The sequence below is a fragment of the Cinclus cinclus genome, chromosome 22 (assembly GCF_963662255.1).
Source record: "Cinclus cinclus chromosome 22, bCinCin1.1, whole genome shotgun sequence".
Taxonomy (NCBI): Eukaryota; Metazoa; Chordata; class Aves; order Passeriformes; family Cinclidae; genus Cinclus; species Cinclus cinclus.
In genome coordinates this window covers 691,849-816,405 of record NC_085067.1, presented here as the reverse complement: position 1 = coordinate 816,405, position 124,557 = coordinate 691,849, and the positions used below count along the sequence as shown (strand labels likewise).

The 124,557-nt window shown below is 46.6% G+C and overlaps 3 protein-coding genes across 6 annotated transcripts; 2 read left to right on the top strand and 1 right to left on the bottom strand.

Moving 5' to 3' along the window:
• Positions 1 to 12,018: 12,018 nt before the first annotated feature.
• Positions 12,019 to 20,486, top strand: WSB1 (WD repeat and SOCS box containing 1). Of its 3 annotated transcripts, XM_062507014.1 has the most exons (9): positions 12,019 to 12,127; positions 12,637 to 12,805; positions 13,742 to 14,010; positions 14,831 to 14,962; positions 15,383 to 15,483; positions 17,610 to 17,782; positions 18,100 to 18,213; positions 18,783 to 18,890; positions 19,344 to 20,486. In XM_062507014.1, the coding sequence occupies exons 1-9, from the start codon at positions 12,088 to 12,090 to the stop codon at positions 19,501 to 19,503; spliced, it is 1,266 nt and encodes a 421-aa protein (XP_062362998.1). In that variant the 5' UTR covers positions 12,019 to 12,087; the 3' UTR covers positions 19,504 to 20,486. The 3 variants fall into 3 exon arrangements, with proteins under 3 accessions (XP_062362998.1, XP_062362999.1, XP_062363000.1); XM_062507015.1 differs by lacking the exon at positions 18,100 to 18,213; XM_062507016.1 differs by lacking the exons at positions 12,637 to 12,805; positions 13,742 to 14,010 and having other exon boundaries at positions 12,028 to 12,127.
• Positions 20,487 to 42,430: 21,944 nt separating this feature from the next.
• On the top strand, positions 42,431 to 93,251 carry KSR1 (kinase suppressor of ras 1). 2 transcript variants are annotated; one of them, XM_062506989.1, is made up of 19 exons: positions 42,431 to 42,655; positions 69,698 to 69,838; positions 78,450 to 78,597; positions 79,477 to 79,909; positions 80,132 to 80,136; positions 81,890 to 81,950; positions 82,163 to 82,246; positions 82,825 to 82,886; positions 82,995 to 83,101; positions 83,365 to 83,533; positions 84,719 to 84,760; positions 85,298 to 85,352; positions 86,095 to 86,547; positions 86,636 to 86,732; positions 86,979 to 87,112; positions 87,514 to 87,645; positions 87,821 to 87,956; positions 88,278 to 88,411; positions 90,772 to 93,251. In XM_062506989.1, exons 1-19 carry the CDS (start codon positions 42,431 to 42,433, stop codon positions 90,848 to 90,850), a joined length of 2,697 nt encoding a protein of 898 aa, XP_062362973.1. In that variant the 3' UTR covers positions 90,851 to 93,251. The 2 variants fall into 2 exon arrangements, with proteins under 2 accessions (XP_062362973.1, XP_062362974.1); XM_062506990.1 differs by lacking the exon at positions 84,719 to 84,760.
• Positions 93,252 to 95,464: 2,213 nt separating this feature from the next.
• On the bottom strand, positions 95,465 to 113,149 carry NOS2 (nitric oxide synthase 2). The gene is made up of 27 exons (XM_062506864.1): positions 111,962 to 113,149; positions 110,553 to 110,728; positions 109,820 to 109,916; positions 109,114 to 109,236; positions 108,875 to 109,023; positions 107,274 to 107,436; positions 106,791 to 106,882; positions 106,281 to 106,422; positions 105,739 to 105,878; positions 105,016 to 105,190; positions 104,590 to 104,691; positions 103,812 to 104,006; positions 103,397 to 103,479; positions 102,942 to 103,086; positions 102,606 to 102,710; positions 102,386 to 102,435; positions 102,114 to 102,288; positions 101,524 to 101,656; positions 101,056 to 101,134; positions 100,431 to 100,609; positions 99,641 to 99,804; positions 98,679 to 98,889; positions 98,261 to 98,348; positions 97,722 to 97,843; positions 97,285 to 97,433; positions 96,922 to 97,116; positions 95,465 to 96,395 (listed from the first exon to the last, which is right to left on the bottom strand). The coding sequence occupies exons 2-27, from the start codon at positions 110,657 to 110,659 to the stop codon at positions 96,315 to 96,317; spliced, it is 3,444 nt and encodes a 1,147-aa protein (XP_062362848.1). The 5' UTR covers positions 110,660 to 110,728; positions 111,962 to 113,149; the 3' UTR covers positions 95,465 to 96,314.
• Between the last annotated feature and the right edge of the window lie 11,408 nt (positions 113,150 to 124,557).

The window sequence follows — 124,557 nt, the reverse complement described above, 5'->3', positions numbered from 1 at the left end:
CTCCCCTTGCGGACAGACCCTTCCTTGCCTGGTGCTTTATTCCCCCTCCAGCCGCTGTGCGTGACAGATCACCCACGGGTTTGCTGTCTCCGGCTGTATTTTACCTTTCGAATATAACCCCGGTTATTTCCATAAATTAACTTTTTCTGTTATGTTCCCGGTCTTCGCTGCAGAATCTGACAGTAACTACGGATCCGAGCGTGGCACCTTCGTCCCCAGCCTGCTCACACCAGCCCCAGCCAACTGTTTGCTCGGTGACTCAGAAAAGTAGGATACACACAAATAAACATCCACTTCCACTTTCCTTCTTGGGAATGTTAATTTGTTTTCCTTCTGGGTAGACAGAAGTACCAAATATGTTCTTTCATACTAGAGTCACGTTGAAATTCTGATGATATAAATAAAGACGCAGCTTGAGGTGAGGGCTCTGGAACAGTGGATTTAAAAGTGGCAGAAGAACTAGAGAATCAAAGGGAATTTCTGTCCCCCCACTCAGTCAGGGCCTTGATGTGACTCAGAGACTCTTGCTGTTATCACAGGGTGTAGGAATTATTACCAGCAACAGCAATATCAAATTTATCCTGAGTTAACTTTCCTTGTAAATAATACGCAATAAAACCCCTGTAATTTGGATTCACAGGACAAACAGTTCCATTGCATTCTAGCATCAAATCCGGGAACTTGGGTGATGGCAAATTTTTGAAGAATGATGTTTTGTAAAAAGATGAAAATCAATTGCAAATAGTTATTTTAAGAAGAAAAAACAATTAGTTGGTTGAAGAAGAAAACTTTGTCAGAGGGAGTGCAAAGGCAGAGAACACCAAACACGCAGAGATGAACACAGAACACCCACGGGTTCAGTGGAGCAGAGCCCTCACCCAGGATGGTTCATTAATTCACAATTAAACTTGAGGGCTGGCTCTCCCTGCTGGAGGCAGAACCGACCCCACCCGGGCCCTTGTCACGTCTCCTTTTCCAAGTGTTTATGTATTTGACCCCTCAGTGTCCCACAGCAGTCAGGCAGGAATAATCTCCACTGTGGCAATCCAGCCACAATCTTCACAGGGATCTCTACGTTCTGCCAACATCGAAACAATAATAATTCATGTGGGGGCAGGAAAGGGCTTCAGCTGACTGATATGGTTGTGAAAAAATATGTCCCAAAATGCCAGAAAGAAATCCGGGTGATATAATTAGATCAGAGAGAAGCATCCTGGGAACTCCTAACCGAGGTGGAAAAGGACAGGCTATTTATTTTTTTTTTTCAAAATGTACTAAACAAAACAAACAGTGCTTCTTCCTGCTTCTGGCAGTGTTTTTTCCAAAGCAAATCTGCTCCCTAAAAGCAAACACGATTTGCTGTAGTACTCCCAGATTTCAGACACGGGGGTTGAATGATGATGTTTGAAATTATCACAGTGTTCCCCCAAACTCTCTGAAAGATTTCAGCCAGTACTTAGACTGGAGACCCATTCTCCCACTGCTGTTCCCAAACTCCCCACAGTATCTCTCCTGTTCATTTTTGTGCCAGACCCTGCCTGTGGGTCCAAGACAGGACAGTCTGTAACAGCCAGCTGGGTATTGTTGGAGAATAAACCATTCCAAGTTCCCCAGCTCCTGATAACTCTGAGTTGTGGCACCATTTCTTCAGCAGCTCTTGCCAACCTCCTGCTTGTGGATTTTTAAGGACACTTTAGCAAGAGCTTTTTTTACACACTTCCTTAAGCTTCTATGAAAACTAAAACAAGGAATTGCAGCCTAAGGCATCCACAGTGTTGTCAGGTTTTGGTGTGAATGCCACTGACTTTTCCTCACTAAAATTTTCCCTTTGTGGCTGTCGAAGTGGCACTAGTGGTAGGAGTCACATGGCACAGGGAAGTCCCTGCCATTCTCTGTTCCCTCTCAGCAGAGGTTTAGAGGCTGAACAGCCAAACCATAAAGTGTGAGATGGGAATTTATCTGTGTGGGAAGAGTCCCCCTCGTGAAATTTCCAGCCACGGATGTTTTCAATCCAGCCAAAAATGCCCCTTGAATCACTTCCTTGGAGGTATTCTGGCACTTCTGCTTTTTGCCTGAGTCAGAGGATGAGGAGGGAGATGAGAAGGTCGAGGCATACGCAGGAAACGATCTGGCCAGGTCAGCAGGAAAACCTCAGGGAATTCTCAGCTCACACTTTGTCCTTGTTCAGAGTGAAGGTGCTGATCCTGTGCCATAGATAACATTAGTTATCAACCCCACCTCCAATAAAGTCCCCTTCAAAGGGAGAAGCCCTGTTGCATTTCCTTCCTCTCTGGTGCATTTTACCCTTTTAGATTCAGTCCATTTCTGGACATCACCTACACTGTACCCAGGAGATCTGGGCCTCTCTGGCATTACACCTGCACTGGCCCTTGGAGGTGACACTTCTCTTGGGTTCTTGCCAGAGAATATGGATTTTTTTTTTTCCCTCTCACATCTTTGCTTTCTGCTTTCCTCTATTTTGTGTTTTCAACTCAAATTATTTATTTATTAACCTCTTTTTCTTCTGACTCCCTGAAGCCTCTGTTTCATCCTTTGATATTTTTTTTTCTCTCCATTCCTCCCATCCCAGTTTCTCATTTTCACCAGCATTTGTCAAACACACCAGCAATGGCTCAAACATGCTGAGTGATACTTTTCAATTTCTATTTCTCAGCTTTGGTCCAGAAACCTCCCATCCCTTGTGGAAGCATTCTTCTGCAAGACACAGGTTTGATCCCAATTCCTGATGGACGGGGTGTCACCGCGAGGGAACTGTGCCAAATTTACCATCAGGGTCAAAAATATTTCCCTGCTGTTCTTAAGACAAACAAACCAACCTAAGTAAAGGAGGAAGGAAGGGAGGAAGGAAAGGATGTGCCAAGGGTTCGTAAGAGGTGAGCTAACCTCAGCTGCAAAGCCGCGGACGCAGTTTCACCCGGAGCGGGCAGGGGCCGAGGAGAGCCCGGCTCCCCCGGCACGGACGGGCTGTCCCCCGGCCGGACTGCCCAGTGCCCGCGCTCCCCGCGGCTCCGGGATGCGTTTGTCCATCAGAGGGCATTAGAGGCCGCTAAACCCCCTCGGGCTGGGGCTGGTGCAGAGAACGGCCCGATTGCCCGAGCCGCGATCCCGGGGTCGTGTTCTTCCCGGGGTGTTTTACTGACTGACCCCGCACGTGTGCACGTATTGCTAAGCGTGAGGAAACTGCCTCTTGAAAGTAAACCACGGGTTTTCCTTTGTGTTCTCTGCTTCCCAGTTCCTCCCTGACTGCAGCAGGATCTGTTATACAGGAACAGAGCCAGCAAATGGTCTGACTAGATTAATGGTAATTAAAGAATGATGGATTATGCTCCAGAGAAATTAGAGATTCTGTACAAAATACTCACATTGGAACTTCTATCCCAGAAAGCCCAGTCACCAAAGGATCATTCAAATTGTAGCACGACTGTTTCTCACAATCAATTCTAAAAGCAAGTATTTCTGTTCCACTAGAAATCTCATTTGGATGCAAAACACCAGGAGTTTAATCCCTGGCACTTGATCTGATAAAAGAGACAGTCTATTATCAAGGCCTCACAAGAGCTCAGATATTCTAATTGCACTTAATGGAACAGAATATTTTCTGAAATGGAGACTGATACCGTGCAGGCAAAGGGACACAGCCCTGTTAGTGCCTGCTCGTTTGCCTTGGAGCTATAAACAAGCTCTTTGTGAGCCCCAGCTGAAGTTTGTTTGATCACAATCACTCCCAGTGTGTGTGTTCATGTTCTAAAGACTTCAGCAGAATGAGATCACTTTGTGTATCTACTTTTCTCTTCCCTGGTGACTAATGCCATCCCCACGTATGACAGTCATTGAAGAGGTTAAGTTACTTAAATATTATAAAGCAGTATTTTAATTGTTCTGGATGACTAATCAGTTCAGCCTAGATTAGAACATTGCCCCAAAGGATAATTCGAGGTTATCGCTTCCTCTCCCTGACATTTTGTTTCCTTTCTGATTTTGTTTATCAAAATCAGGGTCAGCAAGAGCAGTTTTCAGTTTGTTCCTAGCCCCTATCTTCTCTGCATCCTGCAGTGGTTCCACTGTAAGCAATGCAGAATTCTCCATAAAATCACGTTAAACTTGTCTGAGTGTTTGTCTCCAGAAAGCCTTCCAGTGCCCCATGACCAGCTCCCAAAGGCAACTCAGACCCAAGCAGACCCAGCCAAGGAGTCCCAAGGAATGCCCATCCCTCAGGAGACCCGTAGGATTAAAACCCGTCTCAATTTGCACAATACAGGACTGGGCCCGACACTTTTCCCCCTGACACTGTGTAAAAACCTGTGCAAGTCCCATTCAGTTCAGTGGCATTATTTCTCAGTTAGATCAGCTGATTTTAGACCATAACCACATGGTCTGGGAGGCAGGATTTGGGTTCAGTACCTCCAGCACATCCATCAGACATGGCCTTTGCTGCAGCACCCTGGGTCTGAGCCCTGCTGGCACCACAGCACTCCTGCCAGTTCAGCACTGACCAAAGGGCTGGGGGCACAAATGAGATTTCCTGTCACAGGGGGTTAGCAAAGACCTGCAGGATTCACACGTGGGACACCTGGACTTTATTTTAACTCACTTTAAACACGGGTGCAAGTGCACTGAGGAGAAAAGCCACAGGAACAGCCTGGCCATCAGAGATTGCTTTTCCTTCCTGCTCTATCTTCTTAAGTACTCAGGTTAGGGGAGGGACTGAAGAGGGAAAGGAATTGTCTAATGGAAAGGTAAGTCTTCAAGAATTGGGAGAATGACAAGACCAGAACTGAGTTTTCTGCTTCTTAAACAACCTCTGTGTAAGCCTCGTGTCAGCCTGTATGAATTTATGAATATAAAGGCTCTTTGTTATTGAAGAGTTTTCCCCAACTGCTGCTCAGTTTCCTCTCCATGACTCATGCCATTAGCTGATGCTGCCCTATTTAATTGCAACTGCTGCTTAAGCCCACACAAGGTTTTCTAAAATAAAACCTTAAAAAGGCTTATTTGCAGTAGATCTCCAGCAGTTTTGATGCATGGCACATGGCAACATCCTTTGGATAAAACATGTGCTGCTTTGCTGGGCTTCCCAATAAAGCTGAGCAGCACGGAGGCCTCGGTCATGGTGTCTTTGAGCTGCTGTTAAATGGAGCTGGGAACTGGGGATAAAGCTTACCCCAGAGCCATGCCCCTCTTGTGAACACCTTGGTTACACCTGCACTTTCCTGGGGAGCTCCCAGATGGCATCCACACACAGATCCAGTCTTTGTTTTATTTTTTGAATTCTCTGGCCACATGGGCAATGGCAATGCTGAAGAATCACACTGCTGGCCATTAATAAGTCTCCTTGCCCTAAACCTGAACCTGACTCTTTATGGACCCATGAACCTGCTTTGCATTTTTGGAATCCTTTTTCATTGTGGGTGTGATTTTGCAGTGCTGCAAGTCCACGGATTTCCCAAATATCCTCATGTGACTTAATAGCAGCAGTGAAACAAAAGCACCACCTCTGCCTTACTTGCAGTCATAACAGGCATTAAGAAACAGCAAGAAAGCATTCCAGAGCTGCCGAGGGCAGGGAAAAACGCCAAGCTCTCTCAGAGTATGCAGTATGACAGGAAAAGCCAGCTCCCACAGAAAGAAGGCAAGAGGGCAACACTTCCAGGCTCAGTAAAGAAGGAAAGGAGAAGGTTACAGCTGTGCAGCACACAAGCTTCCTCCTGCTAAATCATGTAATGGAATTGCACTTAAAATATTTTCTTGTGTTAGACTGGTGGGATTCAAGTGGTCAATTTATCTTTTACCTCCATATATGGATCTCAAATTAAAAGAAGAAAATTTCACCTTTTTTTTGACAGAGTCATGGCCGAACTTCAAATGCAGCCCAAAAAAGGGACTGGATTGAGCCATGTGGGAGCTGGAAGGCTTTGACCCAGGAGCATGGAAGGGACTCAAACTGCACATTAAAGATTAGAAGCTACGTGTAGATGGAGTGTGAGTAAGTCTACCTGATCTCCACATGGTGGTTTTATCACCTTGCACTCGGGTTGTGTAACTCAGCCTTTACTACAGACACGCTGTTTGCACTGCAGGGACTCCTCGGGGCCCCACTGCATCCCAGACCCTTTGAGTTAGTACTGCACAGGCACCAATGAGAAAGCAACCCCATCCCTGCAAGCTGAAAAGATGGAATATGCAAAATTAGGGAGGGGGAGCAGCAGCCTCCCCAGAAGTGAGGTTCTTCCTGGCCACTGCCCCTGCCCGGAGCCTCGGGCAGCAGCTGACCTGACTCCAGCAGGACGCAGCCTCGGAGCAGGCTGCCGGTTACCTTGCATGTCAGGTCTGGCAGGAATGTGGTGTCTGTGCCATGCCTTTAGATCCCAGCAGCCTCTTCCCAGTGACCAGAGCATTCCCAGAGCCATTCCCAGTGTCCAGCTGCCTTCAACACCCCATGTTCAGCCAGCCATGAGCCCCTTTGTTCTGTAATTGATCCCTGTAGGTCTGAGCACGTCCAGCTCATCCCCCGTTTATGACATCTGGCAAAAAGGTAAATTATGCTCCTCCAAATCCTGCTTCCTTTCAGTGGGGAACCTACTGATCTTATTTGTTATACATTTTGTGTGCAATCTGTGCCTTCAGGAGAGCTATAATGAGAGTGTAACCAGAAATCTTGTCAGCCTCTTTTGGGAAACATTGATAAACAGACCAGAGTGGGCCCCAGTGAACCTGGGTCCTACCTGTGTACACACTGCCCACACACTGCTTGCACAAGGGCTTTATTAGCTACCAACTGCTGTATTTTCAGTGCTAGTGGCAACACTGAGCTTTTACTTTCCATGCTACAGAGGCTGCTGGGATAATGGAGCCCATAATTACATCCAGCCACTCGTTAGGGCTCAAATTACAAAACCGGATTTCTGTGCCAGACCTTCAGGAAGTAAGGCACGGAAGGAATCTCACAAATAACCTGCAATTACGTTAATGCAGAGGGCAGGGCCTTCCCTTAAGAGCTCTTAGAGTCACTGGAGTGACCCTGGCTGGCTGATCAGAGCCAGACGTGCGGTGAGAGAAAGGTGATGCATTACAAATGAGATGAATTACACAGGCACAGCCCTGGTGCCTCTGTGCCCAGGGCTGTTTAGGAATAGACATAAAGAAACAAAGCCTGTGCTGTGGGCCACTCCAACAGTGGGGTCTGTGTTGCTGTGGCTTATTCCTTTAGCCTGTGGAATGGGCTGTGCTCACATAAGGCACATGCACATGATCACAGCTCCATTTGCAGTATAACTGTGCCTCTTCCCATAGAGTTCTCCCAGCCCCAGAAAGCAGTGAGCAGACCAGCACTCACACCTGCACAGGAGTGTGGGGAACAGAGACCTGGGCTCAGCCAGACCTGGAGAGGCCAGCACTGGAAGGTACAGCAGGGCAGCTCTGCTGAAGCTCCCTCCCTGCGTCTGTGCACGGGCTGTCACCACCAAGGGCCCTACAGCAACCTCACCCAGCACACACTGGGCAAGCACAGCCACACTTCCTCAAGGGTCTGTGTTCTCTCCTCACTCTTATTTGCTGCCTATTTGCAGCACTTTACAACCCAAAAATGGGGAGTAGGAGAAATCTGCTTGTCCAACCTCCACTTTCAATGAATATCCATTTCTCTCAGATTCTGCACCTCTTCCACAGCCCTCTGCATGTGCTCCCTGTAGCAACAGGGCTGGACACAAGCCACCCAAATATTTTCAAGCTCAGCTCAACACCAGCTCAGGCCCACCTCGAGCTGTTTGATGTGTGAGCAAACACTCTTTATCTATAAGCAACCTGCTCTTTCCCAACTCCCCGCAGCAGGAATGCAGCCTCGGCTGTTTCCAGGCAGAAGCTGTCACACACAGCCCTGCAATTCCCCAGCATGCTGACTTCTTCTCTCCTGATTATTTTATTGATCTGCTCTACAGAATGTAGGGACTCTATCCCATTTGTTTTTCCTATTAAACACAACCTGGTTTTCTATAAATCGAATTTATAGATGAGTTATTGACATTTACACTGACACCCCTCATGCCATTGATTTTCCCTCTGTTTGCATAATCCTGATAGTTCAATGCCAAAACATTTTTAAAACAAAACAGAACAACCAAAAATATTCTTTCCATTGTGAACATGTTCAGCAGTTTAATACTGCTTGCACCCCAGATTACCAGCAACCACTGTGAAGTTCTGCCTTGGGTCAGATATATTTTTTAAAAGAGGTAAATATTTCATATTTACAAAAGCATTTGGGTTTGGAACAATTCAGAACATTCTCTGCTGTCTTGTGATCTGTACACCCAGAGCTGGCCAGGACACAGCCCTTTTTCTGATTTGTTATGTGACTGCTTTGAATTCTTCTGGTCTTACAGCAGCTCCCCAATCCCAGCCTGTTTTGGCCAATGCCTGATGGGACCAGGAGAAATGAGCACTCAGCTCCTCAGTGCTTGCAGAGCTTTCTTTTCCCCTGTCCTTGTTTAGGACAGCTCAAAACTCTCAGTGTCACTTCAGCCATCTGGGATAAGACCTCTTGTACCTTCAGAGGGTAAATTTAGCACAGATATTTCCAAAAGCAGCTCCCTTTCAAGGCACCCGTGGCTGGTTTAAAGAGAAGGGATGGTTTGAATCTAAAAGAAATAACCCCAAACTTCTGTCTCTGTTATTTCAGAGCAGCTACTCATCATGGAAGCACTGAATTCCCCACATACACTGAGCCATCTGCTCTATTATATCCAAAGACGTGCTCCAAAAATTACTAAATCCCAATGAGACCAAAGGAACGCAGAGAAAAAAATTCCCATAGTCTGATATTCCATCTGTGCAGCTTTTCCACTGTACACTCTTTTAGCAGACCTTTACAAATTAACCCCTTAAGTACCAGATGTACGTCAATTTAGATTCACCTAAAACTATTCACAAGAAGCAATGGTAAATAAGTCACAGAGCAATGGACAAAAGGGGAGAGAGAAATGACAGCCCAGAATTCCAGGAGGGGAAGCAGCCTTATCTGGTGCCTGTGGGAAAATCACACAGTTATGCTCCTGGCTGCTCCGTGATGACCCTGAGAAAGTGGCCTCATCCCCCTGTTCCTCCTCCCAGCTGCTGTTTGCCTTGTCTGTTTAGACTGCAAACTCTCCAGGGCCCCAGTGGTGCCAATACTGCTCATAGTCACCTGGCACAAACAACAGGTACCTGAAATGAAGCAACAGCTGGAACAGTGCCAGGCCCAGCAGCACCTCATGGCACAACAACTGCAGCAAGGGGGGCAGGAGACACTCAGGGCCAAAGACTGCTGAGAGTCTTGAGGATGTATTTACAGAGCAAGAGCTGGCAAAGCCTCATATGCAAGGTCTCATGCAATCTAACAGCTCCTTGCAGGGCTGGGCTGTTGCTTCACTTGTATGCTGAGTTTTTTAACCCTGCAGCTTGGGGGTGGCTGTCACTTGGACCTCTCTAGGATCACAGAATCCCAGAATGTCCTGAACTGGAAGGATTTCACAAGGATCACTGAAGTCCAGTTCCTGGCAGCACTTTCCTGTCTCAATCCTCTGCTGCTCACTATTCACTTCACCGCAAGCTCTTTTCCTCCTCAACCTTTTTTGCCATCTCCTCCTTTCTTCCAGTCTGGTTTTTCCTTTCACCTTCTCTTCTGCCTCCACAACCTGAGGCTGAACTTTCTCCATCCCCAGGAGGTTCTTAAAACAAACAGGAGCTTGTGAATTATTAACACTGTAGACTAAAAATAGCATAATTTTTAATGGCAAGCACTATTGCACAGATGACCTACCTTGGACTTAAGTATGATTGGCCCTAACTGCTCCTAATTTGCCAGAAGTGCTTTACAGAATGACAGCTGTGAGGAGGAGGAACACAACTTGTGGGCCTTAAAAAGAGAAGACAAAGGAAATTGGTAGAACTGAATTCACTGTGCCAGAATACAGAAATGTGGAATCAGCAGATCCTGGTGCTCCAGCAGCCCAGGGAAAAGCTCCATAGCTTGGATCCCTGAAGGTATTTCCAGGACAGGCAAAAAGGACAAAAGCCCTTTCACTTGTGAAAGCTTATTGCAGTGAGCAAAGACTTGATGGAGAAAGATGGCACCAAGTTTGTGAGCTTCCCAGCTGAGCAGCCCTGCACAGGTTTGGCAGCTGCATCCCTAAAGAAAGAGAACGGAAAACCCATAAATCAGCCTGAGTCACTCGCTTCAGGCCCTGGCAGTATGTGACAGCCTGGGGTGTGACACTCTGGATCCCTCAGCTACACCTCACCCAGGAAGAACTGAAAAATCAGCTGAGAAATCACCCTGCATGCACCACTTGCAAGGAAAATAAACACAGCAAGAGTCCCAAGAAAGGAAAGCGTGGCTTCTTTATCTTCTCAAGTTTAGACTGAATTTTGGACAGATACATTTTACTGAGCAGAGAGGATGAGTTGGCAGCTTGCAGACAGAACACAGCTTTTCACTCCTCCCACTCTGGCTTCAGACACAAGGACAAGGGCCCTTCCAGCCCTGTCTGAACAGAGAAGGTGCTACCAATGTCCCCAGGACAGCCTGTGAAACCAAACAGTTTCTAACAAGCTTGAAAACCCCTGGGGTTTTACATACCCCTTTTTGCCTTTGTGTCCATAATGCACAAAATGTGGACTGGAGGAATAAAGAAAGTGAGAAAGGCAGCAGAATGGTAAGACCCCTGTGAAGCTGAGTAACCCAAAGCTGCAGTTGGTTGTCTGAAAAAGCCTCCAGGGTGAGCAGTGTGTGCTGGCTCTGAGCAAAGCTCAGACCCTCCAGAGAATCCTTATGTGAATCTGCTCAAACATTCACAACCCATAAGCAATTCCAAGAAGCATTTCACAATATTCACTGGCTACAAGTCTGCCTTGTTCCACGGAGTTGTCCAGGGATTAGCTGCAGAGAGTTGCTCAGGGCTCTTCCCTCTGCTGGCAGTGGAGGATGGACAGAGGAGGACAGTATTGTGCTCTCTCAAATGAGTGCTAGGATGTGCTAGAGGAGTTTATACAAAGCAGCACTAATCCGTGCTAGTGTTCACATCACCAAAACATTCCAAACTTCTCCCTTCTTCTTCCTTTGACTTGTATCACTGCATAATTTAAAAAAGGCTTTGCTGGCGTCACTCACACTGGGGTAATTCCTGGCTCTTGCTACAGCTGAATAGCTGATCCCACGGCTATTGCAATGCGTCAACCAGTGAGGCCACTGCTTTGGAATGAAATCACAGCTTTTATCTGCAGTTGATTATCCTGCTGGACGCTTCTCTGAAGTCCGTACAGCAAGGAAGAGTCACTTCATCAGGAAGAGGGGCAGGACTTAGATACGCAAAAGGAGAAAAGTAATGTTAAGGAGAGAGGGACGTATAGAGATGTTAATACAAAATCACAGAGAATGAGGTGCTTGCAGGGTCTCGTTCTCCAAGTTCTTTGTGAACAACTTCACTAACAGCAAATTCAAAATCATAAACCAGGTACTGCTGGATTGAAATGCTGAATTACACAGGTATAGAAAGTAACACTGAAGAGTAGGAGACTCCTCCAGCCCCTGAAGCGGGGAGGCGCATGGTGGGAGGATGGGGGTGAGACCGCGACAGCGGCACGGCCGGGCACGGGCAGCAGACCCGGGACAGGAGCGCGAATGGCTGCGGGCAGCGGAGCAGGGACGGACAAGGCAAGACAGGGCCCCGGGAGGCCGGACAGGGCAGGGCCGGACAGGACAAGCGGGCAGAGCCAAGCAGGGCAGGGCAGGTCAGAACCGAGCCGAGCAGGGTCAGGCAGGGCACGGCCGGGCAGGGCACAGCCGCTCCGAGCCGAGCCGAGCCGAGCCGAGCCGAGCCGAGCCGAGCCGAGCCGGGCACAGCTGGGCAGGGCACAGCCGGGCAGGGCACAGCCGGGCAGGGCACAGCCGCTCCGAGCCGTCCCCCGGAGCCCGGCCCGGCCCCCGCCGAGCGCTCCCCGCCCCGCCCCGCCGCCCGCCGCCGCCATCTTGCCCAGCCCTCGCCCGCCCGTCCCGCTCCGTGGCAGTCTCGTCGCTCCTCAGGCCGCCCGTCCATGGCCAGCTTTCCCCCGAGTGTCAACGAGAAGCTCATCGGTGAGCAGGGGGACGGGCGGGCTTCGCGGGGGCAGCGCGGCCGGGCCCAGGCTCGGCCCGGGCTCGGGCGGGCGCTCAGCCCATCCCGCAGAGCCGAGCAGGGCAGGGCCGGGCAGCGCGCTCGGGGCTGCCCACGGGGAACGGGCGGGATCCCGGCACGGGGATCCACTGCCGGCACGGGGATCCACTGCCGGCACACGGATCCATTCCCCGCACACGGGTCCATTCCCCGCACAGGGATCCCTTGCCGGCACACGGAGCCTTTCCCGGCCGCCGGCCCGTTCTCCCGGCCGTGGGCAGGCGCGGCCCTGGAGCATCGCCCGTAGCGCAGTGCGAGCAGCACGTTCAGCGCCGCGCGTGTCCCTGCCGAGGCCCGGCCCGTCCCTGCTGGGTTACACGGTGACACCGGGCCCCTCCCGGTGGCGTTCATGAACCTAGCAGGGTGCCCGTGCAGCCCGTGTGAAGCAATGGTCGGATCTCCCTCTCACGGATGTCTTGTGTCCCCCCAGCTCGGGCGCGCACGGTAGGAGAGCTCCTGGCCCCCACATCTCCCTTCGACAAGAAGTGCGGCCGTGAGAACTGGGAAGTCGCGTTCGCTCCCGATGGCTCGTACCTGGCGTGGTCACAGGGACATCGCATAGTGAAGCTGGTCCCTTGGGCGCAGTGCCTCAACAACTTGTAAGACAAACCACCATGGCTTTCAGTGCACCTGAAAAACAGGAGGGGTTAAAAACAGGAGATGGCTTCAAATCAATTGAAACGCATGCATTGGTCTTCTAGGCTTTGATACCTTGGGGAAAAAACTAATTCCTTAAAATAACAGCTGTTCTGTCTCTTTCTGTGTGGCCAGCAAGAACAGCTATTGCAGCCTCACAAAGCCTATGGAAGAGTGACTTGTTAATCAATTCAGACACTCTAAAATAAGAGGAAGTTAGAATGAAAAGGGGATTTAGAGATTTGGGCAGATCTGGCCCTTTCCACTTCCTATCACAATGCTGTTTGGCTTTACCTTTTAGGAATTTGCTTAAGGGCAGACCTCTTTCCTTATCATCCTTGTCAGATTGCAAGTGGAGTTCCAAAGCACACATTTTTTTGGCACTTGCAGGTTGCATGTTAGTGAAGTCGGTAGCCAGACACTACAGTTCTGTGGCTGGTTACATTTCTCTGACCCATTTTTTCCCCCCTTTCCGGGGTGGTTAATTGTTCTCCATGTGCTGGATACTCAGTATCTCTTTTCAGGGTTTAACACATGTAAGGGAATTAAAGGAAACTTCTCTCATTTAGCAGAAAATCCTAGAAATTTCTGTGGCTCATTTTTCTGTAAATGCTTCAAAACTGTTGGGTTTTGCAGAAGGTTAAGTTAGTATCTTGCTCTCTACAAAGGTAAAACTGTATACAGAACAGTAGTATTATTTTGTGTTGGAAGGTGTCCAGGCGCTGGCAATTCTTCTCAGCTATAGAAAAAAGCCACTTTTATAACTTTAAAGTAAAAATGCACCATTTTGTGCCTCAGAGGTGTACGTTATGAGAACTCGCAGATTTCGTTAGCCCTTGAAGAAAGTTTTTTTTCCTCGAGATGACTCGTGCTGTGCTGTACTTTCTCTGCCCTCGCAGCCTGCTGCACGGCACGAAGAATGGCACGAACGCCGGCGGCACGCGGCTGCCGCGGCAGAGCAGCGAGGGCGGCCAGAAGAACAAGCCCTGCGAGCACATCATCGACTGCGGGGACATCGTGTGGAGCCTGGCCTTCGGCTCCTCCGTGCCCGAGAAGCAGAGCCGCTGCGTCAACATCGAGTGGCACCGCTTCAGGTTCGGGCAGGAGCAGCTGCTGCTCGCCACCGGCCTCAACAACGGCCGCATCAAGATCTGGGATGTCTACACAGGTGAGCGCAGGGCAGGGCAGGGCAGCTCAGCGCCCCCCGAGATGCTGAGCTGCAGGGAGACGTGGGGAACGTCCAGTCTGGCTCCCGGCCTGCCTCAGGACACCCCAGCACTGCCACCCTGTCCCTGAGAGCCTTGTCCGAACGTCCCTTGTCGCGCCCAGCTGCCGACTCGCGCTTCGTGCAGCGATAATATTGTTAGTACACACCAGGAATTGAATACAAATTCAGAAGTATTAAAAAAGCCTGAGCTCCTGCAACCAGAAGTAATGAAAAACTGCCAAAGGAACGAGAGAGGCACGTCATGCTTTGAGATGTGTGACATGGCAGATACAAAATAATGAAATGTGTGCATACATACAGTGGTTGTTCCTAGTTTTACCATACTTTAAAAGCATGAAATTGCTGGTTTATGTTGATGAGGACTTTTCATTTTTTAAAAAAGAAAATTAATTACTCAAGAAGACTGAATCTGAATTTAGGGACTTAAGTGTTTTGCTGGCAGGAGAGAACTCAGTTAAGAAAAATAATGACTGTTGAGTTATTTGTCCTTGTAAATTGAAGCTTGGAACAAAATGTCTATCAAAAGACAAGTGTTGTTTAATTTCTGAGGTTCTAGTATATAGATTTTGTAGCTTTTCCAGGAGTTGACTCTCAATACAGGAGAGTGAAAGGATCCATGTGCTGCTCATCGTAGGGAGCATTTCTACAAAGAAAATTGTCTTTACATGCTGTAATTTTATATTCAGTATTTGTATCCATAAAGCATTTGATCTAAGTACAGTAGTCCTTCATATTAAATTGTGGTGTTCTCATGTAACAGGAAAACTCCTCCTTAACCTGATGGACCACACAGAAGTTGTCAGAGATTTAACCTTTGCCCCCGATGGCAGCCTGATTCTTGTGTCTGCATCCAGAGACAAAACCCTGCGAGTGTGGGACCTGAAAGATGATGGTAATGTCTGGACTTTTATCTGCTCCAGTACCTGAGAGAAGTATCCATGTACTCGCCTCTTTTATTGCTCTAGACTCAGTTTGGTCAGGATTGCTTAAAAGCTGCGTGTGCTGTTAGTCACTCAGTCTGCACTTGGAATTCTTTAATCGCTCGCTCTGCACCCCCTTGGAATGCCTTATCTGTCTGAACCCTGGAGGCAGGAGCAGGCATTGGGCTAAGAGTGCATGAAGTGACCTTTCTGAATAGGGACATGTAAGTAGAGGCTGCATCCCAGGGGGTTTATTTCTGTGTAGAATGACTCTGCAAGAAGTTTGGGAAAATAATACAAAATTTCACAAATGAATAATTAAATTGGAAAGACTTTTCCGTCTGAATTTTGTAATATTTAGCCAATTCTTACAGCACTGCCTTTCTGTTTAGGAAACATGATGAAGGTGCTGAGAGGCCATCCGAACTGGGTGTATGGTTGTGCATTCTCTCCAGACTCCTCCATCCTCTGTTCTGTTGGAGCTAGTAAAGCAGTATGTGTCAGAGTTTCTTGTTCTTTAATTCTCCTGAATTGTGTGCATAATCATTTTAAATCTAAGTAACATTAAGCTTGTGCTCGGTGTCATGAACTTCTAATGTTTGATGATGATGTAAAAGTGCATGAAATTAAACTGGCAAATGGTGCATTGAGACCCTGATTTGTGAATGGAACTTGCACTGCTTTTAGTTGAAGAGGCTGTAATTGTGGAGAAATAAGTCTGCACAGGGTTATGGCATAAAACAAATACCACTAAAGCTGCCAGTGTTATAAGATACGTAGATTGATGCATAAAAACTATTTTGGTTTTGATTTTGTCCTTCCTATTTCATGTTCAATGAGAAAGACTTCACAAAGTCTCAGCCAGTCAGGGCATCTCCTGCTGAACAAAAATGTTTCCCCGTTTTCTCGTACCAATGGCAATGGTGCTAAGAGTTAGAAGGAAGAGGAGCACACTGTTTTTGCTTCCATCCTAATGCCCTGCTAGAGAACTGAAAGCAGTGCAGGTAACGCATGTACGCCATAAGCTGCTCCTGGCACTGAAGAGTTAGGGCAGACCAGAAAGGGGAGTTGAGCCTGGTTCCAGGGGCTCTGTAGGCAGTGTAGGGGAGCCTCACAGGGCCCAGTTGAGGCACTGGCCATCACTCGGTGGCAGTGCTCACTGTCCACCTCAGTGAGAGCAGCCGAGCTCCGGGGTTTGGCTCTGTGGTGGAGCAGAGGGGGATGTGTACATTGCTGTCCAGAGGCTGTGTGTTTTCCATAAGCTTCTTGCTTTCCCTGTCACAGGTGGTGGCAGCAATATTGGTGTGATTGAGTTAAGCTGGCACCACTCTGAGGAGCACAGTGGTGTTGGTGGGCAGAGAGTGGCAGCTCTGGCCGCCAGCCCGGCGAGCTGTACCGTCTGTACCGTAGGACGAAGTAACCTTGCCCTCGGCTGCAAGGGGTCCTGTACGTACGCAGGTGCTGCTCCGTGTCCACTGTCTGCTTGCTTGCTTGCTTTTTTTTTTGTTTTTTTTTTTTTTTTTTTTTTTTTGGTTATTTTTTTAATAATTTTCACAGCAGTGAAACACACTGACTCCTCAAACTTAGTTTCCAGTATTATGGAATGTTAGGGTCTCCTTGGAAAAATTAGCGAACATGTTTGTAACTGATTGTAAAATGGTTCAGTTAGGTAGTGTGGGAGGCACTAAGGCTGAGCTTGGTCTGGTCAAATGTAAATTTATCCAAGATGTCAGAATTTAACTTTTTCAGTAAAACTGTCAAGGGACAGACAAATCAAGGTTGCTAATGAGCTCTTTGAGGGACATAACAGCTTTTGCTAAAGACTTACATTTCTATAAAACCGTGCTGCAGTACAAGGATAGTTCCTTTTAAATAATTCTGCACAGTCCTTGTTTTGATTATATATAATGTACAACTGCATGTAAAATACTGTAATATTCTATGAATTCTTATAATACATTGTGCAATTAGGGTAAACTGTAATATTAATGTTGTTTGTTACTGTTGACTTGATTTTTAAATGCCTAAATTCTTTCTAATAATGTGGTTAGACTTCCCTGTTGTTTTGCCAAAGACATAACTTTTGGCTGTGAAAATTCTTTTTGCTTGCAGTATCTGTTTCTCTTCCTAGGCTGACGTTGGTGATCCAAGCAATTGTAAACAAGTGATCTTAAACTCAAAGGGATGCCACTGGAGTAACAATATGTTAACCTTACATTTTCTGTCTGTATATTTCTTAAAATTTTGGTAGTTACTGAAAAGAGGGGACTGTAGAGTTTAACCCTATTTATTTCTGAATATTTTAATAAAATAGTTTTGTAATACATGAATATCAGTAAGCTACATGGTTAAATTGTGTTGCCTTTATCTTATATTTTGGCTTATTTTGTTAATAACATTTAACAAATTTGAGTTAGAACTTGCATGTCTGCTTTAATTATTTTTAAAAAAACCTTGATTTTAATCTGAGTATGACACTGAGCATATTTCTTAATTGTAGTAATTCATAATACCTGATTTTAATATAATCCTAAATAAGACTAGCTATACTTTAAAAGCAAATTAAATGCTTCATTGCCTCTCTGAGCAGAGCTATAACATCAGCTCATTTAATTCCAGGTTTTCCTCTGGGATATGGATAAATACTCCATGTTAAGGAAACTTGAAGGCCATCACAATGATGTTGTAGCTTGTGAGTTCTCTCCTGATGGAGCATTACTGGCTACTGCATCTTATGATACTCGAGTCTATGTCTGGGATCCACATACTGGAGTGATCCTTAGGGAGTTTGGGTAAGTAAAGCACTCAAATCTAGAAACTCTCCTAGAGCAGACTTGGAAATGAGCAGTGGCTGATGGAGATGCTAAAGTGGCAGAGGCTGGAGGTTGTTCTTCCATCTGAGAGTGAGTTTACAGCAGTGGTATTTTAATGTGTCCTAAGCTGTTCAGCGAGGCTGAAGAGCACACAGCAGTTGAGCCGCAGTCCCGAGTCCATGGTTAGCTGGTTGAGCACTGTTGTTTGTTAGTGCCTGAGCTCTGCCGTGCTGGCTGAGCCCTCCCCAGCTGCAGAGGTGTCCCTGAGTGTGTCCCTGTCCTGTCCCTGTCCACAGGCACCTGTTCCCCCCGCCCACGCCGATCTTCGCGGGCGGTGCCAACGACCGCTGGGTGCGCTCGGTGAGCTTCAGCCACGACGGGCTGCACGTGGCCAGCCTGGCCGATGACAAGTGAGTGTGGCCAGGGTCCCTGCACCCCTGGGTCCCTGCACCCCTGGGTCCCTGCACCCCTGCACCCCTGGGTCCCTGCACCCCTGCGTCCCTGCACCCCTGCGTCCCTGCACCCCTGGGTCCCTGCACCCCTGGGTCCCTGCACCCCTGGGTCCCTGCACCCCTGGGTCCCTGCACCCCTGCGTCCCTGCACCCCTGGGTCCCTGCACCCCTGCGTCCCTGCACCCCTGCGTCCCTGCACCCCTGGGTCCCTGCACCCCTGGGTCCCTGCGTCCCTGCACCCCTGCGTCCCTGCACCCCTGGGTCCCTGCACCCCTGGGTCCCTGCGTCCCTGCACCCCTGCGTCCCTGCACCCCTGGGTCCCTGCACCCCTGGGTCCCTGCACCCCTGCGTCCCTGCACCCCTGGGTCCCTGCACCCCTGGGTCCCTGCACCCCTGGGTCCCTGCATTCCTGCCCTGGCACAGCAGCTTCTCGGCACTGGCAGCTCAGCTGTGCTCCTGTGCTTTCTGGTGTGGCATAGAGAAAACAGCGTGCGTGGTTGAAAACCTGTGTTGTCCTTCCCCCTCAGAATGGTGAGGTTCTGGAGAATTGATGAAGAATACCCTGTACAAGTTGCACCTCTGAACAATGGGCTCTGCTGTACTTTCTCTACCGATGGCAGTGTTCTGGCTGCAGGGCAAGTACAGACTTCTTTTCCTTTTTGATGTGAGGGTAACACAAGAGATAGAAAACAGTGGCTCAGTGCTCTGAAAATTTTCAGTTATGGCTTGCAGCCTGCTGCTTCTGACTGGTACTGTTTGTTTAAACATGCCTGGAATAGCAGTAAAATCAATCAGCTGGTAAACTCATTTCTTATCTTTAAAACTAAATATGTGAGAGACCCAAAACGTGAGGATTGGAAGAAGCCCGTCAGATAGCCGAGGGCAGTTGCTGTGTCAGGTGGCACAGCTGCTGGGAGATCTGCTCCTGTTGCATAGACAAGTTCTTACTGTGCCTGCTGTAGCTTAAAATAGGATCTGGAGCAGCTGAAACTGGGCACCCACAAGGCCCCTACTAGTCGTGTGTGAGCTGGTAGCAGGCTGAGCTGGTTCACGTGGAGTAACCTGGAGGGTTTTGTGGGGTTTTGCAGGACCCAGGATGGCAGTGTGTACTTCTGGGCCACCCCGAGGCAGGTGTCCAGCCTGCAGCACCTGTGTCGCATGGCCATCCGCAGGGTGATGCCCACCAGCCAAGTCAAGAACTTGCCTATCCCGTGCAAAGTGCTGGAGTTCCTTTGTTACCAGTTTTGAGTTGTTTGAGAAGAAAAAAAAAAACCAAACAAACATGAAACCAACGACTGGGAGGTGGCCCAGCTGCTGAAACTGGCTACAAACACTTTACAGAATCTTCAAACTGTACAGCCTTTAAGCTTAAAACTCTACAGGTTTTCAAGAGCTATTTAAAGTGATAACCTAAATACTATTTTATCAAAACGCCTGACAGGTAATTTTTTTACTATTTATAGAAAACACAGTAGAAGTATTCCTGGTGTTCTCGATTTTCTAAAATATAACTGTGAAAACATGTACATATATAGACATAAGCTGCTACATGTTTATCAATGTACCTTTAAAAATTGCTTGTATGATTTTTCATGTGTCTCATGTATATATATTGCTTTGGTAGAGCCATGATGCATCTGAGCTGTAAGTGGAAGGACAGCTGTTCTGGCACACTGAGGTAGGAAATCTATTGACTTACAGAGCAGTTCAGCTTCCTTCTGTACATTGGTTGGGGCCCAGGAAGCTGCCCCTGGTCAGACAGACTTTGTGCTAGTTTATTTGTGAGGTGGTACAGCGTGGCTTTGTAGAGAGCAGTGTGTGGGGAAGAGCAGGAGGTTAAAAGGGTTGCAGAGTATCTAATGTAATCCAGGACCATGTCAGTTGAAGGCTTTATGCTCCATAGCAGCAAACCAGGTGAAATTTCAGTATTGGGCAGTATTAGAGAGAACTATTTCCTTACATTTCTGAAAATCTGACTACTGTATTATTGCCTGATACTGTGTCTGTAATGAGAGACATTAACAGACTCAGTTTATTATCCTTTAACCCTATAATATCTGTTTGGGGGTGATTATTGGTTAATGGCCAAAGATAAGCAAAATACTTGGTTTTGCCTTCTGTTATTTATCTGTACCTGCAGATATAAAGAATGTATGCATTGCATAAAATGCCTGATTATATATATTTTTGTTGAATTTTGTATTAAAAACTTGTATAAAAGTTTTCTGGTATCCCATCTGGTGAGTGATTTATCAACGCTGTCTGGCTGCACTGTTCCAGGCTGAGCTGGTGAGGCCTGGTTTGTGCTCCCAGACAGATGCTTACAGAGCTCTCTAAAGCCATGACAGTGTTATAAGCACGTGTGAGCTGCAATAACACTGAGTAAGTACTGAATAACACTGCTAAGTATTGTGTGGGGTTTGTTGTTTCAATGCTAGACAAGGACTTCATTGGAGCACTTTAGAAATAGGGTGGATGAATCCCATGACCTTTTCCTTATATATTACAATAGTCTCATAAAGGACAGAGGTTATGTAAATCTCATGGGAAATGTGGTGGAGGTGTCAGGCAGAAACTGTTTATCCAAGTAATTATTTCAGATTAGAGCCACCTGAGTAAGGCAGGCAGGGTTTCTGTGGGATGCTGGCTTCTGCACAAGGACGAGTTTGTTTTATAAACACTGCTCTGCACCCAAATCCCACTGCAATGAGCTGGATCAGAACAGCCCTCATTATTGATGTACTAGAACCAAAAGAAAGCCAGAGTAAACTTCAGATAAGTCATGATAACACTGTTAGTTATCAGCAAGGTTATGCCTTGTGTTACCAGCTAATTCCAGACAGAAGTTCTGGGGCAGATAAGATTTATTTCTAACATGAGATTAGAGGCTCCTGAATGCTCACTTTTATTATAGCTGGCTGAGTTCTTTGTTGCATCAAGGAGAAAAATATTTTATTTATGGGCTCTAGTAAGAGTTGCCACACTGGGGTTCTCTGACAGAAATCATAATCCCCTCTCCCTGTCTGAGCTCACTTCTCAGCCTATACAAATGTTAAAGATCCCTCCACCGCCCCCCCGCACACAAAGGGCAGGAACTTCTCCCATTTAATTGCAGGGTTCTGCCCACTTCTTCAAGTGCCTGACTCACAATTCCATCTTAGAGCTGTGCAGGTAAGGCCCACTGCCCCCTCTTGTGTGAGCCTAGGTCAGATCATGGAGAACATTTAACCAAGCCACTAAGGTTTCTGTCCTGCTTCAAAAGGCAAGCACTTCTTTGGGAATACTATCTCCATCTTCTTCCTGACATAACAGCAATTGTAGTAGAAGTCTAACACCAAAATAAATGCCAGGATGGAAAAATTAAGCTGAAATTACATGGGGGAAGATCCATCAGTGTATGTTATCAACAGTGTAAATTCACACCTCCTGGGGCAACTGCCCCAGGGTGTTTTGATTATATGATTAATTATGACCAGCTGCTTGTGGTCACTGCAGAAGGAACAAATCCAGAAGAAAAGCTTAAAATATTGCTTCATCTTAATTGCATCAGAGGAAAGGAAAAAAAAAAAAAAACCAAAAAAAAATATTCCAAGGTCCAACGCTGATAACAGCAGTGAGAAGAGTTTGGGCAGAACTTTGATCCTGATGTGGCATGTCACAAGACTGAGATACGTGTTTGCTGCTGCCCCAGTCCAGAGAGCTGTTCTGGGTTTTGTGAAGTCAGTGGCACGTAAGGAAAAGGAGCAGCTGAGAAAGTCCCTTCCCTACCTTCTACCAGGTCTGTGACACAGCCCAAGGCCACCTGGCCTCTAAGAGAGGTTTGAACTTGCCAAGTGGTTTCCTTCAGGCTGATCCCAAAGGTTCAGCTAGTTCTGATACTCAAGTGAAGCAGCTACACGAGCATGCTGTAGAACAGGAACTAGGACGTGGCACGCTTCTTCTGTACTTGCATAAATCAGCACTAAATCTGGCCTGCACTTTGCCATTTCTCTGACCTCAGTGCTCTCATAGATGAGTTTGATTTGCTGCCTAGAGAATCTTCTGACTCCATTCCAGTATATTACAAATAAAAATCTAATTAAACAGAGTCCATCATGGCAATAATCTGAACAACAACTGAGCAGGCTCTAATGAAGCATATTCATAGCAAAGGCTTGCAATAAAGCAAGGGAAGTTTGGGACATACTTACATATATCTCTGTGGGTTGGTGTGGGGTGAGTGCCTTCATCCAGATGTGTGTGTGTAACTCATTGCCAGGGGTTATTCTGGAGCCTGGGAAAAGCTCGGTGCTTGCACAGTGACAATACTGCACTGGAAAGGCAGCAACTGGGAGGGCATTTACCTCCCAGGGGAAGGTACAAAGACCCCTTGGCATGGCCAGGATTATTGACTGTGTCCACTGGATCATGAGACATTAGAAAAGCTGGAAGTGGGCTGACCTGCTCACAGGTTTGTGTTTGGTGAAGAGCTGCCAGGATGGCATTTGGCCAACACACGTGTTGCAGCTTCTGCTGGAACTGCTGAATACCAGCACAAGTGCCCTGTGCCCTGGCCAGTCACACACACTGCAGGGTCAGCCCCTGCCCAGCACAGCCCCAGGACAGGCTCAGCCCCTGCCCAGCAGCCTCCCCTGTGTGAGGAAGGGGCTCTGTGCAGCTCAGCTCCATCACCAGACACAGAGGGCTCAATTCAAACAGAACTGCCTCTGTCCACCCACAGCATGATACACGGGCCTGATCATGAGCTCTTTTGGCACCAGACTGCAATAGAAATGAATTCAAGATGTCCATCTGTGTGGATGGAGAACTTCTGAAATTACACTTTTCCTATGGAGTTCTTTGGCAAAGAGATTAAGCCAGCACCAGCCCCCGGACTCCCCTGAACAGGGATCCTCCTACATTATCTGGGAAGACATTCTGTGCACTGTGGTGTGGTGAGAAGGGTTTCCTGGTTTTAGTATCACTTCCATCTAGTAATTCATAAAAAATACGATATTGAGGGCTTTTCTTTTAGTTTATTTTTTTCTGGAATCTATAATAGTTCTTGGCTTCAACAGCAGATATTACTAACTACTTATTATTCAGAAACAAACCAGCATTCTGACTAACCAATTATCTTAAATCATACTTTTAAACAAAACATAACTCAGTAGCATTTATGGGGAAATGTAAGGATAATAATATTTGGAATATTTATGGGAACCTGAAAATGTTTGAATTATCTTCATTTGTGCACTACAGTAGCATCCAAGCCTTTAATAAAGAAGTCTCTCTAATCCAAACAACTCCTAAATTAAACAGACACGAGACAAAGCTATGAAGAGAAAACATAATCCCTCACTTAGAGGTAAGTAAATGAGGCACAGAAAGGGATTCTAAAGGAAACTGTGGCCAACCTCAGAATCTGGTTTTCCTCCCTGATGTGGTCAGAAAGTCCCTTTGGCACAGGCTTATCATACTTCCCAAACAAATGTCAAATATAAATACAGTTCCTTATGGTCAGTCTGCAGGGCCTGCTCCAGAGGCTTTCTTCATTCAGCACAGGTGCAGCTCTACTGCTGCCTTGATTTTCTCTGCTCTTTCAAACCCCGGTCTTGTGGTTTTACACCAAGTACCAACGCTCTTAAATGTTCAATTTCCAGAGCAAAGTGATCTGAGCTGAATCCCTTCTCAAAGCAAGAGGAGCAAAATTCTACTGTATTTCTAGAAAAATGTTTGAGAGCAAGATCTCTCATTAGTTTTGTACCACAGTCCAGAGGTACCAAGGCACCTCTGAATGTTATTTTGAAGGCCACATGCCTTTACAGACTCGGCATCCCCTAGTGCCCGGGGAGCGAGGTGGCAGCGCCGCGCCAGCCCTGACCCTGCAGGCATCCTGACGAGTTTTCACTGTGCCAAATGAGCCAGGCTGTGCCCTGTGCAGCTCCTCCTGGAAAGCTGGAATTGCTTTGGCTTGATGCTGCACCCTCGTGCCTGAACGGACAGGCCTGGGAGGGCAGGAAGGGGAGGAAACCCAAACCCCTTCCCCAGACCCCAAATCCTTCACCAACCCCAAATCCCGGGAAAGGACTCCGGGCGCGTGCGGGCACCTGCCGGGTGTGCGGCGCCCTCTGCCGGGCACGGGCGGCTCTGCACACCTGGGCACGGACAGCTCAGCACACCTGGGCACAGGTGGCTCTGCACACTTGGGCACACGCAGTTCTGCACCCCTGGGCACGGACAGCTCTGTACACCTGGGCACGGACAGCTCTGCACGTGCTGTTCTGCACACCTGGGCACATGCCCCGATCCCAGTCCCAGCGGCTCCCCACGCTCTGCACGAGGGCAGACTCGGAGGGCAGAGAGGAGAGAAGCAGCTCCTCCAGCCTGCAGTAACCCCCATGGGAGTGTTTGCAGGGGGATTCTCAGTTTGGCCTGGGTTTGGAGGGGAGATTCCTGCAGCACCTGCACTCTGCATCGTGCTTCCTGCTGCAAGGTCGAATTTGTCAGCTTTAGAGAAAGGAAATGAGCAGGGTGGGATTTTCTGTCTCATCAAGGTGCTGTGCTCTGGTCAGTGGGAGCTGTTTGTGTATACTGCAAACAACAGCACCCGAGCGTGAATGAGTTCTGCCAAGGCTAGGAGACAAACCTCAGACTTCTTTTGTTTCTCCTGCTTTACTTAGGAAAGAGCATGAAACACAGGGGTGCCAGAAAACCAAACACATGCAAGCCTTTGATGTTTTCTTTCCCTGAACACACACCTCTGTCAGCTCTTTAGTCTCTCATCCCTTCAGAGGCTAAAGGTCAGAGGGGGCCCCTGTGAACTGCTGCCCTGGCAGAGGAAGAGGAAGGAAATGACAAATTAGCTTTCTAGGCCTGTCTTGATCCCCTTGTGTGAGTCACCAGAGCGTGAAGGCAGTGGCTGCAGACTGGAATCTATCAAGACTTGGTTTCCTCTTCTGAAGCTGCTCCCGTGATTTCTGCAGCCGTGTTTCCCTGGGCCTGTGAACAATCCTGCAGCTCCCTGGTGGGGCTGCACTGCACAGTCCTTTTACAGGGAAGTGGCAGCACAGTTCCAGCTAAAGCTGCTTATTTTCATCATTTCTGGGAACACCAGACTGGCTCCTGCCTTAAGGAGGAGTAGAAAAACTACTCTTGGAGCAAGTAATGAGGAATTGCTTTCTGAAACTGTCCCAAACACAATGAAGCCACCAGCCCCCACCTCACAGGCTTCCAGCTTTGTAACAACTTTGTCACACACAGATGACATTTTGTTAAAGAATTGAGGTTTTTGTTGCAATTTCAACATCTCGAGGATCTTTTTTGCTCCCCATCCCCAACCCGAGCCTTGCAAATACCATCTCTCACTGCTCCAAAGCTAACAGCTCCTTTTCCAGCACAGCACAATGTGGGAAAGCTGGATTTAAGACATAGGGAACTTGATTCCACTTCCGTCTCTGCAATCATCTTCATGTTTCACATAGCTTTAACCTCGTGGTGCCTCAGTTCCCACTATCTTATATATGACCTGTTAAATACCTGTATATTTTTACTTTTTTTCTGGAGTCCTGAAGAATTTCTTTGGTTTTTTTGTTTTTAAAGTGAAATCTGAGGATTACATGAACCCATGTAACTCCTGGCAATGGGGCTTTTAAGTGAAAACACTGCAGCATTGAGTGCAGATGTGGAGCTCAGAACTGTATCTCCCATTCTGACCCCTCCCTGGACCACTGAGGAAACTGTCCAGAAGCTGCTGCAGAAACAATGGGTTTGTTGCTTTTCAAGGGATACCATCACTTAGGTTCTGGTATCAAACACTTCCCAGGGATGGAAAGTTACAGCAGTGTGAGGAGGCAGTGGCAGGGCTGGCAGGGTAGGAATGCAGGGTCTCTTGGAACACTGTACTGATAATGCCATGTTTCACCCCTCACCTATCATCACACCCTCAGCTGGGACCAGGGGCCTCTTCCTTGTTGGCAAAGTGACCTCAGGCTCTCACCATCACTCCCAGCATTCATCTTTCAGAAGTCTTCTTAAGGGAGTGCATTTGGGAGGGGCTGCATGGGCAGTGCTCACAGTCAGGAAAGCAGCTCCAGGAACAGCAGGTAGGAAATTGTGTGAGAGCCCACACGCAGCCCAAGGGCTATTCTTAGGAGGAAGCCTAAACTGGAAATTGAGCTGGGAATGTTGTCAGCCTTTTTTTGTCACAGAGATGAAGACAGTTCAGTGAGCAGTGCCAGAGTTTACAGTGTCACCTGAAACACCTGAGGGTGCCAAAGAGGCTTTTTGGATGCAGGACAGGAAAATGCATGACACAGAGAGGGGACCTTGGGCGACCTGCATGGTGTGCACTGAGAGTCAGGGCAAGCAGTGCCTGAGCACCCGTGCCTTGGACAGCCTCACCTTTCATCTACTCCTGCTTGTCATGACTCTCATGGCCTTGTTAAGAACACATCTAAGCATCACCTGCTTTGACACCAGGACACCTTTGGGAGGTGGAGAAGTTCTGGAATACATTTGAAGCACAGAGGAGCTGAGTACCTTACCCAGAGTCACACATGGAGTGCCACACCAGAGATGTAAGCACAGCTTTGCTTGGTTAAAACTGCATTATGGAGGTGTGCATTTTCTTTAAACCCCAAAAAAATGAGGGTGCCTGCTGGAAAGAGAAGGCAGAATTTTTAATGACGCCCTGTTTCTAGGCAAACGTGCTGAGTATTTGGTAACCCTTAACTTATTAATTGAGAAAAAGAATGACCAAGACTAGCTAAACGACTAAATCTACTAATAAAACAGCAAGACCTATGTAAGACACTGTTCTCCTGTGCTCCTTGGCTTTTTTACTGAGGCACAATAGTGGTCTCCACTTTTTTTTTTAATTACTTAGAACTTTTGTTTTTGTTCTTGTGCTCAGGACTTGCTGGGCCAGAGAGACCTGCTGTGTCGACTGAAGGTCAGCTTCTTTAAATAAAAAAAGGTAATCCAGATCAATGTGGGATTACAGGGCACAAAATCTCCTCATGGCTAAGCAGGGTCAGTGTTCTTGGATGGCAAAACTGCCCTGAAGTTTCAGTTTGCAATAAAATCTTCCCATCAGGATTCCCCAGCACTGACACAGAGGGGTTTAAAGTGCAGGATCCCCAGAGATCTCTGGCTCCACAGGAAAGGAGGGATGCCAAGAGTGCCTGGGAGCTCTGTCCACAGGGCAAGTGTCCACTGTGGCTGCTCAATAACACATCTGCCTGCTACAAACACTCCTGCTGAGCCCTGCATGTGCTGACAGCTGGCCACCAGCCTGAAGTGACTTCAAAGAGCTGAGCTGGGCCCAAGAGGTCCAACATCCTCTTCCTCTGAGCTCACACAACACCTGGGCTTAAGAAGCAGCAGCCACCCCCACAAGCTCCTTTTCCAGAAGAGATGCTCTGGCCTACACAACAGGGGCTCCAGACTAAGATGTGCCAAGAACATCAAAGTCAATTTTGTACTGGCAACTGAACTTTTGAGGAAAGTAGGATACTGCAATGCAGGACATTAGCAATGGTTTTAGAATAGCTGCATTTAAAATGAAATAACAACTTCGACAACAGGAAACGAAGAAAGGAAAGACCTGAAACCAAATTTCTCCAACAGAGACTATGTTACTGCACAGGACTCCAGTGATGAGACCCAATTCTGTTAATCAGCCACCTGAAATAGTATTTCATCAGGGCCTGTTACTGTGTACTTGAGATGATCTGAGATCACTCCCCACATTTACCTCCCCTTTCAGCTTTCAGTAGGGGTGGACTGGGTAGGCCCAAGGACAGACACCATTCCCTTCAGGTTGCTCTCACTCACCAGGAACGTACTTAATTTCATCATGCCCGCAACCAGAAACCATACACTCTCACAAGCTGTGAAAGAAAGTAGACTTGAGAAAGATTTATGCAGTGAGTCTGTTAAGAAATTATACACATGCCTGCTATTCTGTAACACACAAGGATGGGTTTCAAATGTTTTGGGGTGAGATTTTCTTATTCTGTATCTGTCCCTAACTATATTCCTTAGGGATTCAAACAGTGGGGAGGCAGATCACAACTGAGGCTCCTAGGGCAAAGCCATGAATAAATGCATAGCACAATGAAGAGTAGAGTATTTAGGTTCATAAATGGTAGGTCCACAGGAGATGCAAGAGGCTTGTGTAAGAAGGAGTCGATGTGAGGAGAGCAGCTTGCATTTGGCCCCCCTGCAAGTGTTCCTTGTGCGCAAAACAGCCCCTGGACACAAGGGGCAAGAGGACAGGGAGCACAAGGGGGATGGCTCTCAGCATGGGTATGCTGCTGGTATTCTACAGGATTGTTCCTGATTTATGTGCATCAAAAGCATGCAGGTCCCTTATCTGCTGCCCAGGGCTCTGCTAAAGAGCAGGAGGCTCTGTCTCCAGGCTGTTTTACAGAAATCACATCTGTGGCCTCACGACTCCCTCTCTCGCAGGAGGAAGCTCGGAGCGGGGGAGCACCAGCCTGTGAAGTTAATCTAACCAAAATTAATCTAACGAAAACAGCTGTCTCCGGCAGGATTACCGATTTGCATTGCCTGCCATGCTCTGCAGCTCCCGCAGGAGCCCCGGCCCGGTGGCTGCAGAGGGCACCAGAGCGCCGGGCAGGTGCTGCTGCAGCCCGGGCTGAGAGGGGACAAGGGACAGCCCAGCACAGCCCGGGATGAGAGGGGACAAGGGACAGCCCAGCGCGGGCCGCAGGACAAAGAGCCCCCCAGGGCTGTCACGGGGTACCCCCAGCTGTTTCCCAAACGCTGCTCCAGCCTCGGGACCATCTGGCACCGCTGCTGCTGCGGCTGCAGAGTCGGTGCCGCTGTGCCAGGAGGAGAGCAGGGATTTACAGCCCCGGGGGACCGGCTTCATCTGGGTACTGGATGCACGCCAAGACAAGGAGCAATAAACACATTGGCCCAACCGGCTCCGTTTCTTACTTAAGTAATTTCCCGGACTGGGAGAAAATGCAGAATTGCACAATGTTCCTGGGCAGCTGTTTTCTCCCTCTTGTATCACCTCAAGGTACAGGGGATGTCACTAAAATGTGACATAAAATGCTTAGTTTAAGGTGTGACCACATCCTTTAGCCTCTGATAAATTCAGTGAGTCTGTGTCCCTCCCTGGCTCACTGGAGGATGCTCTGCATGTCATAGGAGGAGGACGGCATAAAAACCATGCCTTGGTTTGGGCAGAAACAACATTGGTTTAGAGACAAGTCAGCTGGGAGCTTTTGCAAGACTTAATGAGGCACTGGATGAAGTCCATAGGGAACAGGAAATAAGCACTACTCTAACAGCAGTGCTCCCTGTTTGCAGCCTCCACTGCGAGCTGGCATCTGTTCTGAAACTCCTATTACAGCACACAAGTGTTCACACTCCTTTATCCCAGCATCTTTAAACAGCCCCATTCTGTGTGAGAATCGGTGACCATTCTACTGTGATTGCCGAGCTGTGAGATCTCGGCCTTGCACAACCCAAACACGTCAATATTTCAAATTTTCACCTGAGATTAGCAGACAAGATCCTTCATTCCCAGTGACAGAAAAACATTGCATTTTCCCGATTTCCTCATAATTGCTCTTTTCCTGACATCACTGCAGGACAGTTATCTGAGTTACTCGATAAGCCCTCCAGGGCTGGATTGTTGGGGTTTATTTTTTTCACTTTTACATCGGTAAGAACTCCATTGTTGCTACAGATAAGCAGCCGTTTGGGGTTATTTGAGTGCAAACTGCAGATAAGAGAGTATCTCCTGAAGGCTTTTGTTGTCTCATTCTGCCACTGGTTGTTTCTCCCGTCTTTATGTATAAGTTCTCTGGGGCTGTTCTGTGTGTGAGGGAAAGTACAGCGATCACAACTGCTTCCACAAGTGGTTGGGGAATCTGTACTGCCCTTGGGACTCCCAGCCTCTATTTTGCAAGTCTCTCTTCCATGGATCAGCTGGCACAACCCTCCCACTGCAGTAACAGCCAGAACTCCTGCAGAGTGGGCTGAAGGCTGGACAAGATCTTTACTGGCGAAAGCTTCTCTGCTAAACATGTCTGGGAACCAGGATCGTTCCATGAGGAAAAGGAGTCCAGCTCTAAGAGCCCTGGAAAACGATTCTGTGAGTTTACAGCGAGATCCATGGGAAGAGAGCCCTTCACCTTCTGCGTGCTGAAGTAAATGGATATGGACTCTGGGATTTGGCAAAGATAAAAGGAATTCGATTTCAGTTAAAAGAGTGAAATAGTACTGCAAGCAGGAGAGAAAGTTTTAGCCAGCCAGCCAGCCAGGATTGATCCCGCAGGTTCTGACTGCCAGGATTCAGCCTTGTAGCAGTCATTGCACTCACGAGTGCCAAAGACCATTAGAACTTATCAACGGAAACATCTTCCACAGCCCAGGTCAGGAGGATTTAATGTGTCTAATCACTCGGTTTCTTTCCTCTTTGCCAAGTAATTTACATCACAAAACTGGTATGAAGAGCTGACCTACAAACATTGTTTCCATGTGCAGATAAACTTCTGCTGGAGTTGCAGCATGATACTCTGCCTTTCATCTCAGTTTTTGTAGCTCTCTCAAGAAAGCAGGGAGGTGTTGTGACCATCCAGCACACATCTGGAGAGCCCAGGACAGAGCCTTCTGTGACAGCCTTACTGCGTTCCTGTTCTTTGCTATCACAGCCCCAGGTAATAATCAGAAGGGAGTGCCCAGTCACGTGAGGGATGAGCCAGTCCAGCCTGTTTCCTGATTTTCAGGGTCAACAATTTCTTATATCATTCCACACTTACAGAGCATTTCCCAGATGGAACAGCTGCCATCCACTTTTCAGCTCTGCCAGTAGCCCACAGCTTCAGGCAGACGCTTTCCTCCCTGCCTTTCCCAGGTCCTGCAGGATTTGGAACAGCACTCACATCTAAAGGCAAGTTTAAAGCTTGTCTACTAGGGCTTGCCTACAAAAAGTGCTCTACATGGGAGTCATCATGATAAATTACTCCTAATAAAATAACCAACGTTCTCCAAAACCCTGTGAAAGAGACAGTTAGGTAAGTTCCATCAGCCCCAGTTTACAGGAGACCACAGGATCCCGTGAGAGGTGCCCAGAGCTACATGTGGCACACCAGGAGGCAGCCAGCTCTGCCTTCCTCTCCTGGTGCTGTGCTGACCTCTCCAAACCCAGCCTTTGGCAGCACAGCCTCATTCTCCTCAGAACCCTCTTCACCTTTCTGCAGGGTAGATTTTGCTTCTTTAACATACAGGAAGAGGCACCTGAGCTGCACTGGTCTCTGAGGGGCTTACCCTCGTTCCAGGTTACTGCACCACTTACTAACCCTGCCTTGCATCTTGGTGGACCACTCCATCCTAGAAACCCCGGGGGAAAAAAAAATCCAAACCTAGCAGGTATTTACTATTTATGCAACTCCTGATAGTCTTACTATTTCTTCCTGTGGTGTATTTTCAATTTCTATGCATGCAACTACCTCAATCTAGATTAGATTCTTTTACCTTAGAAGAACCTGTTAAAAAGAAAGGGTTAAATACACTGTGTGCAGCAGATGTGCACTGGGTTGACTTTGCTCAGCATTACCCCTCTCCATTATTCACAAGCTCCTATCAGTCTGCTCCCAGCAGGGACACCGTATGTGGGATTAAAGGAAGAAAGGAAACAAGAACCAAAGTCAGGTTTCCCTGGCAGCACAGTTTATGTGCCTTCCTAATGTGCTGCTTTATCTGTCTAACAGAATAGCAATAGCTGCTGCAGAAGAGAAAAATAAATTATGCCTTAATTAGGCACTTCTTGGTTGCTCTCCTAGTGTCTCCAGGGAGGCAAGGCTGTGTCATTCTAACTCCATCCGTTTAGGAAGAAATCCCATGTACACTTAGAACCTTGGACCCTTGGGAATATTTTGGAAGGCATGCAGGCCCCTAGCACACTCAGCACACTGCAGCCCACGTGGGGATTTTTCACTTGCCCAAATGTAACCCTCCGTGCTCTTTTCTCAACTCAGCTGCTAATGCATAACTTTACTTTTCCACCCCCTCTGCAATTCCCAATTGGTTCTCTAGAAGCAAAGCTACTCTGTTTGGGAATGCCAGATTGTGCTGACTGCAAGAGCCTGGACAACCCGACTGAGGAAACAAGCTCCAAACAAAGCATTTCTAATGGGAAAGATGTTGCTGAGAACCTTTCTTAGGTGTCTAATCAGCAATGAGTTCATGCTACAGCTTGGTATTTCCATCATAAGATTATTTTCCCCAATCAGGTAGGGATTTAATTATCACTAACACCTTTACCCTTCTATGACATTTGATTGAGATAAATAAATACTCTATTAGGGAGTCACAAGCTGCCTTGCTGCAGCCAGTATTTTGCTCCAGGCAGAGAGCACAGCATGTGGAGCAGAGCTGTGTGCCCCAGCTCCACGCTGGGAGCACAGCTCACCCCTACCTGCACGCCTCACGCCCTAAGACAGTCACTGCTTTGGACTGGGGGCTGTCTGTGGAATGACTAAAGCACTCAGAAGCCAATCTGGATTAGTCCCTCTACACGTCAGTGTGTGGAAAAAGAAGAGCATTAAGGCTGGCCTGCTAAAAGCTGGGTTGAAATGCTTTGACCACATTACAGTAACAACACCTAACAAGGCAAAATGTCTCCTGTCAGAGGCTATTGCAGCCCTGCCTCACCAAGCAAAGCAGCCGGTTTGTTTTCCTAGCACAAGCTGACCTTCTGTGCAGCCAATATCTGAAGCACATTGTCTGGGAAGAGGGAGCTGACAGCACTGAATGATGCAATGCTGTGAGCGCACCCGAGCGTTGGCAGTGCTGGCTGCACCCGTCCTGCCGAGCCGCGAGTCCCGGGGCACGGCCACCGGCACGGCTGGGCTGGCGAGTCTTGGCTGTGTCCGCTCGGCAGAGGGCAAACTCCACTGGGTACTCCCAGCAGCTCCTCTCCCCACGGCAGAGGGGAAATGTGAGCGCAAAGGCACCTGCAGCCCCGGGGCTGCTGTTTGCCAGATGGGCCAAGGCTGATGAGCCGAGCTGGGCAAATTCCTGTAGCAAGTGGTGACTGCGGAATTTTCCCGGTTTGAAAGATACCGGAGGGGTCAGGATGTGAAGGTAGTGCAGGGAGCACTGGCTGAGCTAAAATTCCCAGCCTCGTAGCACAGGTGAACAGCATGTTATCTTGAAGACATCTAGAGCAAACAAAAACTGCTGAAATTCTACAGACATCTCATTTTTTAACAGAAATGCAGAATGGAAAAGGACCACATATCTTAAACATCTACATAAAATTATTAGCAACTCTTAACATCCAGATTATCCTTCATGAAAATACTTGGATGCTTGTGGGTTTGATGTTTCTGATTTCTTATTTTAAACGTGAATTGTTTGGGGTAAATTACAGTGTTTATGGTTTGAGGACAGATGCTCCATTTCATGTTTTGGTAAAAGACAGGCAATACAATTGAACAAGACTCTTGTACTTGGAGGAGTTTGCAAAGGGGGTTCATGGATGGATGGAAGCTGGAAGCATTCTATCAAACAGCTCTGACCACAGTCTCATCCAAGGAGCACCACATGAAGCATTTAAGTTCAGTGTTCTAAGTTCTGACTTCACTAAGCTCAGTGAATATGTGGAGTAACTCCACTAAACCCATGGATTCATGTTTTATTATGCCCATTGTAAAGGGCAAAATGTGACCTTTTGAAAAGGGTTCTGGGAAGCGCAGATGTGGATCATATCGACCCCTTTCATCTTCTAAGTTTAATTCCTCAGCACTCTCCATGGTTTAAATAGACATAGGAAACATTCTCATCTCTGGTTCATGGGGGAGGCAGACAGACAAGAGAATTTGCCCATGGCTACACTTTCTAAAAGAGCCAGGAACTGAATCAGACTGGTCCTGTCTCAATGTCTTAACCACAGGGTCATCATTCCTGCCTTGAAATGGTTTCTGAAATCATGCACTGCAGTGTGGATATCGACTTCAAACTAACTCTGTGCTTATGCAACATTCTGAATACATCCACTTTCCTGCACTGAGCCCTCTGTCCTCATGTATGATCATGCACTATGGTCTTGCCAGGCCATACTCCCCCTCAGAACCAAAGGGACCTGGACCTTTACAGGGCAGAAGCAGCAGCCAAAGCCAGCTGCCTATTCCTTAGCTGCTGAATTCTCCCATTCTGCACTCAGAGCAGGGGTAAAACATACAAGCTGCTGGATCAGAGAAAACTAAACTCAAGTATGAGGGAAAATAGTTAGGGTTTACTTTGTCCTTTCCTGTCCATTTGTCTGCCATGAATGCAGAAGGTTTCCTATTTGGTGCTGTGGGGTAAGAGCCAAAATTTTCAAAACTTTGACTCAGCTCCTGCCAGCATTCATGTTCTCTTATCTTGCTTCCGGTGCAAACTATTTCCAGGGATGGTGCTACTGAGAAAGTCCATGACTGTGATGGAAACTGAGGAAGAAGAGTGAGCAGAAAATCAGGAGGCTGAATTCAAATGTTGACAAGAACCAGCCAAGACCATTCTCTCCTCAAACACTGTCACCAAGATCAGAGTGTGCACTTGTGCAGAGCTGGGGCAACTGAGCCCCAGCATGCTGGCACCTACTGACAGTTTCTCATTTCAAAATGAGAAACTCAAGTCAGCAGCTAATGTAAAACTTAGGGCCACTGGATGTTATAAAGACTTTTACTGGATTTGAGTAGACTGCAAGTATGTGGCTCACTATTTTCTTTGGCATCATCAGGAAAGGTTTATCTGCTTGTGCATTTGCTCCTGGTGGGCAGTTTGGGCAACATCTATCTCCTGTGTGAGAAGTTATACATATATGAAGCCCTGAGCCCCCACTTAAAGAAAGATTTGCACAGTCCTGCACAGAAAGTTTGGGCTACCATATTCCTCACACTCATGATATGTATTCTATTAGCTGGTTAATTAATGGGTGCACTAAATAGCTTCTATATTGTATGAGTGCCATAATCCACAGTCTGAACTGTATGCAGAGTTCAAGCAGGGATTAGGATGGTAAATGCCCATAAAGGTGAGGTGATGAGATGGGAGCACCATTCTGTGAATGTGAACAGAACCTTGCTGGCATCTCTTCATGCCACACAGCCAAGGCAACAAAAATTTGCAGCTCTCAAGGGCTCACAAATAAAGGCACAAACCTCCTTTATGTCACACATTTGGCCTGCAAGTTGTCACAGAATAATAGGGGGTAGCTTTTTTTCTTTGGCTTCAGAGCTAAGATTGCAGATTCTTCCTGCTGCTGTTGTTTTCTTTGTAGTCTGACTTGCCCTCTCCCTCCAGGCTTTGTTTTAAAAAACTGCAATTGTCCAGTGGATGCTCAGTCACAGTTTCTCTGTGCCCTTCAATATTTTCCTCCTAAACTTGAATCTCAAGCCACTGGCTACCTTGAGACCTGACCCAGTTTTACACAGCATGGCCTTTACACAGAACCCTTGTTCCCCGGGACTGATACTGACTTGAACAGAGCTCTGCACACAGCTTGTCTTGCAGCTGTGGTCTCTGGAATACAGAATGAAATGAAAGGGTTAAGTTTTTTAGCTAGTTCTGAATAACAGGGTGTCACTGTGAGGCAGAATTAAAATGAGAATGAATCCAGACTGCAGTTCTTTAGGATACACAGTGTTTTCTATAGATCTCATTTTGCATCTTCCCTCCAAAATCCCACTCTCTTTAACATACAAGTATTATACTGTTCTACAGAATTCTCATTAAGCATAATTAAGCAATGTAATAAAATCTACTAGATCAGAAAGGAAGATTCTCCTTTTAAATATGTTTCTTTCCTAAACAGCTTAGCACTACTGTAATCACTGTGAACAAAGAAAAACTGCCAGACCCTAATCAGCACACAGCAGGGATGGGTCGTGGACACATTTATCTTCCTTCTCACAAGCCTCCACTGGATAAAGGAAATGCCCTAATACTCAAGGCATCTTGGACACCAGATGGCTGATTATTAGACGTTTTATGAAGAGGAAGGAAGTAAAGAGAAACAGTCTGAATTTTCACGGCACTGTAGGGATAGGGGAAAGCAGGGCGGAACAAGGACTTAATCCAAAATTTACTGACTGGGAAGACACTGATTTCAAAGGGATTTGAATCAGAAGGAACCAAAGATCTGTGTTTGCTTTTCCTTCTGCAGATTAATTCTCAACTCATCAAGAACAAGAATGATTGATAGTTGAATAAAATGTCCTTTCTATTGCCATCGCCCTAAGCACTTCTGGCTGAGCCTTTTTTTTTTTTTTCAGGGGACAGGTTTCTAAATATTCTTCAAAATGTTGCAAGCTTTCTTTAGATAGCAGGCTTTTCACAGACCTGGTTTCCAAGAGCCTGACTCAGTAGAGCAGGAGCAGGCTGTGAGGCCAGGAGAATGTGCAGAATTCCATCTCCAATGAAGGAATGCCATAGGCAATGCTCCTCAGATGCATCAGGGCAGTCCCTCCACTCATATTATTTGGCCCAGGCTCTTTCACAGTGTCTCAATGTTTAGAAAGCTGTAGAAGTCAGCTCCTTCCATTTTATCCATGCAGAGCTCTTGCAGCTCTTCTAAAACAGAACTGTCAGTGCATGCAAGCTCTCCCCAGGGATCACTGTGTAACTGAGAGCTACAAGATACACACCAGAATACTTCAGTAAATGGTATTTCCTGGATGTTTCAGAAGTGGAAGATGGCAATAGATCCTCCCAGGTCCCACCATACACAGCAGAGGGTCACAGCTATATCAAATGTGAGATGGATGCTGGGAAGAACGCCGATATTGGGTTTAGTGGTCTTCGTGGTGCTGCTCCTCCCATGGAGAGGGATGTGGGCTGTCCAGCAGACCCTGTTGATCCCAGGACAGCCTTCCTGCTAGGTATGTAATAAGAGACAAATGTACTGCTTGAGAAATGGCTGTGGTCACCCCACTTGTGAGGCACTGCACACACAGATATGGAGGAAGGGTTGCAGAACTGGAAAAGAGGCCTCCCACAGATCAGGACAAGAGCTGGTGGTAAAATAGTGGCTGCAACAGGAGGGTTTTATTTGTTTGTTTGTTTGTTTTTGTTTGTTTTTTTTTTCCTTTTACCAGGAAAACAGGGAACGGGGGTGGGAGGAGTTTGCTCTCATTTTGCTAATTAATACAACTCCGTTGGCGAAGCCCTAGCGCAGGACAAGCCACACGTGGGGTGTGCCCAGCAGAGTCTGCACCCGGGGCCTTCCCAAAGGGCTGTCACATCAAACGGATCGAGCACGGGAATAATGGGAGCAGATGATTAACCCGCCCAGCTCCTCTCATTTATTTAAACACCAGGAAAGGGCTCTGGGGAATGAAGCTAATCGCCATGTGGAGTCCCAGCTCCAGGAACATAATGATGGACCTGGAGCCTTTTCTCACCCAGATGAAAGAGGGGCTGTTGTGCAGCAGTTCACAGCGCGCTAATGGCAAACACAACTAAAACCTTCAGCCTGTTTCAGACTCAGGCCTGTAATCTCCTTATGCAATACACATGACAAAGCTCTCTTGTGGAATATGAGCCTGCTTTTTCCACAACAGTATATACCCCCTCCCTCACCAGACTGCATGCTACTGGACTTGATTAATTTAATTATTTATTATTTTTACTCTGAAAGCATTTAACAAAATTAACTGGTTATTTTGCTTCAAATAAAACAAACATCAGGAACCTCTGCTTGCAGGGATGTATGCCTGTCTGAGGTGAAGAGCAGCAGCTCACCTGCTGCGGTGGTCTAAGGTAAAGCTGCCTAATTATTTTTTATTACCCGTGTGTTGTTTTGTTAACCAAATATTTGTCTTTTTGCCTCACACACATATCTAATGCCAATATACAAATTGCACAAGGGGATTATGCCAGCATGAGTCAATCTAGGGTGTGTTTATCCCTGGAGAGGCATAAGCCTCTGTTTCTAAAGGCGGGTATTTCTTATCCTTGTTAGATCTATGAATATCTTTCCCCTGCAAAATTTGTCACTTTTCACTGCTGGCATGTCTGCTGCTAGAACAAACCCCACGGGCTGGCAGGGCTCCAAGTGGGGTGGGGGCTCTAAACCTCTGGGCCTGTCAACATTGAGTGTTTATATTACAGCAGAGCTCATTGGCCTCTCGCTGAGATTCAGGCGTTGCCGTGCAAGCAGAGAGTAAAAGACTCTTCCTGCCCCGAACAGTTTATAGTCTAAACAGAAGTGACTGGTGATAAATAGCAGACAAAAAGGCAGCACTATTGCAACACAGCTAATGCTAAAGAAAGACTGCAAAACCCATGAGATTACTCTAAAAATAAATGTTGAGGGTTTTATTTGTTTTATAGACAACTAAAATTCTTATGTTCTTAAAGCTAGAGAGTTTCTGGTCGCTGTAACAGCTGCAACACTTGTTTACTCACCTAACTCCAGAAGGTAAGATAAACACATCGCTCCAGTCCTCCTCTCAGTCCCATCTCAAAGTTTCTTTCTGTTGAAGGGGAAGTGAGCATGGGGTTGGTGGTGCTTAGCTGCCAGCTGGTGTTAAACCACGACACCTGTCCACAGAAAACACTGAGTGAAGCTGCACAACAGTTTCTTGTGCTTTCCACTTACGGGGTAGAATTTCCCTTAAGATTGCCCAAACACAACTATTTTCTCAACTCAAGAAAATTATTTTTAAGAAAAGGAGTACTGTTTAATTTTCGCATCTTTTCCTCCATTATTGTCAGCACACAGTGCAGTTTCCTGTATCTATCCCTGACTCACTGGGATCCACCACTGCCAAACCTGTGGATTTGCTGCTCCATCCCTTGCACTTGACTGTGCCATTTGACACAGACAGCTGAGCAGGAAAAAAATCCATGGAAGAAGTGGACTTACAATAAAATTTTTCTTAAAGGTGCAGGTCATATCTACCACTCATGTGAACTGGTTTGGCTCAGTTGCAGGCGACAGAGAGATCTAAACTGAGGAATGGTTGAGGATTTGTTCCAGGCACACCATCTCACCATCCTCACTTTCTCTGTATATCCTAACACGAATATCCAGCAGCACATCTAAAAATAGGACTTAAGTTTCTGAGCTTCCCAGCAGAGGAACATGCCAGAGCTACTGTGGATTCTTGTGCTGTGCCAGGAGAGGAATACTGCTACAGCCGTGTAGGAGGAAGCCTTTGAGGGGAAAATCACCGATAATAAAGGCCTCTTTTATCTGAAATACCTAACATTTCAGCTCTTCAAATCCCAACACTGCATTTTCTTAAAACAGATCTCTATTATGTGTTAAACACATCAAACAGAGTAATTCTGTCTCATCATCTGAATTCAGTGTTGTGATAGCTGAATGAAATTGGGGCAAGCTAGCTAAAAAGGTAATAGAGGCTTTTCATACAGGCAGCATGTGAAATGCATCAGGGCTTTCTTCCTTCAGGAACAAAAAAAAGTTTTTTTTTCCATAGTGAGCTTATGTTACTGAGTCCAAGAGCATTGCTACAGCCCAGGACTTCTGGAAGTGCTTAGCAGGGTTTGGGCTTTATTGAGGTAGGTAGAAACCTGATCTGTGTGGGCAAGAGAGATGGGGGCAGTGGGGAAGAGAAATCCCCTCAATCCTTAGGCCAATGGCTTAACCAAGCACTTAGCAGTTTTTTTCTGATCCAGCTGAGGCATTCCACATTTTGTTGTTGTTTTCAAAACTACTGTTTTTTGACACAGTGGCAAAAAGGCCACTGTACAATTCACATTGGAATGAAGTTGACAATGTGGGTATGGTTCACTCAATTAAAAAAAAAAAGCAGTTGTTTTACCATAGAGAATGAAGTTCTTATGTCCACCCCACAAAAACTGTACACTAAAAGAAAAATCCTAACAGGTGCATCAATAAATGTGTAAAGCACATAATGAAATATGTCACTTCCTGAAATCGCTGGGAAAAGAGTATATTCAGTGTGCTCACATGGTCCTTCTAGCACGGCCCAGCCATGGTATTTCTCTTCCCAAACCTTCTGACAAGCAGGGCTTTTACCCCATCTCCTTACAGACAGAGAGCTGTGGTTGCACACAAGTTAAACTACCAAATCTGCACACCAAATCTGTGGTGGAAGAGCAGCCTGAGCTACTGGGAAGATGCCAGCCCCGACCCCTGTGAGGCAGCAGGGATGCTGAGCAGGGATGGACGCAGGGATGCTGAGCAGGGATGGATGCACAGGCAGTGTTTAGTCAGCACATTCTTCCCGCAGGCCCAAGGGCAGCCCTGTGTGCTGGGACTGGAATGCTGCCCACGGATGGCAGCTGGGTAATGAGGCCGGCACTCCCAGCACACAAACACTGCAGGGAATGCCAAGTATCCAGTGATGCACGGCCCACAAGTTTCCTAGGTTGCTTTCTTATGCAATGCACTTGGCCTCCAGTCTATAAGCAAATGGATATTCTCAGGTGGGTATGCAGAGAATGTCTATAAGAACAATATCCTGTTAATAACATTCCACAGTCACCTGTATTTGAGGATTTCAACCTGTCAGAGTCCTAGAAACTAAAATTTCCAGTGCTAAACTTCCAGTGCTCCTGAGAGCAGACAGGGTAGATAAAGGCTTTTTCACAAGGTCAGAAATATGGAGGTAATAAGCAAAGTTACTTTCCCAAAACCACAGGACTCATCAGATGGCAAACTAATTAAACCCTAATCCAGCAAAGCCCTTATTGCGTATGAAATTTACAGCATGTGAATAATGACAATGAAATCAAATACTTAACCTGACCCACATTCTTAAGAAAATTACTAAACAGCATATGCCACACTACTTGATACAAATCCAGACAAACTAATGTGGATACCAGTATTTATCTAACCATGAGAAAAACATCTCAGTGTCAGCTGCTTTGCCCTGCTCCATTGCCTCATGTCCTTAATTCACAGTTTGTTGTTTTTTGTTTGGTTGTTGTTGTTTTTTTTTTTTTTTCCCCAGGAATCTCCCTTCTGTATTGCCACAGGTGGCTCAGATGTCATTTAAGCTTTTAAAACCTGGTAGCAATTTAGTGTAAATTAAGGTGGTTGTGTTCTTCTGTCAGTAAGGTACAGCCTAACTGCCCTTCTGCATCCCTCATGTCAAATCAACAGTCCCAATTCTAATAATTGGGAGATGAGTGGTTCCTGCATGACAGCTCAGTTCTGTGCAAGTCCATCAGACAGGCTGGCTATGAAACCAAATGTTATGCAGTTACCTGGACTATTTTTCTCCCATCTCCATTGTGAAAGCTGAAACCACAGCGATTCCACAAGGCCATCATGACGTTTCCTCCTACTCATGATATGGATGAACCCGCACACCTATCGTACTCAAAGCTTATATTCACTTAAATATGTTTATCCTAATGCCTGCTCACACCTCCCCTGGGCTGGGAAGTCCGGCCCTGTTTCCTCCAGGGGTGTGGAGGGGAGCGGAGCCGACCGCAGGCTCCTCGGGGCGAGTTGCAAGCCCTGACTTACCTGAGGGAGGCTGAGGGGCTGAGGCGGGCACGGAGAGGGACACAGCGAAGCAGGAACTGAGGGGTGAGGAGGGAAATGAGGGGTGAGGGACACGCTGAGGGGTGAGGCGGGCCCTGAGCAGTGAGGGACACGCTGAGGGGTGAGGGACACGCTGAGGGGTGAGGCGGGCCCTGAGCAGTGAGGGACACGCTGAGGGGTGAGGGACACGCTGAGGGGTGAGGGACACGCTGAGGGGTGAGGGACACGCTGAGGGGTGAGGCGGGCCCTGAGCAGTGAGGGACACGCTGAGGGGTGAGGCGGACCCTGAGGGGTGAGGGACACGCTGAGGGGTGAGGCGGGCCCTGAGCAGTGAGGGACACGCTGAGGGGTGAGGCGGGCCCTGAGCAGTGAGGGACACGCTGAGGGGTGAGGCGGACCCTGAGGGGTGAGGGACACGCTGAGGGGTGAGGCGGGCCCTGAGCAGTGAGGGACACGCTGAGGGGTGAGGCAGGCCCTGAGCAGTGAGGGACAACGCTGAGGGGAGCGCCCGGGGTGGCGGCGGGGGCGGAGCGGGCACGCTCGTGGAGCCCGGCGGCCGCGCATGTACCGCGCGGTGATTGCCCGGCGTGCGCGGCGGGGCGGGCCGCGCCGCCTCCCGCCCGCCTCCCTCCACCGCTCCCCCGCCGCCGCCTCGCCTCCCGGCCTCCCTGATGCCGAGGGATGGATAGAGCGGCTGCCCTACGAGCCGCCGGCATGCTGGAGAGGAAGGAGCGGAGCGGTGGCGAGGCGGCGGGGCCGCGGGGCTTGCCGGCCGTGCGGAACACGCTGCAGCAGTGCGGGCTGCTGCAGGACCTCATCGACATCTCTCTCTCCAACCTGCGCGGGCTCCGCACCAAGTGCGCCGCATCCAACGACCTCACGCAGCAGGAGATCCGTACGCTGGAGGTACGGCCCGGGCTGGCAGTCGCGGGCGCCGCAGCGGGGCCGCGCTGCCGCCTGTACCCCCCGGGGCCGCGGCCGGGGCCTGCCGCTGCTCCCCGCCCTGTCCCCTCGGCACCGGGGCCGCGCCGTCTCCTTCTCCCGCGGGCCGAGCGCTGTTGGCGGGGGCAGCGTCCCCCGGCCCCGCCGCGGAGCTGTCAGCGGGCTCGGCGCTCCCGGCGCGGGGCCCCCGGTCGGGGAAGCCGCGGAGCGGAGCGCGGTGCCGGCGGAGCGCGGACAGGTGCGGGGCAGCCCCGCGCGTGTCCCGGGCTGTCGGGCGGGTGCGCGGGAGCTCCGTGAGGCCGTGCTTGGCCGCGCCCCGGGGCCTGTGCCGGGCTGCCGTGCCCCTGTGGAGCGGGATGCGATGTGAGGCGCGGAGGAAAGGTGACTGGAGGCTCCCTGGCGGGAGGTGTGTCCCCGCACCGCTGTGCTGGCGAGCTGGGAAAGCTCCCCTTTGCCTCAGGTCCTTGGTGTTTGCCTGCTCCTGATGGTTCCTGCCCTCTGCTCCAGGCCTGTCTCTCTATCCCTGGCTCAATTTCACTGATCTAATCTCATCCTCCTTTTCCCTCTGTTGCTGTAGTTCAAACAGCATCATGGACCGGGCAGGAGAGATGTTCTGCTGTTCAGAAAGATTATGTAGAATTCTTCAAACACAGAAAATGCGCTGCTGTGGTGCTCTCAGAGAAGAGCTGGATCTGTACAGAAGTCTGTATAAGTATTTAGAAAGGAAAAGTAGATGTGTTTTTCCTTAGTTTATTTGACCTTTAGGTACTTAAATGACATTTCCTTTTACCTTCTGTGCAGGTAGTTTTGCTTTAAGAAAGCAATCCCCTCCTGTCCCCTTCTTTGATTCAAGTTTGATGTAAATGCTAATGCTCCTCTACCTGATGCTGGGGACTGTGGAGCTGGATGGAACGTTTGGCTTTTATAGGAAGAAAGGATCATCATAGCACTATAACTGTAATAAACCTACATGCTGAAAAATCCATCACGCGAAATGAAGGTTGGGAAGAAAACTGTGAAACAATAGGTGGTAGGTAGCTTTTGGCACAGCCTTGTGGAAATCTATCATTCTTCTTTTATTCTTCGTCTAACTTTTTTTTGTGGTTTTGTTTGGTTGGTTGGTTTGTTTTGTGGGGTGTTTTGTTTTGGTTGGTTCTTTTTTTCCCCCAAATTTATAGCACTGTTCTTCCTCCTGTCACCTCCAAATAGCATTCAAAAGACTATTCTCTATGAAACAATATTTGTATAGCCTTTTGGCAGCCCTACTGAGGGCCTTTTTGATGCCCAAACAATGTCAAACCACATCATTTCAGAAAATATCATCTCTATTTTGCTAGTGGACCTGTTCTAAAAGAAAACCTTTATTCACAAAATATTAAGGCCTTTTATGATCTTGAGGCTATTCTTAAAGCAACAGAAGCTGTTTCTAGTGATGGCTGTTGAGTGTGTGCACACAATCCTCTTCAGCATTTATCTTTTTAAACAAATGGGTGCCCCATCTACTGATTATCATAAAATTTATGTTCATAAGAAAATCTCTGATGTACAGTCCAGTATGTGATTTCTCTGGGAGTTCAACCAAGTGCTGGATCTCTGCCCACGCATGGAGCTGTGGGCATGGGTACAGACTCAGTGTTTTTTGTGCTGTTGGTTTGCCTGTACCAAAATATATGTCAGGCATAGCCCAAGTCTTGTGCTTGACTGTGCCAGACTGTGGTCACAGAGCCAGACTGCAGGAGCTCAGGGTCTGTGTTTGCTTCCCCAAGCTGTCATTGCTTGTGGTGCCCCTAGGGCAGGTGAGCCCAGAGCTGTCTCAGGTACCGGGTGGAGTTCCCGTGCCCTGATTCCTGTGCCAGCAGTGCCACTGTGGCACTGTGTGCCTCTGTCACTGAGGTCCTACCAGCATAGACACGAGCTCTGGTCCTTCAGGGAGCTGGGAACTGCTGGGTGTGGACAGTGCAGGCAGCTCCTGAAGAGTCTAGAGTGCAGCTGGGAGCTTGGAGACCTCCAGGGTGCTTCCCTGGTGGCCTCCATGAGTCATGAAATGGCTCAGTGGGTCATGATTAGTGGCTACTAGTGGTGCAGTGCTGTGAGCCAAATCTGTACAATACATCTGTCTTGAGCTGGGAGCTCATCTAGGCTGGGGCTGAGCTCTCACAGGGCTTTTCTTCTGTGCCAAGACCTCAGAGGAAAAAGAATTGTGAAAACTTAGTTCCATTAATATAGCTGGTAAACTGTGTAGTGACGTGCAGTCGCCAGGTCAAGAGCACCAACCTAACCAAGGGCACTTGGGCTTATGCTTAGCTCCCTCCCTTTCACCGCAATGCTTTAGGTCCTTCCTCATTCCTCTTCCTTGTAAGGTGTTCTCAAAATAAAGCACATGGTAGATAAGGATTTCAAACTGGACCTTGGCAGGTACAGATAAGCACTCACAGTGGCTCAGAAGAGTTCAAGGAAAACAGACACAGGAAGGAGAGGAGAGAAAGGGCTGTGGGAATTGCTTGCAAAGGATGTACTGAGTGTAATATGTTATATGAGCTGACCCTGTTTCAGGGTAGGAAGGCCATTTCTTAGAAGGGCAGGGAGTTTCCCTGTAGTGGAAAGTAAGTTCTGTTAGTTTGGTTATTAGCAGACCGGGTTCTTCGGTGCCGCAAGGTCTAGTTTGGGTTTTTTTAAGTTTTATATGTTCTGCCCAATAAGTGCTTGAGTGTTTTTCTTTTTACACAGTACTGGTCTGTGCTTTCAGTTTTGTCCTAGCAGGTTTACTCACTTCTCAAGTTGACTGCAAAACTGAAATGGAAAATAATGGTAATTTTAACCCACATGTAAGAGAGCAAAAAATGCCTGCCATGTAGTGAACATCCATTGTTGTTCCAAGCATCCTTGGAAAGAAACAGCTCTGTCAGTATTTACCTCTGTCCTTACACTAATCCCTTGTATGACTCAAATTGATTTTGCAAAGTTAGAAGTGTGTTATTTTTAGCTGTATTTCTTTGTGAAGGCAGTGTCTTTCTGGATTCCTTTCCCTGGCTGGGAAACTGCTGGTGGGACTAGACATCTGTGGTGAAGTACATCCAACTTCCAGCCGCAGCTCAAGCCGGTCTGTTGGAGGTGAGCAGGAGAACACAGTTGCAGGTGCTGGCAGCAGGAAAGGTTCCTGTGGTTTCTCAGCTGGAAACAGCTGTTTTGGTGAGCTGTGGGAATCCCCAGACTAAGTGGGACACCTTCCCCCAGCACACCCCACTTCTGACTGCAGCAGAGATGAGGCAGGAAGGGTGAACTGCGAGACCTGGAGTGGGTTTAGACTGCAGGTGTGTTTTCTTTCTAGATGGGTTCTTGCCTCAGAAGAGCTGACTGCAGTGGCTCTGGCGTGGCAGCTGCCTCCAAACTGGTTATGGTGGGAGTGTCAGGGTGAGGCAGTAGCACACATTCTGAGTTCTGCCTGCTCTTTGGGAAAACTGGCCTCCTGGCTCTCTGGCCGGACTAGATCCATGATAGAGTCACTCCTGGCCCTGTGTGCAAAGAAAGGTTTGGCTTCTTCCTCCGGAATGTCTTGCGTTCAGCACCTTCAGTGAACAGAGCACCAGATCAGAAAGCCTGACCCCAGCTGGGCTTTGTCACAAATAATTCAGTCTGTTCACCACAGATCAGTCATTCAGTGGCTGAATGGTACCTGTGGATTAAATCTGTTTGGACTTGCTTTGGCATTATCTCAATTCATTTGGCAATTTGTCTAGAAAAGGCTTATCTTACCAAGCAATCTCCGAGCAGAAACACTTTGAAAATGGGGGGAGGCATGAGAGAAGAGGAAAGATTGTAACAGTCCACACTTGAAGATTGGAAGTTGGGCATATGGTATGCATCGGGGAAGGACAACTGTGTTTGTAAATTGGAAGTAGTGGGAGTAGTGAATTTTTTGGTCAAACTGCAACCTGTAGCCACATGTTTATGAGCTTTGTTCAGCTGAATAGACTTCCTTTCCCAGCAGGTCTTATGTAAGAGAAGAAAGTGTCTTACTTCATCTTACTTTTTGCATATATGCAACACATTTGTTTTTCTTAAAGTGTCTTGTGTTTTTGTAGGACTTTCTCCTTGCTTAAATTTGTGTGCTTCTTGTACAATATAGTCTTCAACAGGGATTTTGTTTGACTCACAAGAAAGGAAGACCATATATTATTATCTAGCCTTCAGACATCATCTTTTCTTTGTGACAGTTATGATCAGAATTTCCACATCATAATGGAATTAAGCACACCTCCTACCACTGATTTTATATTAATGTTGACACAAAAACTTAGCAGCAGTGTTTTCACTTACCTGGAGTTCCCAGGGTAAGCAGGTTTTCATCAATATGAGGACAGGACAAGAGACTCTTCACTTTTCTGTCAAGCTCTGTGTACTTCTTGCCTTGTGTTGGATTCCATGGTGCACTGATTGGGAAGTAAGAAAGGAAGTGTCAGGGTAGGGTTCTGTGCTGCCTTTGCCTTTCTAAGGCTGCCTGGTCACTGGATTCTGGTAACACAGCATTTTTCCTGCTCATCCTCCTGCAGCCCTGGAGCTGCAGTGCAGCCCAGCAGAGCCTGGCTGGAGCTCTGTCTGTCTGTGCCTACACACAGCGACAGGAACCACAGCCTGTAGTGCCACACAAGCCTCAGTCTCTGCATAGACTTCTAACCTTTTGTGCATGCACGGAGCTGATCTAATCAGGGAAGCAGCCAAGCTGAGCCCAGCTGTGTCCAGCTGAACTCCTGGCTGTGACCAGGCTTGCCCAGATCCCATCTGCTCAGACCCTGGGCTGCTACTCCAGTTCCAGTGCTGTGCTCTGCATTTTACCCAAGGAAAGCCCCGATCCGTGTTCCAGCTGCATGCTAGAGCCAGATGTACAGCAATGAGTCAGCATGGGGTACACAAATCTATCACCTGCTTTGGTCACAAATAGGAACGCTTAACAAAGAAGTCATGTGACATACCAAATTATTTAGGAAACAGTGTCTGTTACAATGATATTTCTAACTAAAACAGTGTAATCTATCAGATGCATGAGGGATAAAACCTTTCCTTTAAGATTAATATTTCTTACCCTTATTTCCAGCTTTGAGGGATTTTTTTTTTTTTAATAAAAGGGAAATGGTGCTGAAAGCAAGCCTGGCTGTATCCCACTGTTAGGGGGCTTCAAGAATGTGTTGGCTGGATTACTGCTGCAGTGAAAGACACAGAGTGATGTACGGATGATCCTGACTCAGCCAGCTCTCAGCCTTCCCTCCCTGCTCATTTTTCACCCCTGTGGAGCAATCCTACAGAGTCGACACTACCAGCAGCACAGAGTTACCACAGCAGGCAAATCTGGGGAACATAAGCTCTCTGAATCTGGAAACACACCTCCTCCAAAAGAAACTGAGTTCTTCCCATACGACTTGTGAGCAGTTGTGCATGGAAGTGTCATGGGCATTCCTGCTTCTTAGTGGGGGTCTGCACCTAGTCAGACTAGCACTTGCCTAGGAAACAGTTGGGCATTCTGGCTTAGCAGCCAGTCCTCATCGGCATAGCCCCTGGAAGCTAGGACAGGATAAATCCCTAGGTAAACTAGATAAACTCTGCCTTGCTTGTGGGAGGACAGCTGGGCAGCACCAAAGTTTACAGGTGGTCAGAGAGGCCTTTTGCCTTAAGCCAGAGCTGCACAGAGCTCCTGTGCCCCCTACAGATCCCAGAGGTGTGTCCTAGCCAGCCGTGCTCCTGCTACACACCTCCAAGGACATGAGGTAATCCTGCTGCACTGTGCTGTTCACTTGTACGTGTGCCAGGTGACAGTCACCTGTGCTGTGCTCAGATCCCTGTCCTCGCTGTAAACCTGCTTTTTGCAGGTTTAAAGTGAAGCGTGGTGGAAACTTGAACCTTAGCTTAGGCCCTGCTCTTGGGGTTTGAGGGAATCACAGCCCAGGCTGATCATAGGTATCTGGTTTATCCTGCTCTGAGTGCAGCACAGGGAACTGAAGTCTGAGCTGCTGGGGCTGGAGGCAAATGGATGATCCAAATCTCATTGGACTTACACACCTGAGCTCAAGACTGTTCAAAATCTGACTTTAACGGTAAAATGCAGTTGTCATTTGTGTATGTGTTCTAAAGTGAGCACAGAGGCCAGGTCTCTCATTCCTTTTGTGCCTAGTGAGAACGTCCAGTTGGTTCTGTGTGGAAGCAGGGAAGGATCATGGGACGCTTCAGCAGCAGAGTAAGGAATCACACTTTAGTTGGGTTATGGAGTGCCCCTGATAGGATGATTAGTAGTTATCCCACATGGAAGGGCACTAATAGCAGAGCTGTGAGCTCTCTCTAGAGCAGTAATTAACGTGGCACTGAGGAATGCTGCTGGGATGCAGCAGATCCAGGCTCTGATCTGGTCTGATCTGATGCTGCCAGAACAGGTCATTGACCCCAGTGTTCAGCAAGCAGCCAGGAGCCTCGGGGCTGGGGCCTTGGAAGTCTTCAGAAGCTTTTTGCAATGAGTTCAGCACCTTCCTGCCCAGGTCTGCTTTCCTTATGTGCTTCTAAAACGTGGGTTTGTTGATTTATCAAAGAACTTTCACTTCTGTTAGAAGCAATCTAAATTTGGAAAGGAAGTCTTGAGCTCCTCATTGTTGCTGTGTATGGGTTATTGTTGAGGCCTGCAGGTTCCAGTGTGAGGTTTTATTTATAAACTGAAGAGAAGAAACAATTAGTAGGTTTTACAGATTGAGAACTACAGATGGATTTTTGGCTATCAGCACTAAAGGACTTTGCTAGGGGAGGTGATAGGTTTGTCAGTAAGTGCAGTCATGCAGAGATGTGTGTCCATGCCCCTCATGCTGCCTTACAGTGCCCTTGGAGAAGCTCTCCACACCTGGTTCATACCAATTTCCTAGAAACATTTTTCTTCTTCCAGAACAGTTTTCCCCTTTTATTTCTAGAGTAAGCTAGAGGACTAAATCCTGCTTTAAAATAGTTATGTAGCTCCTCTGAAATAAGCTGAAGTAGGGAAATTTTGTTTTTGAAGTTTCCTGAGTTTTTTAGATGTCTCCTTAAAAACTGTTCTTTATCTGCCAAGTAAAACACTTCAGGGCTTTTGTCTTTATGAGCAAAACTGAAACTTTCCACAGAGTAAAACATTTCTTATGAGGTCTTCTAATTTTAATTTCCCATAATTTCTTTAGATACAGATCTGAGTGGCTCAGGCCAGCATCAGTTAGTAGTATAAAAGTCTTGAGTGCAGATCAGATGCATTGTTTTTTCAATTTTTAAAATTGAATTTTAATGAATTCTGGAAGCTATGCACTTGCCTATCCTCCCATATTTTAAGGAAACAATTTGCTAAAATCCACAGGTATTGTTCTCAGGAGTCTGGTCTTATTGGGGAGTTCTGTACAGGCCTTCAGCCTTCTCCCTTTGGAAGAAGAAAAGGTTTCAGATTTTCTTTCCTTTTTCCTGTGAAACACAAGGGTGTCCAGAATAGCTCTGGAAGAACCAATGTGAGCACAAACACCAAAGACTCTTAGCATTTTTTCCCAAAGCTAAGGTGGGAGAAACCCCAGAGTAGATATCAAGGGGCTTGTCAGTCCCATGCCTATTCAGACAGGGTATTATGTGTGTTGAAATTGGTTTGGTCTTGCTTTGTGGGTCAAGTGTGATATTTGTAGAACCACTAGCTGACTGCTGAAGGCCTGATTTAAGCACTGCTGTATTGGTAGCATTTTGTCTGGGTGTAACAAGGCAGAATTTCTGTGGGATGTCTCTCCATGTAGCCTAAATTCCTGAGCCATTTGCAGTCATGGCAAAGGACTTGAGTGGAATCTCTGGAAACTCATGTTTGCAAGGAAAAGGAAAGGTCTTGTGATCTGGGTCTTTAGCTATTGCACTGAAACAGCGCCTGGGTTTGTGCTGAGACTGCATTTGTAGGAAATGCAGTCCTGCTTTGGGAGAAGATGTTTTCTGTAGTGATGCTGAATGCACCTCTGTAGCAGTAATTACCTATTTACCTCTGGCTGACTGGGCCTTATCAGTTCTACCAGTCTGTTACTGGAGGGGTAGCTAACTTAGAGCCAGCTGAACACTTCTGCTAGGTGACATTAATATTTAGTGTTTAATTCTTGTGGAAACTAAGTCTACAACACCATTGTGCTGCCAAGGCAGGTTCCAGCTCTGCTGATGTGTTCTTTCCTTGTTTTTCTCCTGTGCTATTCAAATTGCCTGAGTTGCCAAGAATAACTAGTTTGGGGTTTGAGGCGAAGAGCTCTGCGGTGAATGGACACCTGGCAACGTAAGGTTTCAAACTGAAGGCAGTGGCAGCCCTGCAGTCGGTGCCCTGGGCAGGGAGTGTGCTGGCAGCAGATGCAGTGGTGGTGCAGCCCTGCTCTGAGCTGGAGTCCCCAGGAATGTCTGGGGGTTCCTTGCAGCTCCTCTCCTCAGTCAGCCCAGCTGCTCTTCTAACGAAGGGGCAGATCCTGCCTCTAGTATTTTATTAACAGGCTATTCGGTGTCCTTTTGAACTGCTGTGCCAAAACAGGACGTGTTTCTCACTGTTACAGACTACTGCTGTACACCAGAAAAGTTCTGAGCCTGCAGGGGAGCTTACAGGGACACCCATGCTCGTTTCTGGCCTTCTCCTTATGCTAACTTAGCCAGGACTAGCTAAATCCTACTAGGCTTAACCTGCATCCTCTTTCTAGTTCTCTTATTGCAAAATGCTTCTGGTTCTTCGTCTTTCCTCGGCAGGGCTCTGTGATGTCCCTGCTGCCCAGTGCCTCCTGCCTGTGCCTGCAGTGGCTGTGTCCTGCCTGTCCCCACCCTGCTGTGTCTCTCCAGAGGAGGTTTTGTCCTCTGGCCCTAGCACTGTGACAGCCTCTCTGAGGCCCCACAGACATGACCTGACTCAGCAGTTTTCACACTTCTGGCTTGATCTTTCCTGCAGCTGTAAAACCAAGGGGCAGGGGGGAAGGGGAAACACATGAGGAAATGCACGGTCTGATCGCTGCCTCTCACTCCTCGTGGATTCTCCACATAAATAAGCTGGCTCAGCCCTTTCAGTCCTCCTGTATTCCTGACACAGAGCCTGGTGTGAGGTCTCTGCCACTGCAGGGATGGCCTGTTTATACTGCAGAGGGTAAAGTCTCCACATCCAGGCTGTATTTTACAGAGTGGGTTAGCAGCATGGTCTGTCAGCTTCCCTGACAGAGCCTCAGTGGTGTGGGAACAGTATCAGTGAGCTCTGCAAGTCTCTGCATTGCTAGAATTCTTTAGAGTTCTTCTAAATGCTGAGTGTTCAGCCTCTTCATGCAAGTAGCTGTGACTCTGAGATTTATCTAACCTCAAACTCTGGGAAAGAGAACATGGAGGAAGTTGGTGAGCCATCCTCGTGCATGTGGGGTTTTAAAATTTATCAGTAAGAAATGCAAATTTCTTTGGGAAGAATAATTTTGAGAGCTTTTCCTCTAAGATGACTGACTGACTGCAAACAGACAGTAGCTTCTGGGAGGCTGGGGTGGGTACCATGGCACAGCTTTGCTTTGATCTCAGGTAGCTGCACCAGGATCACATTTAATTACTCTGAAAGCCTGTCTTTGAGCAGTAGATTCTCTTCCCCCAACTGGGATGAACTTCATTATACAGAGGACAAAAGTCTGTATTTTCTTCAGTAAGTACTTATTTTCATGCAAAACTTTGAACTGGGTAATTAAAACATTTGAACTTTGGGGCTATTTTAGATTTATACTTAACTCGCTGATGTTAGTTTTATGTTCATATCTCTTCTTAGATTTGAGGTATGAAATAAAGCTCTTTTCCTTCTCAGAGGTTGAAAGACATGGAGAAATCTGCTGTGAGCTGTGTTGCTTTATCTCAAAGCACATATCATTTGCAACAAGGTAGCTGTTACATTCCCATAACATATTGTCCAATTATTATTTAATCAAAAAGCTGTGTATTTCATAGCACAGTAGATACAGCTTTAAAGCCAATGGCCTTGCAAAATTTATAGTATTGGCTACCAAGTACTGTCCTCTAAATTATTTTCTTGTGTTCCAGTGAGCTTCTGGTTGCCATCTGCCCTTCACACAGTCATCATACCATGTCTGTTCTTTAAAAGACAATTTAATTAGATCTTCTTTCAGTGGGTTTTAATCAAGTGTTATGGGGTTACTGGTGAATTATTCACAGCCGTATCACTTGATGGAACACTTGGTCTGCTAAAGGTATCATGTAAGTGACATCTGTAGCAAAGAGTAGAGCTGGCTTTGACTGAGGACCCCACTTATGTTCCTTGGGGTTGTCCAGTTGACATCAGATGAATGTTGGGAATGTGAGCCCACTTTGCTTTACAGGAGTAGCAGCTGAATGTGACTGTATTGAAGGCAAAAGAGTTGAAGCAGTTTAAAACTAGGGTAGGAGCTGAAATTAGCTCTAGTCTCTGCTGGCTCAGTTCTTTTATAAGTGCCTTTCAAGGCTGAATACCTTAAACAGCACGGCCTTGACCCCCACTTGAAGCTCCAGCTATTTAAACACAAGTACTGTTGTACTGTCTTCAGACCTGGTCTGATGTTAAAGTATGTTTTGAATGAGCAAGGCAAAGAAACAACATTCATATAGCAGAGGACAGCCAGCTGAGAAAGTGGATATTTTTAGAATACAGAAGGATTCTTTTTCTGCCTTATTTCACCTGCCTCTGAAATTGGTAGAAATTCTGCAGTTATAAGATACCTTTCATTTTTCATCTTGATGAATGCATATTTCAGCAACATTGCTCTTTTGCCAGTTCAGCTCCCCTTCTGCATGAGGCTGCCATCCACCCAAATACACCTGGAAGTTTACAGCAGTAACTGTTCAGCTCTCTCTTAGCATCCAGAACTGACACTTAATAGTTCTTGTCCCTTTTGAGCCATGTATGTGGCAAGAAATGTATTCTATGGTGGTCTCATCCATAACGTGCAAGTGCTGCTACCCGCGACCTAAATAATATTCACTGTTTTTATGAAGATTTAATTTGCTTGCACCTATCTCTGAAGTCACTGCCACTGAAATGATTACAGGAATGCTTTAAAGTCAGTTACTGTTCAGCACCTTCTCTGAATTTTGAAGTGCTTGGACCTTTTCCTGGGGCTGATAGTGAACTAACAGCACAGCTGGCAGTCAAGAACTGTACGTAGGAAAGTGACCCCTTCCATTGCCCAATCCATTCTTTCAGTGGGTAATTGCAGCTGTTTGACTTTAGGGAATGATGTACAGGGAGGTCCTGGAAACCCCCAAGAGACCAATAGAGAATTCAGCAGGTCATTGTATCTCGTTGGAGATCATTGTGTGTCATGAGCCTTTTGTGAAGAACAAGACTAATTTACAATTTAATTGTGTTGAAATCCTGGATGTGTCAGCAAGCTTCACAGGCTCCTCAGAAGGGACAATGGGGTGAGAAGTTGTGTACTCTGCAGTTTCCCCTGCAATAAGAGGGACGACTGCCTACACTCAACCCATGCTTTGATCCTTCCTCATTCTCTAGAATGACCCAAGACAAAGAGGGAGATTTTAATGTTGGCAAGTGAAAGCTGAGTGTGTTACAGTCTCACAGAGAGGAACTGAAAGCAGTTGGCCTATTCATGAGAGGCTTTGCTAACTTTTCTTGGCAAGTAGCAAGGGCAGACACATTTCAGAGAAAGTGCTTCTAGTCCTGACTTCATTTAGTGTTTGGGACAGGACAATGTGGAAGTTTGGATAAGAAGGGAATTAACTGCACCTTTATTGCACTGTACTTCTCCCATTGCTGCTGCAGATGGCCTGGCTGGGAGACAAAGGGAGCCTTAGCATTGCTTATCTGGGTTGGGTATCTGGAGCGCACACCTGACAAGTCACCTGCGAGTCTCAAGGTTCACGTTCAAGTGGCACTGTATAGTAGTTGGCTTTATAGTGCACCCTCCCAGCTGCTGTAGAACCCGCTGGTGTTTTGCTCTGTCTGCCGTTGCTGTTTGTTGGTTCCCTATGGATCATCCCTGTCCCAAGCCTCGTGCAGCTGCTTGCAGCAGAAGGTGCTGTTCCGTGTCACTGGGAGCCTTCCCCTCCCCCGGGCTGGGATATTCCTTGTGCAATGTGGTCTAACACACAGTGCCTGGGAACCGATGGTCCAGAGTTCATTTCCAGTTATTATTGTAGCAGGGAGTCAGGCTGGATCGAGGTACTCATTTCCAGCACAGACCATATACCCTTTGAAAGCATAAACAACCTCTAGGTCAGTTTTACTTAGCTTCATACACAAGAGTTTCAGCTAAACAGGAAGAGCAAGTGGGAGATGAAGCACTGCAAGAAGCTGGTTCAGCACTCATCCATACTGGACTGAATAAGGTCCCCTTCAGTAGAAAAGTATATACATGGAGGACTAAGCTCTAAAGCAGCTGTGGGAACTCCCTGTTTTTGTCTTTTGAGCTGGTCATCTTAACTGCAGTGCCTTTTTTCTCATTATCTAGGATCCTACAGAAGGATCCTAGATAATAGACAGTATCTGGGATAACTTTGAAGGCAGGCATGTTCAGAAGTTGTTGCCATGGTCTCAGAGAGACTGGAGATTAAGGGGCTGAACTAGGTGAATCATTACCCTCAGAGTATGAACTTGTAGTGTCGGGGAGCCGTGCCTGGTGTTTGTGCAGATCCAGCAGCAGCAATGTGTGTAACTACAGCCAGGATGGGAGCACCAAGTTGGTAGCAGTAAAGCCTCCCTTAGCTTTACTTTGCTGCATGCTGGTACAGCCTTCTGTTAAGATTTGAGGCTGAAAAGACACTTTGCACAGCTGCGTGGAGATGAGACTAGGTTGGTCTTGGTCTGTCATTGCCCGTTCCAGCTGGAATTTGTGCTGCCCTGGGAAACGGGGCTCAGGCAGCTCCTGGAGCAAACTGGGCTCAGAGGCTGTTAACTTCAGAGTGCTGTAGGGCTGCACAGCCAGTGGGGAAGGGGAGCCTCTGGGCTGGACAAACAGGTCACACAGGTTTCCAGACACTCCGTCCTACCTGAGCAGAGCTCCAAGGCTGCAGGAGCTGGATACTTTCAGGTAGGAGCAGCACCAGCACTTTGTGACATTAAAGTGACATAAAAGGCAGAATCGAAGTTCCATCAAGTATTAGAGTGTTTGAGCTTAGCTAGCAAGAATCCATCAGAGTAGTCAATAATTTGACTTATTTGCAGTTAATAATTTCCTCCTACAAAGCACCACTGATATACATAAATTTAGTTTCTAACTCGAGATTAACAGCTTCACTTGGTCCTTGCTGTAGCCTTTCCTTTAGGGAGAGACCAGCTTGGGTCTGAGATTCTGACAGTTGTGCCCTCTTCAGGGAGCAGAGGTCACATCCTGATCTGTCTCTGTAGAGGTGACTCCTACACTCCTGCTCTTCCTGTTGCCTTGCTCACTCGGCCCATGGCCCTGCAGAGCAGCAAGAGAGTAGGAAGGAAGAACTAGTCCAGTACACAGCCTCACTGAGCACTGAAAGATACCCAACAACTGACCAGCAGGTTTAAAGCAGAGTAGAACACACAGCTCATCCCAGTAACTTCAAAAGAAAATCAGGGAAAAGCCCTTATATAAAACTTTTCTGCAACACCATCTTCTGTCTCACAGCCTTTCCCCACATCACACGTTTAACCCAAACTTCTTTAAGTAATCTTTCATTCTCACTGCAATTATACTGACTCCCCTCAGTGGGATGGTCCTGGGCTTTCAGGAGGGATCTGCACAGAGTTTGTCTGAGACTGTGATGTTCCTGACCTCGAGAGAGCAGGAAGGCTAATCCGAGGACATGGAACTGCAGGGAGAGGGGCTTGGGACAGGTGCTGGTGAGAATGTTTGTTTGCTGAGAAGGAAAGAGAACTGACACCAGAAGCAAACTTCCTGACAAATGGCATCACCAGTCCTGGAGGGAAGATAAAGCTCATACAGTCCATGGACACCATTTTGCTTTTTAACTGTTTGAGGAGTCTCTCCTAGACCTGAGCTGTGGGGGACCCAGTTAACCTGGCAGCTGAATCTCAGTTACACTCACAGCTTTTCCAGCATGTACTTTGTGTCTCAGTGACTGTACACAGTACTCTGGGAGCATGCTTGATAATTGGTGAGCAAGCTGAAAATCTTTGATCCCATTGCATGGCAAAACATACCAAAGCTTTTCTTTTTCCCCTCTTAAAATCTTGTGTTATAGGTTCAAAGCATTTTGAACAGAGTGGGATTTAGTGTATTTTGTTCTTCCTGACAATCCCAAAATACAATCTCATAGCAGCTTGTTAAAATAAAGCTGTTTTGCTGTTTTAAAAGAGAGAATGTGGCAAGTTGCCACATTCCAGTTAAGCAATTTCCTATAGTTGACTTTTTTTTAATGCATGGTTTTTTTTCAGCCATGTCTCTATTTTCTCTGCAAGAAGCCAGAATACCCCAGACAAGACAGAAGCCCCCACCTCTGTATTAATACTTGAAGCAAACTCCCCTTCCTGAGTCTCAGGAGAACATAACATGGAGCCTTGGCATGGGGACTATAGTGTATGTGGCAAACTGGAATTTTTAAGTACTGTGGCTTTTTTTGGAATCAGCATTTTCCTTCATGGGGGTAGATTTGCCCTTTTTTCCTGCAGCAGCCTTCAGAAGCAGCTGGTGATGGAGTGCTTGGAAATCCTCCTGCAGAGGTTGCAGGCTGTGCTGAGCAGTGAGCAGGCAGTGCTCTGCAGTTGCAGGCTGGCTCCAAGTGCCAGGTTCCTCCTGGCTGCAGGAGGGGAGCGGGATGTGCCTCGCTGAGTTCAGTGTTCAGTGGGTGGATGGTGTCCTACAAAATTGGGGTTTGGCAGGTGCATGTAGAAACTGAGTAACTGATTCTAGAACATCTGCTGAGTCATTGAAAAGGAAGAGCAGGCAAGTCCTCAAGGTAGTGAGTAATGCTACACCTTCCTATTTCTGGGTGACTGTGCTCAGTCCTCTCCCTTTCTCTTTTCAGCTGAAGAAAATGATTGTCAGTAGCTGTGCTGAAGAGGCAAGACTGGACATGCAGGGATTTGCAGGCAGGACATGGAAATGGGCTCCAGAGCGTGGGCAGCCAGGCTGCTGCTGTAGAGCTCCCAAATGCCTGTGTCTGTAACCCAGCCCAGCACAAGGCTCAGTTACTGCTGGGGTAACAGGCAGCACGGGCAGGACCTCCTCCAGCATTTGGGGAAATCAGGGCATCTGGAAGTTTCAGATAACTTCAGTGTTCTTTGAATGCAATCACAGCTGAAAAGCTAATAATAATCTGCTGCTGATTATTTGCACTTTGAATATTTTATTGTAAGCAATCTAGTTGAATTTATAAATTTCCTTTGCCAAAACACAAAAGAGAAATAAGACTATCTATGGAGGAATGATGGAGGTAGAAAGATTTTCTTTTCTTTTTGTTCAAGTTATTTCTGGATTCAGAAGCTTATTCTAAAGCAAGACTGTTGATACTTAGGGAATCCTGCTATTTTGTTTGTTCATCCTGTGATGGCTGAGCACTCTCAGTTTTGCATTTGTGGAAATCCTCAGAGTGACAGAGCTATGGAAAGACAGCTTATGTGCTCTATTTTCAAACAAGCCAAATATGAGGAAAGCTGAATGTGGACACTGATTTTGTGCCTGTGAGACAGGTAAGAAGCTGTCCATCTCTGCTGGATCCCTTAGCCATTCGTGGGCCTTCACTGTGTGTCTGGCTTTGGTATTCTGGAGGAGTGTTAGAAGGAATGACTCCCAGTAGTGTTTTACATCACACCTGGCAGCAGCTGTAGTAGGGTAGCAGTGGCATTTAGTCTTCCACTGCACAGCTGTGGCATTGCAGCTTTCTCCAGCATCCTCAGGATCCAGGATTTTCAGTAATGCCTAACTTATCCATGTTCCTTTTGGAGAGATCAGGGTGAAGTACTGTAAATTAAAGGAGTGGGACAAACCCATGAGTGATCTTTGTATAATGATGCAGAGCTGCTTGGCTGCAGTGAAAAATCTCAACTCTTGTGGCATGAATTTGTATCCAGCACTCAGAGCTGTCCGCTGGCAGGCAGAGAAATACAACAGAGAATCCCTTTGTGTATGCCCTGCTCCTTGGGAGCAGAGTATTTCCATGACAGACTAGCACACAGGCTGTTACAATGGCTTTTTCTTTCCTCCTCAGCAGTTGGGGTTTTGTGTGTTTCTGGTCGATGTGGCTCAGCACAGTGAGTCCCTCCTCTGGGCTGGGCCGGGGCACTTGAAACCCTGATCCCAGAGCCTGCCCAGCTTCTCTCCAGCACATAGTCCAAGGAGATACTTTCAGACAAAATGGATGTAACTCAGCACAAGGAATGCAAAGGGGTGATGAAGAAGTTTTCTGAAGAGTGTTTTCTAAAGAGCATGAAAAGCAAAAAGAGAAATGGAAGGGAAGCATACAAGTGTATAAATCATGTTTTAGGAATGTTTCTTACAGGCTGATGCTCTGGAATTTTTTCTGAATTGTGGAAGTGATGGCAAATGGGAGAACTTTGCTGCTCCAAAGGCCTTTTTCCATCCCCCAACTGGAGCAAAAAAGTCAGGCTCAGGTTTTTCACAGATTCTGCAAAAAATAATTTTTGGACACACAAGCAAAATGCTTAAACTCTGATCCTGAACTGGCACATTTTCTTCCATTGTACATTTAATGCAGATTTTTATTAGAATAATATGTTTTGAGAACTTTAATTTGCTTCCATAGAATGCTTTGAAAATGAGAAACTTGGTTTTAGCCGGCTGTCACAATACACTTCTCTTAAATGAACAAAACCAAAGGAAAACCAGCTCCAACCCCCACCTCCTCTTCTCCTTAGGTACAGAAACAAATGTGTGAAGTTTCTGTGGAAATTCACAAAAATAATGGATATTGTGCCTGCCTGAAAGATGCTGAGGTTGGAGCTTGTTATCTTTGTATTTGTGATCTTTTTTCAAGGGTTGATTAAAATCTTTCCAGGCTGCTGTATGATGCCAAGTAGCTGTTGCAGATCTGTCTGGTGTATGGCCAATTGCTTCTTATCACTGCCTTCTGTGTTTTTCCTCATACAACTATTACTGGGTCAGCACCTGTATTTTCCTCCACTTTTTAAGTGGGCACAACATGGTTGAGGTGAAAGTCTCAAAGTCACAAGAAAAATTTGGGATTGGGAATTTGGGTTCAAATGTCTGCACTCTAGATCCTGTATTTGTATTTAACTAATGATAGAAACCTCTAATGGTTGCTATGGGCAAATGTGAACCAGTAAGAGACAGCCCCAACGAGATTTTTTGAAAAACAAAATGTGAGCAGTGAGCCATGGCAGCTTTCTCACTCAGTGTCTGTGAAAAGAGAAATGTGACCCCAGTCCTTGCCAAAATAGCTCAGTTCTTTCTAGCAGAAACCCAATAATTGGGAGCATTTCAGAGAATACAGTTTCTTAGCTGAGATTTCCCAGGGTGCAGAGACAGAACCCGCAGCCTGTTCTTACAGAGATTTAACTTTTGTGAGTAAATCTCTTCCCCAAAGCCCAGCCTGCCGCGGTCTGGGGAGCTGTGTGTGTGCTGTGCAGGAAGGGAAGGTGCAGCTCTGGAAGTGCTGGAATAATTGAGTCAAACAAGCAGAGGATTTGATTTGGTTGTGTTTTGTTTCCTTCCCTTGGTCTGCTAATAAGCCTGAGAACAAACTGCTAATCTGTCTCAATCCCCAGCCAGTATGTGAGGGAATGGAAGAGACTGGAGGTTTGTGCTTGTATTCTATTGAGGCTGCAGAAAAAGAGATGTGTAAGGCAAAAGGAAGATGGTTGGGAGGACAAGGGGAAGAAAAATGGGTACAAGCCTTTGGGATTAGGGACAGCATCCTGGGCAGTAAAATGCTCCATTGAACGAGCTTGGTTCCTTCCAAGACCAGTTCTGTCCTGAGGAGTGCTCAGGCCTCATCCAAGGTGTTCCCCTTGGAGCTCACTGTCTGTGCCAGCCTGTGGTGCTCAGGACCTGCAGAATGAGGCTTGCAGTGAGGAAAGGGAAGTGCAGGAATGACGGGGACCTGCAATTAGTCATCCTCTTCCTGACCTTGCTGAAGGAAATGTCTGGCTTTATATTGTCTGCTGTACACTCTCCTTTATTTAGGCTCTAAGTTTACACATGCTCAGCTTATTGGTGTCTTTATTTCTACTTCCTGCACCATCAGTCAAATATACCAAATATATCTCTGTCAGAGAATGATTAGTGCCATCATAAAAACTGTGGAGGATATTCTCTTTGAAGGCACTTTAAGTTTTGAATTTTACAGAAAGATCCATGGGCTGCAACACAGCTCCTATTCCTAGAGCACGGCCTGCTGCTTCCTTTTCAGATTCTGACCCTTCCATAGCCTTTCTCCCTGACATTTGCTACCTTCTGCTGCAGTCGCTGGAAAACCCACAGGGGGTTGGGGGTAATTGTTTTGTTGATGGGGGGAGAGATCCAAAGGTTGGAGGGTCTGCCAAGATACTGAATAATTATAGAGAGGCAGAGTATTAGTGTTATGTCTGGGCTGCATTTGCCTCTGTAGGACTTGACAGAGTTGGACAGGTACTTGTTTACTTGTTTGAGAAGCCTGTGTGGTATTCTTCACAGCAGGGTTACATTGGCCTGCTCAATGGCCATGCACCAGCTCCAGGAGGGATGGGAAGGCTGAACAGGTCTGTAGGGCTGTGTGAAGTTACAACACCCTCAGCAGAGGCTTGGGCAGGAGGAGGTTGCTGTGCTCTGTATGGAAGCACAGCTAAGCCTGATGCAGCGTGGCTGAGGTGGAGAAGCTCGCTGGTGCTGGAGAGCTATGAGCTGAGAGGAGCAGAGCTGCAGGTCTGATGTGGCAGCAGCAGGGCTGTGCTCAGCAAATGGTAAGTACAGTTCTTAGTCTTGCAGAATGCTCTCAGTCATTCTGTTACATTTGTATGTCCTCGGGTTGCAAAGGAAGGGGGAGGGCTTTCATTTTTTAGTGTTCAGTGGGTGTGAAATCTCTGATCTTTAAACAGAGGACTGTTCCTGTAGCTGCATTAGGCCTGGATGCCTCGCTGGGATGAAATCTTTGAAGAGAATTATGTTATGAGGCTCAGGGAACTACTTGATTGTGCAGTTTCATCCTCCCACTCTTAGCTGGGCAGGCCTCAACTGAGTGTTTACAGCTTCAGTTGCTGGGACTGTGAAAAAGAGAAGAGGGGAGAAGAAAAAGAGTGGTATGTGGCCTCCAAGTGACCCAGAAATGATGCTGTCTGCATCATTTGACAAAGCAGAAATAACATACTGTAGTGTTTGTGCAGTGGCTATTGTATCAGCCTCAGGCATGACTGAGGGTTCAAAGGAAAATCCATCCATCTGGTGTTCCATCTCCCCCTACCCCTCTGCCTCTCTGTGCCTGTATTGGCCAGCTTCTCCTAAGGCTTCTGCCCCCCAGCACACCTTGCCTGCACATTTTCTTGCTGGCTTGTGCTAGGTCCTGTTTTGCAGGGTTTGTTTAGCAATGCATTGAGAAACTATTTCCTTTTCTGTTAAAAACAAGCCCAAAGTCCCTCAGCTGGGTCCTGCAGGAGCAGCAGGGCTGTCACTGGGGCTCCATGGTGGGACTGCCACCCTGGGGGCTTGTTCCATCCCTGGGATCCTTCTGACACCTTCTGCTTTTCAGAGTTCCTGCTGCTGGGAGCCTCTGGTTAGAGCAGAGCACTGAGAGAGCTTTCATGGCCCCTTCTCAGAGCTGCTCCTTCACTTTGTGCAAATGATTTTGAATATTTCTTCCTCTTTCTTATTTTTAACAAGGTGCTACTGCATGGGGTCCTTTGAGTACACTGATGTTCCTGAGGAGTTTGTGGCATTCAAAGCAGTGGCACTGTTGTGCACCAATCTTGTTGAGGGCATTGTGCCTGTGGCCCAGCACATCAGTCACCCACAGACCTGGTGCCTGTGACTGCACCTGTGCCATCAGTGCAGAGGTGGATGGGAAATGCACCCAAGCAAGCAAGAGCTCTGGCTGCTGTTTCAGCACAGCTAAAAAAGCAGAAACCAGGCCTCACATTCTGGACAGGTGTCCTGCTCACTGCCAAGCTTCTTGCTGAAGGACTCAGCTGGGTTCAAGTAGAGAATGTGAGTTCCACAGGTAGCAGGTCAGAGTCTGATGTGTAAATGAGCCCCCCCCCCCTTTTTTTTTTTCTCAGATGCCACCTCAAATAAAGCAAATTATTTTGCTGCCAGATATTTCTGTGTAATATTTTGTCTGATACCTATTTTTCCATGCACGGTTGCTGAAAATACAGGTCACAATATCATCCTTTAGTAGCTTCAGTTCTGTTGGTTTTGAGGGCAAAGCCATGTGGGTGACAAACTGGGTGACGTAATTTTTTAGGATACAAATAATTCCTTGGAATTAAGTGTTTTGCTTCTCTTCCTGTTACTTTGGGTTGTGAATTTTGCTCCTGTGCAGATCCTGTGCTTGCCTTGGAAAGAGCAAGATTGAATTTCTTGCTTGTCTCAAGGTAGTTTGGAAGTTTGTGAGACTGTGAGACTCTCCAGCTGAATCCTGCATTATGTGACTGTTCCTAATGGAAGCACAGATGGGAAGGATGGTTTTCTCTTGTGGCTGAACGAAGTGTTCTGTGAAGAGGTTTGGATCAGATTTCACTGCAAATTGAGCATATGTCATGTGAAAAGGGTACAGACCCACTCTCAGTTTAAGCAAGCAGATTTGGTTCAAAACCAGTCAAAATCAGGCAGTGGTTCAATTCTCCCTGTACTGGAAAGGGAACACTTCACAGTGTTGTCAGGTATCTTTATACCTACAGGCACAACGAGGAGATCTCTGAACACAGCAGGAAAGAGTATTTCTGAGGCTGCAGTTGGTGCTGGTGATGCTGTGATCAGATGCTGATAAGCATGCAAATAGCTGGGGGCATTCAGATGAGTCAGCTTCGAGAGCTGGAGTTCACGAAGGAGCAGTGCTCTGTGGGCAGAGCTGCAGACCTGGCTGGGTTGTTGTCAGCTGAAGGACCCTGCAGCCCCTCACACTGGAGCAGGACTGGTTTGGATGGTTGACTGCATTGTAGAAAGGCCTGTCCTGTGCCTGCAGATCCCTGGCAGAGCTGAGCCTAGAGCTGTGATCTCCCATCTGCCTGCTCCTGGGCACACGGGGAAAACCTGGGCACTCTTTCTGTGCTATGATTCCTTGGCCTTATCCCAGTCCCCTCCTCGGACACTTGTCCTGGTGTATTCCTTGGGGACCCCTCTGGCCCCACACCAGTGTTCAGGCTCAGCAGCACTCTGATCACACCTGAGATTGCCTTGATTCCTGTTTTTGGGGGAAGGTTCTGCTCAGGACATGCTCAGCATTGCTGCATTTCAGTCCCAGCTGGAGAACCCAGCCAGCACTTCTACCTCTGGTGTTTGCTATTTCACCAGTTTGGTATTCCCACACGGTTAATGCAGGATCTGGGGGCTTTTTTAGCTCTGTTGCGCTCCTCTCTCCAAAACCCACAGGGGAAGGGCTGCTTTTGAGGCCATTTCCCAGATGGACCCTGAGGCAGAGCAGGCACTGACCCCATATTTTGAGTGGCCACGGTGGGTGCCTCGCATGGGGAGGGTTTGGTTCCTTTTGTGGGCACGTGCACAGGAGCTTTATGAGCTCTCCAGAGCCCAGGCTCTGCCCCAGCTCTCCCTGTGCTATGTAACAGTGACATCCTAGGTCTTCGCATGGATCAACCCTGCTGCACCCTTGTTTCACTTTAAACTGGATGACTTTGGGAAAGTGCCCTGAAGTATCCTCACATATTGCTGCTCTCCCAGTAGCTGGTGAGATCTTTATCAGTTTCTCACATGGTTGCTGAGCATGACTTCAGAGACAAATTTGGCAAGTCCAATTCTGACCTTTTAATGTTCTCTTCAGTGCTCAGGTGGCCCAGAAGGCTTTTTTGGTCTGACATAGGGTTTGTGTACGTAATGGCACTGGGGAAAACAGATAAGAGTCAGCTAAAGGTGTGAAGTGAATCCACTTTCACTGGATGCCTTCAGCTGACTCATCTGACTTTCCCCAGTGCCCCGTGCAGATAAACTCCAGCTCAGAAGTTTTGTCTTCTGTTTCAGGAGGCAGAAATGCAGAACCTCCCTCTGGCTCTGTTCCTGATCTGGCCAGTGCAGTGTCCTGCTGCACCAGGAGCTGCTGGGGTGCTTCAGAGACTGCTCCCTGCCTTCTGGGCTGGTTCTTGGCAGGAGGTTAATAGAGTTCTTTCCTCATTAATTCTTGTCTGAGACAAGATAGATGATTTGCATTTCTCTTAACCACATGCAAGAGCTGGGCCATACACTGATCTGATCCATTTAATGCTTCAGTCACCAGCTGGGTAAATTGCAGGGCAGGCCTTGGTTGTAGCCTTGGAAATTTTGGTGTAAGCTCATATTTATTGTCTCCTCCTGTTCTGCCAGGCTCCCTGAGATTTCATCTCTAGCAGTAAGATCTCCTTTTGACCATGTGCTTGATTTGTTGATTAAATCACGACAGTTGTTTGTTTTGGGTAGTGTAAAACTCCTCTTCTAAACATTGCATATGTTTCAAGTCAACAAAGAAAAAGTTGCAGGCTTCACTGAGCAGATCATAAGTTTTGTGAAAGTGTGAAAACATGGCATTTGGTTGTGAAATGTATGATTGAATCAAACTTGGTCTCCAACTGTTGATATTCTGAAGGAATCTTGGCTGTCACTTCAGTATAGCAGAGTCCCTCTGCCTGTCCCCAAGTTGCTTGATTTATAATTTCTGTTCTATGGCATGGTTTCCCTTTTTTTGTGAATTGAAAATGATTATTTTTGCTGCATTTATAGGGTATTTCAAGATATGCAGATTAAAAGCTTGAGACTAAGCCACAGAAGGCTTCAGAAAAATAGGGAGTCTTCTAGCTTTTGCTCCTTTTTCCGTATTTATTTGGATCAAGTACATTGAATTCAGAAAGAGTTTTGACCAAGTGCAGAAGCTGCAATAGGTCTAAGTTTAATGCCTTTTAGTGACTCTGGAATAAGATTCCACTTTTCTAAACATGAATAAAACATAATTGACAAGGAGCTGGGGGAAAGCTGACCCCCATATGCATAAAACTTGATTTCTCTGGTTACACACCATAACTATTAACATTCTCTGACAAATGAAGAAGTTAGAATGTGATTTCTGATGAGAGGTCAGAAATACTTGGGCTGCAGTTTGACTGCAGAATTCTTCCAGCTCTTCCTTGTCGTATCTCCTGGATTCTGCATCCTGATGTCAGTGATGAGGTTTTACAGATGCTTTTCTGTGTCACGTCTGCAGAAGTGCAGCTGGAATACTTGCAGGCATTTGCTTTTTGTTTATTGTCATCTAAAGTCCCAACTGTTGGCTGGAGGTCATGGATATGGGCAGACTTGTATCTCAAGGGATCTGCTGTTTATTTTGCAGAAATAAATAAAAAAGTACAAGCTTGGCAGTTTTCTCCTAAACTTCTTGGACCTGCTTCTCATCTGTGCTGAAAAGAGATCTTTGAAAGGTGCTGTAAGGAGATGAACATGCATCCAGGAGCACCTGGCAGCATGTGCTCTTCTCAGAGCAGTGAGGACTGGTGTCCTGGCCATCAGCTGCACCAGGCAGAGCAGCAGGGCTCTGCCCTGCAATCAGTGATTTGCTCCAGCTGCTCAGTATTGTGTCTCCGCTCTTGTCCTTTCCCATCTCTGTGGGTTCAAGGCAGTTGGAGTTTTGTTGTTCTGCTGTGGGGTTTGCCATTTGTGATGAGTAGGACGTGCCATTTAGCAAGCAGGCAGTGAGGAGCTACTATTGGCTTTATCTCTTGGTGTAGTTTGTGGTTGGAGACCTGTGTGCTCGTTGTGGGTTTTTATGTGCGTCACTGAACCCAGAAATTTTATTATATTCTCAGAAAAGGGTTTTGCAACAGCTCAGCTATTAAAGCCAAACCATGTAATTTAGTAAAAAGTCTGGGCAGGAAACAACAAAATGAAATTCATCCTAGGGGAGAAGTGGTGCATGTAGGCTGGGAAGAGAATGCAAATACACTATTTATAGAACTTGGGGAAAACAAATTTGGACCTGAGGAGTAAATGTGAAGGAGTTATCTGGGAAAAACCAGCCTTCACCCTCTGAGACACTCAGACCTGTGCTGCCACAGTGCCTATGCATTTTGGAGAATTTGTTACATTCCAACAAAGATCCAAAGTTTGACATTGAAATCCGTGCTGCACAGAGTCCCTTCCAGCTGTGTCCTTTAGGAGTTTATGCTATGGATGATGCTTGGGAAGGGGAAACACTTTAACCAGTATTTTTTTAAGCAGTACCAAAACAGCTGAGGCTGGTGCCTGCTTCAGGGAGTTCCTGCAGAAGAGCAGGCAGAGCTGTGTGCAGGGAGAAGGGCAGGGATGAGTGCATTTGCTCCTGATCAGACAGGTCAGGTCAGTGCCAGAGTCAGGAGTGCAGCCCAGCTCTGTGTTCTTACTCATGTGATGCTTCTGGTGTTACTCTGAGGCTGGCCAGGAGAACTTCTGTGAGGCCTGCAAAAGCAGTGGCTGTACCTCAGCAATATCCTGCCTTGAGCAGCGTGCTGTCCTCGTGACACTGCATGCTACAGTTGGAGAATGTGGAGCATGCACTTCCTGTATCCTTTCTTTTACATGGCTTGTGAGTTTTCATTTATAGATAGATGCTAAGCCCTCCTTTCCTTCCACTGTGGTTTTTGGAACAGATTCTGACACCTCCATTGCCTGCAGTTCCCCGCTTTATTCTGGATCATGTGCTACTTTTAGGGCATTTGCCTGTAATTTATGTTCCATATAACTAAGCGTGGAGCTCTGGCTTTACAGAGTATGCTGATAGCTCATCCTTCTTCCAGGAAAAATAAATCTTGCCTGATGGGAGATCCTACTCTAAAATAACAGATTACAGCCAGACTGCAGAGCCGAGCTGCTGCTTTACACACAGGCCCATCAGGCCTGGCTGTATCAGTTCCAAAATCACTGTGCAATCTTGCCTCTGTCCCTAGGTGGTCTGCAACCCTGAGGCGTGCCCAGGAATGGGGAAGGGTGAGGTGAGCCAGGGGCAGTAGCGGAACGTCCTGCAGTGCCCTGGGAATTCCATGTACAGGCTCACAAACATGTGCCGAGTTGTTTGCCTGGGGCTGGCTGTTGTGGTTGCAGTTTGTGTATCAGAACACATATCATCATTGGCCCTTCCCTTAAGTGGCCTCTGGAAGGAGACAAGGCTTGGGTGATTTCTGTCTTCCTTCTCTTTTCCATGACATAGCTATTGCACAGTTGGGAAGCTGTTTCTCATTTGTGTAGGCTGACTTTTGGCACACTGGGGGCTGTTGAGTTTAGAAACTTCCTGCAGCCTCTTTCTGTCTGTTCTGAAGGGCCCTTGTCCATCTACTCATCCCAGGCTGCCCAGTATCAGTGTTCATAGAGGAGAAAAACACCCTGAGAAGAAAGAAACCTCCAAGCTGCTTTCTGCCACGGCAGTGACCAGGAGTGCTCTGGGACAAGGTGTTGTAGGAAAGGACGTGTGACAGTGGCAAAGCAGAAGGTCAGGACTGAGGCACGTGTGTGCCCCAGCCTGCACGGGGCTGCCTGCAGAATCCCAGCTCCCCTCAGAGCCAGGGGAACTTGGGGCAGGGCACAGCCCAGGGGCCAGGGCAGAGAGAGGGCAGCCAGCAGCACGGCCAGCAGCAGCAGCCCATGCCTCACGCAGGGCCCGGCACATGGCACACATGGCTGGACTCTGCCTGGCACACAGCAGCGTGGCACCACTGGGGCCCAGGCACTGCTGAGCCCACAGCCAGTCCCTCCCGAGGCTGCCCTGCCCTGCCTTGCTCTGCTCTGGCCAGAGGAAGCAGAGCAGGAGTGAAAAAAGGGAAGTGCTGTCAGCCCCTTTATATAAAAAAGAGGTACTGGGAGCGAGTGATTGGGATTTCCAGTTCCTTGTAGATCTGGTGCTCCTAAGCTGTATTGAGAAGTTGTGGTAAAAAGGCTCCTCTGGTTTCAGCAGGGTGGTCAGAGTGAGAATGCAAAGTTTCTAGGACATGGAAGTCCTGGATTGCCTCTCCTGGGAATGGCAGTGCTGTACATTGATCTGGGCATTGCAGGAATGGGAATCACTTTGGTATTCACACACTTTTTGATAAACCTTAAACTGCATGGCACTGCTGTCAGAATTCAGTGTGTGGGCAGGGACAAACTTGTTATACCTGATAGTTGTAAGGAATAGATTGCTCATAAAACATACTCTCAACTAACTTCATAGGAAAGCACTCAAACTCTTAAGAGGAGACACATTATAATGGTGGAAGAATCCATGTTTGTTTTTCCCTTTACATTTTCAGTCTGATCATGTCCCAAATGCTAGAAATTGTTGACTTAAGAACATGTTTTGGTTTATAAATCATGGATGAACTAACTTGCTTTGAGGCATTGTTTTGTTAGGAAGGTTTTGAAGCTTAAGCCTGCCTCATGGGAATGTGTGACACAGTGAGCGATCTTTGGAGAGCGTTTTGTTTTTGATAAGCAAACATAGGGCACAAATAATACTTCTTTTTGCTGTTTTATTCTTTTGTGCCTAAAGTGAAGAATTCTGTGTAGTGCATTTGCCATGAGATGGTCAGGTGATAAAAGCTTTGGAATAAAACTTTAGAACAGAAGATGTACAGCAATCATCTAGCTTTTAATGTTGATTTTGTAATAGAAATGCTCATCAGATAACAGGCCTCAGAATCTTTGGGTACTTTGGCTATTCCTGCCTCAGAACTGTTCTTGATGGGGGCTTAGAGCAGGTCCTTCCTTCTGCTGAAACGCTGAAGATGCTCAGTGCAAGGGAAATGCACTGCATGGATTTCCCTGAGAGCTCATAGGGGGATGTCACTTGTATGTCATGGAAGAGCTCTGCTCAGAAGCCAGCATCCCCTGTGTACAGACAGAGCCTGGGAAGGGTCAGCCCGTGTCTGGAAGCTCACAGTTTGTGTTCTGGGTCCCGCAGGTGAAGCTCATTGACTACATCCACCGGCAGAGGCAGTGCAAGCTGAGCGTGCCCCTGAGCGACCGCACGGCCGAGCTCAACAGCTACCCCCGCTTCAACGACTGGCTGGACATCGTCAACGTCAGGAAGGAGGTGGTGCAGGTGAGCAGGGGGACACAGCCCTCACACAGAGCCCTCCTGTCCCCTTCGGGACATTGCCAGCTGCCTGCTGGGGCTGAGAACCACGGCAGGACTTCATCACTTGCTGCCTTTTCAATACTAATAGTGCTGTGCTGCACTGTGTGCTGTGTCCAGCATTAGCCAAAACAGGACCATTGTTACAACCTCACACACACGTAGAGCTCAGTCCACTGGCAGCTGAACAAGGCAGAAAAGGCTTCTTCTATTCTTTTTTCCATTTTTGCCTCTGTAGGCCAGGTCACAATGTTCTCATTCAGTTTCCTTTGATCGCTAAACAACCAAAAATTTTCTTTGACCTCAGCAGCAATCTGCCTGGGTGAAAAATTACACAGATTTTCATGGAAGTTATTCCAGCTCGGTTCTGATGTAACTAAGTGGTCTCTGGTACAACAGGATGGGTTCAGGCCAAGTTACTGCTTTTATTTCCTACTGTTCATTTTGAATGCGATGCTGGTGTTGCCTTCTAGCCCAGCGAGGTTTTGGGTGGCACAGCCAAAGGTGCAGCCGTGACAATGAGAGGACAAAAGCAGCCTGTTGCCTGGCCAAACTGCCAGGCTCCCAGCTAGTGTTGGTTTCTAAGGTTACTGGAATTGCCTGAGTCTAAAAGAATGTCTTTGTAGCTCTTTTATAAATCCTTTGTGATGCCTACGGAAAGTGGGGGGGGGGGCGGGGAGTAGGGAAGAGGTGAAGGAAAGGGGGTAGGGAGGCGGACAGTTCAAATCTGCCACATGCTGCTAAATCAGGGAGCAGAGAGGGAGCTGAGACTTCCCTTCTGTATGTGTGGTCACTAAAAGGGGTGAACAAGTTCGGGGTTGGTCTAAGGCAGAAAGAATTTTCCAGATCTTTATTATTTTGATTCGTACTCTTGCTGCCCCCTCCCAAGCAGTGTCCAATTGAATGAATTGCTTCTTCTGGGACAGAACTGTAAGAAGTGTACAAAGCACTGAAATTCCTCTGGGATTCCAAATATATGGTTATCTTTCAATGGTTCTGCATCCACTTTGTGCAGCTGCAGGCAGTTTCTGTAGCACTTGTATTAGCTGGACAGCAGAACTGCAGCACCCTGTGGGTCATTAAAATAATTTCTGAGTAGGCATGCTGGAACAGGCTGTGAGCTGGGGGGAGTGGAAATAGCTGGGCTAATAAACCAAGTGCTCTGCTCTTGCAGTATTTTTTTTGTTTGTTTGTTTTGTTTTGGGTTTTTTTTTTTTGTCCCATTATTTCACTGCTCAGAAAATAGCCATGCAGCCACTGTTGGTGTTGGACACTGACATCAGCACAGTGCTGAGAGCTGTCTGGGATGAGTTACCTTTCAGAAATGTCTCAGGTATCATGGGATCATTCCTGCTGTTGTTTAGATTTCATACAGCATGTTGAACTGCATTTCAGCTGAAAGCCTTCAAAATGGAAATCACTGACAGAAGGAGCTTTAATAGGCTAGTTATTACAAAATCGAGAGTGTTGTCCTGCTTTGTGCACACTGCCTGTGACAGGATGGGGAGGAGCCTTTGCAGGTGGGGCTGAGCAGGTCCCACTGTGAAAATGGGGACCCTCGAATGATTCTGGCTCTGTGCTTTTGGGAACAGCTTCCCATTTCTCAGATACTGTTAGATCGCTGTAAAATGGAAATAGCCATGCTGGGTTTCCTTCTTAAGGCTTCCAAAAAATGGTGCAGAGAGGAGGAAAACTGCACAGTGTCTCAGTGTGGTCCCGTGGCACACAACCCTCTCTTCTTGTGCCTTTTGGGCTCTGAAACTAGCTGGAGAGATTGCCAAGTACCTGTGGAGTCTCAGAAGAGCTGCCTCAGAGCCCTGCCCTGGGCACCTCTGAGAGCTGAACAGAACAGCAGGTCTGGCACAGGAGGAGGTGCAGTGGAGGGCTCTGTGCCTGCTGCTTGTCAGGGACAAATCAGGAGAAAGGCCTGAGTTCATGGGGCTTTTGCTTTTTTAAATGGTTCTGATTCCCTCTGCATTTCTAATGCTACTGGAGGGAGTATTTTCAAGACTGTGCTAATCTGTGACATAACAGTGTTGAAAAGCAGCCTAATTGCAGGAGTTCTTTAGCTCAGCGGTGAGAGGAACAATGCTCTGTTTTTCTGTCTCCCCTCCCCTCCCCTTGCTCCCCCTAGGCCTCTCCCAAATAAAGCTGCCATGCAGGGAAGCACAGAAGCTCCCAGGCTCTCCTGTCAGAAATAGAGCAGCAGCTCCAAATTAGAATATCTGCTGACTCCTTTACTCCTGAGTGAAGACTATTTTTGCTCAGTGACTTGCTCTAGACATTGTGAAGCTCGAAAGCTCTGGTGATTGTAATTGCTGGGCTCCTTTATTTCTTTGAAAACCTACATTTAAAACGAGAATAATGACTGCCTGTAAAATCCTTTAGTTCTGGAAGAGATTACAGCAGGAACAATGCAGTGTTTATGGCGTTGGGCAACAGCTAAAGCTGAGGACAGCAGCGAGCCAGTGACGCTGTGCCGGGTGCGAGGGCTGGGCTGTGCCGACCTGGGCCCGCAGGTAGGTGGGCACTGCCAGCCCCATCTGGGATCCTCTTGGCTCCCTGGCAATACACACTTCTGAGGGGTAAGGAGACTTGGAACCCCCACCCCAACCTGTTCTGTTTCTGTGGCTTTGGTGCTGTTGCTCTAATCGGTTGCCAGACAGATTTTTATCACAGAAGGTGATAGCAGGCTCTGCTTTGGAGCTGGGCTGATGGGATGTTGTAACTTGCTTTTTAAGTATTTTTCTAGGGAATGCTGGAGTCCTTGTTTTTGCTTAGCAGTTCTAGAAATTGATTAGTTCTAGAGATTGGTGAATTCTAGAGACTGATTGTATGTGCAGCTTAATACCAAAAATTATGTATCAGTGGTTAAATACGGTGGATTGAAAGTGAGCAAAGAGGTACTTGCACTGAGACCCAGAAAAGACAGGGCAAAGAGCCTTACAGACAGATGTGTTTATGCTGTGTAGTCATCTTGAATGGAAAAAAGTTGCTCTGGTTCTAGAAAAAGACATTGATCTGCATTGTCCTGCTTGCCTTGGGAGCTGGAGACAGGGATTGAGAGGGGAGTGGGAGGGAAGGATAAGAACAGAGTGCTGTCTCCACTCTTGAGCTGATGGAAGAAGTCTCTTGCAAAGCTATTTGCTGGATTCTGAGCTTGGAGCATGTCTGCCAAATAGAAGAGACTTAAAAGAAATCCTGTTGGCTTATTTTCTTCAGCACAGAAAGTGATTTTTCTTTACCTTTATCATTGTGCTTCCCAGAAAAATAACTATTGTATTTGTTCTCACATGTAACTTGTCACTGTCTTAAAAACTAACTTAAGAACAGAGTCATCTTCTTATCATCTTCTGGAGCATGTCTGGGCCAGCCCTGCTGGTTGTGGAGCAGGGGTGCCAGTCAGTCAAGCTTGGAAAGCTGTTTTTAGAGTGGGTAACTGTCATGCACAGGGAGGGGCACATCCTGCGCCAGGGTTTGCTGGCCATGAGTAGGGCTGTGCCACCAGGGAGACTGGGAGCAGGTGGAACAGGGCTGTGGTTGGGGCTGCTTTGTGGCTGTTACTTTTGGGAAGGGATTTGAGTCCCAGTTGTACCCTTGTACCCTTTTCTGGAACACTTTCTGGCCTGCCTGTGAAGCCCATCCCCAATCAGCATTGCTGGCAAAGACCTGCAGAGCTGGGCAAGCCAGGGGTAGTGAGCACAGGGCAGGAAGGGCTCATGCCCTGAGCAGGAATTGTCTGCCTGGAGCCTTGTAGTGCCCGGTGACCTTGCCCCTGTCAGGGGTGAGCCACGGGCCTGGGGCTGCTGCTGGGAGCCCATGGCACAGGGTTCTGTTTGCACAGGGTGGCCCAGCCTGTGGCAGATCTGTCATTGCAGGAGTTGTGAGAGGTTTTTGGGAGTGCATCCTTTGGATGGGGGATAGAAGAGGCAGATCTGCCTGTGCCTATCAGGTTTCCACAGCTGTATCCTCTCATCTTTTTCTGTCAGCATATCTGCATGAGCAGGCCATGAGGACCGTGGCTGTGTGTTGGGGATTTCCAGGGGTCTGGCAGCAGGAGCTCTGGCTGCCCTGCCAGATAGCAGAGATCCTGGATGTGCTAATTGCATGTATGCAAATTAACTCTGTCCTGCAGGCTTCCTTGAGCTAAAATTCCTTCACTGTTCCAGCTGAAGGCCCCTCCCCAGTGTAAGCAGCTCTCTTGGAGAATAGTCTCTACCACTGCCAGGGCTCCCCTTCCTTGCCAAGGGCTCCAGGTGCCCCTTGCAGCCTTGGGGACTGGGAACCCTTCATGGCTTGAGGTCAGCCTGAGGGATCTGCAGCCTGTCTGCCACAGAGGAGCAGGGACAGCAGATCTCCTGTCCCCAAAGAGCCAGCTGGACAGAATGCCTTGAGCCTGTCAGCTCCTCTCCAGCCTCTGCTGCAAGGTGGAACAGCGAGGAGGGTGATGTTAGCTGAAACCATGGCCTGTTTATGCTCACAGCTTAATGTAAGATGGAAATTTCAAGTGAGAGGCTTTCCAGAATGCCCATAAAACCTCCAGGAATTTAATAATACAGCAATTTTTCAGTACCTTCATTGCTGGGCAGCAGAAAAACAGTGCAAAATAACAACTAGTAGGCACAAGATGTTCTTAGAGCATCTTTACATGCTTTGCTTAGAGCTATCAGTGGGAATTTAAGCACCTTATGTAATGGGCTTTCTCTTCTAGCATCTGCTGCTTCACGGGAGGATGATTGGAGAGGGAATGTATTGATTTAAGAGGAGGCATTTGGGGCCTTGACAACTGTCCAGCTTTACAGGAAGAGCTGTGGCTAATGGGTGGAGGAGCAGGTCAGGCTGATTTTGCAGAGTGCCTGCAGCAGCATTAGCTACATAGGCTTATCTGCAGGGTGGAATCTTTACCAAAAATAACCCCTTCACTGTGTTAGATACCAGCATTTTTGCCATGTTTCAGGGATTTAAGTTGGACACCAGACAAGATTAAAGGCTGTTGTGAACTCTTCACCCTAACTGAGACTGACCCTTGGATGGCTCCTTGGATGCATTGGTACTCACTTTTCTCTCTTCAGACATGTGCACCGTGAAGTGTAGTCTGTGTCTGATGGAGGGCTTTAGGGAAAAGTCCTCTTACCTGTTGTAGGGAGGAATAATTTCCTGCTTTGGCCTTTTTAGCATCCCTTCTGCTGAGCAGTGCATGGTTAGGCTTTAGATTTTGCTGACAGTTATGAGGTGCTGAAGATTGAAAGCAGATTCTGTCTTCTCCTGCTTTTTCTCTCTGTTTGTAAATGTGACCTTATTAGTAGGGTACTGTCTGAATTTTTTGCAGGTCTCCCTGTCAAGACAAGGTGTGCCCGGGGAGGTGGTGTTGAGCTTGGTCCTAATGCAGGCCTTTAATCTCCATTTTTAAAGCTGTTTTTTAAAAAAGCCTCAGCTCCCACTGAAGAAGCAGGTAAAGAGAGGTCAGCTGGACCCACATTTCTCACCCTAAGTGGTGAAGAGTGGTAGCAACCCCTGTGCAAGGGCCCAGAGCTGCACTGAGAAGCAGAGGGGCCCTTTTCCCCCCAACAACAGCTGAGCCAGGGCAGCAGCACAAGCTGAACTAGTGACCCTCCTCACTGTCACACTGCCTGGGGGGGGACACAGCCATGGCAGAGCAGGCCAGTCTTCCAGGGATCAGGTTGACCAGTTTTATATTAAGCCACCACATATGTGGAGCACATGAGTGGCTGTTTAAAGAAAGCCTCTTACTTCCCCTCCCTCCCCCTCTTTGAAGGCTTATTTCTTTTGTCGCGTGTCATGGGGGCTGGCAACAGGTTCAGAAAGTCTGAGCTCTCACAGCTCAAGGTCATTTGGATTGTTTAAATATAATCTTCTTTTCTGTACTTTCTATTTTCCTACAACTTGCTATTCTGTCTTTCTGAAATTAAACTGCTGAGCAGAAGAGGAGTTTGTGCTTCGTGTGTGCGTGCAGCCCCTCGGGCAGGGTCTGTGTGAGAGCAGGCTGGGGGTGCAGAGCTGGGCCTTGTGGGGACCATCACAGACCAGTCAGCCTGGGCAGAGAGGGACTGTGTCCTCCAAAGGGATCAGGCAAAGGAAGAATGCCCTAACGAGCTCAATAGCTTGGCATCTTAAAAAAAAACTTTTTCTCTGCAACCAGAAAGGCTTGAATCCTTGATCCAGCTTGAAGGTTGGTTCCTGCCACAGAGCAGGCACTGGAGAAACCAGATCCCCAGCAGTGCTGCCACCAGTCCCACCCCAGCTGGGCCTGCATTCCAGCTGCCACTGGCTCTGGTGGGAAAGCTCTGCTCTCCCGAGAAAACCTTGGGTGTCTCCCACTTTACCAGCTACCTTCCTAACAGCTCTGATAAGTTCCTGGTTACCTGTGTGCATGACAGCTTGGGGAGTGAGGGGATTCTGGGCAGTGGGGCTGGGGAGCTCCTCCTGGGATCTAGAATGATGCTCCTGCCTACAGTCAGGGCTACGTAGTCTGTGTTGTTTTCTTAGGGGGGAGTGGTGAGAGTGAGGAAATGTTTCAAGATAATTTGAAAATGGCATCACTGTAATCCCACTTACTCTAACACTGTGTAGCAGTATGAAATAGGATAAATGTTTCTGTAAAACAGTGACTTTTCCTTGTGCTTAACAGGGCTTCCGGGCTCCAGGAGCACCTGGGCTGGGGTAAAAGGCTGTCTCCATATCCCACTAAACCTTGATCCCTGTTTGTCCCTGTCCCCTTCAGAGTGCTGGTGTCCCCTGAGGCCGAGGGCCTGGTCCTGCATGGCAGAATAAAGCTGCTTCTGTGGGCAGGGAGAGGAATTCAGGGGGTGCTGGGGACAGGACTGACTGTGAGAGAGGCTTGGTGCAATTCTGGTATCACCAGCCCAGCTCAGCTGGGGCTCTGTGTGGGCAAACTGTGCTGCCTTCATGCTGGGGTGTTGGAATTGTGAAACACATTACAGGTCCAGCTCTGAGCATCTGTACCCCTAGGAGTTCTGTTTTCTGGAATGTGATAGCAGAGCAGGAATCCCAGGAGACAGATTTTGCACTGTCTCTCTTTTTTTCTGAATTATATCCAAGTCATTCAGAAGCAAGCTTTTGGGGGCAGTGTTATTCCTGCATCATGGTGGTACAGATGTGCAGAAAAATGAATAATACCCAGCTTTGGTTGTGATGTCTGTGCTTTTGTTATTCTGCAAAGATTAGTTACAGGAAAAAAAAAAAGAAGGAAATCTACCCAAACTTCATTGAACTCTAGCTCTGCTCTGTCCTGCTTCATGCTTACTGTTCATTTAAATTCCTGGCCTCCCCTTGAGTCAGCTGTGTTTTGTGTTTCATCCAGTTCAGGGAGTGTGACAGAAGATGAAGGATGTGTAGACTTTTGCCCTTTCTTAATTTATTCTTTTTTCTTTGCTCCATGCCACAGTTACTAAAATTGGAAGCTCTTTGTGTTACCACCTAAAAAGCTCCAAAGGTTGGGGCTGTTGAGCACTGTCACAGCTGAAGGTCCTGCGTCAGCTCTCAGAGCAGGAGTCTGGTTAAGGAAGATGCAATTCTTAAAGGACATCCAACACATTCACGTTTGCTTTTGAGTCACAAGTGCGGTTTAAGGACTAGAGAGGATTTCAAGCTTTTTGTTTCACCAAGCAGTGAGACACATTTTTGAGTTTCCCCTTCAAATAAAGGTCAAAGCCTTTTATATAGCTTGATTCCAGGAGTTGAAACCTTAGGATAAAGGCCAAATATTGTGAAATTTGTGATCTCATTGTGAGAATAGGCAACAGGGAGGTTTGTTTAGGCAGAACTTTTCAGGGAAATTCCTGGGTATCTGGGCTAAGTATCCTGGGTTTGTTTATTAACCACAGTTGCTGCAGACTTACATTGGAAACATTTGAATGGGGGAGGAGAGAGAGACACAGCTCAGTTGTGTGTCAGGAAATAGCAGATCATTTGGTGCTTTCCAGGCTCTTGTATCTTTTGTGTCTGCCTGATCTGAACCTTATCACTGTAGGGCTTTGGTGTATTAAGATGTAGAAGGAGTTCTGCACAGATATCTCTCCAGGCAGGATATGGGTAAGGCTGGTTCTCTGATGAAGGAAAAGCTGCTTGAGGAGGAGGCCGCTGTCTTTGTCAAAAAATTTCTTTTTTGTTCAAATAAAGAAGTAATTTTCCTCACTGTTTCTGCTGTTCAGTTCAGTACTAAAAAGCCAAACATCCTTATCTGACACCTTTTCAGGTTTTAGACCTGTTTTATTTCTGACTCTATTTTTAAAAAGTGAAGTTTCATTAGTAGTTTTGCAAAAATTTTCCACAAGGGGAGAGGAGGATTCCAATCCTCTGTAATCCTTAGAGGAATGGCAGAGGATGACCAGTCCCAGAGGTGCAGAGCACACTTACACCCCAGGCAGGGGAGAGAGCAGCTGTGGGCACTGCTGGCCCTGCCAGACAGGGGCACTGCCCAAAGGAACAAGCAGTGAGTCAGCCCAGGCAGTGAGACAGTGCCACTGCTGAAAGTACACAAGGTGACACTCTTAGTTGTACAGAGTGACAAAAAGGGTCTTGTCCGGTTTTCCTGCAGAGAATACCAGAGGAGCTGACCCTGGATGCCTTACTAGAAATGAATGAGTCAAAGGTGAAAGAAACAATGAAGAGATGTGGAGCCAGAGATGAGGAGTGCTCCAGGCTCAACGGGGCCCTGAGCTGCCTGCGGAAGGTGACGGAGTCAGGTACAGACTGCCTTGTTCTCCTATGGAATTGGTGTCCTGGCAGCCCAGCCCCATCTGCTGCTTTCCAGACACTGTCTGGGGATGTTCTGAAGCCATGGTCAGCATGTGGCTTTGGGGTGTGAACAAAAGAGCACTGATCAAACCTAGCTAGAGCTGTCAATTGGGTTTGGTTTGGACATCAAGTCAGATAAATAAATGGAAATAAATGTTTGTAGAATCCTCTCCTACTCAGTAGACTATATCCTTATTAACCCTATCTGTTCAGTTGTCTAATGCTCCAGTTCATTCTTCATGGGTCAGTACACATCCTTGACTTACTTAAATACAACCAGATTCCTTATAGGTGATGCCTTCTCCAAATATTGCCAGCTCAGAGAGAAGCCTTCCCAAAGCACTGTAAAATTTGTTTGTACAAGAGCCTATCCCAGCAGACTGGAACTCACATGCACCACATCTTTCTTTGTAGCAGTTATCAATCTGTCACTGAAAGGTGATGTTTCCTGTTGGTATTATGACAGTCCATCCATTTGCAAATCGTAAAGATTAGTTAGTGGAAAAAGTCAGCAAAATCTCAGTCTCATGTTTCCTTTTTCCTAATCTTCCTTGTCCCAGGCTGTCAGATATTTCCCATCCACACTATAAACCCACCATTGCTTAGGAGTCACGGCATTCACCTCTTAGAAAGAGCTGGCATTTTTTAAAAACCCAGGTGTACGTGTCCCAGCAGCTCCGACCAGGCCCTGTGCTGAGTTTCGCGGGCTGGGGCGGTGCCGAGGCTCAGGGGCGGTCAGTGCCAGCTGCAGCGGCACTCAGAGCTGCCCAGGAGAGCCTGGCAGTGCCCTCCCGCCGGGGCATCTCTAACGCTGCCCCTGTCCACAGGAGGGGAGCCGAGGGACGATGTGCCGACGGCCCCGCCCGAGCGCCGGGACAGCTCCTGCTCGCAGCCGGAGCCCGCCTGGTCCCCGTGTGCCCCGGCCAAGGGCAGCCACCAGCACCAGCAGCGCTCCGCGCCCACAGCCCTGCCCTGCGAGCCGCCGGCCCCGAGCCACGGGCCCTGTCCCCCGGCTGAGACCCTGCTGGAGCCCTTCGTGCTGCCCCCGGCCGGGGGCAGGCCCAGGACTCCGCACAGCATCACCGTCACCCCCCCGGCCACGCCGCAGCCCAAGCGCCGGCACCGCCTGAAGCCGCCGCGGACGCCGCCGCCCCCCTGCCGCAAGGTGTTCCAGCTGCTGCCCAACTTCCCCACCCTCACCAGGAGCAAGTCCCACGAGTCTCAGCTGGGCAACAGGATAGACGAAGTTCCTCCAATAAAGTAAGTTCCCTCCCAGACTGGAGCTGGGGCTCTCCCTGGCAAAGGCTGCCCCGTGCAGGCAGGAAAGGATTGGCAGTGCAGCAACCTCGGGAGCCTGTGCGAAGCCAGAGGTGTCTGCAAATCTCACAGCACAATCTGCAGGCAGCAGTTCCTGCTCTAGCAAAGTGTCTGCCTGTCACAGGAATATCAGTGCCTAAAAAAAGATATTTTTCTTCTTTCTAGGTTCGGTAAGAGATTCTCACTGGGGTGTCTGCAGTGCCTTGCTGAGAGAGAAGAGCCTGTGCTTGTCAGCTCCCTGTTGGCCATCCCTGGGCAGCCTCTGGAGGTTCTCCATGGGCCCCCCTATCCCAGAGCTTCTGTTAACTGAGCAGGACCCTGGCCTGCCACAGAACTGCAGGGTTTTGCTTGGTTGCACCTGGTATTTTCTAAGATGACTCAAGCAAGGCAAAGGAATACCTGATGTTTCAAGGGTTAGAGCCAGGGGGGTGCTTATCTGTGACCTCAGACAGCTGGCACTGATGCCCCTTGGTACAGGAATTTCAAATCTAACCATTTAGTGACTTTGGATATGCATTGCCCAGTGTCTCTGCAGTGAAGTTAAGACAGTTCTGTGCAGCTTTATGTGGAAGCTGCAGCATGTGCTGGAATGTGGGGTGTTCCTCTGTGCTGAGGAGTCTGTTCATGTGGGTGATGGCTGGCAGGAGCACGGCTGGGTTTCTCCAGGGCCATTGGGAATTTTAACCATCCTGAGGTGTGTCCCAGACACAGCCTGTAACCTTGGAAGCTAATAGAGAGAGATTGGAGCAGCTTGGAAAGTGTTCAAAAGTATCCAAGTATTAAAAAAAAAAACCTATGAAAGTCCAAATAAAGCTGTTACAGCACTGCACATACAGCTAATGCTCTTTTAAAACAAAAATCTCAGGAATTACTTTCAGAAATAGAAAGATTGTAAAATGAAAATGCCAGCAGATATCTGAGCATTTCCCTGGGGAGAGTGAGATAATTGGTACGATAAATGAAAAAACCACTGGAATAAATTCAAACAGAAAAGAAGGATTTTAGTGCTTCTCTTCATATTCTGTTGGGTGGGTTGAAGTCTGCTGTAGGCCCTGGTGAGTCCCAGACAATCTCAGACAGGCTGATATTTGTTTGAACCTTTCAGTGAGGATTTAACCATCTGACCCCACGTTAACAGCATCTTTAGTGCTGTGCTGGGATTGTTTGGGTGGGCACACTAGTCCAGCAGCATTCCTTGGAATGGCAGCTAGCCATTCCAGCCTTTTCCAAGAGGCTGAGCATCGCAGATGCCTTTAGAAGCTCCCTGGACTAATGATAAAAAAGACTGTGGTGCCATCTATGGTCAAGTGAGGAGACTGGCTCTGAGCCAGCCCCGCTGATGAGCACATTGGGGTTTGCCTCAGATGTGCAATATTTCTGTAGATTTAGTTCAGGAAATATGTCAGAATTCTGAGTACTGGAGAATTTTCAGGAAGTTCATGTGCTCTAACCACATGCTGGATTGGCATTTGGAAGTCTAGATCTCCCTGTGTGCACTTAGCAGCTAGTTAAGTGAGCCCACATGTATGTTTTTTATTCTTCTGGGTCATGCTGGCCCTGTCTAGAAAATTGAGGTAATTTCAGTGAAATAGAATTCTGAAATCTACTGACACTGCAGGAAATCTGGGTGATGGTATTTGTGGTAAACCAATTGGGAGTAAACCAGTTAGGAGTGAAGTCTGACTTTCCACTTTAGGAATTGCTTAGACCTGATCAGATGGACTTCTGTAGTCCCTAAATGTAAAACATAATGATTTATGCAATTGTATGGAAACAAATACAAGAACAACGTCACAGGGGGCAGCCCAGTGTGAGCTGTGCTCCTGTGGCACCTCATGGCTGGAGGTGCTGACCTGGGGCAGTGACTGCTTGGTTTGTGTGCAGGGTGGTGCTTCCCTAAACCCTCCTCTTGTTCTCCATCAGAGCTCTCCCAGGGATCCCCCCAGACGGTACGAAGAGACTTTGGCCTGGCTGTGACCCACAGGTGAGAGCCCAGGGACTGGGTCTGGCTGTGACCCTCAGGTGAGAGCCCAGGGACAGAGCCCAGCAGCCCAGGCAGGGCTGTGGTGGCACAGGATTCTGAGATGGGTTTGGAGTTGGGTCAGGTGTCTCAGTTGGCAAGTTCAGCTACGTACAAATGTTCATTTTCCCTTTGGCACAAGCTAGCATCAGTTTTCTCCCTCCTGTCTCTGTTAGGTTCTCTACAAAGTCCTGGTTATCTCAGATTTGCCAAGTGTGCCAGAAGAGCATGATGTTCGGGGTGAAGTGTAAGTACTGCAGGTGAGCACATGGGGATGGTCTCCTTCAGAACAGCCTGGACCTGCACTCACCACAGCCTGCACTAACTCATGTCTCTTGATGTGATGCACTTTTAGCAGTAGCATTATTTTTTCAGTCCTTCGGACCTGGCAAAGGGATGCTCTGGCACAACTCACACTTCAAGTTGGCAGCCTGACACATGAATGAACCAAACTTGTTTCCCTGCTACAGGCTTCCTACCTCATCCTGGGCAACTCTTGTAGTGGGAGCTGGATCCCTAAATAACAGCCAGGATACTAATTTTTGCTTTTCTCTCAGCCTTGTTAGTCCAGAGCACTGAGATTTTACTACTTCACTGTTGCTGGCTGAGAGTCAGTGAAAGTAACTCTATTAAAAATAAATCAGATGCTAAGATATGTGTGGCTTTCATTAGCCTAATGACACACATAATAGGATTCTCCATACAAATGCCTGCTGTTCTGGGGCTGAGCATTCCAGAACTCCTTCTGAGATTAGCATAAGAATTACAAATTAAGGGTAGGCTTCCTCTTTTTGGGAAAGAACAAGTTGCTATTTAACATGTAATGGTTATCTTTCAGATTAAAATGTCACAACAAATGTACTAAAGAGGCACCTGCTTGTAGAATATCCTTCCTTCCCAGTAAGTAATTTTCTACAAATTCTTGGCATTTCAATGTAATTGATGGTATGGAAAGAATAAAAAGTCACATTAAAGCTGTTTTTCTCCCTTCTCCAACCTGTTTTTCAGTAACAAAAATAAGAAGAACAGAGTCTGTCCCATCTGATATCAATAATCCAGTAGACAGACCCACAGAACCCCAGTTTGGAACTCTCCCCAAAGCACTAACTAAAAAGGTACGAGGTGGCTGAAGCATGTCCTGAGTCCCTGGGGAGCTGCAACAGGGAGAGGTTGGATCTCACTGGTTGGAGCCAAAACAGCACCTTGAGCTTTCGCTTTGCAAGGCTTGGATATGTGACATTTTCCTGTAAAACAGGGTTGTGCAGAGCTCCAGGTGCTTCCTCAGAAAAGCAATGCCACAGTCAAACCTGGGAACAGCTTCCCTTTGTCTGTTGTCCTCTTCATTGTTTTCTCATGAGTGACTTTGCCTACTTTGCAGGAGCATCCACCAGCAATAAACCACCTGGACTCCAGCAGTAATCCTTCTTCTACAACCTCATCCACTCCATCTTCTCCAGCACCTTTCCAGTCTTCCAACCCTCCCAGTGCCACGCCGCCCCCAAACCCATCCCCCATGGGCCAGAGGGATGGGAGGTTCAACTTCCCAGGTAAACTCCTCTCTGCAAGGAGAGGCTGACCAGGAATTCATAGCGACTTGTAGGTTTCTGAATACATGGTTGTGCCTTAAACAAGGTGTAAAAATATGTCTTACTATCTGATAAAATGAAAATGTCTTTCTTACAAGTTTTTAAAGGGTATCAGCAAGATACCTTTGCAGGAAACAGATTACTGAGGAACGTTTCTCCTTTTCCTATTTGGAAAAGGGCTGAAGAAAAAGCTATTTTTTTCTCCTCCTTTTCCCTTTGTGTTGTACAATGCATGCTGCCTGTAATGTGTGCTCACCAGGGGCTTTCAGTCAGGAGGGAGGTGCTTGGTGGAGACTGTAAAAATGAGAACTGGAATGAATTGCTTTACCAGACCCTTCCAAAATAAAACCCACAATCAACACCCTTTTTTAAACCACTGTCAAGCATGACTGGTGGAGAGGAGTTTACCCTTCATGCCCTATGGATTGAGAGCCCTAGTGTGCAGCTTTAACCAGAGCTAAGAGGGGCAAGAATTTCTGACAAGGACAAAGATCTAAACAGTGAGAATAAATGTAATTCCTTTGACCTGATCTGAAGTCACATGGTGCTCAATAGCTGCTACATCTGACCTTCAACACTGCTGAATTTTGCATCAGCTTCTGACCTGTGAACTCAAGTTGCTGTTTGAGCCTGCTAAAACGGACCAGAGGCAGTTCAGTGTAAGGATTCCACTGGTGCTACACTGCATTAGGACAAACTGCTCAGATTCACTGAAAAAATAAAAAAGACAGATGGTTTATGAGCTTCAGCTTCTGTGGGGGCACCTCTGCAAAGCTGAGACATGAGAGCACATCGTATCACATCACACCTGATGTGGGGCTGCCTTGCACGTCCCTGGGCTCTCCCTTTGCTCCTGCCACTGATCCAAGTGTGGTGTTTGCCCACCAGGCTGTTTGAGAGAGGTAGCACAGCTTGTGTTTGATACCTGTCATCTGTCAGGGCCTTCCCAAAATGCATGTGCTGAAATTTCCCCCAGCAGGCTGATAATCCACTAATCTGTTCCCAGCAGTGACCTGGGACTAATTGATAGAATGCACATGAGGCGCTCACTGATGATCCTCTAACTTGTTTGTGTTGTTTTGTTTTTTCTCCTGGTATTTTTTTTTTTGCTGTTCCTTTTTTACAAAACCCCAATTAATTAAAAAGCTGCCTACTACCTTCAGCATAGACAACAGTTTATCTTCCCAGGTGAGTTGATTGTTTTAATTCTACTAACCAACTTCTACTGCCAAAACATAACTTGTTTGTAAACCTCTGCATGCTGCCCAAGAACAATAATTCTCATTTAAAAAAACCTGCCTAAAACAATCCAGACTTTCTCTTATGCTCAGTGTGTACTCAGGCCTCTCTCCCCTAATCTGAGGTAGTGACATGATTTATGTATTGAGATGGTACTTTGAATATTTAGCTGTAGAGCATTCGTTTCCTGCTATGGGATTCTATCCACATCCATGTTCTTCCTTTAGAGACTCATTATTATGGCTCTGTGCCTGGCCAAAAGGACTTTACAGATAGGTAGGGAAAATGGAAGGGGACTGGGCTCAGCCAACATGCAGGCATAGGAAAGATGACCATAGTTCTAAATCACTAAAAGTATAACATGTTTGTGGTTGAGTTTATAATTCCTAAATAATAAGCAAATAGCTGCTATTGCAGTGTTAAAACTTGCAGTCCATAGGAGACTGAAGTGGAAAAAATGTATCATAACTGTTCCTACTTTCCTAGAAATTCCCAGTCCTGCACAAACAGCACAGCTTCCAGAAACTGCTGCAGACACTAAGTAAGTAGAATTTTAAATCCTTTCATTTGGACAACATTTACCTGGTTGCCAGAAGTGCTCTGTTATGGCCATTGCTAGATTTAACACCTGAGGATTCCCAGGGTAACTTTAGTCAGTGAGGGTGATGCTGGTATTCCCAGTTCTATAAAGCTGAATATGCCACTTAACTCTAAATGGCACACTAAGGAATCCAAGCCTTTAATATCTAGTTCTGGTTGTGTGAAGTGTCACAGGAAACAGAAGTTGGGGTTTTGTTACTGGAAGGGCACAGCACACTGAGCTGCAAGCAAACAGCTCCTTCAGGATTCCAAGTGCAGGGCATGGAAATGCTTCCAGCCTGCATTGCCAGCTGTTCCACTGCAGGTGCTTCAGGGGCAGGAATGGGAGTATCTATTCCTGGAACACAATGTAATAACAGAGCCATGCCACTGCCAAATCAATTCCTGCCACTTAATTATTAAGAATCACTTCCAAGTCTTTGTCCCTGATTTGCCAAAGCGAGCTTAGAGTCCTTCTCTTTTACACAGAGCAGGAATTGTATTTTTCTCTGACCTTCTGTGACTGTCAGGATCTGTTCTGTATTGGCTTCTTGTGCTGCCCCTAATGGCAGCAGAGGCCCCCATTCCCCAGTGCTGCCATTCTCAGTGTTGTTTTCACTGTTTCTGTTGCAGTGCTGCCCAGCAGCTGGCCACAGGCGGAGGCGCACGGGAAGCACAGGTGGGTTTGCTGCTTTGCCCCAGAGGTCTCTGGGGCAGCCTGGGCTGCTCTGCCCCCATGAGGGACTCCGAACACTTCCCTTCCCTTGTTGTGCACAGGTGGAGGAACCAGAGGCGAGTAAGTCAGAGCCCGAGGATGATGAGGATGAGGTGGAAGATTTGCCCAACCGGCGGCCGCACCTGCAGGGGATGATCTACCGCAAACCCAGCCAGACCAGCGTGTACCTGCAGGAGTGGGACATCCCCTTTGAGCAGATCCAGCTGGGGGACCCCATCGGCCAGGGCCGCTGGGGCAAGGTCTACAAGGGCAAATGGCACGGGGAGGTGGCCATCAGGCTGCTGGAGATCGATGGCAACAACCAGGATCATCTCAAGCTCTTCAAGAAGGAGGTGATGAACTACAGGCAGACCCGGCATGAGAACGTGGTGCTGTTCATGGGGGCCTGCATGAACCCCCCTCACTTAGCAATCATTACCAGGTAAGGAGAGAGATCCTTCTATTGCTTCTACTAGGTATGTATTGTAGAGCTAGCTAATACTGTCCTCATATATAAACATTTCCTGTAGCTTCTGCAAAGGAAGGACGCTGCACTCCTTTGTGAGGGACCCCAAGATCTCCCTGGACATCAACAAAACCAGGCAGATAGCACAGGAGATCATTAAGGTAAGGGCTTGTTATGCCAAGGGAGCCACTGGGTCAGGCCTCAGCCAGAGCTCAGAGCTGCACATGGGACTGGGAGCTGCTCTCTCGGTCTCTCCCACACCTTCCTGCACCGGTCCCACAGGGCCCCTGCCCCCAGTTACAACTAATCATTGACACTGGAATTAGGAGAGGAAATGTGTTAGAAAGCAGAGTGTCTTGGAAATAATAAAAACCCCAAACCATTTCCATCTCTGCTGTGTTTCCCAGGGCATGGGGTATCTCCACGCAAAGGGCATTGTACATAAGGATCTGAAATCCAAAAATGTCTTCTATGACAATGGGAAAGTTGTGATCACCGACTTTGGATTATTTGGAATTTCGGGTGTGGTTCAGGAAGGAAGGTAAGTGGAGGTTTCAGTGCTTGGTTCCACCTCTAGAATAACAAGTGGTCAAATAGGGAAACATTTCCTGCAGTGCATGAGGAATGTCCCCTGGTTTAGTGCACACTCAGTTTGCATTGTCATCTTTTCTTTGTTTTCCTTCTGAGCAGAGTTCTCCCTACAGTTGCAGGAACACAGCTAGAGTTTGGATTAAGACTCAGAGCACAGAACAAGTAAGACCTTAAGGCCAGGAAGGAGCTGTGAGAGTCAGGCTGACATGTGCCTGTTTGTTAACATGGCAAGAAAATTAGAAACAAAACATCAGTTAAAACATAGGAGTAAATAAAGCCAAAGCCTCAGGTAGAGCAGAGATATGGCCTCCACACCAGTACTTTAGTCCTGCTTCTTTCTTTTGAACTCAGGAGGGAGAATGAACTGAAGCTGCCTCATGACTGGTTGTGCTACCTGGCCCCTGAGATTGTCCGTGAGATGGCCCCAGGGAAGGATGAAGACAAGCTGCCTTTCTCCAAAGCTGCAGATATCTATGCCTTTGGGTAAGAAAGGAACACCCAAGAATACCATGAGGGCTTGCTATGTGAGACTGGCTACTGGCCTGAGCCTTCCAGCCAGCGCTGCCCTTGTCTCAGGATTCCAGCTGGGCCAGTGCCAGCCTTGGGTGTTCTGTCTGTGAGGAGCAGGCAGAGGCTGACAGGTGTGTTGGCATTGCAGGACCGTGTGGTACGAGCTGCAGGCACGGGAATGGCCGTTCAAGAGCCAGCCTGCAGAGGCTCTCATCTGGCAGGTCGGCAGCGGCGAGGGAGTGAGACAGGTCCTTGCCACTGTCAGCCTGGGCAAAGAAGTCAATGTGAGTACCTCAGCTGCAGGAGTCCCTCATACAGCTGTTTGTCAGGGAGAGAGGGGCTGCTTCAAGAGGTTTATGATACTCATAACTCAAAAGAGAAAGGGCAGGAAAATGAACAGATGAGAATGAGAGACCAGGCTAAGCCTGTGCCCGTAACTGTGGTGCAGAAGTGAACATCCCCAGCACGGGACACTCCTGGATTCTGACAGTGTCCTCTGTGAGCAGTATCTGCCTGGGCTCACGCACCTCCCAGTGCTCAGATGGTTTCTGGTCTGCACAGTTGACCCGTGAGCTGAGATAATGAGGCTCCACTGTCCCCTGCAGGAAATCCTCTCAGCCTGCTGGGCCTTCGACCTGAGCGAGAGGCCCAGCTTCACTGTCCTCATGGAAATGCTTGAAAAGCTGCCAAAACTCAACCGCCGGCTCTCCCACCCAGGGCACTTCTGGAAGTCTGCTGAGTGAGTACCTGCTGCTTCCCACAACACTGCTGCCATGCCATTTGCTAACTGATCTTTTCTGAGCTTTGTTTGCTTTCCTGGGGCTGTCAGACCTGACAGGGTGGGAGCACTGCTCCTCTGCTTCTCTAGTTCCTGGGAAATTATGTAACTAAGCCACGAGCCTCAGTTCATTTCCTACTTCACCATATTCACCTCCCTCCAGCAGCTGACTGATCTCCCTTTTTGGTGTCAGAGAATATCCACAACAACATTGGGAAGGGCCTGCACTGACCCCAGAGTGGTCAGAACTTCCCCTACGATGGCCATGGCAGGTACTGCCTGAGGAAGGGAGGGACCCAAGAAGAGTCCACTGGTTCCCTCTGAAGTGGTTCAGACTGGATGGGCTTGAGGCCACAGACACATCTGTCCATTCACCATGTCCTTGGCTCAGTGTTTCCTTTCATCTCCTGCACTGCTCATATTTACTTTCTCTTTGTTCTGATGTTTAACCCACCCCTCCCCTTCCTATAATCCTTCACTCTTCCTGCAACACCTGATCGGAACCACCCAAGGTTTTGACACAGGAACTGTTGTGGCAGTTTGGTCTCTGCTGGGTGTGGGGCTTTGGAGTTTTGGTTGAACATTTTGCCACTTCTCCTGTGCAATTTCTCCCCCATATGTACTGGATCCCTGATACATCAGTCGTGTCCATCGACTTTAAACTGCAGGAGCCTTTCCCCAGACTCTGGCCTCACCCTCCCAAAAAGAACATGCACTGAGCAGTGGAGCTCACCCAGATCCTTTCACACACTGCACTAACCCCTGCTGCAGCCTGCTCCAAGCTGTACAGTGTGTAATTCTCAAGGGCTTGCTTTAAATAACTGAAAACTAACTGTCATGGTGTCTTTTTCCCTTCCTTCCCATATTTCTTTGTAGGTTGTAGCTACTGGTGCAATAACGGGCTCCACCTTGCATGCTTCCATGTGTCGTATCCTAACCGGCAACTTGGACAATCACCTTCCATTAAAAAAGCAAAAACAAACCACGAAATTAACCCATGGACATAATCAACACTTTATCCGAGTTCTTCTCTCTGCCTTTTGCTTGGTGTGGGCTGTAGCTTCAATAACCACTCCTGTCTGCGAGACCTCCCTGGCTAACACCGGCTGCTCTGCCCTGGAGTGTTCCAGCAGCTGCGACTCCTCCTGGAAGGGCACAGGGACCTGCTCTGCCTGACCAGGTGCACACCACAGCCAGGGCCGCGGGGTGTCCTGCCTGCAGCCCAGGGCTGGCCCCACACTGCTGCACCTCGTGTCCTGAGAGACCCCCGGGCCCCTCGGGGGCTGTGTCCTCAGTGCTGCAGCTCTGTGACTGCAGGTGACAGGGACGCTGCCACAGCACTTGCACTGCAAACCGGCAGGAGCTGAGCTCAGGCTGGTTCTCCCTTGGGCCCAGAGAGAGCACTGGAGCCAGGGTCAGTTTTGTCAGGGCCAGTCCTTGAGTGGAAAGAAGGATGGTCCTTGCTCCACTTGGAGCAGCTGAGGGTCCTTTGCCCACTGAGAACCAGGCTGGGGCAGTGTCCAGAGCAGGCCCACGTGGCTCAGCTGCAAAGCCTTGTAAAAGAGGGGGAAAACAAGAGCACCCTTCAGCTCCTCCCGTTTGCAGCTCCAGTGCTTGGAATGTTGCAGTTTGCTTCTGTTTACATCCCTGGTTAGCAGAATGACTCAATGTAGAGCTACCCCAGCAAATACGTGCCTTCTAGGAAAGGTCTTTTCTCACTGGTTTGGAGGGGAGAGGACAGGGACAGAGGAGAACACACCGGGGGGGTTCTGCTGCCTGAGGACAAGCTCCCACATCCATTCCCTAAAGCCTCCTCAGGAAAGCTCTGAGCTGAAAGTGCTTCTGGCTCTGCCAGCAGTGTGAAAGCAAGGGGAGAGACACCTTTATGTGTTTGTAGAGCCTGGGGAGGAGCAAATGGGTTTGTTTTCTTGGGGTTTCCTAACCCATTCATGTACCTTGTCAAAACTCCCCTTTCTCTTAGAAAATTCCGACAGTTTTTCCTTCCCTTCTACTTCATGGGAAACAAGAGCCCACTGAAAAACTAACGTCAAGCTTCTACCCATGGTAGAGACCTGGGAAAACTTCCTCCTCCTCCCCCTTGAGCAAAGCAGATTGTGCAGTTTTTTCCCCTGATGAGGTTTGCATGAATAACTTTATGTGTTTGCTACTGAATTACCTGAGCATCTCTTGGGTGATCTGAAGTGATGTGAGAGCAGAACCAGACTCATTTCAGCTCCTTGGATAGGGCAGCAGCTTTGTAAGATGAATCATCAGTAACTGTTTCCCCCCTCCCTTCTCCTCTCCTTCCCTACTCTTCGCAGCATTAACAGTAGCAAAGTTGTCCTGCGTTTTGAAAGATTTGGCTTGGGGATCCTGGAACCGAGTAACCCAAAGCTCTAGCCCGGTGTCATTGTGACCATGCTGGCTGCCTGCTCCCACACAGCACCAGAAACCCTCCCTGGTTCCTCCACACCGAGGCTGGTGCAGCCCCACTGAAGACCATCAGCTCGGCCCTGTGTCCTGCCTGAGCACCAGCAGTTACTTAAACAATGTTTACATGATACTTTTGTGTGAACTATATTTTTTTAAGCATAATAAACAGTGAATCGGGTTGAACTACAGCCATTCTCAAATAGCACTGAAAAAGAGAAGAGCTGTTCCTGGTTCCTCCTTGTGTCCATGGTCAGTAGGAGCCACTCTCTGCCTGCAGAGCAGGGTCCCCCTGGCAGTGCCCCACTGTGACGTGGCTCATGTGAGAGGTCAGGTCTCTCCTGAACATAGAGCCCAGCCTGCTGCACTGGGACTGGCCCAAACCACTCGTTGTTTCAGCAGGGCTGGTCCAGCTCTGGGTCACCCTGAATTTTGCTACACCAGAACAGAGCTGCTGCAGGTAGAGTGTCTGGCCATGGGGGCTGGCTCTCAGTTAATGACTCAAGTGCTCTTCTCCACAGAACTCACACTAAAACCTGCTTATTCTCATACAATCCCAGAGGAATTAAGAATTGCTGGCCTTAAAAAAAACAAAAAAAAAAACAAAAAAAACCCCAAAAACCTCATGACTTGTCACAGCTCTGCACAGGGACCAAATTCTTCTCTTGAAGTTCAGGCACAGGTTCGAGTGCAGGGAAAGGCAAGAGAGACGGGACAAGGGAAAAGCTGTCCCTAAATAATGCATTAACTAAAGCCTTGGTGCAGAGAGGTTCAGAGGCCCTGCACACACACACAGCATTGCCACTACCTACAGTTGGCCACATTTGTCCTTGCAAGTTCTTTGTTTGAAAAACATAGGACTGAAGCAGTTGCTTTGAGGGGAAAAAGCCTGTAAGAAGGACAGACAAATCCTGTAATCAAGAAAGCAGTATTTGGGACTGGAGGTTCTGCCTGGCCCAAACAACTCAAACTTGTTTCAGAGGTTAGTTTTAAAACAAAATCCAGCTCCCCCTTCCAGTGCAGTATGGAGGTCATGGAGGTGACAGCCAGTGACCACACTGAGGTGACAGATGCATCATCCCCCTTGGAAATCAATCAATTGTAGGCCCTGTTACCAGAAGCTCCCCTTTCCCCACCATCATCCCCGAGGCTGGGGGGATCCTCTGTGACCAGGCAGAGCACCAGGCCTCAGTTTGGCTGCCTTGTGTGAGGAGCTGAATGGCACAAAACCTGAGTTCTGTCGAGCAGAGAGCCTCAGTCCTGAGTGCAAGTCAGTTGTAGCCTCTTACAAGTGTAATAGTTTTTAAATATGTCTCAGATCTAGAAGAGAAATGTGCGTGGCATGGCCAGGCACTGCAGTGCTGTCCTGATCCCTGTCCCCCTCAGGCTCTGCAGGGCTCTGTGTTCTCACTAACAGGGTGTCAGCCTGAAGAACTTGTTTTTGTCCAAGTGCTGTTTAATGAAGAGCAGCACAACACAAACCCAAAGCAGGGAAAAGGTGCTGCCCCTTGGCCTTAGGGAGGGCAGGGCAGGAGCTGCTGCTGGATGCAGACGGGCCCATGCTCAGTCTGTGTCGAGGGCAGCAGCAGCCTCGGGGTGCTCCTCACTCAGTTTTTGGGTGCACAAAGCAGGCCCTGAGAGCTGGGACAGCCGGAAGGTTCTGTGTGGGATCAGTGGCCCAGCTGTGCAGGGACCCTGGTTCCCTGCCAGCACAGACTGAGCCTCAGGCCCTGGCTGTGGAGCCCTTTGTGTCCTGCCGTGCCCAGGTCATGCCAGGGTGGGAACAGGCTCCAGTCCTGGCACAGGGGCTGCTCACAGCCTGCCCTTGACGGGGACACTGGGACTGGACTCCAGCCTGAGCCGGTGGTGTGTGGGACACCCAGAAATTGGCCTGGATCACAGAGCTCATCCTCTGCCTCAGAGCAGCAGCGTCCGCGGGGTTGTTTTTGTTTTGGTCAGGCCGGGGAGCTCCGGGGCAGCACGGAGCTGCCCCAGCCCCGCACACCAAGCCCCAGTCCCTGGGTTGTGTTTGTGTCAGTCCCGCCCGCCCCCGGTGGAGCTGTCAATGTGACAATGCCGTGCAATGCTGCTACAGGAGCCACACGTCAGTAGTGAATGTAAATGGTTGTGACATGGTGAACATGGACACGTTTTCTGTTCAAATGTGATGTAAACTTTGTACAGTACAAATTTTTTTTTTATATTTTCTATGAACTGAGTGTCTTCCAGAATTGCTATTAAATTAATTACAAATTGTTAGAATTAACAGCAGTTTCTGTATTAGTTTATGCAACCAGAAAAAAAAAAAAGTGCACTCTATGCTACTGGAATTCTGGATATGTAGGAATCTTTTCAGTGAATAAATCTTTGGTCTGGGTAAAGCAAGTGTTACAGAGTCCTGGTTTGCCCTTCCCCTCCCACTGACTTGTAGCTGGACCAGAACAGAGCAGCTTCCCACAGAGCCCCCCCAGCACAGCAGCTCCTGCCCCACTCTGCTCCCTGCCCTTCCCCTGAGGGACCCCAAGTGATGTCCCCCTGCACAAGCCCATTGCAATTTCCAAAGTTTTCCCTCCTGCACACGGTGAGTCACATCAGTGAATGGGTAATGAAGCCACCACGCAGTTTTCTGGAAGCACGGAACTGTTGAAGCAGCTGCTGCCCTCCCAAAAGCAGCACTCGAGGCCTTTCTGGGACCCCCAGCACGTTCTCTGTCCTTTGCACAAGGTCCTGCCACCACCTCCCACCTGCAGAGGGGCACAGCTCTGCCACGCCGCCCCAGCTCCCCACACTGCAAGTGCCACCAGCGGCTGTTAATTAAAATTGACCCCAGGAAGGTTCTGCTGCTGCCAGCAGCTTCGTGCTGGGAACAATGGCAGCTTTGTGCTGTCCTGCCAGGAATGACCCAGGGCACCAGAAAGCAGAATTTTACATCTCATCCATCTTATCTATATCTCACATGCAAACAACAAAAAGCTTCAGGTAAGTTGAGCTTTGTTGTCTTTCATAAATAATAAGAAACAATAAATTTAATTTTCAATTATACTTGAAGGGCAGAGGCATTTTGTTTAGCAAACCAAACCACACAAACTGCAGTCTCCAAGCACAAAGGCTCTGCTCTAGCTGTGACTGGAGCACTTCGATGTTTCCCTGCTCAGTTGCACCCCAGCACTGCCCTGGGTTGGGGGTCCCTCTGCCCTGGGAGAGCTGCAGCAAACAGGAACAGGAGCAGGCAGCACACACACCCCAAGGGAGACAAAGCCAGCACAAAGGGAGTATGCACTACAGCAGCTGCACTACAACACTCAATGGCATTGAAACCCCCACACCAGACGGGAACATTTCACCAGCCCGGCTGGGTGCTCAACAGCAAAACATCCCAGAGCAGCCACAGAAATGGGGTTCACTCAAAGGAGACACCAAAGAACAACTCTCAAAGCACAGCTCAAGCTACAAATGAACTGGAGCAGGATCTAGGAAAGCTGGACATACCCCAGCTGGCTTCATCCTCAGAAGTCAGCCTGCTCTTCCCAGACAAGGCAGCAGCTCCAGCCCTGGCTCCCTGCAGGGTTACTGCACGTGGCCAGTATAACACAGGATTACCAAAACACCAAGAAGAAGAAAAAGCTTTTCACCTACCTGGCCTCACTGTCTCCAGGGCCCACAGCTCAGCAGCCTTGCACATCACCTCAACACAAGCAGCATCTGCCAGACCCTGCCCCACAGCCCCCCCACTGTCCCTAATGAGCCTCAGGTGTCCCTAACGAGCCTCAGGTGTCCCTAACGAGCCTTAACCATCCTTCATCCCCCCTGGCCCTGCCTGGTCCCACCAGCCCCCAGGTTTCCTGCATTTCACTGATGCAGGGCCTGACCTTCTGTCACCTCCCTGCACTCATGGACTCCATATATACTTCTGTTCCTTTTCCTTCAGTTAATAATGTTACGAAAATCAGGCTCAAAGTATATCCCAATGTCAGACTGCTTCCCCAAAGCTCAGTTCAGCCCAGTTCCTGGAGGTTTCACCAGCACCCAGAATCAGGTACCAAACCAGGCTAAGAGCAAAGTCTGTCTGCATCTCAGTGCTCGGGCCCACAGCCTCTTCTGGATGCTGAATTCCCTAAAAGCCATATAGACTTGGTTTAAGTGTCAGTGAAACAAGCCACTAACTGCTTCAGAAAGTGTTAATGCATAACTCCAGTCCAGTCCCAACCCAGCAAAGTGCACAACCACCTCAGTAACCCAGCCCACTTCCAGATCCTATGGCCATGGCTGTCCTGAAACACTGTTCACACATGGCACTGCTGACTTTCGAGTCTCAACTCTGCCTTCATCAGATTCCAGATCCTGGAGACAAGGGATGACAGGAAAATCTCACCTTGAGCTTTTTTAATAAGCTCATATAGCCCTGGTAATTTCAGAGAAGGAACTGGCTCTGAGGTAACTGCAGGGCCTAGGAAGAGCCCAAGTGCAAATACAACGAGGGCAGTTTCAAACCAGTCTCACTCCCTGGAACTAACTCACACTTTTGCCTGGCAGTAACAAAAATGCAAAACTGATCATAGACAGACTGCAACTCCTGGAGATGCCCTTAGCTCAGGGAGGAGCATTGGCTGGAGCCCAAACCCACCTCACCACAACCTGAGAGCTGATTTAGTTACCTCTGCCTTTGCAGGCTGGAGCCAAGAGCAAGAAGAGGTTCACTGATCCACACACTTTGTCTCAGTGTAAAGGCAGATTTTATTACAAATGAATCAAGTGAACCAGAGCGCAGAATACAAATGTACAAAGTGCTTTGGAATTTTTGCAATCTTCCTGCTATAGGCTCTGTAACAACAACAGCTGAGGTTCATGTACCCGAGTCCCACCAAGCAGAATTCACCACTGCTCCCTGCTGAGCAGATACAGCTGAGGTGGATGCAGCAGGTGTTGCCACTTGGGGACCAGCACATTATTATCTCATTTGCAAACACTGCTCCAGATCCAGGCACGTGGCCAGACAACTCCCAGCAACACAACCATCCATTCACCTTCTTTCAAGTGAAGATAATATGCAAGTAAACCAATCTGATATAAATAAGCTCAAAAAGATAAACAGTACATTTAAAAAAAAAAAAAAGATTGCAGCTCTAGTTAACTTAGTACAAAACATTTTCCTTGTATGTACAAAAACCTCCAGATTGATACTAGCATGGGCAGTAATAAAAATAATTTGCACTTTTACTATTAAGATAATGTATTAAAAGCATGTCAGAATAAATAGCAACAAAAGTTAAATTTAATATTTTGCTTAATAAAGTCTGAGGCTTAAGAATCAAATCCTACCATCCTATACACGTGCATGAATTAAACAAGTATAAGAAGGAGGATTTGACTCCTTGTTCTTTGAAAATAACAACAAATGTGCAAGTATTATCTAAACCAGACGTGGATTTGCTCTTCAGCTGGTGGGTTGCAAAGATCTTTTGATTTCATGTGGGAACACAGCCCCAAATATATCTTCATGGTATCTCCTTTGGCTCTGCAAAAAGAAAGGACACCCAAGAGATGAAGAAAATGCTGCCAGGTACTCCTTATCAACCAGTTCAGTAGTAAAAGGCCTTTTGCATTTGCAGCACTGGTTCTGTGATTGTAGACTTTTGTGTCTGCCAGTGAAAGGGAGCTCCCTGAATCCCAGGCACAAATGCACCAGGATGAGCTCTGGTAACAAGAGGTTCTTAAAAAGCAACAGCTCCATGAACTGGGTTCTTAGTGATGGGCCCACGCAATTCCTGAACTCACTTTTGCCCTACTGGTACAATAAAGCCTCAAGCTCCTGATGCTCCCAACACCCTGTAAAGGTGATCCTCGGGACCCTGGTGTAACTGCAGAGCAGCAGAGCCCCTGTCTCACCCTGAGCCAACAGAAGCCGGGCCGGCAGCCCCGGGGGCACCGAGCGGCTCCTCCGAGCTTTGTCCCCGTGTGTGCACACACAGGAGCTCACGGCAGCCACGGCACCTGAGCCTGGCTGTGGTGGAATGGAGGGAAGGGGCTGCGACGAGAGCTACCTTGAGCTGCTGGAAGTACTCGTCTGCCTGCTGCTGGCTGAGGCGCAGGGCCCGGGCGAGCAGTGCCCGCAGCACCCGTGCCACGTCCCGCGCCATGCGCACGTCCCCGCACACGAACACGTGGCCCTGCTGCCCGTGCACCACCTCACACACACGGGCCTCCAGCTGCCTCTGCAGGATGTCCTGGACGTAGACCTGGGAAACACAAAAGCCGTCAGCACACCGGGTTTCTGAAATGCTGCTTTGGCTGTTGGCTCTCCTGAATCCGTCGTGGGTCTGTGCACTAAGGCTCTGAGTGCCCCAAGTGTTCCAGCACTGATTCTGGAGGAGTTAACCCTTAAAGGACAAAGGAACCAGCCTTACTTTCTCCTGGCCAGGCAGTCTGGAGTAAGCTGTGTAGACATCTCTCAGGACTCCCTTTCTCTTCATTTCCTCAGTTTCCTCTCTGTAGATGTGATCCAGGTCTGGCTGCCGGCAGCCGAACACCAAGGTCATGTCCCCTGCTCCGAGCCCTGAAAGCAGCGTGGGACAGTGCTGAGCGCCTGGGGCAGCCACCGACACACAGGACTGGCACACAGCCTGCTCCCTCCGAGTCCCCAGAGCAGCCCTGCCCACAGGAATAGTCTCTGGGGGATGGATTGGCTGTGCCAGTGCAGCGCACTCAGTGCCCATTAGCTCGGGGGTGCCACTCTCTGCAGGGGCTCCCGACTGATGTCTGTGGGCGTCTCTGCCCTGCAGAGCCCTCGTCCGGAGCCCCGGGGGTGTCCCTGAGCCAGCCCTGCCCCAGGGCCCGCAGGTACCTCTGTGCTCCAGCTCGTAGAGGCGCTGCAGCCAGAAGCTCCTGAAGGGAGCGATGCCCGTGCCCGCGCCGATCAGAATGCAGGGCGTAGCCGGCTCCTCCGGGAGGTGGAACTCATTAGCACTAAAATGCAACAATATGTTAATTAGGCACCTGGTTTCTGGCAAATTCATGTTGAGTCGCCTGAATGAGTCTGAGCAGCACAGCCCAAGCCCCCAGTTTGAAAGCAGCAATGGGGCTGCACCGGGTGCTCCTTGTTCCCTCCCCTTTCCTTGCTCTGCAGTGGAGAAGCCGACAGTGGGCACAGGGTCATAGGAACAGAATTACTTCAGAATTTTCTAATTATTTGTGGTTTTACTAAATATAAGGCACGGTAAAAAGATCTCCTCTCTGGAAGACAGGGATTTCCCTTTCTTCTCAGACTCTGCTGTTCCAACTTCAACTCACCAGCTTCACTTGAAAATATCCAAACCAAGGAAAACCCACTGAAGAAGCTGAACTAAAGAGCTGCTCTTATTTGGGTTGTTTAATTTCCTTTACCTGCGGATGAAGCAGGGAACAGTTTCATTGAGCTCTATTGTGTTCAGCCACGTGCTGCAGACTCCATGGTGCAAAGGCCCTTCTCCATCTAAAAGCAGAGCAAGGCAGAACACCTCTGTCAGCACCCAGAAGCCCTCTGCTTTTAAAAAAAGCAGAGCTTAAAATTATAGCTTTAAAATAAATGTATGTCTAGTAATGATTTGTAAAACTTGGATATACTGATGATGGTGCAGGATTTTAGCAAATCTTGGCCCAGTATGAACACCTGCCCTGCAGGTACTATTCTACAGGTATGACAACACAAATTTTTTATTACAGATACATTTCATGCTGTATGGCAGACAGTTTTTTTTTTTGAACCATGAGGTAGCCTAAATACCATTTATTGAAGAGAGACATGAAAACAACAGCTCATTACCTCTTGTCCTGTAGTTTACAACTGCAACTGTCAGGTGAATCTCTCTGGCTGTCATGTCACAGGAGGAGCTGACAGAATAGTACCTGGGCTTCAGAAATGGCAGCTGAGTCAGCAGGAAAGCTGTGGAGACCTCAGCAGAGGGGAACTCCTCGAGCACCTCCAGGATGTTGGGGCTGTTGTAAAACTTCCATTTATTGTACTCTTCTGTGCTCTAAAAGCCAAAGGGCGTCACCACAACGTTACCAGGCTGAGTTCAGGAGAGCAGGCATATTTGAAATGCCACTTAAGATTCTTGCTTTACATTCATTTAAATATAGAGGCAAATCAACAAGTTCTCAAAACTTTGCCAGGACCAATACTGGGGTTTCCTAAGAAATCATTTACTTTTGAACACAGAAGTTCACAACCCCACTACAATGTTCTCAGACACCGGCTCTCTCAGGATGCAGAAACTGAAGTAGAATCCGTTTCTCAGCTCCCTGTCATGGCACATCTATGAAATTGTGTAGTCCCCGACCCCTCCCGAGCCTCCCTGAGCCTGGTAGGAGGAGTCAGCACCTACCACACTCGTGAGTCATTACCTAGAGCCACATCCCTCTGATCTCAGGGTAGCAAATTCTCCGACAAAAACATCTCCCAGGTCCCCTGCAGCTCCTCCCCGTGCAAAGTGTAAGGTTTTCAAGGGTGTCACATCAGAAACCACCGTGAGGCAAGAGAATCAGGCAGGCAAATGACCCACCCAGAACCACACAGGAAACACGAATCTCGGTTGCCACACCCAATCTGAGCCTCAAGACCCTCTTTCTCTCACTGGGGTTGGCTTTCCAAGACCACAGATTATGTAGCAGAGGCATTAAAAATCCACCATTATAAAAAATTCTTAAGCTTCTGCTACAGAGTCAAAGGGCATCAGAGGGCCCAGTGCACAGAACTGCACACAGAACTCCAGCCCTAAGGCTCACCTGACACAACACCTCCAGCCTCTGCTTGTCTCCTTCTGCTGTCACCAGCTGGGAGAGCTTTTTTAGCAGTTGTTGGGAAGGTGGAGTAGTGATATCAAGCAAGTATGTCAAAGCCTCGGGTAGTGTGCAGGCTGGAATCTTTTTGTGACTTGTCCAGTATCCACCTGGAAATGAGGGAAAGAAAAGGACACTTAGCAACACCCGTGGTATTTGACAGCTGTAGAGCTTTGCAAAACTCAGTGTCCTTCAAAATATCCTTCAGGTGAGGGTGCAGCAGGTCTAGACCACAGGGCCCTTCTGAAAGAGGTTATTGTGAGGTTTTGAATGTTTTCTAAGGGAGGATCTGACACAGAAAACTTCATGACAACGAAACACCACTTGGAAAGTCACATTCTTTCATTTGGGGAAATCATCTTTCCATGTTCCAGAGTCCTATGATTGTTCCTACTAATATGAGAAAGATGGACAGGACATATATGTCTATTTTAGGACTCTTACATGTAGCAACATTAAGGAAAATGTTGATTAATTTAATTGCTGTCAATGGCCAATTCAGCAACTGAATTACAGTCTCACTCCAGGTACCTCTGACCTGGTAAAGTGATGGTTTTGCTAGCAAGGGCAAAATCAGAACCAAGAATTATAAGAATAACTAAAAAGCAGCAACAAAATCCTATTGGAACTTAAGAAAAGGATCACAGAATCAAATTCAGTCAACAAAAATTCTTAGGAATTTTAAAGGAATCTGTCCGACATCCTCTGTTGTTTTTTCTAAAGAGACTCAACTTACCATCAATGCAGGTTTCAAGCCTGATAGTCTGATCAGCTGGAGGGGCATCCTTGACATGTGCAATAATGCCATGAACTAACTCTGCCTGGTTGCCTGGGAAAACCCCAATGTGCTCCCCAGGAAGGTAGTGCACCTCCTCAGTAGTCTCACAGTGAAGTTTAACCAGAATGGTAACACGACTGGATAGCAAAGAAAGAGAAATGAGACAGATCTTTATTACATTGACAGGATTTCCCTTGGATTGCACAGGAAAGGAATAAAGCTGCAGTGGCACTTGGCAAGGGCTCCTTTGTGTTCATTACCAAATACCAGACCAGCTTAAGGCATCACAGAGACTTAAAAAAATCACAGTCCAGGCATGTGAAGTATTTGTATCCAAACCAACTAGGTGCTGAAGTTCTGCCTGGTCTGTCCAGTACAGAATAAATATGCCTGGAACCAGCCAGTAGAAGTGCTGCCCCACTCTGCAGACTGCACAGCTCACATGCTTCTACTAAGGACAGAACAAAATTCCTATACATTTTGTAATAACTGCAGGAGAAGATGTTTATAACTGGGCACTTCAGATGTTTAAGATTTTAGTAAAACGTAGTATTGCAATATTCAAAAGGATGAGGTAGCATACCTGGACTTCAAACTTTGAAGGTTCTGCCTGAATTTCAGCTTCATGGGAATTACATCCTTGGCATGAATGCTTGCAAGGGCTGGTGAGAAAAGGGGATATGACTCTTGGTAACTCTGTGATTAGGTGTGTTTGAAATGTTTTCAAGTAATATGCAGAGGAGAACTGAACCATGTTTGCCCTAGAAGGTGACCAACCATCAGTCAGTTGTGTGTGCCCCATTCCCTGACTAAAAGCAGTTAATCTCAGCTTTTGTTCCTCTGGGATTGTCTAAATGCGTGATAGTTCCAGTGTTACTGTGCTGGAAAAGATAACTTACACAATGTAAACCAGTGTCTTTTAAAATCTGAGCATGTACTTCACTATATGCATTCTACCCTCCAGCAGGGCCAAGAGCACTTCTGAGAAACCTTCACAGTTCAGCCCCTCTGAAGCAGCAAAGGCAGAGGGAGGGGAAGGTGGGAGCAGTACCTTTAGCCAGGTCCATGGGCTGGGAGTCATGCACTAGCCTGTAATTGGTGGGGTCCCAGCTTTCCTCAGAGGTGTAGATCTCAGGCAACTGAATACTCTGTCTCCCACGGACATTAAAGATGTCACAGGCAGTCTAGACAAAAAAACGCACAAAAATAAAAGCTATTCATAGTAAAAAAAAGTATTCTTAGCATTATCATAATCCTAATAAGGAGCTATCAGTTTCACAGATTGCTGGTTCTTAGTGCCTCTGGTGTGTGGGTTCAGTGAGTTCAGGAAGGTTCCGCTTCTGTAACAGTACAGCCAAAAAATATCTACTGCAAAAAATTCAGATGTTTGATGCTACACTTGTTCATACTGAGCATTCCATTATCCAGAAGGGTTCATGCAATTTTGTGTGGATATTAGAAAATAACAGAAAAGGGACCCAGTTCCCTCTCCAAGTTAGGCAAGCAGTAGAGAAGAGGGGAGTTCCAAACTCAGACATAAATTCAGATGTTTGGTTTCCTTAATTTTCCCTCCTTTTTATGGGAACTGAACTAAAATGAATGGATAAATGAGTAGAATATGAGGTGCATTTCTATATTCACCTTGAAAGCACTGACTGCCCAGCTGTGGAAAGCTTCTTCCTGCCCGTTGAGTTCATCCCCTTCACCCACTGGAGTGAGCTGGGAAGCCCCAAGTTGGGCCAGTTTTTGGTCAATGGCATGAGCAAAGGCACAGAACTCTGGGTACATGCTGGACCCCAGACCAAACACAGCATATCTACAGAAGGGGATGAAAAGAAGATTTTGCTGTGTTATGCTCTATGGAGTACTAAAGGACTCAATTGCATGCAAACCAAACAACAAAGTGTTTTTACCTGATTTTATTTCTCAGCAGTTTCAGTCTGAGCAAGGAGTCCTTCAAGGTCTGCATCAAAATACATAAAATACACTTAAGGTTAGAAAATACTCTGATTTAAGACAGAATACTCTGGTTTGAAATCTGATCCATATCTTACTGAAGGATATGAGATAAGTGAAATGTTTGTCTTTGGTCTGTGAGCTGAGCCTAATACACACTTCTGAGGTGAACATTACCTTTCCGTTACCTGGAGAATCTCCATTTCCAAAAGTGCTAGTAACCACCAAAAGAAGTGTTTCTTTTTCCAGGTCACAAATGTTGTACTCATCCATGCACAGAATCTGGAAGGGATAAAGCCCATGAGACATTGCTAGCAGATGTAAGAACTAGCCTTAGATATCTCAGATGACTGCTAACCAAACTTACATGGCATTATGCTAAATAAATACAAAATCAAAGTCCTAGTCCAACTTGTATTTACAGAACATTCAAAACACAGGTTTGGAGAATGGAAAAGCCTGCAGAAGCCAAACTGCTGTCCCCACGTGGTGTGGCTGGTTTGTGCTGCTCACCTTAGTGCTGAAGGCACAGCTGAACAGGCTGCACAGGCTGTGGGCAAGTGTCTCTGACTTGCCCGTCTCTGTGGCGTAGATCACGGTGACCTTGGCCCTGGTGGCCACTGCTCCTTGCATGAGAGAGGATGCAAAGAGCACAGCCCTGGGGAAAGAGCAAGCACACACAGCTTTTAGTGGAGCCACACTAATTCAGGCTGATTGACAAACAAGCTAGGAAGGACTGAGCTTGAGCATGGCTTTTCTGTGGAAGATGGTTCAGAAGCAACACACTCTAGATACCCTGAGCAAGAAACTTAGATAGGAATGTTACCTCAGGGTGGACAGGTAAGGCTATGATTCAAACCATTCCATTGGTCCCTACTGTAATAATTTTTTTTAAAGAAGTAGAGCAGAAACATAACAAGAACAGAATATTTGGAGAAAGCATGAAGAATCTCACTTGAACAACTTACTTTGCCAAGATGCTGAACTTTATTTCTTTTTTCCTTGGCTTCCGGGTCTCATCATGCCACACATGTGTTTTCCATGCATCCACCTTTAAAAAAATGTTATGCTTTAAGTAAGGAATGCAAAATTGTAAATAAACAATCTGTGTATCTTCAAGGGGCCAGATCAAATAGAATTTGTATATACAATCCACTGAGTAAAAATATGGGATCAGTCTCCGGTGCATTAAGCTCCATTTTACTTAAAGCCAGAGAATTCAACAAAACTAGCAGCACCTCCCACATAAAATAGCTGCTGTCTGCTACTTGTGAATCTGTCTGGTGAACTTTCATGAACCAGGGCTTGGCACCCAGACTCCCTTAGGTCCTGAACTGCTGAAGTTGTCTGCTAGAGCCGGTCTTTCTTTTTGATGAAGCGTACCTGGTAGTAGTAGAAGGGAGTGAGGACATAGTTCAGCATCTCCTGGTGGAACACGGGGGTTATGCTGCCTGACATGGGAGGCACGATCCAGAGCCAGTCTGCCGGGCAGCCGCCCCGCGCGCGGAACTCGCCCTGCATGTACTTCAGGAAGGACTCGGAGGCTGAGTGGTGATCCATGATGGTCACATTCTGTTTCTAGACAATGGCAAAGAGAAAAACATGCATTAAAACCCTATCCTGCCTTTCTTCCTGGTGGGGCTGAAGTAATCCTCTTACTTTGGTCAACATTTCAAGGACTTTACTCAGACTAAAGGGAGTATTTATGGGATATAAATACTATCAGCAATTACTGTAAAGATACAGATTAAAGCGCGGGCCTTTGATTAAGAGCTCTTAGATCTTTTCTTCAACATCAGCATTTTACCTCTGCAGCACGGGGAGTGCATGCTGCAATGCTCTGACTCACTTTTACCCACTTTTCATACTGTCCTGATACATTAAACTGGAATTGAAAATAAAATATATTAATCCAATGGCTTTACATAGGTTTTGAAACATAGTTAAACGTGTCAAAAGGATGAGAAATCTTGCCCTTATCTTCCTTTTCTTTTTCCTCTTCCTTCTGCCTTTATCTATGAGGAAATAGGGATTCCTCTACTTTCTCAGGTGAAAATCAAGAATAGTTTTATTGGAATCACAATGCCATCTCGATTGAGTGAGAGGAAAAAAGGACAGTGAGTGTTCAGTGTCTCTCCAGATCCCACACTCAGTGACTTACCTGGAAGCTGTAAAGCACAGCCACATTGATCTCTACAACAGCTCGGTCCTTCCATAATGATGAGAGTTTGTTTGTTTCCAGTCCCATTCTCCTCCCTACCTCCTGCATGTGAAAAAGAGAGAGAAAAGGGAAAAGCAAATTTACTATATGGAACTTAGACCCCATGATTTCTCAACCTCATCAAATTCATGCACAAGGGGAAAGAGTCAGTCTCATGCTGGGGAAAGTGATGGCAGCAGAAACACCCGAGATTAAAGGTAAACTGGAATTTTGGAGTTTTTGTTCTCAAGGGAGTTCCAGCTTCATGAAGCAGGGAGTGGTTCTCTCCCATCCCAGTGAACATTGATAGTGTCTCTTTTCCAAAACTGCTGCTGCCCTGAGTTCCCTCCCTGTGCAGCCCAGCCCAGCTCCCCTGCAGCAGGTCACCTTCAGGATGTTGTAGCGCTGGGTGTCACAGAAGTCCCTCACCCCGATCTCTGTGCCCATGTACCAGCCATTGAAAGGACAGGCAGTGAACTCCAGCCCTCCCACCTCCAGCAGCATGCTGGCCACGGCAGGCAGGGCATACCACTGCAGCTCCAGCTCCTTAAACCACTCGTACCTGCAAACAAGCAGCTGCAGTTATGACTGTGTGTCTTTTCTCTGAAAACCAGAAAAGCCCAGGAATATAAAGAGTACCAATTCTAGGAGGAACCCCTGGACCAGGGTCTGCAGAAACTCACAGCAGTTTTCAGTTCAGTATTTGGGAAACACCAGCTACAGGAACTGCAGAACCATATGACAGAGTTCTGCAATCTGCAGGCCAGTCCCAAAGCAAACAAGAAGAAAAACACGAGAGAAAGACAATCAACACTGTTATCAGTGCAGTGTTGCATGTGTATTACACTAGCATAAGAAATTAGGATTTTTAAAATTATGAATATAATTGAAATGTAGATGGGGGAGAAAGTTTTCCAACAAAACTGTCATTTGTTTCCTTAATTTAAATCTCATTTCATTATTCTAACAGGCATTTTATCTTTCAGGATGATTTACCATCATTTCATCCTGACAAAGAACTCATAAAACAACTGCCACAGAGGCAGCCCAATAACCTGCCAAAGGTGAGGCAGAGGCAAAAATGCAATTATCTAAATCTTGTGTGCTTACTTTGGATGCTCCATTGGCACTTGGAGGACAATTTCTGGAGGTAATTCAAATATTTCTGGGTCTTGGCCATTTGCTTGGAGAACAAGTGGAAGTACATCAAAGCGTCCATATTTCGGCTTCCACCCAAGCTCGATGCACAACTGCAAATACAGAAAACACATTCTGTGTTCTTTTCAGGTTTCCCCTCCGGATCTGAAGACAAAAGAATTTTAACCCTCTGAAACCTGCTGAGGTAAATTCTAAGTGAAAAAAGGTTCTCTTTGCCATTCAAACAATATTGAGTCATGCTGATGAAGTATTGGTTGTGTCCCTGGTTGTGTCCCCTGACAGTATTAGCTCACCCTGTTCTGAGATGGAGGGCAGCACTTTTATATCAGGACTGTAGGAAATTATTGTTCCAGCCTGCCCTAGAACCTGTGGGGCAGAACATCCCATTCACTCCTCACCTCCCGAGCACTCTGCACAAACATGTGAGGAAGAAGCCCCAGGGAGGTCGGTTAGCCAAGAGGGAAGCAGCTGTGGTGGGGAGTTTGGAGCTGTACCTGTGTGAACTCCACAGTGGCAGGGTCTCCAAGGACTGAGCCATCTGGCCTCTGGTAGCCAGCGTAGCGGATGAGCTGGCTGTTCCACACACGGAAATCGTGCTGCCCGTCCGTCCTCTGCGGGAACACCGTGATGGCTGACCTGCCAGCACAGGGAGCTCACCTCACAACACAGCCCCACTGCCACACTGCCATCAGTGCCCACAGAAAATGCTTTACGTTTCTAAAATGAACACCGGTACAAATAAAATCATTAATTCTCTTCACCCGCCTCCCCAAATCTTCAAATCACCTCTTTTCCCCAGGAATTGCAAAAGGTTTTGTAATGTCAGCCACGAAAGCTAAACATTTTCAAGATGGTTGATGGAACACATGAGAGGAAAATGTAAGTACCAGGAAAACTAAGAGCAGAGAGAAGTGGTTGAAATGTTTAGATAAACCATTGCATGTGTTTTTAATGCCAGATCTGGATGTGATTTTTGTTGTTTAAAATTAATATTAGAGACCTACCTTATATTACCATTGTTTGTGGCATACTGAATATGACAGCAGATACGCTCAAACATTTCCTTGGCTGTTTTACAGTCCCGTGCATCAAACACCTGTGTGTATCCAACAGAAATGTAAAGAAGACTAATTTTGAAACAGTAATGTAAAGTTGTTATTTTTCCTATGCACTTAAGGAATGGAAAGACTGTGGCTCCACTAGGAAAGGTTCATTTTTATAGCTCTTATATGCATCATTTTCACCCATAACAATCCACCAAGGACCAAAACATGCACTAGATTCCATGACACACCTGGCTCCTACACTCACACTGCTACACATTTTTATTCAGCCACAGAGAATTACAAAGAAACCAATCTCCTGATATGGACAGGAGGGAATCCTCCTCAATCCAAACAGGGACATGCTCTAGCAAGGGAAAGGACATTTCCTGAGTCACAGCAGGGACTGTTTGGCTACAGCTCAGGTGTAGATGCACAGCTCACCTGCAGATTGGACCACTGGATTCTTCCGATGCACCTGGGCGCGTTCCTCCAGGCCTGCTTGGCAGCGAAGGTCAGCTCATCCTTGGTCAGCTGGTAGGTTCCTGAGGTTTCTATCTCCTTGGCCACTGTTTCCAGACGGCCCAGTTGTTCTTTGATTTTTGGCCTTTTGAACAGAAAACAGCCACGAAAAGAAACAATGAAAATTTCATTCAAACTGCAGATGTTCTCTTTATATTTTGGCTTCAGAATTTAAGACTTGTCCTTATGGAGTGCAAGGACAGAACTTATTGAACTCATGAAGAAACTAACACACAAGAAATTTAAGTAGTGACACCATCCTTTCACCACCCAGTACGTGCATAGATTTGCCACAAGTTATTCTGTGTAAGTTTTTGGTTTAAATTTGGACTTTCTAGATTAATTTGAAAAAAAAAAAATCACAAGGAAATGAAAACCAGAGAACAGGTGAGTTTCAAGGCACATGTAGGCTGAGAGTGACTGATCTCTCAAAGTTCCATTGTGTTAACAAGGCCACAGCTCTTCTGAGTAAAGTAAGTAGGATTTTCATTCCTGAAAGGAAGTGCTGAGCAATTCCTTTGTCAGGGAAACCAACTCTAAAATTCTTGAGTTTGATAACAGAAAGTGAAGTCAAAACATTAGAAAATATTTATCACCGCGGAGACAAAAATTGTTTTGTTGTCTTACAGACAGAATGAAAATAGTCTGCACTGTCTGAGAGTTTTCACATTTTCAGCAAGATGAAAGATCAAGGGCAAGCATGTGAAGATAGTGTAAATCAATGTGATCAAACAGCCATGAGCAGAGACACAGGGATGTGCAAATGCAATAGGCTGCTGAGAACAGCCTGTGTGTAAGACAGGGACTTTCAGAGACATTCAGAGGGAAGAAAGATTTGCAAGGAGTTCTAAGTGTCTAAAGAAGTGGCCATTATGTGGCTGAGTTCCTTTGAAAGTTTGATAATGTTTTCTAATGGGATGAGCAAACACTGAACTGTTTCTTGAAAGCTCATCATGTGGAATGTCACTGTAAGCCCTTGGGCATCAACCAGCTGTTCCAGCATTTCCTGCAACAAGATGCCTCTGCACCAGGCCATTTTTGTGAAAACACAAGCCCCTCTTGGAATGCTCAGTGAGCTTGTGTTGATAGCACAGAGTAAAGGTGAGAAGCAACACTGACTTTCCAATCTTCGGCTAAAGCCTTGAGAGAAAAGATACTTGGAACAGCACAAACGAAAGGCATGATCCACATTGAGACTGATCTGAGTGCAGGTAGTCTCAAGAAAACAGAAGGTAATGCTCTGGCAGAGTCCTCAATGTACTGGAATGTAGCACGCTCCAAAGGGATGGAGCTGAGGAGGGCACGGTCCAGAGTCCTTCCCTGTGTTCCCAGGATTGGCAGATGGAGCATGTGAAGTGCAATGACAGTTTTATTTAGCATTTTTAACAGTCCTTATGTATTTTGAATGCATGCTATGTAACAGGATAATTACCAAGAGCTGTGAAGAAACCAAACCCTCCTGGAGGCTCACAGACAGACAGGTAGGCAGAGGATTTTATACCAAAAAAAACAAGTTGACTTACTCTTTAAACGAACTGTAGTACTGCTTAAGGAAGTCTACTGCCTGAGGTAAAAGATCTTCTGGTGGAACTGGCCCATCTCTGGTACCTCTCACCAGGCCCTTTGGGGTCATGAGTGACCCTTGGCAGACTTTGGTCTGGCAATTGATAACCTGAAAACCAATAGAATGTCAAAAGCCAATATTGCACTCTGTATCTTCTAAAATTTCTGAAAAATCCCTGTTCATATTTCCATATTTTACCTCTTTTGCAGTCAGGTGTAGTGTGTCAAGAAAGCTGGATCCATTTTCCAAGTTTCTTACTCTCACATGCCTTGGACATCCTGATATTTGGTTTGAAACTTTGATGTCATTTGAAGGAAGATTCTGGGCAGAGAACAGATAAAAATGCATACTGTCGTCAGACCTATTGAATATCTTTCAGTTTCATTTCAGACTTAATGTTAACACCAAAATATTTCAGATTGAATTCAAGAAACTAGATATAAATGTGATCTGCTCCAAGATGATTATTTGACTACAAAACTATTGAGCTAATCTGCAGTTTGATATTAAACGGGGTGGGGGGGAAGTTTTTTTGTACTAATCAAGCAGTGTCTGCCACTGCTAATACCTTTATAATTTCAATAAATCCTCTGAGTATCTTTGAGCATTGTAGTCACAGTCTCAGGAAAACAGTGAACCAATTTTAGGGACAGGACAGGTTTGTTACTAAAGGTTTGCAAAGGTATATAAAGGAATCAGGCATCCCAGTCCCCATGGGGTCACCTTTTCCTTTAAGTCTTATCAATGCTCCATTTTTGTCAGGAAAGAACTTTCACCCAAAGATGTCCCAGCAGTCCTAACCTCCTGCAAGCACAGTCAGACCTCACAGGAGAACGTGGAGCAGTTGTGAGCAGCAAGGACCACTCATGGGAACTGTGACTATCAAACAAAGGTGGGAACAGACCTCTCCTCCCTCACTGGGCTTTGCTGAAGTTATGATAGGTGGCCTCCCCATCTGCTTCTTGCTTGGACTGTGCAATTTGGCATCATCCTTTTCTGAGCTTCAACAGAGAGAGAGAAAAGTCAGTACAAGGCAACGTGCTTCATGTTAGGCTCTGCTTTCAGCATCAGCAGATGCTCAGTGCTGTCTCTGAAATACATACTGAGCCCATAACCCAGCAGTGGCAGTGGGCAGATTCAGTAGTAAAGCCATAGCACCCCTCTTCCCAGAGCACTGTGGGGTGTGGAAGGAAAGGAAGGCAGAATATGAAACCTGAAATAAGTAACACCCTGAAGACTGAGAAATTTAAGATGCATGTGCACCTTATTTTATACAGTGTTGTGTATGAACTGCATCACAGAACTACTTCACCAATCTAATTACAGAATAAATAATCACTTGGCTATTTTTATAGCATACACCTTTCCTGAGACTTAGAATACCTGAAACCATAACACACCAAATAAATTTAAGACTACGAAAGAGAAAGCAAGATGATTTATATCCTCAATGACTAGCTCTGACACAAGTGTTTTATGTTCATTACCAAGTTACACCACCCAGAGACCCACAGTTCTTTGGTTAATATCAGTATTTTGGAAACACATTATGGGTTTCTCCAGGACCCAAACCACTTAATATCTTCCTTTTTCAAATCAAAGATAAACTATGAAACCATTAAAAACCAGGATCTTACCCATGGATCTTCCTATTTCTCTCCACGTTGTTGTTGATATCCTTCTCTCTGGGGTAGCGGCTCTTGGCAGTGTGAGATTTGAACACAAACTGCCAGGGGCACAGCATTTTGTATGCTCTTTTTGTGGTTTTACTTCACTGTGCTGAAACCTTGTCTTGTGTGATGTGGGAACACTTCTAAGGACACAAAAAACCCAACAAGGTCAGTTTTTACCCAACAAGGCAACTCCCTTAAACTTTTTACCCAATAGGGCAACTCCCTTACACATCTCTCAGAAGCTCACCAGCCTCACTGATCTGATAAAAAATCCTGTGTTTAAAACAAAAATTGCTTGATTCTTAGGATAGTCATACTAAAACTAACACTTGTAATGTGCAGCCACGTACTAATCTAAAATACTGGCAAGAGAATTTCAGATGACCTCTGGTCAGGTAAAGCAGCAAATACTGGTGTCTGAGCAGACCACAAGCTTAGAAAAGGGATGTGAAATGTTGCTGTGTTATTCACACAGTAATGAAAAAAATCTTATTCATAAATGAACCACAACATTTTGCAGTGTATCCACCTGCCAGAGACAAACAGGATTCTGAGAGGCTGAGATCTGTGGTTTCTAAGATCTGAAGGACTTATTTCAACATAACACGTAACATTTACACAAGAATGTACAAATTTTATGCTATTCATTTTAACACACATTTTCTGCTCATTTCTGAACATAAGATGGATTTTGTGCTCGGGAAGTTGTGACAGAAGAGGAAGATCAAGCCAGTAAATTGCAGGGTTAGAGAGAATTAGCCCCAGCATTTGAATCTGGTTTGTAACAGAAATCAAAACCTAACGCTTCCAAGAAGTTAGACACAAAGGAAGAAAATAGACATTGTCATATATTCCTGATGTAAATTATTTCTTATTTTGATATTTATATTACTTTTACAGTAGAAGTTAAATGTATGCTGGGCTCTGAAGATACTGTCTGCTGTAAAGTTACAAAAGAAGAGAAATCCATCCAATTGTCTGTGCAGAAACTGCAAGGTATGAAGTGATTGCTACTTCAGATGAGAAAAACAATGTGTAATGAGCATTTCTCTGCAATTACAAAATAGGAAAAAAAATTAAATTGTTATTCTGCAATAAAAAATGCTGTGATGTGCCTATACAGTTTTGTAAAATACAGGAGGAAAAGAGAAAAAATTGAGAAGGGGAAGAAAAGAAAGAAAGAAACAAAGAAGGAAAGAAGGAAAAAAAGAGGAAAATATGGAAACCCCCCCCACAAACATAAAAACAATACACAGGGGAAAAAAAAGGAGGCAAAGGAGGAAAAAGATGAAAAATAATAATAGAAAGAAAGAAAGATAATAATCAAAATAAAAACTAAGAAGAAAAGGCAAGAAGAAAGAGAGCAGACTCACATTTCCCTTCAGTGGCACTCAGAGCAGGCAGGTGCTTTGTGTCCTGCACCACGGGTTCTGTGGATAGCACTGACAGTGTTTCCTGCTACATGCACAAACCTTCAAATCAGCAGAAAGGAGGGACAAAGTTTTCAGGGCAGCTGGACAGCCTGGAACTAGAGCAGGAGACTGAGTCCCACACTTTGCTCCTAATGCAGAAAAAAGATATAGTTTGCCATCTAATGACTTTACCTGTGAGCTGCAGTAAATGAATAACAGAATGAACACCTGGACATGGTGCTTCTTACCGTGCTTTTGTGAGAGGTGTCCCAGCCCTGCCAGGAGAGGCTCTTCTCTGTCAAAGTTTCTTGCCTTCCACCTCTCAGGCTCTGTACCCCTCCCGGGAGGCAAAAGCTTTTTATAGCGCAGGACCATGTATGCAAAATAGCTCCAAGCAAGGCTGGACATGGCTAGTGAAATCAGGGGGATTCCCCAGATCCTCGACCCGTGTCGCTTGGAGAAGTGGAGGGTGTGTGGCTGCTGAGTGAGCAGCACAAGATGTGTGAGAGGTGGAGGCAGCTCCTGGTGCTGTCAGCATCCCTTCCTTCCCTCGGTGTGCTGCAGCCTCGAGTCCTCCTTGTGCCCCTGGCAAGGGCAGGGTATCACACTGAACACTGTTTGAAGTGGTTCACTCGCACACAGTGTTAAAATGAAAAGAAATAAATGCTGAAGGGCTTCTTAGAGCTTTTATCCCTGTGTGGACAGTCTCCAGGCACCCTCCTGTACACTACCTATGGCTGTAGGAAGAGTGAGAAACTTCAAGAGAAATGTTACAGAGCTGTAGAGCTTTACAATACAGACCAGGAAAACATTTAACCACATGCTTGTAACGAAGGACAGATATTTTAAGTTTTACATACATACACTTCCTTACTTTTGATCTAGTTTTAAGAGCTCTTTCTCAGTAGAGTATTTGTAGAATTTCTTGCTCTCCACAGCTTCCTGTTCTGCCTGTTGCTGCCTGTGAGATTTGCCCCCTGTGCTTTTCCAAAGTATTGGGAATACTGGAAGGAAACTGCAACTTCCTGAAGCATGAACTATTCCCAGCATGATGTATTTGGGAATACCAGGGGGACAGCTGGATGAGGAAGATGGGATTGCTGAGCTGATTTTCAATGTCAGACAACATGTGGACACATACCTTTTACAAAATTAGGCTTCTCCCTGCAGTGTGGAAGGCAGAACCCCCTCAGGACAGGGCTGGTATCAGATAGTGCCTTATCTGTTTCTTGATATTATGTATGGTTATTTTAAAGAAGCTGTTTACAAATTAAAGACGAATAATAAATCTGCTGACTAATGAGTCAAATAAGGTATATTGATAACTAGGGAAAGATTTACAGTTGCTGACCAAAGATCTACAGAAATGAGGCATAAGACAGCCAGATAAATGAGGAAATGCAGGTTCTTTTCTCATCTGTCACTCTTTTACTGGGCAAGCTTGGGCAAGGTGTTTTCTTCTCTCTGTGTCTAGCTTCTCTATTTGAAAATGAACTGTAGGTGATTGTGTAAAGCATTTCTAGAAGCAAAGCAAGTGCTGTGTACACGTGTTCATGCACGAGATCCCATGTATGCATCCCATCCAGGACTGCTAGAGATGAATCTCTTGATAACCCTGAGTTTTCCGAGCATTCATCTGTTTGGCTTTATCAAGCCTGTGCTGCTTAGCATCCACTGCTCATGAATCTTCACAGTTGGATTTTTCTTTAATGTGGTGCCTTTCCTCTCACCAGAATTAGCAGGTGAATCCCTTTATTTAATATATTCAGTCATCAGGCAGAAACAATGTGTGAGAGCTGTGCCACTCAATGCCATGCCAGAAAATTCTGTCTTTACATTCTTCTTTGCATTTGCTACTTTGTAACAGGGTTTTAAAAAATTCTCTTTGCATCCTTCCCTTTCTTATTAACCTCTTTCTTATATAGAACATAGGAAATCTTAATGTCTAGTACTGTAAGAAAGACCGTATCTTAGTAGAAGTTTATTTAAATTCAGGGGGGTCTAAGCTTTTAGTATTCACCCTCCTTATTTCCCTGTGCTTGGGACTGCTGAAATCTAGGAAAGGTTGTGTAGGGATTGGATATGGAAAGTCAGATTTGGGATAACTAGAGGAAGAGTAACATCTTTCCTTAGGAGAATTGTTAAAAGGACTGGCTGAGGTACAGCCATTCAGGGAACTGCTTAATCACTCCAGCTACTCAAACAGGACCTGATGTTTTATTCACTTGAAATCAATAATAAAACTCCCTCTGTACAGTAAGAACAAGAGAGAACCATTCATTCCTCAGGTGGACCAGAGATTAACTAAACAAGCTCACTGGGCACTCCTTCTACAAATATTCTACAGTGCTTGGAAAGTTTTTCCTTCAGAAAACCAATTCTGACCATATTTCCTACTTTTGAAGGGACACTTCTTCCTCTGCCACATCTGAGTGCAAAAACTGTTTCCTTATCTCACATTAACTTTGATGAAAGAGGTGCCCTTTCAGGGCAGACTTTGACCTATTCAGTGCTGTCATCTTCAGTTAAATTTTGTTTTATTTCTGAGTGTCTGATGGTCTGTAGCCTCAACAATCAGCTCTCTGCAATTTCCTTCCAAGTGAGTAATATTTTGTCTGATATTATATTTACATCATACCTGCAAGATTCTCTATGAGCTCAAGAAGTCATATTCCTGAAAACACAAATCAAGCTCTCTTTGTAAGGCTGCTCCTCTGAGATCAGGGCATTTTGAGTCTCCAAAGAACAACTACACTAAGGCAAAGTTCATGACAGCAAGGGCTGATCTTCCCAACTCCATGGAACCCAAGGAGATGTTCAGCTCTCCCAGCTTTTCACAGGTTATTAGTGAGCTTTTTCTAACTCCCTTTTCCTAACTAATGTAACTATTGTCTGAGATGTGCAGGTGACAGCACAGGAAGTACAGCACTGCAGCCCCTCTGAACACTGGGCATCTCAGATTTGTTAGGACTTGCTTCTCGTTGGGTGGTTTCTGACAAAGATACAATTAATAACAATAGCAACTATTGCTGGTCCCAGGTATCTCCTCCCACTGACTACTGTCAGTCATCTTTTACACTGCTTTGGTTTTTAATTTTCTAAAGAAAATTTCTTTGGTTTGAATCTTCCCCCAAACTTTGCAAGATGGCAACCCTGTTTTGTTTTGTTTTTCTTATTTGGTCTGTGTTCTGACTGCTGACTATTCCTTTAAGGGTTTTAAGATATTCACCATTAACGGTAGCCCCTTCTTCATTGAATTTATTATTTCAAAATGCTCATGATAAAGTGGGGATAACAAGTGTACCAAAAGCAAAATAAAAGAAGGCTAGGCCTTGGCTCTTGAAAATATGCAAATAAAAGTAGGATCCCACCCTGTCTGGACTCTTAGTTTCTGCAGATTTAAGTTTGGTTAAACCAGCAGTCTAGTGTGGAAAGTGCAATGTTTTGTTTGCCATGCCCTGCTCCCCAATGGAAGATTGAATGTCAAACAATGGCAGGGCAGGGTGGAAAATTTTCCAGTCTGACCATCTGAGGGTGAAAATGAAAGTTAAGGAGAGTGTTAAATTTGCAGAGATGTGCCAGTAAATTCATTCTTTCCTGTCTGCTTGCTGTCAGTTAGGCCAAACTCAGACATGCAGAAAGAACAGAATTCCCTCATCAGTCACCCTCTCCAAAATTCCCAGGGATGAGGAAATGAGGACCAAAGCCATCTCACAATCAATAGACAAAGTTTGTTGTGCCTGGCTGCACGTTGGCCCAGGCAGAAGTGATTGCTGACTCCCCCTGACTCACCCCTGAGATCCTCAACCACAGCTGCAGCAGCAAAGACAAAACTACAGCAAAAAAAGAACAAAATAGCAGTTATCAGTTGACTGGGCCTAAACCCTGGTGTCCTGAACTCCTGGACATCATTTCACTACACTGAAGATGTCCCTGTGTGGAGCATAATGAAAAGCTGGCATGTGGATAGAGAAAAGGTTCAGAACACTGTTTGCTACTTGTGCTCCTGCAATCCATACCTGCCACAGCAGAACAGGAAAAAAATGACTGCGAGATTACTGTGTGCAAAAAGAGTTTCATGCTTTAAAGCTTTATGACAACTACAGAGCTGCAAATGATTCTTTAGTAAAAGTATGGTCTGAAGAAACTCCAATTTCAGTAACAGAGCACTGGCTGAGGCCAGTAGAATCTCTAACCAAGGACAGGTAACAGAAGAGATTTGAATACTGGTTTTGAAAAAACAACCCATAGATTTCTGGGCCAAAATAAAGAACAGAATATTGAAGTATAGAAATAACTTGAATTCTGAATCTAAACATTATGGTGTTTTTACTCCAATACACACAACACTGTTGGAACTTCAGTAAAACTTATGTACTTCTCTTTGTTGGTGACCTCTGAGTCTCTTTTCCTTACACATGCCTTTATCTACCCAGTTGTTTCCTGCACATTCAGGTGTCACGCTTTGGACAGCGTACCTTAGTCTACACAAAACCAAAGCACACTTTCCATGTTTCCTCCATGAAGACAGGGGTTTTCTCAGGTAATTTTATAGCTATACTTTATCTATATGCAGCATTTTATTACCTCCATTATTTTTAAGGACTCCTTGCTGAGCACGACAGTTAGGCCAGTCTTGCCTGCGTCTGCACAACTTTCAGTGTCTGTGTGAATTACATCACATTTTCAAAACTTTCCATAAGAGTGAAACTGCCTCCTCTCTGCCCTTCCCTGTAGGGAAGTGGTGCCAGAGAATGTGGGGTGTGAGCTTACAGCTCCTTCTCTAGCAACTATCTACCTTCCCCTATTAAAAAAGACAATTTCCATGGCATATTCTTCAGAGTATTTTTAGTCAGTTTTCCTTGATTTCGAGCTGCAAGTCCAGCTCAATACTTATACACTGAAATACAAACAATTTCCCCATATGGTCTCTGTGGAGCATCCCCAAACACAATCTTCTGCCATGCTGCTGCAACTTCCAATTCATCAATCTTTGAACTAATTCAGGAAATCTTGTCTTCTATCACAAATCTAAATAAATACTTCAATCTGAACGTATCTTCTCACTTCATCTTCTCCTTTTTTTAATTTGCTAGTTGATCATCCAGTGATTGTCTAAGTGGAGAAACACTCACCCCATCTCATCAGTGAGCAGGGAACGAGCAGTCTTTGTCGTGCAAGCTCACTCCTGGCAGTGCTGCTTACACCTGGGGCTTACCTGTGTCCCTGGTGCTGTGCTTCTGCCACACACACAAGGTGTGCTTTGGGAACATGGGCACACATACTCTGATTAATCCTCCATCATTGAATAGAACAATTGTTTCTTCACCTGAAACTACCTAGCAAGCAAACTCAACACATAGGGGAACCTGAGGCAGTTGCTGAGACAGGGTAGAGTGAACAGTGCTGGGATTTGTAAAACATTCCTCAAACATGACTCCCATAACTGAAACAAACTCAATAACAACTGGCATGATGCACAGGTTCCCAGGTTGGAAGGGACCTCAGCACTTCATCTAGTTCAACCTTCCAAAGCAGGGTCAGCTGTGAGATGAGGGTGACTGTCCTTGTGGGGTAAAATTTCTCCTTATATCTAGTCTGGACTTGTAATTTCAACTTCTGCCCATTGGTTCTCATCTTCCTACCCCTGCAAAGAGCCTGGCTCCATCTCCTCAGTGACATGAAAGCCACTGCAAGGCTGCTCCTGTTCTCCTGGCTGGACAGGCCCTGTTCCTCCAGCCTCTCCCCATGAGGCAGCACCGTGCCCCAGGCCAAATCACCTTGATGGCCTCCACTGAACTCACTCTTTGTGTACTGGAGGCCAAGACTGGACTCAGTAGTTCACCAGTGAAGGATGCAGGTACCCCAGTGCTGCTGCTTTTCCTTCACTATCTTATAGGAATTCCAGGCTAGGGACATACTATTTAGCTTGGTTTTCATTCAGTGAGCAAACCCACTGCTGATTGAGATAACTGTTGATCACAGTGACAGAGAGGATGGTCTTTGAAGCTACATTTGGAATGGGGGACATCACTTGGGAGTTTGAAAATCCACTTACTGAAAATCCAAAAAAGAGATGTGGAGAAACATGTGTTGATAGGGTCAAGTTCTAGTAAGTGATGGGTGGCTTTATGGAGTGGGTTAACTCACAGGGGTTAATCTATAATAAACAGCCCTAGTACACACATCAAAGGATTGTTACAGATTAATTAGCAGGTGCTATTATTAGCCATAACAGTTTTTGTCTCCATTTCTGAAAGGATAAGATGCAAAACAACTACTTCATTTAGTCCTAATGTTTCAGCCAACTCTTGCAGAGAGGGGTATTTGGACCACAGCCTCCAAAGCAAGAGTGGCTGATGAAGACTGTGTATGTCACTTAGCATTTTTTGGTCAAAAACACATTCTTGCCTCACCTTGTTTTTATGATGATTACTTTTGATTTAGTCATCTGAAACCTGGCAGAAGGGAAAATAAAGGGGAATTTACTGTGACTTACAACACTGTCCATTAGGTTTGGGCAGCTCAAGAGACCTCTCTGACCAATACAAGCTGAAAACCACTATGACGTTTCCTTCTTTCTTCTCATGTACCAGCTTCAAAAACTTAATTGCAATCTGAGAATTCTTAAAAAAAACACACTGCTCCTCTTCCTAGTGGTGTTCTTGGGGATCAACAGCTTCTGTACTTCCATGAAATGTCAAAGTCCTTGTCCAACATAACATTTCTGATCCCGATTTTCTCCCATGTTTTCCTTTTGAAGTCCCATTTCTTTTTAATGGAATAGCAAAGCTGCATGTGTGAAAGGCAGATGACTGACACCTTGCAATTATTTCACATTCATAAGAGAGAAATCCTTGCAGTTCATTTCTTGATTTGGTGGAACAACCATAGCAGAAAAGGTGACTTCTCAAGTTTCTGCCCACACAGTGTCTGACACCTCTGGAAAAGGACGTAAGAAATGACAACTTGTGCAGGGTTTTGGTAGGGTCATGTAATAAGTTCCTACCCAGCTGAATGATAATTCTGCAGGAAACACACCATCCCATCTCAGACTAACCAGCAAACTGAGTGCACTGTGGAGAAGGAAGGACCCAGGCCAGCAGTGAGACAAACAAATGAGCCCAGTATAAACAACTGTCCAGCAAACCATCAGCTCATTTTTAAACAGACTGCTGGATTTAACATTGATAGTTGAAAACCAGAAAAAACAGAAGGCAGTTCTTCAGCACTGAAGGCAGCAGCAGGACTTTTAATATTTATTTTTCCAAAAGAGAATATGAGCATGGGGTAAGAAAGCAACTAATTACTGGACAAAGAAACTTCAGAATTCTTTCTGCCTTCCCCTCACATAGAATGATGCCTTTGGGCCCAGATTCCAAATGATTTATGGAGGATGTATTTGCCTTCAGCATCAAACCCACCTCTTGAACTGTTGCAGACACCATGTTTTGTAAAACTGTTAAACAGTTAACTGTTAAACAAAACTGTTTCACTTTTAATTCTCCTAACCCTGACTGAGCAGAGTGTTTCACTTTTAATTCTGGGAAGTATGATTTAGCCCAGGCTATTCCTCTGAGTATTCCAGGTAGTGAAAAATGGTTTAAGATGGTGAACACTACTGAAGTACATGGGAGTCTTTCCCTTTGATTCCAGTGGCTTTGCCTCAGAACCCAAGAACAGCATGGAAAGTAAACATTCTGACAAGCAGTTATCCAGACTGGTTTGTTAGTATAGACCAAGACAGCATTTGATAGAGCACAAAGGCGAGATTTGTGTCTCCCATTGAACAGACAGTCCCTGTGAATTACAGAGGTTTATACTATTGTTACAGAGTTCTGAGGAGAAAAGCTACATAATTATGAGCTGTAACTTCTTTCAGACACTTACAAAATTGAGAACACTTCCTAAGTAGTAAATAAATAAGGCTCTCTCCATATAATGCAATAAAGTGAGCAGATTACAGGTTCACTACTGTACCCAATCTTTCCTTTCAAAGGCTCATTGTTAGATCAAAGGGTTTATGGTTTTGTTCCCTGCTCAACCAGACATGGTTCATTCAAGTTACTTTTTATGCTAAATACCACTCATATTATGTCCATTCTTTATAAAATTACCTCAGCTATAAAATCTGCACCTTTGCTTATGATGATAACGAGGTTAGAGTGCAGAGATTGGCTCTCCATCTCAAATTTCATAAAAAAACCTGGATGCCTTTTCACTGCATTTAATCAATTGCAAGTAACCAGACTTGCCATAGTGTCACTGTGACATCCTACAGGCTCTGTTCTGTCAGCTGGGAGCAGGGTTTGACATCTCAGTATTTTTAATCCATGTTTCTGAAATAGCTGTGAAATGATCATTACCATGGCAGTACCCACTAACTCAGAGCCATGCTAGAGGAGAATAAGCAATTTCCTGCTGCTTGTCCCGTGTCCCAACCTGTTTGAGAGCTGCTGTGTGCCCTTTGAAGGTCTCCTGAGTTAAGCACCTCAAAAGCAATCTGAGAATCACTTTAGAAATCTTGGCCAGAAAGTTGCAACGTACTCTGTAAGATACTTCCATCTAGGAAAAGGATAAACTCAAAAGAACTCTTGGGGGAGAGAAAACTCCAAGACTCAACAGGTGTCTTTACAACATTCTGTACTGTAAACTGTGGTTAAACACACCATTTCTGTGACCCCTAGAAATGGGAGGGAAACACAGAAAATAAAAGAGAAAGAAGCCCTCCCAGTTGCACAATTGTGGAAACCAAAATACTCTATTTTTAAGCATGAAGTCAGTCCTCATACTGGCTCGGTATCAAGAAGGTGGCTCCAAAATATACAACCTTTAGCTGTGTCCACCATCATGATATAATATTTTCCAGACTAACTTCTGTTTGACGTTGTTTTGCAGTTTTCCTTGTTCCACACTAGCTGAGACACAGCCCACTTTCTGCAGATGAAATGGCTGCTAAGAATTTGAAGCAGGACTGAGAAAATCCCAGATCCTATGTGATTATATTTAATGTAGAATATGAGTCAATCTCATCAGCTACAAGAATTTATTGTCAATTTTGCATCTTCTAAAATCCATTCTGTAGAAGGGGAGAATATTAATCAAAACACCAGCAATTTTAAGCTCCTCTCAACAAGAATGAATAACAGAGATAGTGCAAAAAATAAGGTATAACAATAAAAATATATTAAGTGCAGTGTTTTTTAAACAGATGATGCTGAACCCTGGCAGAAGGAAGCCCACAGGTAATGAGGCCATTTTGTCTGAAGTTGTGCAGCTGCAGCTGAAAGAAAAGATTTTATATGGGGTATAAAACAATATACCCCATATAAAATATTTCTATTTTATATGATAAAATGTGATATAGCCTCAAGCTGTGCCAGCAGAGGTTCAGGTTGGACATCAGGAGGAGTTTCTTCACAGAAAGGGTTGCCAAACATTGTCAAGGGCTGCCCAGGGAGGTTTGGAGTCTCCAACCCTGGAGGTGTCCAAGGAAGGTCTGGACATGGCACTCAGTGCCCTGGGCTGGGGCCAAGGTGGGGATTAGGCACAGCTGGAACAGCTGGCACAGCCACGGATGGGCTGGCAAGTCTTTTGCCTGAATGATTCTGTGAAGCACCCAAACCAAGCTGGCTCAGAAGCTGCTGATTAAAAAAAAAAAAAAAAATCAAGGTAATCCTTTTCAAAATGGATTAATGCAGAACATGAAAGCAGATTTTTCTGGGGGAAAAATCACCCAGGCTGGTGACTTACAGAGGAGTAAGTTCAGTGTCCACAGGTGAGGACAGCAAACAGCAGTCCCAGAACTTTCCCCTTCAGACTCCACAAGTGAAGTGAGCAATGCCAGGGACCTCTCCCAGTGACAAACACAAACGCTGTTAAGCTCTTAGGTGCAAGTGACAGATGCCTCCCTTTGCTTCTAAACTTTTAAAAACTGTTTTAAATATCAAACACAATTATGAGGAAAATAGAAAATAGTCTTCAAAGAGCAGGTTTTTTTAAAGTTAATGTGTCTGACCTGCTTAATCACAAGCTGAAAGGGGTACTTGATGACTAGTGTATACTTCAGTTAACACTATTTCATAAAACCTGGCTTGACAGAAGTATCAGATAAATTAATCAAATAATACAAAAGTTGAAAGATGCACCAGCTGGCTCGTAATCCAGCAGAGGTACAGGTTCTGAGCAGCAGGCAAGGCTGCAGGGAAGGGACACACCAAGTGAGCAGTGCAGGTCCATGGACTTGTTTTAGACTGCCCTGACCAAGACACTGCTCACCTCAAATCACCCCTGCTCTTTGGGGTGACACTGAGGAACATGACATTGTGGAGCATAAAGCTCTAAAGACTCATTCCTACAGTTTAAGGTCAAAGACTCTCACAATGAGTAGATATTATGATACTGAGTATTTAAGACTCACAGATGTGCTTCCTGTTCAGTTTGCAGCTTATCAAAGTTTTATATGAAGGCACAATTCATAATGCCAAGTTAAAAGCTATTAAAAATAAGAAATTGTTTCCTGTAAAAAAGATGTGAGAGAATATAATTTGTTTCTGCCAGAAACAGCATGTATTCTTCTTCCTTACAGTATCACAGTAAAGATTACTTCCTTATGACATTTGAAAATGAGCCAAACAACACAGAGGGGAGGTTTTTGTTTAGCATCAAGTCCTCATGCTCAAGTGTCCCTAAACAAAAAGCACTGCCTGTGACATAACTCAGCACGTGAGGAAGTTTACAAAGTGCTAAAGCATGATTTAAAGAATATTCCATTACTGACAAATGGTGCTAAGCAAGGCCTGGCCTGGGTTGAAAATATTCTATTCAGTACCCATAAGGCTCAAATGACTTTTGGTGGCAAGTGTGAATGGAAATCAGTAACAGTTCTGACACAAGAATGTGATCAGAAGTGTATTTGTCTCTGGCCACGTGAAGGGCAGAATGCTATCCTGGATATTATATAAAACATGAATTTACAATCTTGTCCATACCGAAGCCTGAAATGAATAAATGAATCAAAAAAATAAATAAAAGGAAAATATTTTCACGGCACAGGAAGCATCTGCATGAGGATCCAAGGCTGGTAATGACCAAAGTGGTTTTTACCATTTCTCTGTGGCCTTAAGAGCGGGAACATAAACACTAAAAATACATTGACCAGCCCAATGCTACTGCTCCATCTTTTGACATGTTACTTCCATATTTGTAATGTACAGATTATTTACACACAATTTCAGCTTTAGGTTTCCAAGGCTGTGTGTACACAGAACAGAAAGTATAGCACCAGTGTTGGTTCTGGCCTTAGACTGGATGCTGGTAAGTCTGTAGAGTGATTTAAATTACTCATTTCTCCATACTTCAAGAATGCAAAGCATGATATCGCTTCATTATTCAGAAGTTTTCCAGCTGTCTTTCTTTGTTCTAATGCTTGTCTTGTTCTTGCATAACAAGCCCCCAGGGAAACCCTCGCTACCTTAATCAAGAGTTGCCCACACACAACCTCTGAACTGCTAACTTCACTCAATCCTACTTGTGGACTACCTAGGAGAAGTTACTGACTCAAGATCTTATTGGAACCTGCGGCAAAAGTGTTTTTTGGCAGAATGTAGTTATTACATTTGTGTCAACACAATGAAAACCCCGGGCTAGCCAATGGCACAGGATACTCTTCCCCACTGAAACTGGTGGTGGTGACTGAATGCTTCTGCAGTGAGGCCACAACGCAGGGTTTTGACACCACGTCCTGCCTGGATCCTTGAGTTACTGCAATCATCCATCAACCGCCCATCACCTACCAGAACTGGAACAGAAATGGGTTCCTCATTCCAGTAAAAGCAACTGAAGCCTATGAATACACTTGACTCCTTTTACTGACATTACCCTTGCTCTGTCAGCAGCCTTATGAGCATCATGAGTTTTTTAAACTCTCCAAAAATAATTACAGGATGCAACACAGCCTCATCTGCCCAGCATCTTTGTGGTCAGAGATTCTGGAGGACTGAAAATGAGAACAGAGGTGCACCAGTCTATTAGGGGTGGCTACTTTCTTCCCAACTGCCACGGCAGAACCCGGGAGGATGCTGCCTGTGACCGTGTCTTTGTCACCCTGGGCAGTAATTGCCAGTACAGCAGCACCAAGGGAACAGGGGACAGCTCTCTGGGCTCAGCAGGGCTGGGTGTCACAGAGGCAGAGAGCTGCTCAAACACAGGTGAAGAGAACTCACTGTGTAACTCTCAGGTCAGAAAGGTCAGTGAGTGATAAATTTGGACAGCTCCAGGGTTAAATTAGCAGAATTTTTTTGGAATAATAATTTTGGTTGAAAGTACTGAAGCTCTGCTGAAAGACCCTTTCAGAGTTCAGGTTCTCACCTACCTCTGGGTTACTATAACATCTTTGGTCTCAAATTATGCTGCTGGCCAATAGAATTTGTATTATGCCTTGAAAACATAAAAGCCTCAGCTCTGCAGCCGAAGGACTCTTCAGTCCTGTCATTACAGAAACATGTCTGAGGTATGGGGATTACTTTCACTATTACAAAGAAGAAAATTGTTGTTAG

Bases quoted from the DNA above. Each gene is read 5' to 3' on its own strand.
- WSB1 (XM_062507014.1), top strand. From the start codon at position 12,088: ATGGCCAGCTTTCCCCCGAGTGTCAACGAGAAGCTCATCG. The intron at 12,806-13,741 runs GTAAGACAAACC...CTGCCCTCGCAG, and splicing joins GCGCAGTGCCTCAACAACTT to CCTGCTGCACGGCACGAAGA. The intron at 15,484-17,609 runs GTATGTGTCAGA...ATTTAATTCCAG, and splicing joins CTGTTGGAGCTAGTAAAGCA to GTTTTCCTCTGGGATATGGA.
- KSR1 (XM_062506989.1), top strand. From the start codon at position 42,431: ATGGATAGAGCGGCTGCCCTACGAGCCGCCGGCATGCTGGAGAGGAAG. The intron at 84,761-85,297 runs GTGAGTTGATTG...CTACTTTCCTAG, and splicing joins ACAACAGTTTATCTTCCCAG to AAATTCCCAGTCCTGCACAA. The intron at 88,412-90,771 runs GTGAGTACCTGC...TACTCTTCGCAG, and splicing joins CACTTCTGGAAGTCTGCTGA to CATTAACAGTAGCAAAGTTG.
- NOS2 (XM_062506864.1), bottom strand. From the start codon at position 110,659: ATGCTGTGCCCCTGGCAGTTTGTGTTCAAATCTCACACTGCCAAGAGC. The intron at 103,480-103,811 runs GTACGCTTCATC...ATTTTTTTAAAG, and splicing joins CTCCCTTCTACTACTACCAG to GTGGATGCATGGAAAACACA. The intron at 97,434-97,721 runs GTACCTGCGGGC...CGCTGCTTTCAG, and splicing joins CTACGAGCTGGAGCACAGAG to GGCTCGGAGCAGGGGACATG.